This window comes from Moschus berezovskii, chromosome 6 (assembly GCF_049115385.1).
Source record: "Moschus berezovskii isolate FMDL1 chromosome 6, NW_MosBer_1.0, whole genome shotgun sequence".
Taxonomy (NCBI): Eukaryota; Metazoa; Chordata; class Mammalia; order Artiodactyla; family Moschidae; genus Moschus; species Moschus berezovskii.
Window position 1 is genome coordinate 30,527,650 of NC_142465.1, and position 143,185 is coordinate 30,670,834.

The 143,185-nt window shown below is 46.5% G+C and overlaps 2 protein-coding genes, 1 long non-coding RNA gene and 1 pseudogene across 5 annotated transcripts; 2 read left to right on the forward strand and 2 right to left on the reverse strand.

Annotated features, from left to right (window-relative positions):
* Positions 1-55,309: 55,309 nt before the first annotated feature.
* CALCOCO1 (calcium binding and coiled-coil domain 1) lies at positions 55,310-70,299 on the forward strand. 2 transcript variants are annotated; one of them, XM_055395626.2, is made up of 16 exons: positions 55,310-55,445; positions 57,612-57,791; positions 58,133-58,235; positions 59,194-59,384; positions 60,828-60,986; positions 61,384-61,532; positions 63,147-63,237; positions 65,005-65,160; positions 65,363-65,617; positions 66,076-66,201; positions 66,687-66,782; positions 67,130-67,238; positions 67,449-67,651; positions 68,191-68,297; positions 68,547-68,618; positions 69,259-70,299. In XM_055395626.2, the coding sequence occupies exons 2-16, from the start codon at positions 57,636-57,638 to the stop codon at positions 69,434-69,436; spliced, it is 2,151 nt and encodes a 716-aa protein (XP_055251601.1). In that variant the 5' UTR covers positions 55,310-55,445; positions 57,612-57,635; the 3' UTR covers positions 69,437-70,299. The 2 variants fall into 2 exon arrangements, with proteins under 2 accessions (XP_055251601.1, XP_055251602.1); XM_055395627.2 differs by lacking the exon at positions 68,547-68,618.
* A 13,071-nt stretch (positions 70,300-83,370) lies between these two features.
* Positions 83,371-98,828, reverse strand: LOC129536223 (uncharacterized). Its single transcript, XR_008681774.2, has 3 exons — positions 98,711-98,828; positions 87,168-87,335; positions 83,371-84,327 (listed from the first exon to the last, which is right to left on the reverse strand). It is a non-coding gene; the product is annotated as an uncharacterized LOC129536223 (long non-coding RNA).
* Positions 98,564-107,417, forward strand: ATP5MC2 (ATP synthase membrane subunit c locus 2). 2 transcript variants are annotated; one of them, XM_055395000.2, is made up of 5 exons: positions 98,564-98,626; positions 103,811-103,878; positions 104,948-105,025; positions 105,527-105,726; positions 107,157-107,417. In XM_055395000.2, the coding sequence occupies exons 2-5, from the start codon at positions 103,840-103,842 to the stop codon at positions 107,269-107,271; spliced, it is 432 nt and encodes a 143-aa protein (XP_055250975.1). In that variant the 5' UTR covers positions 98,564-98,626; positions 103,811-103,839; the 3' UTR covers positions 107,272-107,417. The 2 variants fall into 2 exon arrangements, with proteins under 2 accessions (XP_055250975.1, XP_055250976.1); XM_055395001.2 differs by lacking the exon at positions 98,564-98,626 and adding an exon at positions 100,515-100,602.
* A 4,799-nt stretch (positions 107,418-112,216) lies between these two features.
* On the reverse strand, positions 112,217-112,969 carry LOC129536219 (large ribosomal subunit protein eL19 pseudogene; annotated as a pseudogene).
* Positions 112,970-143,185: the final 30,216 nt, after the last annotated feature.

The window sequence follows — 143,185 nt, forward strand, 5'->3', positions numbered from 1 at the left end:
CCAGATGAGGAACCTCTAAATGGCAGGTTTGCTCATTTCTGTTTTCCTTAACTTTGTTACTCAGGGCGGTCCTTAGGCCCCTCCCTCTTTTACTGAAGATGAGTGAAAATAGACCTACAGACAAAGTATGAAGATACCAGGGAGGCAACCTGAAGAACAAAACAAATGGGAAACTATTATGTATAAAATGGGCTTCCCAGGCGGCGCTAGTGGTAAAGAACTCTCCTGCAACACAGGAGACACAAAAGATGCCAGTTCGATCCCTGGGTCAGGAAGATCCCCAGGAGGGGGGCATGGCAACCCACTCCAGTAATTCTTGCCTGGAAAATCCCATGGACAGAGAAGCCTGGAGGGTTATAGTCCACAGGGTCACAGTCGGACACGACTGAAGCAGCTTAGCATTCATGCACACATGTATCAAATAAGCTACAAGGATATATTGTACACCACATGAAATAGAGTCAATATTTTACAATAAATATAAGTGGAGTAGAAGCTTTAAAAATTGTGAATCACTATACTGTACACCTGTAACTTATAATATTGTACAGCAGCTATACTTCAATAAAAAATGGGAATTAAACAGTCACATTTTATCACTCAAACAGAAGCAGGTAGAACAAACAAATAACCAACCCTACAGAAGAAAAAACAAACGTGCTTTTTTAGAGGAATCCTGAGAAATCCTACCTTCAAGCCATCCTATAACAATAAGCAGAAACATCTTCCTCAAATGCAATGTTCAGAAATCCTCTTTCCTTGTGCAATAATCTGCAAATAGTCCAATTATTCCCAATATTCCAATAATCTAGAATTCAGTCCAGACTCTTCAACTTTAGCTGTCAAACCCTTCCCTGATTCTACCTCCTCCCCACCCTCAGGCCCATTATTTCATTCCTAACTCAGCTCCTCACTCTTGACTTACACTTCATACAATGAGACTTCAGCCTGTGGAGTGACTCACTCTGTCCAGGATGCCCTCTTCGTGCCTTTCTATCCAGTCTTGACCCTTCAGATCTTCTAAACCCTACTCTACAACCTTCCCCGCCATCCTAGAAAGCCCTTTCTAAATCACTGTAAACTGTGGTGTTGGAGAAGACGCTTGAGAGTCCCTTGGACTGCAAGGAGATCCAACCAGTCCATCCTTAAGGAAATCAGTCCTGAATATTCATTGGAAGGACTGATGCTGAAGCTGAAACTCCAGTACTTTGGCCACCTGATGTGAAGAGCTGACTCACTAGAAAAGACCCTGATGCTGGGAAAGATTGAGGAAAGGAGAAGCAGATGGTTGGATGAGATGGTTGGATGGCATCACCGACTCGATGGACATGAGTTTGGGCAGGCTCCGAGAGTTGGTGATGGACAGGGAGGCCTGGTGTGCTGCAGTCCGTGGGGTTGCAAAGAGTTGGACATGACTGAGCAACTGAACTGAACTGAAACCATTCTGATTCCCCAATCTCCAACCTTCATCCCCAGTTCACTGGCACTGAGATCTCGCCCTGATGCTCAGCTGAAACAAATATTCCCTTCTGTCTAGTGGAGTCCTGGGTGCGGCCCTTAAATTCCTTTATAGTCTAAAAGCTCCCAAAGGGCCTCCTCCTTCTGAATTCCACATTCCCATCCCCAAACCTCTCTACCCAGGATATGGATCTGCTCATAATTGTACCAGGCAACAAAAAGGGGAGTTTAGGGCAGAGAAATGAATATATAGATGTATCGATTGACTACTAAATCTTAAGATTCCTAGAAGTAGGAAAAAAAATTTTAAGAGAGGAAAAGGGCCAGACAGAGGTGGAAACAAGAGTCGAACATGCGTGATCATCTATTTAAAGAATATTTCCTAAGTATATTTCCTAAGGAGAGCCCTGGGCCTGTGAAGCTCAGTTTAATTAGAAAAGTCCCTCCCAAAGGAGGTGCTTGGCACAGGGGAAGTGCTTAAAGAAATGCAGAGAGAGGCCAGGGAACAGGAAGCCAGCTTGTAGGAATTCTACAATGCCCCTGGCTCCCTCCTTCCCTCTCCCTCCCCCACTGCCCCTCTCAGCCCGCCCCGCCCCGCCCTCTGCCCCACCCCCACCCCCGGCCCAGCTTCTGTGTGTTTCAGTCTCTGAGATCATTTCAAACTCCAAAACAAAAGTTCCATCCCAAGTAGCCAAGAAAACTCCTGTCAAATCCAACAATCCACCCACTAAATTGCAGGCTGTCCTCCTTTCCTAGCCAACCCCACCCACTTTCCTTCATCCTGGAGGTCACTATGCTCACTCTTCTGTCTCTAAGAAGGGCACTGCCCTTCCTCTGGACCTCTCCTTTTCAAAACATTTGTCCCAGGCAGTAAGTCCCTGGGACACTGGTTCCCTTTGGTTGGGTGTTAAGAAAACTGCCAGTCAGGAAGTTTGGCCTTGTGGCTCCTGCCGAATAGCTTCAACTGTAGTTTGGATATGAGTTGCTTTGCTAGAAGTTTGATAAGGACTTGAGAGAGGAAGGCTAATTAGGTTATTAATTATTTCCAGCTCTCAAAGTGTCAAAGAAGTGAACTTTAAATGTCACATTTTCAGAGATTATATCAATCCTCTGTAGGCAAGTATAGCTCCTTTTCTTATTTATTCATATTTTTTTGGCCACACCATACAGCATGTAGGATCTTAGTTCCCTGGCGAGGGATTGAACCCAGGCCCCTTGCATTGGAAGCTTGGAGTTTTAACCACTGGACCACCAGGAAAGTCTCTACAGCTTCTTTTCTGATTCCAACTATATGAGTTCTCTTATCCTCCTTAAAATTTCCAGAGCCAATCAAACCAGTATCTCCCAACAAACAAATATAAAGTTTCTGGGTATCTGGGCTTCTCCAGAGTTTCAAAAGTCCTAACTTGAACATCCTTACAACCCTGGTAGGGGGCAGTCAGGAATTGAAGAGCAGAGACCTTTGAGTTCAGGGTGAGAACTTTCATGAGTGTGCTGTATGAAGCAGACCAGGGCTTCCCAGGTGGCGCCAGTGGTAAAGCATCCACCTGCCAATGCAGGAGATGCTAGAGACTTGGGTCCAATCTCTGGGGTCAGGAAGATCCCCGAAATCACATTCTTGCCTGGAGAATCCCATGGACAGAGGAGCCTGGCAGGCTAAAGCCCGTGGGGTCCCAAAGAGTCGGACACAACTAAGTGACTAACACTTTCTCTTTCATGTATTAGACCAACGCTTCCAAAGTAAGAACAGCTGAGAATACATTTATGAGGGTAAATAGGGCAAAAGCCACCATGAAAACTGGTCCAAATCTCATACCCAAGGTTAGAAGAAAGTAGTTGATCAAGCCAAACGAAAAATGAAGTCTTCCCGTTTCTTTTCTGCTTGCGCCTGCTCTGTCTCCGGTCACAGTCACGGTCGTTCTTTCATTCAACAACTACTTACTGGCCCCCGAGTATTCAACACTGCAGACACAGCAAAGAAACCACAAAATCCCTCCACTCAAGCTGTTTACATTCCTGCAGGGGAAAGCAGACAGTAAACAAATAAGTGAAAAGAATACACTGGGTTAGATATACCCAGCCTAATACATTGTGTTGGATTGCAATCAGTCCTGCTGGGAAAAGCGAAGCAAGAAAAGGTTAGGGTCGAAATTGCAACATTAAAATGGGTAGTCCAAGAAGGCCCCACTGAGAAGATGACATTTCACCGACAATCAGAAGCAGGTGAGAGAACAAACCACGATGCAGATCTCAGAGAAGAGCAAGTACAAAGACTCTGGCCATTTTTTAATAATTTTTTTTATTATGGTAAAATATATATAAATAACATAGGGCTTTTCAGGCAGCTCAGAAGTAAAGAATCTACCTGCAAAATACAGGAGACCTGAATTCTATCCCCAGGTTGGGAAGATTCCCTGAAGAAGAGAATGGCTGCCCATTCCAGTTTTCTTGCCTGGAAAATTCCACGGGCAGAGGAGCCTAGCCGGCTACAGTCCAGAGGGTCACAGAGTTGGACATGACTGAGTGACTAGGGCTTTCACACATAACATGAAATTTACCGTTTGAGCCTTTTTTCAGTGTGCAGGTCTATGGCGTTACGTCTGTTCACACTGTTGCGCCACCTTCACCATCGTCCATCTCCATAATTTTTCATCTTCCTAAACTGAAATTCTGTACCCATTAAACAGTAATTCCCCACCTCCTCCTCCCCCAGCCCCTTCAACCACCATTCTACTTTCTTTCTCTATGAATTTGACCTTGCTGAGGACCTCAGATATGCAGATGACACCACCCTTATGGCAGAAAGTGAAGAGGAACTAAAAAGACTCTTGATGAAAGTGAAAGAGGAGAGTGAAAAGGTTGGCTTGAAGCTCAACATTCAGAAAACGAAGATCATGGCATCTGGTCCCATCACTTCATGGGAAACAGATGGGGAAACAGTGGAAACAGTGTCAGACTTTATATTTTTGGGCTCCAAAATCACTGCGGATGCTGATTGCAGCCATGAAATTAAAAGACGCTTACTCCTTGGAAGGAAAGTTATGACCAACCTAGGTAGTGTATTAAAAAGCAGAGACATTGCTTTGCCAACAAAGGTTCGTCTAGTCAAGGCTATGGTTTTTCCCGTGGTTATGTATGGATGTGAGAGTTGGACTGTGAAGAAAGCTGATCGCCGAAGAATTGATGCTTTTGAACTGTGGTGCTGGAGAAGACTCTTGAGAGTCCCTTGGACTGCAAGGAGATCCAACCAGTCCATTCGAAAGGAGATCAGTCCTGGGTGTTCATTGGAAGGACTGATGCTAAAGCTGAAACTCCAATACTTTGGCCACCTCATGCGAAGAGTTGACTCACTGGAAAAGACTCTGATGCTGGGAGGGATTGGGGGCGGAAGGAGAAGGGGACGACAGAGAATGAGATGGCTGGATGGCATCACCGACTCGATGGACATGAGTTTGAGTGAACTCCGGGAGTTGGTGATGGACAGGGAGGCCTGGTGTGCTCTGATTCACGGGGTTGCAAAGAGTCGGACATGACTCAGCAACGGAACTGAACTGAACTGAAGGACCTCATACAAGATGAATCATCCAATATTGTCTTTTTGTGATTGGCTTATTTCACTTTGCTTAGCATAATGTCGGGGTTCATCCATGTTGTAGCATATACCAGAATGTCCTTCCTTTTTAAGGCTGAATAATCCATTATATGTACATAGCACATTAAAAAAATTTTTCTGTTGATGGGCGTTTGGTTTGCTTCATCTTTTGACTATCATGCATAGTGCTCCTATGATCACAGGGGTTCAAATATCTTCTTGAGTCTCTGCTTTCAATTCTTTTTTAAAATATTTATTTGGCTATGCCAAGTCTTAATTGCGGCACACAGGATCTATTAGTTGTGTCATGTGGTATCTAGTTCCTTGACAAGGGATCGAACTCAGGCCCCCTACATTGGGAGCACAGAGTTTTAGCCATTAGACCACCAGGGAAGATGCCCTGCTTTCACTTCTTTTGAATACATACCCAGAAGTGGGAATGCTGGATTACGTGGTAATTGTCTGTTTAATTTTTTGAGAATCATCATGCCATTTTTCCACAGTGGCTGCCCCATTTCACATTTACATCAGCAGAGCACAAGAGTTCCAATTTCTCCACATCCTCAGCAACACTTATTATTTTCTGGTTTTTTAATAATACCCATCCCAGTGGGTGTAAGGTAGCACTGCCTATTTTTGAGGAGTAACAGGGAGGCCCGTGGGGCTGGTGCAGAGTGAGGCAGAAGCAGCAGGGAGTGAGCCAAGAGAGAAAGCAGGCCCTTCTCAGGCTCAGCAGGGCCTGCGAGCCGCTGTGAAGAGTGTGGCTTTTACTCTGGGTGTGATGGGAACCCTGGATAAAGTGACAGTTTCACAGGCTGGCTACCGACTTCCACATTCTTTGAACTAAGTATTTGGCCCTCAGACTAAGGAATAGTCCTCCAGAGTTTGAAGACGAGGCTTGGAGAGAAATTAGATGTCTGGTGCTTCTGACCACACAATGCGGACGGCACAGGTTGAGATTCTCCCATCTGCCTCTCTTTCTGGGTACCGAAGAAGAGACGTCATCCATCCCGCCGTGGGATGTGAACATGATGGATTGCTTTCATGGAAGTGGTTCCCTTTATGGATTATCTTTAGTCAGGATTCCACCACTTAAAAATCAAGTAAGAGTCATCCTGGTATCAGTCACTCTTTCAGATTATCCCCTCCATGACTGTAGATAATCAAGCACTGACATGTAGAGAAAGGGCACTTTTTCGGAAGCTGGTAACATCGAGGGCTGCGAAGACAGGGGTGGGTGGATTCTCAGAAAAGGCGCAGGAACAGTGTGAATCAGGCACTCACAACCTTGCAGAATTAAACAGATGAATTCAGTCCCAAGCCCCAGAGGCCTCAGGAAGGATTGTCAGAAACGTCTGGGATGATAAGAGCAAGGGAGAGAAAGGGCCCCAAAGGGAAGCCTGAAAACACATTTTTGAGAGGCAAAGAGTACCTCTCATAACCTCGCTTCCCCCAGGCGACAGGGATGAAAGCTTCAACATCAAAATGAGCAGTCCAAGGAGTTATAGATTTTCTCAACAATAAATAATCTGCAGAGAATGGCTGCCTAACCACCATTTATAAATGTTAGAAAATACACACTTGTGTTGGGGCTGGGAGGGGTAGGGGAGATGAAAGGTGGAGAAGGAGAGAATTATGGGTTGTCCCCTCTGGGAAAGGAGGAGGGACAGAAATCAGTTTTCACTATGGCATTCTTAGGATTCAAATGGGGAGGCAAGTATGGTAAAATCTGGAAACTTAAGTAACTAATTTCTCTCCACAAGAAAACAGGCCATGTACTCGTAGGTTCTGTTGTCTTTCTTTCCATCGGAAACCACCTCATTCATCCTCTCATCTGAACCCAGTGCAATCACCACCCACCACCACCACCCAGGGTAGAGACACCACTGCTCACCTCACGTCATAGCCCCCAGTTCATTTCCCTTCTCTGTGGTCTCATCACAGAGATCTTGGATTACCTTTTTTAAGCCCCAAACATTTATGATAAAAGTGGGACAAGGACAGAGGAGAAGGCTGCTCTTCACCTTCTACTCAAGTAGAAAAATAATGGACCTAAGTGGCAATGAAAGTTTTAGGTCACTCAGTAAGCATCTTCTAAACTCAAGTCCTGAGAGTCCCCTGGACAGCAAGAAGTGCAAACCAGTCAATCCTAAAGGGCATCAACCCTGAATATTCATTGGAAGGACTGATGCTGAAGCTGAAGCTCCAATACTTTGGCCACCTGATGCGAAGAGCCAACTCACTGGAAAAGACCTTGATGCTGGAAAAGATTGAGGGCAGAAGGAGAAGAAGGCAACAGAGGATAAGATGGTTGGATGGCATCACTGATTCAATGAACATGAACTTGGGCAAACTCCAGGAGATGGTGAGGGACAGGAAGGCCTGGCATGCTCCTCTCCACGGGGCTGCAAAGAGTCAGACACAACTTAGCAACTGAATGACAACAAATGCCAGCCATTGTGCTTGGTACGACACACAGCAGGAGGGAAAAAGATAGTCCTTGCCACATGGTACTCACCATCTTTAAGTAAAGTTCTTATAACAGACTTGTGGTGGCCAAGAGGGAAGGGGGTGAGGGCAGGATGGGAGGGGGTGAGGGCAGGATGGGTGGGGAGTTGAGGATTAACAGATGCAAACTATTATATTTAGGATGGATAAACAAGTATAGCACAGGGAACTCTATTCAATATCCTGTGATAAACCATAATGGAAAATAATATGAAAAAGAATGTATATGAAGTATAACGAATCACTTTGCTATACAACAGAAAGTAACACAACATTGTTAATCAACTATTCCTCAATAAACTTTTTAAAAGAATGTTCTTATATAATGGTGGTGGTAGTTCAGTCACTAAGTCGTGTTCCAACTTTTGCAATACCATGGACTGTAGCCTGCCAGGCTCCTCCGTCCATGGGATTCTCCAGGCAAGAATACTGGGTTGCCATTTCCTTCTCCAGGGGATCTTCCCAACCCAGGAATCAAACCCGGTCTCTTGCATTGCAGGCAGGTTCTTTACTGACTGAGCTGCAAGGGAAGCTCCTTTCCTGTGTAATATCCTGCCCAAAATGTGTAACCTGAATCTAACGATGAAAACAATCAGTCCACAGAACACCATTCCTCAAAAAGCTGACTTTTTAAAAAATATTAATTTATTTAGGCTGAAAAAGTGGAAACGTTAGTCACTCAGTCATGTCTGACTCTTTGTAACTCCATGGACTATATCCTCCCAGGCTCCTCTGTCCATGGAATTCTCCAGGCAAGAATACTGGAGTGGGTAGCCAATCTCTTCTCACGGGAATCTATTTAGTCTGTGCCAGGTCTTAGCTGTGGCATGTAGGATCTTTTCTTTTTTTTAAGTTGTAGCATGTGGGATCTAGCTCCCTGACCAGGTATCAAACCCTGGCCCCCTGCATTAGAAGTGTAGAGTCTTAGCCACTGGACCACCAGTGGAGTCCCCAGAAAGTTGATTTTCTACAGAACAATTGACCTGTAATCTTCAAAACTGTCAGTCAAGAATTACCGGCTGAGGAACTATTCCAAATTAAAGGAGAATAAACAGACATGACAATGAAAAGCAATGCATAACCCTGCATTGGACCTGGACTGGGGAGAAACATTTTACAATAAAAAAAATTGTTGAACAATTAGCAAAATGTGAATATAAAGTGTATTAGTATTTCATATCAGAGAAGACAATGGCACCCCACTCCAGTACTCCTGCCTGGAAAATCCCATGGACAGAGGAGACTGGTAGGCTGCAGTCCATGGGGTCACTAAGAGTCGGACACGACTGAGCAACTTGTTTCACTTTTCACTTTCATGCATTGGAGAAGGAAATGGCAACCCACTCCAGTGTTCTTGCCTGGAGAATCCCAGGGATGGCAGAGCCTGGTGGGCTGCCGTCTATGGGGTCATACAGAGTTGGACATGACTAAAGTGACTTAGCAGCAGCAGCAGCAGTATTTCATATATGTGTATATATAGAAGAGAGCAAAATATGAAAAATTGGTCAATTATGGTTAAAGGTAAGTGGGTGTTAATTATACTGTTCTTGGAAACTTTTCTCTACCTCTGATATTTTTCAAACTAAAAAGTCAGGAGGAAATCAAGAAATCTTGATTGTAAAGGTTATGAAGTCTCCTTTCCTGAACAACCTTGATAAACAAGCTTGCCATCATTTTTGTTTGGAACAAATCCCACCCAGAACGATCTAGCCCCAAATCAGGAACTTAGATCAGAGGGGTGGGTGGGAGGATAGAACTCCTTTGTCTTTGATTTACAACCAAAATTGTCAGCAAGTAAAAATGCCTGGAAAGAAACCACAACCTTGGCACATGTTAGTATAGTTATAAAAACTACATACTGTTATTGTCATTTTGTGGGACTAACACAAATTAATAAATCAGGGCTCTAGACTTGAACTCTGTGAGGCATTGGGGAAGAGTTGCAGAAGACGGAGGCAAAGAAAAATGGTATCTGGAAAAGAGAGATACCAGGCGTATGTGCAAGAATTACAGAAACCTGAAGATAAAGGTGAAAGAGAACTAGAATTTTGCTGAACTGCAAGTAATGCACATATGTAATTTCATCTAACCCCATAACAACACAATGAAGTAGGTATTATTATTTCACTTCACAGATTAAGAGACTAAATTACTTTCCCAAGATCATATAGCCAATAAAAAGAAGTTGGTTCTTCGTAACTTCAAAGCCCATGTTCTTTCTACTGAGCACTCTGCTTCCACAAAGAGTAAAATTAATGGTTATTCTTGGATAATTTGAGCCAGTTCTTATCCTATTGCCCAAGTCAGCCTGTCAGTGTCTTTCCTTTCCTCCCTGACAGACACTGATGGGCATGGGCTGGAAGTAGTTGGATTATTGAATTTAAAGCTCCATATAAACCACCTGCTAAAATCCTAATCCAACCAATGGCCAAAATGTCTCCAGATTTTGCTCTCAGATGCCAAGAAAGGTAATTCCAAAACATCCCTGTAGTCATTCCAATAATTCCCAGGTGCAATTTTACATTTAATTACAATTCCTACCCACAACTCTAACCCATCTCCTCTAGTTTGACTTTTAATGGAAATATATAATAGGATAATATTAATACATCTGTGTGCTTAGTCATTCAGTCATGTCCGACTCTTCGACCCACGGACTGCAGCCTGCCAGGCTCATCCGTCCATGGGGATTCTCCAGGCAAGAATACTGGAGCGGGTGGCCATGCCCTTCTCCAGGGGACCTCCCTGACCCAGGGATCACAGCCAGGTTTCCCGCATTGCAGGTGGATTCTTTACCAACTGAACCACGGAGGAAGCCCAATACATCTCTAGATGTCTAAATGTCCCCCTTCTTTTTTTTTGTCTGTTTTAGTTTGGGTGGTTTTTTTTTTTCTTTTCCATTTTTTGGTCATGCATGGCATGAGAGATCTTAGTTTCCCCACCAGGGATCAAACCCATGCTCCCTGCAGTGGAAGCATGGTGTCTTAACCACTGGACTGCCAAGGAAGTCCCTATATGTCACCTTTCTGAGACTCCTTTTATCATACTATTCCAAATCTTTTCTGTTCACTACCTCATTCTTGAGAAGAACAAAACTACCTTCAATTCAGGTTAGGAAGGACTAGAGAAAGAAATGAAACCTCATTCTCTTCGGCTAAAGGAAGATGAGGGTGGGGAAACAGACAATTTTTTACATGGGAACCCGATGGCAAGAAGATGGTTGCAACCTCCCTGACAATCTAAATACCTCCAGATTTGGCCTTCCTAAACCTCAACCATCACCCAAGGCCTCCAGATGCTGCCGGCACACACCGTTAAGAAACATATGTCACAAAGGACAGCCCCAACCGGGACAAAGGAGAGCAGGAAGGCAGACGGTGCCAGTTTAATGAGGGTGGTTTAACAAAACGTCTTTTAAGCTTCCTAATTCACTTGGCCATTTGCTCCCTAGACTTGGCTGCCAATCAGAAGCAGATTGGAAACGTTTGCCAGAGAACAGCAATCTCTTCCTTATCCTTAACCCAGAAGAACCCAGGATTACAAAAATGTCAGCATGTCAGTCACTCTAAAACATGATAAACCCCACTCCAGAGCTACAAATTCATGATGATTCTGGGGGAAACTACTTCAGCTACATCACCTCGATCAGTGCGGTTAGACTGTTGGTGACAAGAGATCAGACTTGGTAGAATATAAAAATGAGCATTAGTGTTCCCATCATAACCCATGTCTGTGTCCAGCTCTGAGCTCATAATACCTAGAACATTCTTAATACTTATTAATCATCCATAGAAATAAGTACAAAGGCTGATGGACTTCAGACATCAGCATACACCTCTTGGTCTTTATATGGATCTCCTCATGATTTTGTAAAGGTTATTATAGGGTATGGACTCCAGACAAGAAATAATGGGTATATGGAAATGCTATGATTATAGGAAACTCAACAGAGAAAATAAAGGAATGTCTTTCCATTTTAGTTTCACAAGGAAAAAGGCTCCAGATATGCCCAAAGACAGGGGATTGGCAAAGCAGCATCTAAGGATCCTAATTTTATTCAGGGAAATTGCATTAAAATTTAGATTAAACCTAAGAAATTTTACCCGAAATCACTGGTTTCAGATATTTGGGGATCACCAACCTAGCTCTCAATTCAATTCAGCTAACATGAAGTCACTTAAGCACTCAGCACCTTGTCCCCACTATCTATCCAGTAGGTTCCTATAGCTGGCAAATACTGTGTATCCAGGGCCAGCCTTCTGCCAGACTCTCTGGTCCACCCTCTCGGTGCATAAAATTGGTCATTCTGAACAATGAGCTGCTCTCAGATCCCACTCAGATTCCCCCAGCAGCCATCAGGGAGTGCTGCCCTTCCTTGAAGCAGACGACAGCCCTAAATCACGACCGCCCTGACTGCTGCATTGCAGCAGATAACTGAAGTGTGAGTGCCCTCTACCCTCCTTCTAGAAAATGACACGTTCCTCAAGTCTTAAAAAGACACACACATACACACACACCCCTTCTCCCAACCAGACCTGCAGTTTCCTGATCTCTGCTAAATCTGAACTTCTATAATGGTATTTTCAGGACTTTCTTTTTGTTGTTCTTCTATCATGTAGTCCTACTATTAACCTTCTCCGTGGCTCTCTACCTGAACAGGACAAACCTTTCCCACACATGAACACTTCGCTGTCATTCACAGGACCGCCCTCGCACAGACTGTTCCTCTCTGCCTAGAATACCCTCCCTCCAAGCCTTCTTCAACATGACCCTTCTTCGGAAGCTTCTCTAGCCACACCTACAGGTGTTTGATCTCTCCAGTATGTTCTCTTTGCCCCGTCTCTCCCGTCGTTAGGGTCCAGTGGTATAATTCACTGGCCTAGAACTTGGCACTGGGAGAATACCCCGTTGGGGAAAAGAGCAGGAGTCAGGAATGGAGATATGGAGTAGAGGAGCTTTCCGCTGGCCTCTCCTTCCCACTAAAGCCTGTGGGACAAAGAGTCAACTGGGCACAGGCAGGGAAAAGTAAATTCCCATGACACAGTGAAAGTACAAAGGGGATAACCCAAATGATCTGAGACAAAGCACATCATCTGTGACGTTTTTTATTTGCCCCCGTGCCATCCCCTTCATGTCCAAAGGCTGAACAGACAACGGAGTTTTATTACTTACATTGCTTTACTTAATTTGGAAAATAAGTATCTAGTGCTTTGCCATCAAGCAGCATGATATGATCCTCACGCTGTAATAACTAAGTTTAATATTACACTATAGTAAAGAAGGGCAGTCTAGTAGTCAAGTGGCTGGATACTGTTTGGAATAGGATTCTCCTTGTTTCAGGAGGATTTTGGAGGTATGCACGAAAAACCCATGTGTTGTAAGCTCCCAGAGAAGAGAATTTTCTGAAATGGCTAAAATGGATCCCATACTGCCTGCTCATTAGTACACAGATGGATTCTGTTACTTTTGGGTTGGGTCTAAAGTAAAAAACTGGACAAACCCTATATGGATTTTGGTTTCTTGTGGAAACCACAAAAACTTTCCATGTGAGAAAGACTGTTTTCAAACTATTAAAAACCAGAGTTCAACTAAGTGTAAATGAATACAAAGACAAATTGCAAGTTAGAAAACTCAGGCACCAGAATGATCCTTTGTGCAAAAGAATTCAGCCAAAACCAATGTCTTTTCCCCCCTAAATCATTAACATAACTACCATCACCTCCAAATCATCACATACTCGTTTATACACAGTGCAAGGCAATGGTGACAAACAGAGAATTCTCCCCTCTGGGAATGTACAATTAGAGGCATTTTATGACTTCTTTCCCAACTCCCAAAATAAGTATAAGATACATAAACCAGGAACCGGAACGGGTATTCCTAAATCAGAAATGAACAGTATGATATTTACATCAGAGACAAGGGCATGTCAAGATCCCAGACGACATTACAGCTGACAGAAGGTAAGAGTAGTAGGGCTTCATTCTCCAGTGTTGGCAAGATTAGGGTGTCTCTTCTGTCCATCAAGGGAAGTCTGAGAAGGCTGCATGGAAGAGGGGGAATTGCTCCATCTTGGCCTTTTGTTCAAGTTTTCCAGGGAAACATCAGTTCAAACTACATCTTCATAATGGTGTGAAGCCTGGGCTATAATTCAATAAATCCAGCCTTTTTGAGGCCTTTCTTTCATGCCTCCCACCAAAAATACAAAACAAACTCATCAAAACAAACAAATCCAGCTTGCTCAACTATGCAGACCCAGCTTAATATACACACACGAATACAGACCTCAGTACTAAAATACAACAATAATTTTTTAAAAAAATCTCAGTCTTGGTCTGTGAAGAAAAGTAAGAGTCTATCAAGGAGAAAACATTTGAGTGTAATAAGTCTGTTACATCTCCCCTGAGGAGAGAAAAGTCAAGCTCAGAAAGTTTCCCTGAAAGTTTGGAAAGAAAGCCAAAGCGACCAAATTCAGCTCTTACCAAGAGAAATACACATACAATCTTCTCTCCCAGAAGTCTTCCAAAAAGCAGCCTCAGCAAACTGATTGCCTGTCCCATGCATCGTCCCTCCACCTATGGTCTTACTTTGTGCTGAATTCTGATTGAATGGCACTTGGGAGAATACTCTGTCTCCCTTTCTAAAATAAAAACTCCTCAGGGTAGAGGCTGCTTCACGTTCTCTCACTGAGGCTAGAAGCCATAATTCTGCAAGTAAATATTGCCAGTTGCAACCAAGACTTGAACTTGAAAGCTGGGGCAGCCCCCAAACAGCTACCTCATCCAACTCAACTACCTACCCCACCACCCACAGCACTACCCCTCACAAATCCCATCCCAGTCTGACAGAGGCTGAATTCGAAGTAGTGAAAACCTAATCCGATGTAGACCAAAACGCTCCAAATTTACACCAACCCAGTGTTGACAAAATCCACCTACCCAATAGAATCCAAAATCCAGATAGATATAGATCAAACCATTTTTGCTTCCTTCCCTCAATGTTCATGGAGCCTACACTAGTACAGACACTACACTAGTATCATTATACCACTATTGGGGTAAACTGATAGCCAGAGCCTCCAATGTTAAACCCAACATTCCTCAGTCATGATTTGACAATTTTTCAGGTTTAATTTCAGCCAGAATCCAGTTTTGGGAATTCTTAAACTTTCTATCATACCAAATAAGATCATCAACTTGACAAATGCAAAAGCAAAAGCAGAAGCCTCAATCCCAAAGAAGGACAATGCCAACAAATGTTCAAACTACCGAACAACTGGGCTCATTTCACAATGCTAGCAAGGTTATGCTCACAATCCTTCAAACCAGGCTTTGTAGTATGTGAACCAAGAACTCTCAGACAAACAAACTGGGTTTAGAAAAGGCAAAGGAACCAGAGATCAAATTGCCAACATTGTTGGATCATGAAGAAATCAAGGGAATTCCAGAAAAACATCTACTTCTGATTAACTGACTAAACTAAAGCCTTTGATTGTGTGGATTACAACAAACCAGAAAATTCTGAAAGAGATGGGAATACCAGACCACCTTACCTGCCCTGAGAAACCTGTATGCAGATCAAGAAGCAACAGTTAGAACCAGACATGGAACAACAGACTGGTTCAAAATTGGGAAAGGAGTACTCAAGGTTGTATATTGTCACCCTGCTTATTTAACTTATATGCAGAGTACATTATATGAAATGCCAGGCTGGATGAATCACAAGCTGGAGTCAAGATTGCTGACAGAAATATCAACAACCTCAGCTTTGCTAATGATATCACTCTAATGACAGAAAGCGAAGAACTAAAGAGCCTCTTGACAAGGCAAGCTGGTTTGAAACTCAACATTAAAAAAACTAAGATCATGGCATCTAGTCCCATCACTTCATGTCAAATAGAAAGGGAAAAAGTGGAAGCAGTGACAGGTTTTCTCTTCTTGGGCTCCAAAATCACTGCAGACAGTGACTGCAGCCATAAAATTAAACTTGCTCCTTGGAAGGAAAGCTATGACAAACCTAGACAGCATATGAAAAAGTAGAGACATCACTTTGCCGACAAAGGTCCATATAGTCAGAGCTATGGTTTTTCCAGTGGTCATGTATGGATGTGAGATTTGGACCACAAGGAAAGCTGAGCACCGAAGAACTGATGCTTTCAAATTGTGGTGCTGAAGAAGACTCTTGAGAGTCCCGTGGATAGCAAGGAGATCAAGCCAGTCAATCCTAAAGGAAATCAACCCTGACTATTCACTGGAAGGACTGATGCTAAATCTGAAGCTTCAATACTTTGGCCACCTGATGCACAGAGCCGACTCATTGGCAAAGCCCCTAATGCTGGGAAAGATTGAAGGCAAAAGGAGAGGAGGGCAGCAGAGGACGAGATGGCTGAATAACATCACCATCAGTTCTGAGCACTCCAGAAGGCAGTGGAGGACCGAGCAGCCTGGTGTGCTGCACCATGGGGTCAAGAAGAGTCAGACACAACTTAGCGACTGAACAACAAGAATCTTTCTATCATACCAAACAAGATCATCAACAGGACAAATCCAAAAGCAAAAGCTGAAGCCTTTACTTCTGGAACTCTTCAGTGACTAGATGGGCTACTAGGAAGAATCAGATTTTCCAAACAGGATTCAGAAAGAGAGCTGCAAAAAGCCAAGAAGGATGTGAAAAGGATTAAAAGGTGATGTGATATGTTGATGTCAAAAGTGAAAGTCAGTTCCTTCTCTCCTTCTCCCTGAGATTCTCTATTTCCCTTTTCTCAACTATCAACCCAGAACTTCTAATTACAGTCCTCAGATGAAAACAGGGGAAGGAAACCCATCTTCCTGTCCACCTTCTTTTCCAGCCTACAACTGTAACACAGGAAGGTTTTTGTCTCAATGAGCACTAATCCACACTCATTTTTTCCAAGAAGCCTTGCTAAATAGCTTTAGTTTTATTCCCCCTTCCCCAAACCTTCCTTTTCCTGTACACATAGAATCTAGAAATCCAACCAGGGGTCCCATGTATCACTGTATGTTGTTTCTACTTTGAGACTAGCAGCTGTGAGCAGCCAGAGCCCACAGGCCCTTCTACCACAGACTTCCTCCCAACACCCATGATAACACACTGCACATGAAGTGGCTTAGGAAATACCAACTGCCTCTGGTTATCTTCTGTCATACCTTTAAAGGTGTCCTCTGTCCCCACATGTAAGTAGATGACCATTGCTCTCTGTCTGTCCTCTCTCACCAGACTTTGTTGGGTTCCTCTTATAGCCCTAGGTTGCTACTCCACACCTGACTATCTCCTTTGAAAAGTTAATTTGTTTTAGAAAGACACCAGATCATCTGAGTTATAAGAAGGTTGCATCATACCTCAGAGTCCTGAGTTCTTATCCAAACAAAAATCAGTGTGACTTCTCCACCAAGACCCACCCAGCTCGTGCATTAGCATCTACAGCAAAGAACCTTCACCACCATGCTTTTTAGGAGACACACTCATTCCCTGATCTCTTCTTTCTTTCTTTTTTTGACATGCCTCCTGCAGAGGAAGCACAGACCACAAACCTCTAGACTGCCAAAGAATTCCCTCTCTGGTTCTTGCTCCAGACTGCCTTGTGATTTCTGTGATAAAAAAAGGAAAATAAAGGAAAAAAAGAATAGAATCCAAAAATAATGTTTATGAATTTGGAATAGACTTTTCAAAGGAAGCTAGCCTTCCCACATGATTTTGCTTAAAGTTAAAATGAGTCTGCCTTCTGGGGGCATGCATCACATGTCGATTAATAACAGAGAGAAGCTGCCCAAGAGCTGCTGGAGGGCGAGAGAAGACAATTTAGAAACAAACACTTGCCACAGCCAATCAATAAAACAGGTGTCATGCACAGGGAAGTGTTGTCTGAGCTTCTGGTGTTGGTGGCAAGTGGGGGCTACACTCTTGTTGTGGTGGCGGGCTTCCCATCACAGTGGCTTCTCTTGCTGTGGGGCACAGGCTCCAGGGCACTTGGGCTGCAGCAGTCGCGGTGCACAGGCTGAGCTGCCCTGCAGCATGTGGAATCTTCCTGGAGCAGGGTTTGAACTGGTGTCCCTTGCATTGCAAGGCAGATTCTTAACCACTGAACCACCAGGGAAGCCCCTACTTCAGTTTTTTTAAATTAGATAAGAAAGGGAAGGAAATTACCTTCAGCAGATGTAAAAATATCTATCTAGCTCCTTGAGTATCCAGGAAGAAGCCCACCCAATCCTCTCTCATGCGTGTGGACCACCTTGTCAAACTGGACTAATGCTCTGCAGAGTCCACATAAATGTCCTCCCTGAGATGACGAGACATGGAGACTTTCAGAACCACAAGGGAGAAAGGTGAAAAACCCAAAGGAGACAGCAGGCCCAGGAGGAAGAATCTTCACTCATTCAAAGGTCACGTCTAAGTACTGCAATAAAGCAAGGCCCACACCAGTCCAAAAAGGCCAGGAGCAACAGCACGGCACAAGAGGGAAGGATGCGGAAGAAAAAGAGCCAAGGAATAACTTCCTCTAACTCATATTTTCCTAGGACCCATTTACTGAGGACTTTTCTGGCTTGGTGGAGAACGGAGTGTAGGCCTCCAAATCATTCTGGCTCTAGCAAACCTACCCATCCCCTCAAGCTCCCAAGGCCTCTGATCTACACGCCCCCCAATCTAAAGTCCTACCCTGGCACCATGGAATACCCTCTGCTCAAACCCCACAGAACTTCTGTGGCCAGCAGCTCTTTGGGCCCAGGCTTCTTCCTTTCTGGCTTTGGCTATTTTCTTACCAAGTCTACAACCACAGAAAACCACTTACCCATGGCCTTTTTCTACCTCAGAGGAGAAAAAATCAAGAAGAAAAATACAAGCCAAACCCAGGGAGAGGTAAGGAAGGGACTTGGCCAAGCAGCATCAGGAAGAAGGCCAGGGTGCCCAGAGGCAGGACTTTGGGTAGGGGTGGGAAAGTGTGAAAGAGATGGTTTAGCCTGGAATCCAGGAGGAGCTTGAGGTGGGCAATGGAGAGCAAGAAGATCAAACCAGTCACTCCTAAAGGACATCAACTCTGAATATACATTGGAAGGATTGATGCTGAAGCTGAAGCACCAATACTTTGCCCAGCTGATGCAAAAAGTTGACTCACTGAAAAGACCCTGATGCTGGGAAAGATTGAGAGCAGGAAGAGAAGGGGATGGTAGAGAATGAGATGATTGGATGATATCACTGACTCAATGGACATGAGTTTGAGCAAACTCTGAGAGATAGTGAAGGACATGGAAGCCTGGCATGCTATAGTCCATGGTGTCGCAAAGGACTGGACATGACTTAGCAGTGACTGAACAACAATGGAAGCCAACTAGGGCCCTGTCTGGCTGAGGAGGCAAAGTGTGTTAAACACTCAGTCACGTCCAACTCTTTGCAACCCCATGGACTGTAGCCTGCCAGGCTCCTCTGTCCTTGGGAATTCTCCAGCAAAAATACTGGAGTGGGTTGACATGCCCTCCTCCAGGGAATCTTCCCAACCCAGGGATCAAACCCAGGTCTCTAGCATTGCAGAGATACTTTACCATCTGAGCCACTAGGGAAGCCCAAGAATATTGGAGTGGGTAACTTATCCCTTCTTCAGGGGAACTTCCAGACCCAGGAATAGAACTGGGGTCTCCCAAATTGCAGGCAGATTCTTTACCAGCTGAGCTATCAGGGAAGCCCGGGGAGGCAAAGTGAGACTTTGAATGGAGATTGGCTGGAGACTGAGCAAGAGGCTATGGATTAAGAAATAAACATACTTTCTAGGGTCCTGTGTAAGCAGGGGTTTGATTGATTGGAGGAGAGTCTGGGGAGGTGGTTTGATTGATTGGAGGAGAGTCTGGGGAGGTGGTGGAGCCCCACATGTGGAGACGTGGGAACCAGTCCCAAATCCAGCTAAAGGACCTTGACTCAAGAGTCCTCTAAACAAGGATAGAAGGAAAAAAACCCACCAGTCCCTTCCAGAATCCTCCCACCAGGTTGCTCTATCCCCACCACCCATCTGAGCCGCCCTCACCCATGTTTCCCATCATTCCAGAAATAAAACTAAAAGGAAACTAGTTTAAGCTTTATAACAAGGTGAAAACTAAGACAATCATTCAGTCAGTTCTAGAAAGACTCAGACCAAGAAATATCTGGAGTCAGAGAAACAGACAGGTAGATGGACAGATATACTGACTGTGTTAAAACAGCACTGACACTGGAGCAGAAAGAACTGTTCCAGATCTCAGAAAGGGCTCCGACTGAAGAAAACCTCACAGCCACTGACCCTGCCCTAATACGTCTCCATCAGGCATAGAGCATTAATTGAACACCTCCTTTATTCCAGACACTATGCCGGGTAGTGGATGAGGGGGTCCCAGTCAAGGGTACAGAACCCAAATTCCTAGAGGCAAGGAAGACAGGCAGGAACTGGAAGGATGGCTGCAATGACAGAACAGTTGGGGAGGGGCTTCTGGGTGTTTGATTTATGTCTGTTCCAACAGTCCTAGGCTGTCTTCCCCTGCTGCAAGCTGGGGTTTTCCCAGCTGTGCATCTGCTAGAGGGAAAGAAGGGCGGGTACAGGGGGAGGGTCTTCATGTCCTTGCCTCTGGTCCCAAGAGCAATCCCTTCCCCTTTCTCCCCGCTATCCACTGCCTGCTGGGCAGAGGGTGGGGACTGGGGGAATGCCAGGGCCTGAAGATAATCACCAGGTAATGAAAAGTACTGGCCCAGGGCTGGGGGAATGCAGAGGATGCAGAGTTGGGGCCATAAATCTCCCTGGGAGGAGGGGGTACAGAATGGGGGGACATGACAGTTGGAGCCCATCCAGGTGATTTCACATGAAGTATCTGAACCTTGAGGGGTGGGAGGAGGAAAAATGAGAGGTGGGCAGGGGTAGGAGCCAGAGACAGGGGAAGAGGCTGAAAGAGACACAGATAAAAGAAGCAAGTGAGAGATGGAAGGGCAGGCGAGAGAGGGGAACAGTGATGGGGGAGGCAGCACAGGAGACAGATGGGAGGAGGTGAAGATGGAGAGACTAAAAGGCACACACGGTGAAACTCATAAAGATGTGCCGGCCCCAGCGACCCCGGAGAGAGGGAGGAAGGCACGAGGGAGAGAGGCAGAGAGAGGGGCTGACGGCAGAGTTCTAGAAAGACTCAGACCAAAGAATACCTGGAGCCAGAAAGACAGACAGACGGACTGACAGATCTGCCTGGCAGAGATGAAGGTGAAGGAGGCAAAGAAGAAACAAAGAAAACAGGGATGCGGTGAGGAGATGGGAGGGAGCGAGACAAAGAGAGAGCAGGAGGAGGGAGCGAGGCCGCGGAGGAGGATATATATTTTCTTTATGATCCTCTTCAATCTCACTCGGCTCACTGCTGAGCCGCTTCCCCTCTCAGGTGCTGCTCGGTGGTGGATGTGCCCAGAAAGCTGATCAGGTGAAACTGCTGCCATAGCTGCCCCCGGGCTCTCTCGCAGTGCCAACCTGGGGGATCTCAGAGCCCCCTGCCCGAATGTGAAAACCTGGCCTGCCTCTCCTTCCTACTTCTCCCCCTGAATACTGCAATCAAAAGGGGCCTGAAGCTTGGCCAGAAATTTTGCAGAGCCAATGGAGCCTCACACAACCAATACGAGGGGAAGTGGCACAGAGGAGAGAGAGAAACAGAGGCAGGCAGGCAAGCTCTAGCAGAAGTGTTGGGGATATATTTTGGTCAGGTGCCGCCTGGAGAATAACCAGTAGAGGGAAGGACTGGGATGATGTCTGCCTTGCGAGCTAAATGAGCAGTATGCAAAAGATAAGTAAAATAAGATACTAGTGACTGTCCATCAATTTGGGGTCGACCATTTAGACACCTTCTGAGCAATTCTGATCAACCCCTTCAAGCAACTCTCCACTACAAAAGGCCCCCACAAATATACACAGGAAATATGAAATCCACAAAAAGGAGAAACTGAGGCATAGAATAAAGATCCTGAGGCTAGTGTATATGCATGAATCCAGATTTTAAGGGACCAGTGATGGAGCAACCATCCAAGCTTTGAAGACCTAAGACTTAGCACTGCAAGCTGGACCCTGCCTTGAGCTGAGCTCTGCAAACACAAGCTCCCAGCTCCTCTCTAGGCAACAACTGAAACCATCTCAAGGGGAACTGTTCTCCCCACCCCCTTCTCTGTCAGCCACCTTTAAAGGTCCCAGAGGCCAGATGTCTGATTATAGGTAGAGCCCAAAGATTCTCTTTAGCAGCAGGAGGAATCTTATCACGGCTGGTTTGGGTCTCCCAGAGGTAAATTCAGAGGCTGCAGGACAACAGCTGAAGTCACCTAACTCTTCCTACAGCCATCTCCAAGAGGTATGGGTGGATGGCCACTATGAGACAGGAAGGGAGGGACTTCACAAACCACGAAAAAGGAGGACCCAATACCCAGAGTGCCTATCAACAACTAGGTAGGTCAGTACTTCTGGTATAGGAACCAAGGCTGGGCAGCCCAGGCTCCCAACCAGCTTAGGCGCCCGGGAGGCAGTCTGTGTCTTGGCTGGGTCAAGCAAAGCTGCCAACTCGGAAGCTCTGCAGTACTAGAGGGGACCGCTAGGGAGTGCGCGCCAGCAGTCGGCTGAAGTGGAGGAGACCGGAAGGCAATCGATCAGAGTCGCCCTGGCAACCGGGCTGAGCCTGAGACAGACAGCACGTCGATAATGAAATCATCGTTAAATGACTTCAAGCCCTAATTAATAATCCGGGCCAACCGAGGCCATGCCTGACTGGGGTCGGGGGGAGGGGATGTCATTGTTGGGGGAGCATTGGAAGCTTCTGGACAATTAATCAATTAATCCACTCACTCAATAATTGGCTCCTTTGTCCTCTGCCGTGCCCCCCTCCCCCACCCCATCCACCTCTGACTGTGGAAAGGGTGAGAAGAGATGTGGGGCTAATCATTTCCAAGGGTCACAGTGCCTCCTCCTTTTTATTCACACGTCTGTTTCCTGGACCATCTCACTGAAACCTTCCCCAAGGTTGGACGCTCTTATGCTTTTATAAGATTTACCAAAGGGTGAATATTTCAAGACCTGGAGCCTTAGCTATCCAGGGACTTCCCCATAACCCTCTACTTCTTATCCTATCGCATCCTCACCAGCACCCCCCACACACACACCCACACCACGCACACACCCACAGGTGCACAAACAGACTAATCACCCACCCACAGCCCACCCTGACTGAGGAAAGAGCCCTGAACTCCCAGCCAAGAGTCAGGTTTATCCCAGCCACACCAGCCCACCTTTAAATATGTGACCTTGGGCAGATTACATGTCCTCTCCAAAGATAATCAGTTTCCCCCTCTGTTACATGAGGGGATCCAACTGATCCGCAAGATTTTCTAAGATTCCTTCCTGTCCTCCATGCAGTATCCTATGATGCTAACAATGGCACCTGATCACCTCCCACTCCTCTCTACTCAGTTTCCTTACCTTTGGGAGGTAAGGGAGATTGGAAGGAGTGCCGGGCACTGATTCATCAAATTCCCTGTCCCCAAAGAATTCACCTTGAGACCCGGATAAAGGGAGATGGCAGAAGAGTGGATGGAAGAATGCTTCCCCAGCCCATCCCCCACCTGCCCAGTCGGTCTGGTCCCCGCCACCCACCTTGCTTATTGCTCTCCACAACCCCCAGCAGGAAATGAAAAAGGTACAGGAAATTGCACTTTAAATCCCCCAGCTCCTGGCTCCCTCCACCAAGCCAGGGAGCTGGGGACAGACTAACCTCACAAACCAGGCTCTCTCTGTTTGTAATTAGGAAGCCACTTAAGAAGGGAGGGGCCTCCCTGCAGAAAGAGCGCCTCCCTCCACCACAACCAAGTGGGCTATTCAAAACAAACGGGGTGTTGGGGACAGCGTATGGGTTTGGAGAGAAGGAACCAGATCTAAGACAGATAGAGTGTCAGTGAGGCGCCTAGACTGGGCGGCACAGGTCAGAGTCTCTAGCAGAGCTGATTTATAGCGCCACCTGCAGCTGGGTGAGCCAGGGTGCAGCCAAAGGCTGGGATGGGGATGGACGGTGGAGAGGGAACCCCCCAGAGAAACCCTGCAGAGAAGACCAGGGAACAAAACCCACCAGGTCCATCCCACCCCCATGGACACTTAGTAGTTTAATAAAGTTCAGAATGTCCAGGGCTTATGTGTAATTAAAGCCAGGAGCCGGGTAATTACGTTTCTTCTCAGAATCCTACCCTTGACCTGCTTCCTCCCCCACCATACACACATCTTTTATGAAAGACACTGAACTTTAGAAAATATCTCCACTAAAGAGATGGGCTTCATTTCAGCCAATGAAATTGAGAGTACACTTTGAAAAGAATTTCAAAGGGGAGGTAAATGCTAGAACAAATGAGAAGTACATGCACACACACACACACACACAAGTACATACCCCCAACAGGAAAAGGAAAGCCTGCTCTTGACTGCCATTTCTTCTCATGCGTGAATGCCCTGCAGATGATGTGTCTCACATCATGCAGCAAAATACAGTCTCTCTAAACAGGAGGACAATAATTTCCCCCAACCCCTATCTCCAGGAGGGCAATGATTGTTCCCCTTGGGGTCATGGCTAACGTGATAGCAGAAGGGTTAAAGAGGCCACAGGTAAGAGCCCCAGGTGGAGGCACCTAGCCTGGTGTCCTATCCCCCAGGCCCTCCCTCTTCTGTCTTATCTCAACCTCTGTGTACCTCTCAGCATTCATTCTTTGAACTCACCCTGTGAACCCAGTTCTGGGAAAGGGAAAGGGTCCAAAGAGAAGAGAAGAAGGGCCGTGATCTCTGGAATGTGAGAAGAGAGACACACAAGATAGGAGATCCAGACAGAAAAAAAAAATGCATGTAAGTTAACAGAGTGTAGCCATATCCTTCAGGTGCCGATGGGCCTATGGAAAGGGAGAGGAAATAAAGATTGAGATTCTAAAGCAAGATCAGAGAGGAGTAAATGCCAGGTTTAGAGGCTAGAAGGTGCAAAGAGCTTAGGAGGCAGGAGGCTGATGTGCCCAGCAGGTATGGAAAGAATAAGCTGGGAAGACATCAAAGATGAGGATGAGAACGATTTAAAAGCCTAGTACATTTAGAGTTATAAATCTTTACAACTGTACTCAGTTCTTTTGCATAAATTTCATTTTATCCTCAATAATAAGCCACAGAAGCAGGTACTGGTATCGCTATTTTATAGACAATGAAATTAAGGCACAGAGAGACTGAGTTACTTGCTTGGGTTCACAGAGCTGGTAAGTGGCAGAGCAAGGAATCAAATTGTGTAGATCAACTCCTGCTGGTTCTGCTTCTTGGGAAAGTAGTAAAAGAGAGACTACCTCCCAGAGGGCAAAAGACCTGCCTCCTGGTGCCCTTCTCAGCATGTTCTGCGCAGGAGACTCCAGGTAAGTTAGTCAACTTGTCCAGGCCTCTTGCGTGAAACAAGGAGGTAATATCTTAACCTCTGAAGATGGAAGGTTAAACCAGGTAACTGACTGAAGATTTTTAGCTTGAAAATGCATAATTCAATCCACGAAAGGGGTGAGCTTCCTGTCCTTCTTTCCGTCTACTGATCCCCAGAGGCCTCTTCTCCACATTTCACAGTTTGAGCAGCTGTCTCCACCCAGCCATGTCTCACTAGCCCATGAAATCCAGGCTCATTCATCCTCGGGCTGTAAGAGGACACATCAAGGTCAGGGAAGTCAACCTGACTTCCCAGCATCTCCCCCATGCAAGCCAGGGTCACTGTGGAGCCACAGTGTGGGACATTTACACTGCCATCTCACAGCCCACCACCACTGCCACCCTCATCACATCCGGCCCCAGAGGGATGGTCCCCCGGGACTTCTCAGACCAAGCTCTCAGGCCAAACCCCTCCCTCCAGCAACCCTGCCCTCTCAAACCCTGCCTCCTCCAGCCCTCTGCCTCCCCACCAACACACACTCCTTAAGCACACATGCACGAGCACAGATGCAGACACACACACACACACACACACACACACACACACACACATCCACACATTTCTTCCTCATCAGGCTCCTGGGTTCACATTCCCTACCCTAAGATAATGCACCTCCTGAGAGTTCGAACTCTTTGCCTCTCTTCTCATTTCTACTGCTCCCTACTAACTAAAGCAGTGCCATTTTCCTTGTCTTCTAGGAAGTCTTCTGGACCTCCTCATCTTCCTCCATCTTCCCTCCTTTAGTCATTCCCAGTTTCCTGTCATCAGAATCACAAGCAGGTGTGACCCAGTAGCTTTTGACCAACTCAACTCACAAGTGCTTGCTAAGGGGGGTGCCCAGCAGGCCCCTAGGCCCTGGCTATCAGCCTCACCTTACCATCAGCCTAGGAGTGCCCCCAAGGCAGGGCCCAGGCTCCTCCCCTCTGGGTCTCCCTTCAGTCCATTCAGGCAGTGTGTGACTCCTGGTTCTGCTCCCTAGGAGTGAGGAGGAAAGTCAGAGAGAGAGCAACCCAAACAGGGATAGGATTCTGAGCCCCACACTTTGTCCTGTAAGTTTCAGTGTCAGAGGACAGGCAGCTGGAGGGAACTGATCTCCAGTGTGGTGCTGCTTTCCTTTAGCAATCCAGGGCTCCTTTGAATGTGTGTGTCAGAGAGAGAGAGACGCGAACCTGCATGGAGGGGAGAAGAACATGCAGGTCTGAGGCTCTAGGAGTCTAGCTCCTGCCTGGGGTTGGAGTATTGGGGAAACTGGACTCCTAGGCTCCCTGCAGCCTCTCAGCGGATCCAGTCCCATGCCTGCATCTACAGAGGGCGGCGGCTGCAGGACTGACACAGCTTAGACTCTGGGCATGCCTCCATACCCCCTGGGTTTGCATCTGCTCAGTCCAGTGCACCAATCCACATCGTTTCCTATGCTCTGCGGCTCAGTGCAGTCCCCATCTTCCCTTCTCATCCACACTCAGGGCTCGGAGCTTAGAGCATCTGTTAGGATGAACCATATAAAATTCCTGATATTCAATTGGTTTGGGACCTATAAAACCTACTGGCTTGGGTCTTCTCTCCTCAAAACATTTTTTTTAACTCCAGGCTGAGGAGACAGGGGAGCAGATTGAGGAAGGGTGAAGAATAATAATGGTCCAATCCTGGGTGTTCATTGGAAGGACTGATGCTAAAGCTGAAACTCCAATACTTTGGCCACCTCATGCGACGAGTTGACTCACTGGAAAAGACTCTGATGCTGGGAAGGATTGAGGGTGGGAGGAGAAGGGGACGACAGAGAATGAGATGGTTGGATGGCATCACCGACTCGATGGACATGAGTTTAGGTGAACTCCGGGAGTTGGTGATGGACAGGGAGGCCTGGCGTGCTGTGATTCATGGGGTCGCAAAGAGTCGGACACGACTGAGCGACTGAACTGAATATTTATTGAGCACATACACTGATTATAGGTGTGTTACATTTATAATCGCGGCGCTAATCGCATCTAAGGTTTATTTCCCACATTTTACAGGTGAGTAAGCCCAGGTTAGAAGGTTACACGGTGAAGAACTAGGGCTGGGATTCAAACTCAGCCCAAGAGCCACCGCTTCAAACTGCCACCTGCAACTAGGGAAGTCCAGAAGAGACTGGGACCAGCGATCCTTGCGTGCAGCTTCACCAAAGGAAGGCAGGGGGGAAACAGACCAAACTCAAACTGTCTCAGACAGAAGAGCCCCAGTCAGAGGCGGCGGGTCAAAGCCCAGGGACCACACCTGAAACCTAAGGTTAGACGGCTCAGAGAAACAGACAGAGGGCCCGGGAGGAGGCCGGGAGGCTCCCGCCGCCGTGGGCAGAGCGCGGGGGAGGCCAAGAGCGGCGCAGAGGAGCTGAAGGACAACGGCGCGGAGGAAGCGGGCTACGTTGTCTGCGAGGCGAAGCAGAGATCGGTGGCGGCAGCAGGGGAGGGAAGATAAAGTTCAGGCGAAAGTGGATGGCGGGAGGGAGGGAGAGACCCTGTGGAAGAGACACGGAGACTGCGGCAAAAAGAGGACCCGAGGGCTCGAGGCAGAGCACGCAGAAGGGGGAGCCGGACTCAGCCGCGGTGACGGCGAGTGGGAGGGGGAGGCAGAGAGAAGGCGGGCGAGAGGGACCCGAGAAAGAGCCAGAAGCTCACTCTGGCCGTCCGCAGTGAGAAGGGACCTTCGTCTCAAGGACACGGCGAAAGACAGCTGGACGGTGGAGAAATGGGGGAGCCGCGACCCCGGCGGGGCGGCCCCGGCGCAGCCGGCCGGCCCCAGCGGCGCGGTGCTCGCCCCGCCGCCCCCGCGCCGCGGCCTCGGGACCGCCGGCGCCCCCGCCGCCCCCGCCGCCCCCGCCGCCCCGGCCCGGCCCGCGCGCAGCGCTGCCATGAAATTGGCTGCAGCCGTAATGAGTCCGCGCCGCGCGGAGGAGGCTGAGGGCCCGCCAGGGAGCCCTGCGCGCCTCGTTTAGCTTGTTTATTGTTCAGGCCTAATTAAAACGTTCCACCGCTCTGCGTTTACATCCGCCCCCCGCTAATGAATTCTCGGCCGCCGGGCGATTTCGGAAACTGCCGCGGGCCGGAAGCGGGGGTAGGAGGTGGCGGGACGGGGGAAGGAGTGAAGGGGAGGGGGACGCGCACAAACACACACGCACCAAACACACTCGCTGCGCACACCCGTACCCTTCCACGGCCAAAGGAGCAATTAGACATACGATGATTGACTCTGAGTTCCGACTGAGAGCCCCCAGCCCCGTCGCCCCAAACTCCGGCAAGCAGGCGTTTGGAAGGGATGGAAGGCAGGGTTTGGACGAGGAGTGGGGAGAGGGAGGTCACGAGTGAGTATGTGTGTCCTGTGCGTGGCAGGCCTGCGTGTGCCTGTGAGCCTACCTGCTCCCGGAAGCGCTACCGGGGAGCGGCCTTGTGCGCACAGGACTCTGTCTGTGTGCCTGTCTGTCCGTCCTTCTAGCTGTTCATGCCGGTTTCTCTCCCACAGAGGGAGCCTGCGCTTGGCTTGCAATGTTTCTGGTGGTTCTGGGCGCAGCATTTTGCCATTTTGCTGTTTGCCTCCTTGTCACGACCTCAGCGAGGGCAGATGGAGCCAGTGGAGGGAGAGAGACAGACGGTGATGCTTGGGCAGCCAGGGCTCCCTGCCGGCCCCATTCCTCCTGCAGACACACACACACATTCAGCCCTCCACTGCAGGTAGTCAAATAAAATACACAAAAAGCAACCGAAATGCCATTCACACTTGACCCCATGGAAACACACAAATGAACAAACACTCTCAGACAGAGCAACTTGCCAATCACACATGCAGATTAAAAGACCACCTGTATGAACATGTCCCCCTGCCACACGTGCACGCACACACACACACACAGAAGACATGCAAACTTGGGTACACACTTCTGCAGGCAGTTGTGCGTGAACTGTCACTTCCTGACACATCCGTGTACCATTCAGTGGGCCCCAATTCCTCTCATAGAAAATTCGGATCACCCAGCCCCACCTTCAGAATCTGCCCCTCTCCATTCCCTTCCATCCTGGTTCTCCAACCCAACTTTTTATTCCAGGCCAGCAAAGCTACTCCCTGCCTAGATTATGGTTTGCTCCTGTTCCAGAACCATCAGAAAGGTGTTCTTCCTATTTTCCTACTCAATTCCATGCCTCGTTGAGTTTCTCCTTTCACAGCCCACATATAATTCTCCTCCTCCAGGCAGCCTTCCCTGATGAACTAACTGACTGAATCTTCCCTGGTCAGTTGCACTTGTTGATCTGTGCAGTGGTCAGTGTCACCAGGTTACTTTGATAGTATGTGTTCAGAGAGAGAGACTGTAAGCTCCCCAAGGGCAGGGCCACTTGACCAAATATTTCAGGCCAATGTCAAGCTGAATGTGCCAGGCTTCAGTGCCAGGCTGGGATGTTCCTGAGAGTCCTATTACCTGGTTTTAACAAACAGAAAAATGAAACTAGTCCTCAAGAAGCCACCAGGAAAGTCTCCTTCTGTCACATCTTGCAAGTATTTCCTTCAGAATGACCTTTCAGTGCCACTTGGGAGGACACACCCTCCACTGGGCCTTCCCACATTCACCTTGTTCTTAACTGGAAATACTGCTTCCCATCTGGGCACTACCTCATCCTCCAGTCTTGGAGAAAAACTTGGCTCTTTTAAAAATTAGATTCACCCTAAAGAATAAAAATTTGCAGTACAGCTCAGATCTGTACTGCATGCTTTAAAGGTGATTCCCCAAAGAGGAATGTCAGGAAGGACCAGGCAACTGCAGCAGCAGCAGCCACTGAAAACGCTACTTTGAAGAAGATGGCATGCATTGGATTAATAAGGTTCTTTGCATTAATAAAAGGACAGGGTCATCCTAAAAATCCACTTGCTGACTCCCCCACCCCCAACTCGCCCGAAAGGTTGTTTTATCCCATCCCAAGCTCTCTGGAGAGACAGGTGCCTGCCTGCTGCTCCCCTGTCCCCTTAGTCTGCCTTCTCAGCAGCCAAGTCTCTCTCCACGCCCCTCTCCCTCCTGCAGCTAAAGCCTCCCTCCCTCTCCATGTCTTTCATCCAAGCACGCCTGGGTCATATTTCTTTCTCCACCTCTGTCTTTCTCTGTCTTCTGTCAATTTCTCTACTGCCTTTTTCAATATCAGTTTCTCTCCCCCGATCTCTGGTGAGGCTCTCCCCTTGCATTTTCTGTCTGTCTTTCTCTAACTTCCATCTTTGCTCTGCTCTCTCCCCCATGCTGCACCTCCGCTGCTCAAGCAGTCACTTGGAGAGGGAGGATGTGTGGCATTTTGAACAGAGCTCTTAATTGCTGTGTTCCCACACACACACACCCTCCTCTCCTGCTAACCGCGTCCCAGGTGGTGAGGCTCCAGCAGTCTAGCCTCAGGGTCTCCATGCTCTGGCTTCCGTCTCCTCTCTTCCCTCCTCGCTCTCTTACTCTCTTACTCTCTCTCCCTTCGCATTACTCCCTCCAGTCGCAGGTGGATCTGGCTTTGGCTCTGGGTCCCTGACTTTCGGTTTCCCCGGGCCCCGGTCCCCTTCCTGTCTCCGAGTCCCCGTCTGTCGCGGCTCTCTGTGGCCTCTGGGTGCCTCTGTTTTTGTGTCCGTCTCCCATCTTTCTCTGCGCTCCGGATGCTCCTCTCCCCTCGCCCCCTCCTAGCTCGGCTCTGTCTCCCCCGTCTCTCCGCTCCCTCTCTGCCAGAGCCTGTCTCTGTGCCCTCTGTGTCTCGGGCTCTTTTCATCTCCAGGGGGCCGTGACCCACTCGGCCCTTTTGGTCCCACAGCGTCGATCATGGCTTGAGTTTACTGGGCCTTTCTGTCCTCGTCTGTGTGTCTGTCTCTTCTCGGCCCCTCGGCACTGCCCGCAGTCACGGGTGGGCTGGCGCGGAGGGCTTCGAAGGGGCGGGGGCGGGCGGCCCTTTGTGTGGAAGATTGACGGCCGCGCGGCGCAGCCTCCGCAGCTCTGATTAGGATGCAGCGCGGGCGCCGACTGCAGCATTCTCCTCCCGCCCAAGCTCCGCGGCTGCAAACGCCGGCCGCTCCCTGCCCGCTCAGGGTCCTGTGGCTCACCCCTCCCTTCGCCCCAGTTCGTCCACTGGGAGCCACTGGAAATTCTGGGCGGGCACCTGAGGGCCCCCTCTCTCACTCAAGTATCCACATGTCTTGGGTATTTTAAGAGAAAAGGAGTGAGCAGAGGTGGGAGGTCGCCTGGAAGTGCTTTGTCCGAGGGGGACAGGTGTCAGGAGCGCGAAGAACAGAAACGCGCTCGTGGCCTTGGCCTCAGCATCATCCCGGATCGAGAATGGCCTCGCGGCTCCTTGCGCCCTTCCGACAGCCACACGCGAAGCAACAAGTCCCGGGAGGAGACATAGATGCATGCCCCTCTCTCACCTCCACCCCCTCACAGGACCTATAACACTTCCTGGTGCCTAAGAAGCTCGCGATAAAATTACTGACATACTTCACCAGTTCTCCCAAAATTAGCACCAACCACTGTGGAGCTCAGTTCTTTTAATTATGCCTCCTCATTCTCTCTGCCCACTTACCCCCCGCAACTCAATATCTGCCCTCTGGACAGTTCCCCCTGCAAAGCCTTCCAAGCACCCAGTGATTATCGGACCTCAGCTCCAAATCCCAGTTATTCCAACCACTGCACCCCAGCATCTATAGGGTGTTCCTCCCGCCTCCTCTCCCTCCCTCATACACCAGTGCAACCTGGCCCCCTGGGTTTCTCCCCAAAGACCGTCACTAACGAGCACTGAAGGGGAGGGCCAAGGGCAGCCTGGTGGGTGGGAGGGGATTCCAGAGCTAGCAAATAACGAGCCCTGTCAGCATCTGTCAAATATGCCATCTCCCTCCATCATCCCTGTCTCCTGCCTCCTGGCTCCTGCCAATCCATCTCCCTGCTGACGACTGAGCTCAGGTGCAAATTCGCCGAAGCCCAGAAGCATAATGCCTGGTCCATTCCAAACCCATTTTCTCCAAGAATGTCACTAGACTCCGATGTCGTTCTTCGAAAACTCCTGACGATCCTGGAAAACTGGGGTTGTAGATGAAACCCAAAGAGAAAGAGAGATTTCCTTCTCTGATCAAAATCTTGCCCTCAGCCGCTTGTCTCCACCGCACACCCCCAAAAGCAAAACTTAAAATATCAGGCAACGGTACGGAAGGTCAAATCTCAGGAAGACCTTCCCAGCCTTGAGAAAGTCGTGAGGGCCTCAATAAACTAGGGAGATGGTGAGGGGGTGGGGGCAGTTCTTGGACAACCCAAAATCGCTTCTTGTAATATAGTCAATTTCCACCAGGGGGCGAGGGACGCGGCTCTGAGGATTTAAGAGGAACCTTCTCAGCGGCGACCTGCAAAGAGTTCGGCGGCCACAGGAGGGCGGCAGAGAACGGCGCTCCCTGCCGAGCCAAACCCCGGCCCTGGGTGCGGAGATGGGGCCAGACTGAACAGCCTCGGGGGGAGTCTTGCTTCAGCAAGAACCCATGAATTTCCAAATTCAGGAAACCCCTCTTGTATCCCTCTCCACCAGCATCTCTTCTCTGGCTCTCAGGCCCTTGAAAGGCTTTCACCCACCACCCACCCCAGTCCCCTTCCATTTTCTGGTCCCCCAGCACTGGGTCCACTGGCACAGAAGGGGCCTGTGGCTTTTCCATCACGACTGTACAGCGAATGACTCCAAAACTCAAAGAAGTGATGTTTCATAGGGTTTCAGCTGACAACTCGGAGAAGGCAATGGCGACCCACTCCAGTACTCTTGCCTGGAAAATCCCATGGACGGAGGAGCCTGGTAGGCTGCAGTCCATGGGGTCGCGAAGAGTTGGACACGAGGGAGCGACTTCAGTTTCACTTTTCACTTTCATGCATTGGAGAAGGAAATGGCAACCCACTCCAGTGTTCTTGCCTGGAGAATCCCAGGGACGGCGGAGCCTGGTGGACTGCCGTCTATGGGGTCGCACAGAGTTGGACACGACTGAAGCAACTTAGCAGCAGCAGCAGCTGACAACTGAAGCCAGACTAGAACCCAGGTTTTCTTAATTCTCAATCCAGGGGTCTTCCCATTGTGCTGGTTGCCATTTCTGAGAGAAAAGCATACTTTACAGATCCCAATGGAAAACCAGCTTACAAATCAATGTCAGAAATTCCCTGGAGGTCCAGTGGTTGGGACTTGGTACTTTCACTGCTGTGGGCCTGGATTTGATCCCTGGTCGGGGAACTATGATCCTGAAAGTCAAGTGGCATGGCCACACACACACACACACACAAAATCCATGGCGAAGCTACACTCTTCCCCCTGTTTACATATGTAACTGGGGCACATGGGACTGTAAACCACAGGGCACAGAGGTGTACCCTCTCATCCTCAGGCACGCACACTCATCCACTCCTCTCTCCCTACCTCCTGAACTACAAGAGAAGCTTCTCTTCATTTATAATTTGCAATTTTCATTATATTTGCAGAGGCTCCCTGAAGTTGAGTCAGAGAAGCACTTTCTCAGTTCTAACGTCGGTCCTTCCTACCACAGCCCTGTTCGGGCGGAGGAGAGGGGCCGTGGCAGGTCTCGCTCTCCCAGTGATCCTGTCCCAAGCCTTTCACTGCCCGCATGCCCCTCCCACCCCTCTGCTGACTAGCCGCCTCCTCTTCCAGATCTTTCTTGCCACTGGCTCTCCTTCAGCCTCAAGAGCTGAGTCACCTAGGAAGGTGAGAAAAGGGACAGAGGAAAGGCGGGAGAGGCCAGGAGAACCTAGTCTCGAGTCAGGAGAGGTCTCCAGCCTCCTCCCTTCACGCTCACCGGAGTGCTGCCCAGCGTGGGACCCGGCCTCCGGGCTGGTCCTCACTCCTTCCCCTCTCCTTGGGACTAAGGAGCTGACGAAGCTGAGAGGCAGTGCGGAGGGATGGGGTGTGGGGGAGGGGTGGGAACTCATGCCAACTCCAGCTCGTGGGCTGAGTATGTGCATACAGGGGCGCCATCCCCACCACTGCCACACAGCCCCCACATGTGCACTCCATGCCATTCCCCATGCAGGACTCCTTCCTCATAAAACAAGAGGAGAACAACTCCCCAACACCTTATTCCAACTTTCATCCTCCAGGGGAGATCTGAAAAGACAAAACCCTCCCCTTGTCTTCCCCGCTCCCCATGTGCCTCCTTGTCCACTCTGGCTTTCCAGATGTCCCCCTAGACTCTCAGAGGCAGCCCCCACCTTCTGCAGAACTGGGGAGGCACCAGCCAGAGCCTCCTCCCTACAAAGGACTGAGACAAACGCCAATCACGTTGGGGCCTCTCACGGTGCCCATTCTGCTATGAATTCCCAAGGTCAAAACCATTCTGGTGTTATTAAAAACATAAATGTTGCATACCAGGCAGCAGGGGAAAAAATTATAAGGCAGCCAGACGAGAGGGAGATGGAGGGGCCGGTAATTGTCTTCGTCTTCCCAGAGTCAAGCTCCACGGGGCTGGAGCCGCACACAGAACATTGCTTTTTAATTTAACTCAGTAAGGTCAGCAGCAGCAAATGAGGCAGGGGAGGAATGGCACCTCAGAGGGAGGGCGCCGGGGCACAGCCCCCCACCCGGAGCCTGCAGAGCCAGGGCTCCTGGCCAGGATCTCCAAGCAGTGCCAGCAGGAGCGGAGGGAAGATGGTGGGAAGAATTTCGTGCCTCTCAGCCCACCACAGAGGGAGAAGGCAATGGCAACCCACTCCAGTACTCTTGCCTGGAAAATCTCATGGACAGAGGAGCCTGATAAGCTGCAGTCCATGGGGCTGCTAAGAGTTGGACATGACTGAGAGACTTCACTTTCACTTTTCACTTTCATGCATTGGAGAAGGAAATGGCAACCCACTCCAGTGTTCTTGCCTGGAGAATCCCAGGGACGGGGGAGCCTGATGGGCTTCCATCTATAGGGTTGCACAGAGTCGGACACGACTGAAGCGACTTAGCAGCAGCAGCCCAGCACAGAAGGGAGCTGGACTAGGGGCTGGAGGAAAAGGGACCATTGTGAGGGCTTCTGAGGAACTGGGATTTGGGTGCAGGGAGAGAAAAAGGCTCCAAAGGGACCCTAGGTGAAACCTGAAGGATTCAGGCTGGTGGAGACAAAACCTTACCCTAACTTGCTTCCCCACAATACCCACTCTACAGATGACAGTAACAAGGGCCATGACTGAAACTCAGGGGTTTGCCTTCCCCCAGCACCTGTGAATCCTGAGGCCCAAGCAGAGAGAGTTCTCCTGTAGACCACTTTGTCCCATCTCCAAGGATCCAGCAGGGCAAGGGAGTGGAGGATGGAGAATCCGAGGCAGAGTTGCCCTCCCTCAGAACCTTCCTCACAGATTCCTTTCTCTGGCCACCTTCCTCTCTGCAGCCCTACTAGCTATATGGTAGTTCTCTCCATTTCCAGTGCTATAGGAAGGACTGGAGTTAGACCACAGAAGGGACTTTCCAGATTAACATCTTAGTCATGGCCACAACACAGACCGGGGTAGGGAAGGCTAAGAAATCTAGGCTTTTCTGAACAGACCCAATGAACTGAGCATGATGAAATCAGGGAACCCAGAGAAGATGGGCAATCTCCTGGGTATGGCGTGCAGCAGTGGCTTTGAAAAGACTATGCAACTATCAGAAGCAGTGACGTCCAAATACACATTGGGATTTATTGGGAAGGTCTTCTGCAGGTCAGACCTCAAATCCTCCAGCTTTAGTTTCAGGCTATTTCTCTTTTAGGGCTCTTTTGGGGAGGGAGAATTTGAATAGTAGGTTTGAGACTTGAGGACAGAGTTTCCATTATCTCTCTCCATCCAGAAGTGTCCTTGCCACTTTCCTCCCAGGTTTCTACTCCCCTGTAAATTAAGAATTCAAAGCTCCCTGAAGAAACCAGAAATGTCAATTAGGAATTCTGAGGCCTGCTACCCTCACAGTTGGAGAAGGAAGTGGTAACCCACTCCAGTATTCTTGCCTGGAGAATCCCATGGATGGAGAAGCCTGGTAGGCTACAGTCCATGGGGTCGCAAAGAGTCGGACACAACTGAGCGACTGAACAGAACGGAACGGACCCTCACAGTGCACACCCCTACCGCCTTGCCAGCTCTCTTGCCAAGGAGGTCCCATTCTTGGCACCAGGACTCCATCCCTGCAGTTCTCAGTGCCTGCCACAAGGTGGCAGCCAACACATCGACTGGTCTAGAAATAGAGCTGGTGCCTCACCAGCGCTAGCACCCTCTCCTCCACCCAGATAGCCACTCACCCCACCCCCTCCTCCCTAGGCAGAATGCCAACACTGTAGCATCATGGTGGAGCTTCCTGCCACTCCCCATACTGGGCCCAGCGTCCCAAGGGCCCCAGGATAGTAGTGTAGAAGTGCCTGTTAACTGGGCCAGAGGCAACCAAGAACAGGAAGAGGAACAGGAGCGAGGGGTGAGGCCTAACCCAGAATAAAGACCAGGAAAGGTCTGTATTGCCACCTCCCTCCTCGGGAGGAGATCCAGTTGGACACCATTAGCTCTCCCATCCCCAGAGTACAGAAAGCAGGACAAGGTTCAGTCAATTCTCCACTACAGTCCTGACCCTTCTGGTGCATGGAGAGGGGTCCTGGGAGGGAGAAGAAATCAGTCCTGCCATTGAGGCACCTTCCATTCGGAAATGGGAGCAGGGACAAGGTACACAGTTGGAAAGAGCAGACAGAAGAACCAGGATAGACTTGCAGCTACTCTGGCAGTGGTTTAGAAGGAGAACATTTGGGACCCAGAAACAGGAGGATTAATCAAGGAAGATTTCCCAGAGGAGGTGAGTATGAGGTGATATTGCAAAGGGTCAAGAGACTAGTCTGCAAGAAGAGGAGAAGAGGAAATGGTTCAGACTCGGCATAGACCATGAGGCTAGGAGAAGGCAGGGAGGACCGAATGACGTGAGGGCTGCCCCTGGATGCATCTAAGAGAGCAGATGGTGGGGGCCTGCGAGGGGGATGGGAAACTGAAGGAACAGGTGTTGGCAGGTGAGGGGCCTCGAAGCCCAGCTGGGAAGACTGGGAAGGAGTCGCTGAAGGCTTCAGCAAGAAGAAGGGGGATAGCCCCCCATTAGCTGAAGTATTCCTCCATCTCTCCCCAACTCCATAAAACTATGAGAAGAAGAGTTTAGGGTTCCCCAATGGGACACAAGAAGGATTCCTAGACCAGGAGTCAGGGGCTTAGGCTGAGTGAGTCTTCCCACTTCTGAGGCCCTAGCTGCTGTCTGTAAAGTAAGTGAGCTGGAACCTATGGTTTCCGAACTCCTCTCTCTGATATTGTCCTGTGATCATTGCCTTCCTCTCCAAGAATGATCGGACCCATCTATAATCCTCCAGGCTTCAGTCTCCCATTCTCTGAGTGTCCCTAAACTTCAGACCCACTCCCCTACCCAGAAGCAGCTACTTCCAATGCCATGCTAGGTTCCAATTTCCCAAACTCAGCCTGGGCTTACTGGGCACATGGCACATGGTATAGCAAGAGGATATAAGGTTAGACCCAGGAAGAACTTCCCAGCACAAGAGGTATGAAAGCCTCAGCTTGCATGTCCCCAAGAGACAAGGACATTCGTTTTGGACCTGCCTGAGCAGTGCTAACTCGCGAGAGGTGTTCTCACTGTGGTTATGGGTCACCACCACCCCCAGAGCCAGAGACCTTCACAGGAAGACTTTCAGGGACTCTACCACCCTAAGGCAGAATGTGTGGAGCCCAGAGCTAGGACTTGCAGCCTGGGTAGAAGACACTCCTAAAACCTGGTGGGGGAAGATGTGCAGAGAATAGGCCTGACCCCTCCACTGCTCAGGCCCCTGTCTGGGCCCTACCTCCTCACCGCCCTCCTGGGTCAGACCAGGGCCTCTGAGCACTTCCAATTCAAGCCCGGAATGAAGACCTCAGGGTCCAGGTCTCCACCCAGCCTCAGACCTGGGACCCTGACACCACCACCCCCATGCCTGGTGGGGCACAGGCACCCACTGTTCAGGCTACCCAACCCCCCACGTCCCTAGCAGAACCAGCCTTCCTCTCCTGGCCTCTCACCTCAGCCCCACCACATACCACATCCTGGAACCTGTTGGAGGTTTCAGCAAACGAAAGATATCTTTGGCTGTGAGACTCCCCCAGGACACGACATGCATCATACACCCATTCACCTGCATACATGAAGATACACACACACCGAGGCACACGCTCATACATACACACAGACGCCCTCAAAATACACACACATCCACACATCACAAACATTCTCACACACACGCAACACAGACACATGCTCATGAACTCATACATATACAGACAAGCATATGCACACAAACTTACACATATTCCTACACTCACCAAATACACGCATACTCATACATACATGTGTCTCCACTCCTTCCTTCTGGCTAAGGATGAAGAGGCCAGCCCTCTAGATTCTAGAGGTTTAGAACACCCCAGGGGAAGCTTAGAAACCCGCAGGAAACCTATTTCCAGTTTCCTGACCCAAACTGGAACTCCTGTGCTGTGTTCCCTTTCCTGCCTCCAGAATCTCTGGGATTCTCGTCCATTGAAATGGAACCTGCAAAGCTCATTCATTCATACAACTAACATGTTTGAGCACCTGTCTGCTGCACACATGCCTACCTGCCTGAAGCTGAGGTGGACATATAAAAGAGTGAGACCTTCTCCCCTGTGGTGTGGTGGAAAGACCAAGAGTTCAGGAATCAAGGACCTGAATGCAAATCCTACCTTTGCCTCTGAATAAGCTGTGTTACCTAAGACACAGTAAATAACCTCTCTAAGCTTCAGTTTCATCACCTGTAAGGTGGGGTTAAATAAAATTTATCCAATAATTCTGTGACGATTAAAAGACAGGGAAAGCCTCCATCAGCAACGTGTCCACTGTGGAAAGTCACTTTCTTTTTTTCCCAGTCCCCCTGGTGAGGGTCTCCCCAACACTCTCCCAGTCCTGCATCCCTTGAAACAGAAACCCAGCCTCCCTCCGCCTCAGACCCCCAGGTGCGCGAACCTCGGGGAAACTTGATCTCGGACTTGGCCGGCTCCATCCGACTCCCCCGCCCCCACCCTGGTCCCCTCCCCTCCCGGTCCATCATGCCTCTCGCCCGTTTGCAGGTCGCGTTTTCCGTAATAACCTTTAATGCGGCTGGCCACGGCCCAAATGTTCGAGATGGAGCGCTGGGCCCCGCGCATCAGATGGACGATGAAGTGTTAATCATCCCCCAGGGAGCAGTCCCGCGGAAAGTCGTCATTAATTTCTCTGAATTACACCAATTCCGAGACATTCTTTATGGACAGACAGTGCGGGAGACAGTTATATGACAGGACTTGCTGTGCTAAGCAGATGTGGGAGAGATTGCGTCGCCCCATGAATACTAAACAATCGCTCCGAAGAAACCCCACCAGCTTCTGCTCTCAGAACTGGGAAGCCGCCCAACACACCCCCACCCTAATGGGCACACCCAGCAGGTGCCTGGAGCTGGGGCAGGGAACAGGATCGCACCCCTACCCCAGCTTCTTAAGCGGCCTCCTCAACGCCCCTCCAGAGTCAGGCCTCAGCCTCAAAGTGGGAAGTGGCTCTGAAGGTCTGCTCCTCACCTTCCTGGGACCCTCCAAGGACCCACAAACACCCTAGCTTTCTGTATCACAGCCTTTGCTCCCTACATTCCTTCTAGAGCCTGACCTGCTTTCTGAACTGCTGCCTGTCATCCCCACTCTGAGCCTCCTGTGGCCCTCCTTCTAGACAACTCACCACCCTAACCATCTCTGAGCTTCCATCAGGCATTGCCCCATCCTGGTTCTTCCACCTCCCACCCCACCCCATATCTCTCTACCACTCCATCCTCCTCCATCTGCGCCATCACTCCACCTCCCCGCCCATCTCCAGCTCTCTGACCCTCTCATCCTGCCCACCTCCCTCTCTGCCCCGCTCCTCTCTTCGCTCACCTCCCCAGCCCGATCACCTGCTTCTCTTGCCCACCTCCCCAAACCACCCCACCTCCCAGGGAGCTCTGCTTTCCCATTACCTCCATCTTTGCAACCTGCTGCATTCTACCGTTTGGCCCCATTTCAAGTTATTGCCCCTACATCTGCTTTCACATCTCTGCCACTCCTCAGAATCTAGAGGGGAAGGGAAAGGTTCAGAGCCGAATAAAACGAAGGTCCGCACCCCCGCACCCTTCCTCTCTCCTCAAGCCTTCTGCCTGCCCTCCTCCCTCTCTTTCTTCTGGCAGACAGGACAAGTGTAAATGAGAGCTTAAGAGACTTTTCCCCGCAAGTAAAGCAGTGGGCGGGAAGTGGGGGAGGTGGAAGGTGACCAGGGAAAAACCTGCCGAGGCAATTCGGTCACACCTGAGGGAAGCCCCGCCCACTAAGGCGCGCCCCGCCCCCTCAGTGGCGAGGCCTGGCCAGCCCCCAGCTCGCCCCGCCCCAGGTCTGAAAGGACCCTGGGCCGCGCTGGGACCTCGGTCGCCCCAAAGCCACTCCCCCTCAGGAGAAGGCAGAAGCAAAGGGGGACTGTTCCCCCCTCAGGTGGTCCCACCACCCTCGCCTTCACTCGGGCGGGAGGGAAGAGCCCCCCCGCAGCTGCTCCTAGCTTGGCATTGGGGGAGAAACAGGAAAGTGCGCAGCCTCTGCGTCTTTTCACCTCGCAGATAATTTATGTCTGAGAGCCGAGCAGATGGCGGGTAATTTAGCAATTACCGTGTGCAGGAATAGGACTCGCGCCTCCACACGGAAGCCGCAGCCTCATCTTCTTTTCTGCCCGTTTTCTCTGTTCTGTCTCCCCTTCCCCATCCCCGCCACACCTTGCTGAATCCCACCGCTCAAGGGGAGAGGATATCCTTCCATCGGTCCCTTTTCCTCCTGATCCCTTCCTGGATCGGGCGGAGGATTTCTGCCTCAGGAAACGAGGAGAGCTGGCTGCTCCCTGGAAGTTCTTCCTCTCCTCTCACCTTAGTCTTTCTTGCTGCTATAAGTGACCATACTGTCTTGGGAAATTGTGAGGCTCTCTCCCAACCTTCTCCCCTCCCCCTGTTTCTTTAGGTTTTTCATGGTATTTCTTCCAGGTATCTAGGTTCCACATCCCAGGCTACAGAAGACACTTCTGGGCTCTTAAGATAGACTCAGGAGCTGAGGAGTCTGAGTCTCTGTCTGCATGGGCAGCAAGGGGAAAAGAAGGCAGTGGTTATTAAGATGAGAACAAGGAGAGAGCCTTTTGGAGCTCTGTGCACACAGTGAGCGTGTAATAAGTGTGAAATGGCTGATTGAGAAGCTGGGCTTAGTGAGGTGAGGGAAGGTAGTGGGGACAGGAATGAGGCTGGAAGGGTCTCGAATGTCTCCTCCCTGTTCCACTCCCTTCCTCTCTGGGCCACCTGGAGAAAAGATGCTCTAAGACAGGCCCTGAGCCTGGAGACCTCTCTAAGCTGAGGGGGCTGTCCTCCCCTCCATCCACCTCCACCAGCCCAGCCCAGGACTCCAGGACACCCACCACTGAGAGCCCAGGCCACCGTGCCCCACACACCCTCTCTTCAGCCAGGGCTCCCAAGTCTGTGACCCAAACCCTGAACACCAGCCTGATGCCCCTATTCTGGCAGAACCTTAGGTGACCTCTGGGCTCTGAACAGCTGGGCTCTTGGGCTTTGAGACACCCCCACCATCCGCTCCCCTAGATTCTCCTCATTCCTGACACCAGAGGAGCACTAATTAATTAGCGTGTGCAACCAGCCATGGGCACGATCTCGTTACCCACCACAGGGACCCGCTGTTAACACACCAGACCCCCGAGACGTGGGCACACACTAATTACACAGCCAGCAGCTCAGCTAATCACATCTCCTGGTGACATTGTGGCTCACAGAGGAATCCCCAGGTTTTCTCTCCACTCCCCACCAGCCCCTCCTCCCCACCCCTCCATCCCCCTCTCTACCCCACCACCCCACCCTACCCCAACCCCCACCCCCCACCCCCGCCATGCTTCTGCCTCCTAGAACAGGAAGCTGGAAAGGAGGAGGTAAAGACTGGTTAGAAAAAAGTTGAAACTTGCTGGAAAACAGGAGACCAGCTGAAGGGAGAGTGGAGATGAAAAGTTGGGAGGAAAAGAAAATTTTCCTACTAATCACTTTGGGCTATAAACAGCCACTGTGAAATTAGTAACTACAGCAAGAGGGACTGGTAGTTAGACTATAAGAAGGACTTCCTGAGACGGTGGTAGAGTAGAATAGAATCTGGGAGAAAACAGCTTTCCCAGAGGCTGGACACGATGGCCACTGAGGTGGAGGAGGATGGGCGAGAGGGGCAGTTCCAGGAACTCAGGTATTGGACTCCATCCTGTCTCCAGCTGCAGTTCAAGGGTACAGAGAGGAGGCTGCCTCACTGCAGATGCAGATAGACGGCTTCCCCCCACACACGTCCCATTGACTTTGCCATTCTGCTGTCACTCCACAGCTTCTCCAAGATTTAACATATTGACTCTTCGAGCTGCAGAAAATTGAATTTTCTTCATTACGACTGTCTCCCGACAAAAGCAGCTCATAAATTCTCCCATCTTTTTCAGGCTTCCCACACCCTCACCACCCAACATTTCTCAAGGGGATTCACATATTTGAACACACGGTTCACATAGGTGGAAAGACAAGGCATAACCAGCACGTTCCAGAGACATAGCTCCCACCAGGACAATCCCTGACTGCCCACGGCCAGAAGCGGTCTACACCGGGGCCGAGACGCTATGCTCAGAAAAGAGGGCGCGTGGGTTCCACAACCAGGGCCCAAGGATGTGACACTCAGTGCCCCATAGCGCAGACACAGCTGGTCCATGCCAGGGCACTAAAGGCCCCATGCCTCTGTCACACGTGTACTTCTCCTGTACCCTAACATCGCTCTCACAGATGTCATTCCCTCATGCAACAGATTCATCCAGCCTGCCTTCATGGCAGGTTCACACGTGCACTGCGTGGGCAGAGCTAAACGCCCCTCGCCACAGCATCAGAGCCCTGTGCATGGTCCCACCAGGGGATAAACCCACAAGCAGGAAACATGCACCAGCTCACATGATTTGCACAGACACAGAAAGAAGGGAAACATCTCCCAGGACCTAGTAGGGCATCTTCCTTCACACCCAAGCAACCGATGCTGTCTCCTCCCAACACTGCCCCAGCCCATCTCTACACTAAGGGAGTCCTCCATGGACTGCAGCCTAGCATCCACCCCAAGGTCCAGATGACCCTTTCCACTATGGAGGGTGGGGTTGACAGTGGTTCCCCATCCGGGGTGCTCTCTATCTGATTTTCCTTCACTTTGGCCCCAGCAACAGAATTGAGGGAGGGCAGGGCCGAGTAGTAGTTCCTTTTGATACCTGTGCCAGTCTGGCAGCTGAGGCTATAATGGATGGGCAAGAGGCCAGGCTGATGGCCAGCACCATGTGGCTCATGCCCAGGGCCAGATTGGGGCGGGATGTAGTGGGCTGGGTGCCCAGGCACTCCACCCTCCAAAATGCCACACAATCTGTGAGAGGAAAGAGACAGAAAGAGGGACCCAGAGAGATACAGACAAGGATACTCCCTAAGACCAGACTAAGCCAATCTCTCCCCGCATCCTGGCCCCTGAACAGCTGCTCCCTCCCCCACAACTCTGACCCAGGCATAGAGGGAAGTTCCCCTGAACTGGCAGGAGGGAGGCCAGCCAGTTCTTTCAGGTAAGACAAGTCCAACCTTACACAACAGGAATTAGGGGTTTGGCTGCAACCAGAAAAGAGAAGGACAATTTCTAAATTAGGAGAGTGGTTGAGACTTGAAGGGGAGTCTTTATGCATTTTTATGTGCGCTAATTATCGTGCAAATGTTATGAAGTGCAGAACAACATCTATTGTCTTTGTAATCCCAACCTGCTCCTAATGGTATTTACACATACACACACACTATTTATTTCATCTATGATTGACTCCTGTTTCTGAATTTCTGAACCACCCTCTGTCTTCTCCTTTAAGAGCATGTCTGGAGCAATAGAAAGATTGACAGAAAGGCCTAGCTCCATAATACAAAGAATGACTCTCTGGAGACCAGGAAGTATTTCAAACCATCTATGTCCAGAAGGAGAACAAATTCCTCCACCCAGCCTCACCCCAACACCTGCTCCTTCCAACAAGTTCCCCATCTCAAGGAGGAACTCCCATCTACTGAGCCAAGAACCTGTGATCAGCCATGACTCTTCCTTCTCCCTGGCTTAGGGATAGGACAAGGGAGTCTTTTTTCAAGCTAAAAGTCAAACTTTTCCCCTGGCATCCAAACGACTTCAAAAATCAAAATGTGCTGCCTCCCTCTCCTTCACCCTCACACCCTGTCCACGACACCTCCTAAATAACTTTTCTGGGCTGCACCAGATGGTAAAGAATCTGTCTGCAATGCAGGAGACAGGGGGTTCCATCCCTGGGTTGGGAGGATCCCCTAGAGAAGGAAATGGCAACTTGGCAACTCATTCCAGTATTCTTGCCTGGGGAATCCCATGGACAGAGGTGCCTGGTAGGCAACAGTTCATGGGGTCACAAAGAGCTGGACACAACTGAGTGATTAACACTTTTTCACTTTGAGGTATGTGGGATCTTAGTTCCCTGACCAGGGATGGAACCTGTGCCCTCTGCAGTGGAAGCACAGGTTCTTAACCACTGGACCACCAGGGAAGTCCCTAAATAACTCTTGAACCTACCCACTTGGCTCCATTCTCTCTGGCAGATGAAGAGCTCTAAGCAAGATGACTGAACTGCCTCCTTACTGCTTTCCCAAGCTCCCGGGTTAACCCTCTCTATTCTGATGGCACTGGGGAGACTCAGGAAGCTTAGAGACCCTTCCCACCCACACAATTTCCCAGAGAGAAGTGCTTTGAAACTGCTAGAAAGGTTATAAATTGTCAAGTGCATGAAATCAATGACTAAAATTATGCCTGTAGCACACCTTTGTTCACTTTGTGGTGGTGTAAAAATTTTCAAACTTTTCAGCAGAGTATAAAAATCATAGGAACTATAGAAATAACTCTTTCTTGAGGGGAAAAGACTACTTCTATCACTATTCACCTCGGGCCCTGATGCTTCACCAACATTTGAAGTTCTTCCCAGAGGCTTCTTTTCTTCCAGGACAACTTATCAAATCTTGAATGTTGACTCAACCCTATGTTGATGGAAAGTGGAAATGGCATATGGCTAAATTTGACCCCCAGCCCCTTTGCAGTGAGGTGAGGCCATAGAACTGGTTATTATCGATGGAATATAAGCAGAAGTGATGTGTTACTTCTGGACTGAAGAGGTTAATAGTAGTTATAGTTTCTCCACATGGTTTCTCTTCCCCATCTGCTGGCAGGATGACACCTGGGCAACCTGAGGCCACATAGTTAAGATGACAGATCCACAGCATGAACAGATCCAGATTCCTGATTTACTTGACCACAGACATCCACATTGGACTATGTGACACCGAAGTCTTTATCATGTTAAGATGCTGAGATCTGGGGGTTGTCTGCTACAGCTGTTTTATCTAAAGTACAAATTAAAGTAACAAGGCTGAAATAGCAAGAAACCAGGCCTAAGGCACCATAGAATTTGCATTGTAATGGATGTAGAAGGTAGAGGGGAGCACTTGGGATTCAGAAATTCTTTAATTTGGGGGTGTGCTTTGCAGCATGCAGAATCTTAGTTCCCTGACCAGGGGTTAAACCTGTGATGCCCGAAGTGGAAGCGCAGAGTCCTAACCACTGGATCACCAGGGAATTTCAAGAATTCAGAAATTCTTGATTTGAATATTATACCATCTGAGTGACTCTGGTCAAGTTATTTAGCATTTTAGTATTTTTGAGCCTTGGCTTCTTCCTCGATAAAAATTACATAGTAATAAACAGGGGCTTCCTTGGTGGCCAAGTGGTGAAGAATCCGTCTGCCAATGCAGGACACATGGATTGGATCCCTGATTCAGGAAGATGCCTTGGAGCAACTAAGCCTGTGCACCACAACTATTGAGACTATGCTCTAGAGCCTGGGAGCTGCAACTACTGAATCCCACGATCCCAAGAGCCTGTGCTCTGCAACGAAAGAAGCCACCGCAATGAGAAGCCCACACACTGCAACTGGAGCGTAGCCCCCGCTCACTGCAACCATAGAAAACCCCATGCAGCAATGAAGATACAGCACAGCCAAAATAAATAAATAATTTTTTAAAATTATATAGTAATAATACAACCCACTTCACAGTATTGATTGTGAGGATCAAATCAGTCCAAGAATGTAAAAGGCCTTTGAAACCAGAAAGCTACATTGTCATTGGCTATTATTCCAGCTGTTGACACATAATCCTTATTTAAAATGTTTAATAAATAACTATAAATGAATGAGAATAAATGTATAGCTGAGTTCTGAGAGCCACATCTTCTCACCACTAATAAAGGAAGGACTGATGTGATATGATATGAGCACTTTCAGATTAGAGTCGGTCTGTGAGTCAAAAGAGTGAAAGGGAGCTCCAGGACCTGAGTATTACTGAGAACCCTAGACCACTCTTCCACCTAACCTGAAGAAATAGCCCCAAAGAACTAAGAGGAAAAAAGAAAATGGGCCAGGTGTCCTAAAGAGAAGTCCAAAAGAATCCAAGTTTGCCCTAAAATAATGTTAATATTTTCCTGCTGGTATAGACTGATTGTTTGTGTCCACTCAAAATTCATATATTGAAACCCTAAACAGCAATGGAGTATTTGCAGATGGGGCCTTCAGGTGGTAATTAGGGTTAGATGAGGTCATGTTTGAGTGTACTCCGGGAGTTGGTGATGGACAGGGAGGCCTGGCGTGCTGTGATTCATGGGGTCGCGGAGAGTCGGACACGATTGAGCGACTGAACTGAACTGAACTGAACTGAGGTCATGAGGGTGGGGCCTTCATGAAGGGATTAGTGCCCTTATAAGAAGAGATCAGAGAGCTTGTCTTTTCTCACTCTGTTCCACATGAAGACACAGTGAGAACTCAGCTGTCTACTCACCAGGAAAAGAGTCCTCACCAGGAACCAAATCTGATAGCTCCGTGATCTTGCACTTGCCAGCTTCCAGAAACATAAGCAATAAATCCTTGTTGTTTGTGCCACTCATTCTATGGTATTCTATCATGGCAGCCTGAGCAGACTAAGCAGCACACTAAGCAGACTCAGACACCTACTTCCCACAGAGTCCACAGTTTGGATACACTAGTAACAGCCTACAATGTCTGATGCACCAGCTGCTTCTGTATGTTTGTAAAGCACCCAGCAGAGTGCCTGGCACTGGCAGGCACTCAGTAAATACTAGCCATTATGTTTTCTGAGAAAGGATCTTGTTATAATGGAAAAAGTATGGGTTTCAGAATAAGGTTGTTTTTTAAGATCTTGGGCAAGTTACTCTCAGAGTTTCAGATTCTTCATCTGTAAAATCTGACAGCATCTTGCAGGGTTTCTGTGATGATTCAGTGGGTGAAAGGACTCTCTTACACAGTAGGCACTCAACTAGTGGTAGCTCCTCAAAGCATTCCAAGAGTACAAGACTAACTTCCATTCAACATTTATTATGTATCAGGCACTGGGCTAGAAGAAGCAATGCCAGAGTTAGGACTTTTACCAAAGAGAAAAGAGACTTTAAATTTCAGGAATGTAGGATTCATTTTGTAGCAGCTCCTTCCACAGCCTCTAGAAAGCCTCCCCAAGATCATGGCAATCTTCCCCCAGCCCAATCAGGACTCAGCCTGTATTCTGAAAACACCAACAGTCCCAAGATCTCACAACCTCACTCAGAAGGATTCTTCAGTCCCTACAACTATAATTTCCACTGGTTTTTTGTTTTTTAGGTTGCACTTGGTCTTTGCTGCTGTGAACAGGCTTTCTCTATTTGCAGTGAGCAAAGGCTACTCTTCTTTGTGGAGCACAGGATCTAGGTGCACAGGCTTCAGCAGTTGCAGCTCAAGGGCTCTTTAGTACAAGCTCAGCAGTTGTGGCACATGGGCTTAGTTGCTCCAAGGCACGAGGAACCTTTCCAGATTAGGGATCAAACCCATGTCCCCTGCATTGGCAGGCAGATGTTCATCCACTGTACCACCAGTGAACTCCAAATTTCTACTGATCTTCACAATATTATTCCCTTTGTTAAAAAATTCTCAGTGACTAACTTCTTACTCCTAATGGGAATCAAGTCCAAATCTCTTAATCTGATGGAAAAGACTAGCTACTATAAAACAGAGGCCCCAAATGTTAGTCTTTTTAAAAATATTGATTTTTTTCATCAAGTTAAATCCAAAACACATGTTCCTGATTCAGTTCAGTCAGTCACTCAGACCCCATAGACTGCAGCACCCCAGGCCTCCCTGTCCATCACCATCTCCTAGAGTTTACTCAAACTCATGTCCATTGAGTCGGTGACACCATCCAACCATCTCATCCTCTGTCTTCCCCTTCTCCTCCTAACTTCAATCTTTCCCAGTGTCAGGGTCTTTTCAAATGAGTCAGTTCTTCGCATCAGGTGGCCAAAGTATTGGAGTTTCAGCTCTAGCATCAGTCCTTCCAATGAATATTCGGGACTGATTTCCTCTAGGATGGACTGGTTGGATCTCCTTGCAGTCCAAGGGACTCTCAAGAGTCTTCTCCAACACCACAGTTCAAAAGCATCAATTCTTCGGCGATCAGCTTTCTTCACAGTCCAACTCTCACATCCATACATGACTACTGGAAAAACCATAGCTTTGACTAGATGGACCTTTGTGGGAAAAGTAATGTCTCTGCTTTTTAATACACTGTCTAGGTTGGTCATAACTTTTCTTGCAAGGAGCAAGTGTCTTTTAATTTCATGGCAGCAGTCACCATCTGCAGTGATTTTGGAGCCCAAAAAAATAGTCTGTCACTGTTTCCATTATTTCCCAATCTATTTGCCATGAAATGATGGGACCAGATGCCATGATCTTAGTTTTCTGAATGTTGAGCTTTAAGCCAACTTTTTCACTCTCCTCTTTCACTTTCATCAAGAGGCTCTTTAGTTCTTCTTCACTTTATGCCATAAAGGTGCTGTCATCTGCATAAGTGAGGTTATTGATATTTCTCCCAGGAATCTTGATTCCAGCTTGTGCTTCATCCAGCCCAACATTTCTCATGATGTACTCTGCATATAAGTAAAATAAGCAAGGTGACAATACACAGCCTTGACATACTCCTTTCCCAATTTGGAACCAGTCTATTGTTCCATGTTCAGTTTTAACTGTTGCTTCCTGACCTGCATATAGATTTCTCAAGAGGCAGGTCAGGTGGTCTGGTATTCCCATCTCTTTCAGAATTTTCCATAGTTTGTTGTGATCCACACAGTCAAAGGCTTTTGCATGTCAATAAAGCTGAAATTGATGTTTTTCTGAAACTCTCTTGTTTTTTGATGATCCAATGGATGTTGGCAATTTGATCTCTAGTTCCTCTGCCTTTTCTAAATCCAGCTTGAACATCTGGAAGTTCACAGTTCAGGTACTGCTGAAGCCTAGCTTGGAGAATTTTGAGCATTACTTTACTAGCATGTGAGATGAGTGCAATTGTGCAACAGTTTAAGCATTCTTTGGCATTGCCTTTGTGATTGGAATGAAAACTGACCTTTTCCTTGGCCACTGCTGAGTTTTCCAAATTTGCAGGCATATTGAGTGCAGCACTTTCACAGCATCATCTTTTAGGATTTGAAATAGCTCAACTGGAATTCCATCACCTCCACTACCTTTGTTTGCAGTGATGCTTCCTAACTTGACTTTCTCTTGACCTCGCAAGCCACGATGTCTGGCTCTAGGTGAGTGATCACACCATTGTGATTATCTGGGTCATGAAGATCTTTTTTGTATAGTTCTTCTGTGTATTCTTGCCACCTCTTCTTAATATCTTCTGCTTCTGTTAGGTCCATACCATGTCTCTCCTTTATTGTGCCCATCTTTGCATGAAATGTTCCCTTGGTATCTCTAATTTTCTTGAAGAGATCTGTAGTCTTTCCCATTCTATTGTTTTCCTCTATTTATTTGCATTGATCACCGAGGAAGGCTTTCTTATCTCTCCTTGCTGTTCTTTGGAACTCTGTATTCAAATGGGTGTATCTTTCCTCTTCTCCCTTACCTTTCACTTCTCTTCTTTTGCCAGCTATTTGTGAGGCCTCCTCAGACAACCATTTTGCCTTTTTGCATTTCTTTTTCTCGGGGATGGTCTTGATCTCTGCCTCCTGTACAATGTCACAAACCTCAGTCCATATTTCTTCAGGCACTCTGTCTATCAGATCTAATCCCTTGAATCTATTTCTCCTTTCCACATATAATCATAAGGGATTTGATTTAGGTCATACCTGAATGGTCTAGTGGTTTTCCCTACTTTTTTCAATTTAAGTCTGAATTTGGCAATAAGGAATTCATGATCTGAGCCACAGTCAGCTCCAGGTCTTGTTTTTGCTGACTTGAATAGACCTTATCCATGTATAGTTCTGACTGCTGCTTCCTGACCTGCATACAGGTTTCTCAAGAGGCAGGTCAGGTGGTCTGGTATTCCCATCTCTTTCAGAATTTTCCACAGTTTATTGTACATGGAACAACAGACTGGTTCCAAATAGAAAAAGGAGTACGTCAAGGCTGTATATTGTCACCTTGCTTATTTAACTTATATGCAGAGTACATCATGAGGAACACTGGGCTGGAAGAAGCACAAGCTGGAATCAGGATTGCCGGGAGAAATATCAATAACCTCAGATATGCAGATGACACTACCCTTATGGCAGAAAGTGAAGAGGAACTCAAAAGCCTCTTGAGGAAAGTGAAAGAGGAGAGTGAAAAGGTTGGCTTGAAGCTCAACATTCAGAAAACAAAGATCATGGCATCTGGTCCCATCACTTCATGGGAAATAGACGGAAAAACAGTGGAAACAGTGTCAGACTTTATTTTTTGGGGCTCCAAAATCACTGCAGATGCTGATTGCAGCCAGGAAATTGGAAGACGCTTACTCCTTGGAAGGAAAGTTATGACCAACCTTGATAGTATATTAAAAAGCAGAGACATTACTTTGCCAACCAAGGTCCGTCTAGTCAAGGCTATGGTTTTTCCCGTGGTCGTGTACGGATGTGAGAGTTGGACTGTGAAGGCTGATCGCCAAAGAGTTGATACTTTCGAACTGTGGTGCTGGAGGAGACTCTTGAGAGTCCCTTGTACTGCAAGGATATCCAACCAGTCCCTTCTACAGGAGATCAATCCTGGGTGTTTATTGAAAGGACTGATGCTAAAGCTGGAACTCCAATACTTTGGCCACCTCATGCGACGAGTTGACTCACTGGAAAAGACTCTGATGCTGGGAAAGGTTGAGGGCAGGAGGAGAAGGGGACGACCGAGAATGAGATGGCTGGATGGCATCACCAACTCTGTGGACATGAGTTTGAGTGAACTCCGGGAGTTGGTGATGGACAGGGAGGCCTGGCGTGCTGTGATTCATGGGGTCGTGGAGAGTTGGACACGACTGAGCGACTGAACTGAACTGAACTGATAGAGCTTATCCATCTTTGACTGCAAAGAATATAATCAATCAATCTGCTAATTCCTGATTAGCAGACAGTTCTTTGCCAGTAGTTCCTTCCAACCTGTGGCCCCACCATCTTTAATATTTAACCTTCAGATCACTGTGCATAAGGTCTTATGCATGAAGCTAAAAAGGAAAGAACATGAAGGGTCTCCCTTGGGAGGTTTCACAAGCCAGGTGTGAAAGTGCAACACATCAGAGATTAACCAAAAAATGTGGTCCATCTTTATGTTCAAGATAAAGACGGAAAGAGATTCTGATAAATACATACCTGGCATTCAGGGTCTCCACACCCTGGATTTAAACTTACCTATCATACTTGATACCATTACCTAGACATGTGCATTAGTCAGCTCTGCTGCTATAACAACCAATCTCAGTTACTGACAGCAACAGAGATTAATCACTAACTTATATACATGTAAGCCAGCTCTTCTCATCAGGGACTCAGGCAAAAGAAACAGCCCTCATATGGAATATACCCATTCTAGCAGCAGAGAAGAACAGGAAAGTATAAATTCACATGCACAAACATGGCATGAGTCACATCTGTTCACATTCCATTGGCCAAAACATGAAAAATGATCAAATCCAAAGTCAGTGAAATGAGGGGACTTCCCTGTTGGTCCAGTGGCTCCACGCTCCCAAAGCAGGGAGCCCAGTTCGATCCCTAGTTGAGGAACCAGCTCCCACATGCTGCAGCTAAGACCTGGTACAGCCAAATAAAAAATGTAAACATTAAAAAAGCAAAGTCAATAAAATGAGACATATATTCTTTCCTCAGGAGATACTGCAAGCCACATGGCAAGGGGCAGAGAAGGAGAAAGTAAACAAGTTCAAATAATAAAGTCAATCTAATATGGCCATCTTCCATCTAGAGAACCTGACAGACATTACTAATTAATCCTAGCACTCTTCCCTCAGAATTCTCAACACAACATTTCAAGCAGTCATTACCAATAATCTGAGTTTGGAGGGGGAAAGGTGTAATTGATTTGCAGTTTTTCTGTGACTTCCTTGCTGTGTTGTGCTTAGTCGCTCAGTCGTGTCCGACTCTTTGGGACACCATGGACTGTAGTCCCCCAGTCCTCTGTCCTTGGGGATTATCCAGGCAACAATACTGAAGTGGGTTGCCACGCCCTCCTCCAGAGGATCTTCCCAACCCAGGGATCAAACCCATGTCTCCTGCATTGCAGGCGGATTCTTTACCACCTACCAGGGAAGCCCATATGACTTCCCAGGCTCCAGAAAAAGTTATACATTCCCACTGCTGCATCTTTGCTTCAGCCTGGCATAAGCTTATCCTTTTGAGATCCCACTCTATTCAACAAAATTTACTGAATACCTAGCACACTAACCAACACACCTATTTGCTGAATTAATGTTTCGCATCCCCTCGGACCGTGTACACAAATGTTCAGTGAACACTTGTCCACCAAATAACAGCATTGTTCATTAGAACAAAGGAAGTTAGTACCCCCAGAGTTTCTGGGGTGGTAAATGGTGTATTGACTAGTTTCGCTTGAATCCTAATCCTACCACTTACTAGTTGGATGACCCCAGGTAAGTCCCTTAAATTGTCTGTGCCTCAATCTTTATCATCTGGAAAATGATAAAACGGGGATAATAATAAGGCCTATATATAAGACTGTTGTATTAATTGGAAAAATCCTTAGCATGGCTTTATTGTTGCTATTGTTCAGTCGCTAAGTCAAGACCAACTCTTTGCAACCCCATGGACTGCAGCACCCCAGGCTCCTCTGCCCTTCACTATCTCCCAGAGTTTGCTCAAATTGATGTCCATTGAGTCAGTGATGCTATCTGACGATCTAATCATCTCATCCTCTGCTGCTCTCCTTTTGCCTTCAATCTTTCCCAGCATCAGGAACTTTTCCAGAGTCGGCTCTTTGCATCAGGTGGTCAAAGTATTGAAGCGTCAGCTTTAATATCACTCATTCCAATGAATATTCAGGGTTGATTTCCTTTAGGATTGACTGTTTTGAACTCCCTGCAGTCCAAAGGACTCTCAAGAGTCTTCTCAAGCACCACAATTTGAAAGTATCAATTCTTCAGCACTCAGCCGTCTTTACAGTCCAACTCTCACATCCATACATAACTATTGGAAAAACCACAGCTTTGACTATACAGACCTTTGTCAGCAAAATGATATCTCTGCCTTTTAATACACTGTCTAGGTTTGTCATAGCTTTCCTTCCAAGGAGCAAACATGTTTCAGTTTCATGGCTGCAGTCATCATTTAAACACATTGTAAACACCAAATAAATGAAGTTATTATTTCTAGCTCCAGCTAAAACTGAGTTTTCCTATAAGTCTTTATTCTGGGTGGAAGACAAAAACCAAGAACTGAGACTTGAGTCCCTGGACAGGCTTCAATCTGCATCCACCCCAGGACCTCGAGCCATCTCAGCCACCAGCAGCTTGTTCCCTAACTCATAAATCCTGACTAATGACACAGACATGTCACTTTAATGTTTGTGAAGCCCAATGACTTATTGTTAAGTGCTTGGACATCTTCAGATGAAAGGCACCCAAGGGCAAGCACCAGATATTCTTTTCAGTCATAAAAGCAAAATACTACCCCCAAACTTGGAAAAGGCAGACGCTCCATAACTTAATGCAGGAGAGAATTAAAGCAGGCACCCAGAAAGTGCAAATCGATTCTTAGACTGTAATTCCTTTATACAGAGATAGACACAGAGAGATCATTCTGAATGTCTCAGACTACTTGGAGGGTCCAGAGCGCACAGGGGGAGCAGGATCCCCAAGTCTTTAACAAAACTCGGGGTGTGGAAGGAGTGTGAATCTTTCACCTCTCCGAAACAAAAACAGGAGCAACAATATGTCTCTTACCCTAAATTTAAGCCTATTAAGAGGCTTGGACACAGTAGTCCCCTAAGTGGCTTTTTTTCTGAATTGTGGCCCGTCCTAAACTATGCCAGGTTTCCTTTCCAACTTGAACTTCATCTTCCCCCCTTCTCTCCCAACCACCACGTTAGACAATGGTTCCTCCTGGACCTAGAGGCCACTCCAGGGATGCCAGGCCAGGATTGTATTGGCAGACCCCTGGCACTAAGACCTTAAAGTTGGAAAAAAATTGTCATTGGTACCCAACACATAGTCTTTGCAGGGGCTGTCCCTGATGTTGAAGCAGAGACACTACTGCCATAGATATTAGTTTCCTATCCCCTAAATGGTAGGGTCGCCGTGATGTAATTTCAAGGACACTCGGAGTCGTGCAATCCTACCATCTCATAGCTTTGATACTTTAGACCGGTTCCGTAACCATTCTGGGCTTTGGCTTCTACATCTGCAGAGAGTGGGTAACAAAACTTCCTATCTCACATGTTGTGTTAAAAGTAAATGAGAGAGGAAAAGTAAACAAGGGGGTGTACCCGAACGCTTCGGCCAACTCCAAGTTCTACACTAGGGGCGTTAGAGCTGTAACTCCTCCCCACCCGCTAAACACGCACATTACCAACCAGCAGTCGCCACTAATATAGCCTGCCCCCTCCCAAGGAATCTTGGGCCGTGAAGTCCTCTGGTGACCACACCCTCGTTGGCTGCAGTGGAAGGAAGAACTACGCCTCCTAGGATGCAGCGGTGAGGCAGCCACAACGGCCGCCCTCTACTCCGCCCTCCTTGCGCACAGCCTCCTGGGATATGTAGTCCCAGTTCTGCGCTGGTTCAACAGGAAAAAAAGTGCAGGGGAACCACAAACCCCAGAAGCCCTCGCGCCCACCCATCTCCCTCCCTCTCGGAGTCCGAGTGCTGTTTTTGTTGTTGGTGAAAGGTGAGGGAACAGCTGATCCGTCTGTGGGGTAAGAAAACTTGGCCTAATTTGGGGGCGATCTTATGGGGGGTCACCCCACTTCCCAATCTGTGAAAGGACTATCTAAGGGAACTGTAGAAGGGGGAGCAGGAGCGTTTGAGCGTTAACATTTTCCGTACTGGAGAAGCCATCCCCACTGTTTCGGGAGTTCTTGGTCTCATGGGGGGCCTGATCACGGGGGTGCCCTCTGACGGCTCTTGCCTCCCTCTCAGTCCTTCTCTATAAAGCGTGATACGCTTAAGGGAACTCGAGGGAGGCTGAAGTCTGCTCGTTCTCGGCCCAGCAAGACTTGGCCCTACAAACCTTCCCTTTCCCCTTACCCCCTACGCTGCTCCCCCCCACCAATCCAGAGGGCTTCACTACGCTGGATCCGTGGGGAGGGAAGCCTTCCAAGATGTAGGATGTCAAAGAACTCTAGAGCCCTACAGCGTGGTGGGGGGATGGGGACCCCCCCATGCAAATACCTGAATCTGGCTACACATACACGCCTTAGGTGCCCATAACTCTCTTTCAAACCTGGGGGATATTTCCAGCTGTTATGAATTTTGTGGGGAATATTGTCCTGGGTCCCCAGGAATGTCTTTGAGAACAATTCAGCCCCTTTTAGAAAGCCAGAATTGTATTGAAAGGGAAAAAGCATAGACTAGTTTTCACTAGGGATTTTTCAGAGATGAAAATAAAGAGACACCTCGTTGTCAATTAAGTCTCCATTTTGGAGGGAGAAGTAGCTCCTTTTCATAGAGCTGGCCCACCTTCCCTTCTCTACTGAGTTTCTGTCCTCTTTTAAAGTCCCTGCCCACCTGACTTAAGCCTGGTGTGGGTTTGTGCTGGTTGAGGGCGTGCACGTGACTAGTGGCTGTGGTTGGTTGGACGCCCATCGCTGTGGTTGACACAGGACTGAGTTCAGTGGGCTGGAGATGAGAGTTGACAAGGGCCATCTCACAGTCCTCCACTGCAGAGTTCTCATGATTATTGTTAACCTTTCCTCACTCTACACTCAGATTTTCCAGTGAACTCTCCTCACCCAACTTAGAACACCTTTTCTTCTTAATCCCATCCTATAGCATGCCTCTAACTACCAGTCCAAGCAGATGGAAGGGTTCAGACATTTAGAATTGAAGCTAAGGGGAACAGAGAAAATGAGGGGGAGGGGAAAACTAGAGATGGGTTAACAAACAGTCAAACCAGTAGGTTTCGAGCCCTGCTCGAGACCTGAAGAGAAGAATGTGAGGTGCTTTCTGAACTGTTTCTCCTCCTCTCAATATTATGTGTACATTTCCCCATCCCAAGGCCCCATACTTCCAGGCTGTCCCTACTGGGGGTGGGGCTTTCCTGGCTCCAGGCCCCCACATTCCATCTCCCCACAGCACCGCGTTCCTGCTGAGTGTTCCACCTCACCCTTGAAGCAGCCGCCTCCAGAATGCTTGACTTTCTGGAGTAATAATTGAGGGAGAGAACCTGTATTTCCTTCCTTTCCCTTTGTCTCTTGGATGAGAGTACAGGCTTTTATTTTTTATTATTATTATTCATGGCATAAGACAGCCAAGAGGTGGGAAGAGAGGGTGAGAGTTCTCAGGCTTCAGGATTGGTCAGCCACATTCCAGCTGCAAAGACTGACTTGTTACTTTCAGAGATGGTTGCTGTTTTCAGGTGTCGTAAGTCATTTCTGGGTGCAGCTGGAGTGAGCAAGGAGACCTGCTCAGAATGAGGGGGGCCCCACGCCTCAGCTGGAAGTTGAATTCAAGAGCCAGAAGATGTAGGCATGGGGTGAGGAGATGGAGGCTGAAGACTTTGGAATATTCAAGGCTATTAAGGGATGAAAAAGGAGGGACTGACTGCAGGAAGCAGAGTCTGGAGTACTGAGGCTTGGTCAGTGGGGCTGTGAAAAGGGAGCAAAAATTAGATCTTAATTCTAGGAAAAGTCTGTGACTCAGAGGGTGCAGTGTGAGACAAGATGTGTACCAACTGTGAAGGCCAGACCTATGCCCTAGAAACAAAGATTGATACCTTTAAAGAGTCCTGTAACTCACAGGGGTTGGAAACCAGATACACCTTCATCTCCAGGGGAAGGGGCTGTGGGTGCGTAGGGACAGAGTTGTGGGGCAGAGAGGTAGAGGGGAGAGACTTTTTAGGATATTAAATCTTTGTTTCACAGGAGGGCAGATAGCTCGAGACCAGAATGGAAGAGTCATCACTAAGCCGGGCACCATCCCGGGGTGGAGTCAACTTTCTGAATGTAGCCCGGACCTACATTCCCAACACCAAGGTGGAATGTCACTACACACTCCCACCAGGCACTGTGCCCAGTGCCAGCGACTGGATTGGCATCTTCAAGGTATCCCTAGATCCCCTTTGGGCTCAGGTTCATGGGCCATGGGTGGTTTGGAATAAGGGAAATGACTTGGTTTCTGGATTCTCAACCTCATAATGATAGGGAAGAAGGGAGAAGGATGTCAGAAATGGCACAGGCCATTTGTCTAAGCAAAGCCCACGTTCTTCCTATCTTAACCTTGCTCTCTCCTGACACTCTAGCATCCCTCCACTTTCCCTGTCTCTCAGCATCCTTGCCACAGCCACATCATCCTGCCTGCCCCCTGCTCAGTCCCTCAGCCCTTTGCACCATCCGGAGCTGGGAGGTGCATCGCCATACCCCTCTCCCACTGTGGGCTCTGACAGGTGGAGGCTGCCTGTGTCCGGGATTACCACACGTTTGTGTGGTCTTTGGTGCCTGAAAGTGTTACTGATGGTTCTCCCATCCACGCCAGCGTCCAGTTCCAAGGTACAAGGAAGAGGGAAAATCAGGAGGGAGGGGTCAAAGGGATGGAGTTTGGAAGAGGGTAATGGGCTCACCAGATATATTGATAGAATCATGTGAAAATCATGGGATTTTCACAGCATCAGGGGTTCAGACATGAAAGGAACAGTAAAGGGTCAATAGCCTTGCCTTCTAAGAAAAAAGAAGGGAACTCTTCCTGTAGAATTAGAAGATAGGGAAGAGGGAAAAGTGGCTTTGTATATTCACAAGAAGATGCTCATTAGATTCTGAAAGCATCAAATCTCCACTCTAATAGTTATAAGTGTTTGACCTTGGGCAAATTACCTACCCTTTCTGTGTCAGTTATCTTAACAGTAAAAGGGGATGCCTGGCTTATAGGAACAATATGAAGATTTAAAACGATACAGATAAAGATGTTAATACAGTGCCTGGCACATAATGGGTATTCAAAAAAAAGATAACTAGTGTTGTTACTGGGTTTCCCTAGTGGCTCAGCGGTAAAGAATCACCTGCCAATGGAGGAGATCTGGGTTCAATCCCTGGGTCAGGAAGATCCCCTGGAGGAGGAAACAGCAAGCCATTTCAGTACTGTTGCTTGGGATATCCCATGGACAGAGGAGCCTGGCAGGCTATGGTCCATGGGGTCGCAAAAGAGTCAGACATGACTTAGCAACTAAACAACAACAACAGCATTGTTATTATTGTTGTTGTTGTTATTAAGGAGGGTAGGTTTGGGCAAGAGAAGAAAGAGAGGGCTAGGCAGAAAGGAGGGAAAGAGTATCCCAGGGATCAGAAATAGCCTGTGGAGACGGAGAGGAGAGAAAACAGTCTATAAAACAGGGAGCAAGGGGCTGGAGCCAAAGACACAGGATAATAAGACACACCAAGGGGAAGAGGGTCTGCTGAGCACCTGAGGGCCTGGCATCATGTTGGGGTCCTGGGTCTGTACTTTTCCCCACAGCCAGCTACCTGCCCAAACCTGGAGCCCAGCTCTACCAATTTCGCTATGTGAACCGCCAGGGCCGGGTGTGTGGGCAGAGTCCCCCTTTCCAGTTTCGAGAGCCACGGCCCATGGATGAACTGGTGACCCTGGAGGAGACTGATGGTGGCTCTGACATCCTGCTGGTTGTCCCCAAGGCAACTGTGCTGCAGGTGAGAACAAAGCAGCAGAGCTGCTCCTGGGCCCAGGCCCTGGGGGATAGCGTTGCAGGGGGCCCCCTCCCACTTCACCGTGCCCTCACTGTAGCCTCGGCTGCAGACCTCAGTGGGAGTTACACAAAGCCTTGCCTACAGGAAAGTCTCAGTCCAACACAGTCACAAACACATGGTAGGAAAGCAGACTGCTCACAGGCCAGCATCACTCAATATTTCCTAAGAACTTTTTGAACCTCCCTCTCCTGGGGCTGCATCCTTTCCTGGGCTCTAGAGGAAGATGCAGAGGGTGGAGGGAGGCCCCCTTGGGGAAGGAACGTTCCGAGGGAGGGAAGGATGAGACCCACTTCCAGGATGAGTGAGGAGGGAGAGCAGATCGGTAGGGCCCCAGACCTGTGGAGCAGCTACCCATGTGTGGCTCTTCAGCACTTGAAATGTGACTGATCTACACTGAGATGTTTTGTATGGATGAAATATACACTGGATTTTGAAGACCAAGGATTAAAAAAGGAATGTAAAAGATCTCAATAATGGTTTATATCGATTCCATGTTGATTGATCGACTGGATTAGATGAATGAATACCACCTGTTTCTTCTTATTTTCCTTAAGCGTCTACTAGAAATTTTTAAGTTATATATGTAGCTTGTATTATTTTTCTATTGGACCAAATAGAGAAGAATTAGGGAGAGGAGGCAGATGTTAGCAAGGAAGACTTCCTGAAGGAAGGGGAAAGATAGGGCCTGGTGGAGAAGGCGTCCATGCCCCAGACAAGAGGACAGGCCTGAGGAAGGCTCAGAAGGTGGAAATGAGTAGTTTTGATTTACACAAACTCCTGCCCTCTGGAACCATCTAAACTTATGGAATCCCCAGCAGTATGGGAAGAAGATGCTCATATCTTACATAAGTCAGCCGTGGGTGAACTCCTACCCACTTTCTGTTTTTACATTCATTTTTCTCATTTAAACCTTCCAACAATCCAGGCTAGGGACATGACAGATGAGGAGAGAGACTCAGAGAAATTAAGTACTTTGTTAAGAGTCACCTAGCTAGTAAAAAAAAAAAAACGTACTGGAGATTTAAACCCACATCTGTCTGACTCCAGAACAAATAGGGTAAAATTAAGGGAGCCATCCCTTTTGTCTGTGTGGATTGAGAAAGACTTCTGCCAGGTGAGGAGTTCCTGCCATTGCTGGGCAAAGAAGGGGCAAGACCTCAGGGGGAAAAGAGAAGAGGGTTGGGCAGTTAAGAGTTCGGGGAGCTCGTGTGTGATGGGAGGTAGGCAGGATTTGGTAGCACACCAGGCCTTCCCAACTCTCCTCTTTATAGCCTGCACTGATGTAACTTCCCCACCCTGACACACATCTGCAGAGTGGTGGGGACAGGACCTTGTGGAATGGGCGCTTCACAGGCAGAACCCAACTTCTCATCCTGTCCCCCGTAGAACCAGCTGGATGAGAGCCAGCAAGAGAGAAATGACCTGATGCAGCTGAAGCTACAGCTGGAGGGGCAGGTGACAGAGCTGAAGAGCCAAGTGCAGGAGCTTGAGAAGGCTCTGGCTGCGGCCAGGCAGGAGCATGCGGAGCTAGCAGAGCAGTATAAGGTGGGAGTTGGGCCGGTGGGGGGAAGGTCCTGGCTGCCCACCTGGGGTCCAGAATCTAAACCCAGTAAAATGAAGACAATGAAAGGGAGATGTTAGTGGGCTCTTGATGGTTCTGGCATCAAAGATACAGGCTGAAGGGGTCACAAGTAGTAGTAAACTGGTGGAAGACTTGTCCCAAATTGATAGCGAGACTCAGTTCTCTGAGTCACAGGAGTGCTGAGATAGGGTGGAGGTGGCCATCTTCACTGGAAGGGGATGTTCCTTTACAGTTTCTTCTTCAAGGAAGGTGACCGGGTAGAAGAGTAGATAGTCAAACTTAGGAATTCTCCTAAGCCTTTAGTTCACTTATTGCAAGGTAAGCCTCAGCTTCTCTCTTCTTGGGGAACCTTAATTCCAGGGGCTTTCCCGGTCCCACGGGGAGCTCACAGAAGAGAGGGACATCCTGAGCCGACAACAGGGAGACCATGTGGCCCGCATCCTGGAGCTGGAAGATGACATCCAGACCATCAGCGAGAAAGTGCTGATGAAGGAGGTGGAGCTGGACAGGTGAGGGGACCCCTTCTACCCCCATTACTTCCCTTTGCTTCCCGTGACCCTCAAACCTCAGCCTCCTATGTCAGGCAGGCAAGACCTGTCTGATGGTTTCGCCTTCCCTTCTCAACCTCACTCAGCATATTCCAGTTCCTAAGGATATCTCTGTATGCCAAGCTCTCTTCCATCTTTCCTAACCTATTCTGTATTCCTTACCTTTAGAAATAATCATTAGTATTTATTGTGCAGTGAAGGTGAAGCAGGAGCCCAGAGTGCAGGATTTGGAAGAACGGAATGGACAGAATCTTCAGCAAAGCATAAGATTAGACTCTGTTCTCATTATTAGGAAATTTTAGAACTGGTGATCCAGAAATGTTATGGGATCTTTGCCCTGAAAACAGATACAAATCATAGAATCTTAGCATTGGGAGAAACGTAATGTATTTAAGAGGGTATGTGAGGGAAGATCACTGCCTCCGAAGGTGGCCTCTTTGTCACAAAGCTGTCATTTTTTTTATCTCTTGTGTCATATTTACTCTCCTGTAGCTTTCCTGATTGGTCCTGGTTTAGACCTCTGGAGCCACATAGAATAAATTTCTATCTCCTGCTAGACAACTATTCTCTGTACCAGATAGCACAAATATTGGCCACCTCCCTTGCCTCTCCTTCAGATTTTCACCAGGAGAAACACTTCTTTCATCAAATGACATAATTAAGTTTCTTTCATTCAGTGCTGGTAGATTTAATATCTTTTTAAAAACTCTTTGGAGAAAAGCAGCATGCTATACAAGACCCAGAGTAAAAAGCGAGTTGGTCCCTAAGGCCTCTTCAGTCTAGGATGTGTTAGTCTTGCCCTAGGGAGATACTAAATGTCTAGGTTCTAAATCATGGAATAGAAACATTGGGATCAAACCAAGCATCTGGAAAAGATCAGGGACTGTCTCGACCAGGGGTCAGCAAACTGTGGCCCACATGCCAAATCCAGCCTACTACGTGGTTTTGTGTAGCCTACAAGGTAAGAATGGTTTTGACAGTTTTTAATGGTTGAATAACAGAAGAAGAGTTATATTATGTGACATGTAAAAATCAGATGAAATTCAAATTCCAGTTTTCATAATAAAATTTTATTGAGACATCCAGGCTCATTCATTTACATACTGTCTGTGGCTGTTTCCACACTCCGTGGCAGAGTTGAGAGGTTGCCACAGAGTCCACACGGCCTGCAGAACTAAAATACTTACTCTCAGGCCCTTTACAGAAAACATCTGCTGACTTCTGACCTAAATCAAAAGTTTATCATTAATGATGACTGACCCCTGTCTACAGAAATCCGGATTCCAGTCTCTCAATTGAGTGCAAACAACTGGGAAGTCATCAACAGAGCTTCCCTCAAAGTGATACACAGAGAGGAAAGAACAGCTGTCTCTTCCTAGACTGTGTTCTAAAGCCAGCAATCTCAGATACTTGGGGCTTAGACCTGGATTATTTTGTGTTGGGAATTTGGGTGTCCCAGAGAGGTGGAGTTCTGGGCTAGACGAGCCCCAGCAGAAGGGCTGATGACAAAGTCTGAGTCTTAGTTCCTTCTCTGGAAACCGAAAAGTCACCTGACATTGTGTCCACCACTCACAGGGTTAGAGACACGGTGAAAGCCCTGACTCGGGAACAAGAGAAGCTCCTTGGGCAGCTGAAGGAAGTGCAGGCAGACAAGGAGCAAAGCGAGGTAAAGGGCTCCAAGTTGGTTTGCTCTCTCAGTTGTCCATCCCATGTTCTACTATAAACTTACTTCTATAAATTCAGATGTATAACATTTCCTTATTAAATGATGAAAACAATTAGATAATTTTGACGGATACCAAACTTTGAAATTGGAGGTTATGAATGACTGTTTCGTTGGCCTCAGCAGCTAACCTATTTCTGTATCGTGTGTGGTTATACAGTATTGAGTACACCTTGAGTCTCACATACAGATTAGTACAAATGATCATTTTTAAGCTTCTACCTTGCAATCTCAGTTCACTCTTCACATCAATAGAAAATACAGTTGAAACTTTATTCTGAGGTTTTCACAAAAACGAATTAACCTGGAAGCACATGTCAGTGCTTGGGGATCTCCAGTGTGCTAACATGTGAGTCTATGCATTGTTTTCCGACATAATTTTTCATAATTTGGAAGAAACTGAAATCAAATATTTAAGCTTCCAAATGGCTTCATCAGAACCCTAGGCTTCCATGGGAGATGGTCTGAAAACCATTTGCTCAGCAGTGAAGAGTAGGTAGAATTTGAATGGACAGAAATGAGAGGGAGGCCATTCTAGGAACAGAGGAAGACACGAGCAAAGGCTTAGAGTTGAGAATACTCGGGGCAGTTGAATGTGTGGGTAAAGAGTTTGCAATAAGACTTATGTCAAATTGGAGAGGTTCTTGAATTTAGTCTTTATTCTATAAGCAGTGAGAGGCATTGATGATATTTTAAGTAGAGGACATGTTGTACTTAAAGAATGTTCTTGCTGCTGCTGCTGCTGAGTCACTTCAGTCGTGTCCGACTCTGTGTGACCCCTTAGACGGAAGCCCACCAGGCTCCCCCGTCCCAGGGATTCTCCAGGCAAGAACACTGGAGTGGGTTGCCATTTCCTTCTCCAATGTGTGAAAGTGAAGTTGCTCAGTCGTGTCCGACCCTTAGCGATCCCACGGACTGCAGCCTACTAGGCTCCTCCATTCATGGGATTTTCTAGGCAAGAGTACTGGAGTGGCTTGCCATTGCCTTCTCCGAAGAATGTTCTTAGAGAATATTAATCTGGGGATTCCTTGGCAATCCAGTGGTTAGGACTATGCACTTTCATTGCTAAGGGCCTAGGTTCAGTCCCTGATCAGAAAACTAAGATCCTATAAGCTGCATGGCATGGCCACAAAAAAGAAGACTATTAATCTGATTGCCTTGTGAGATTATTCAGTGATCCAAATGACCAGAGCCTGAGCTAATGTGGTCATGGTCATGGTGACAGCAGAAAAGGGAAAATGGCTGTGAACAAGATGAAGGATGGAGAAGCATCCATCCTGTGGGCTGCTAGGGAGAGAACAGAACCACCAAGGTGTCCAGCCTGAATGACTTGGGACGTAGTTAGTACCATGGACAGAAACAAGAGTGTCAAGGACAGGGGTGGAGTGGGAGGTAGAATATGGCGCGTGTGAGAGCTTACACGACATCCAAGTTGAGTTTTGGTCTAAAAGGAAGTGTAGGGGAGCAGACATGAAGCATGGGATGCCTAGATTCACATAAGAACCCAGGCTGTGCCACTGCAGATGAGACATTCAGGATTGAGTTGCTTTGTGCTGAGAACCCAGGAAGGGCTGGCTGGCCAGGGCTGAAGGCTTGAGTTTGTATTAAATCTGAGGAGTGGAACCGTGGCTTTTCTCATCACAGAGGTCCACCTGCCCAGTCAACCCAAATATGTATTCCCTTTCCTTACCTCCTCTCCACCTCCACCAGGCTGAGCTCCAGATGGCACAGCAGGAGAACCGCCGCTTGAATTTGGAGCTGCAGGAGGCCAAGGACCGGCAGGAGGAGCAGAGTGCTCAGGCCCAGCGACTGAAGGACAAGGTGGCCCAGATGAAGGACACCCTCGGCCAGGCCCAGCAGCGGGTGGTGAGTGAAGCCCCTGGGCAACAGGAAGTAGTGAACGTTCCAGGGCTGGTTGTAAACAAATAGGGGGAAAGAAATGGCTCAAGACGAAAGAACCCAGTCCTGAGGTCCTGATGCAATGGGGGACAGGAAGGAAACTAGTTGTATTCCTGGCTCAACAGATGACTCCTGGGAGCCCTGATTCCATCTCCTCCTTTCTCCCGAGGCTGAGCTGGAGCCCCTGAAGGAGCAGCTTCGAGGGGCCCAGGAGCTCGCAGCCTCGAGCCAGCAGAAAGCTGCCCTTCTTGGGGAGGAGTTGGCCAGCGCAGCGGGAGCCCGGGACCGCACCATAGCCGAGCTGCACCGCAGCCGTCTGGAGGTGGCCGGAGTCAACGGCAGGCTGGCCGAGCTCAGTCTGCACTTGAAGGAGGAAAAAAGCCAGTGGAGCAAGGAGCGGGCAGGGCTGCTGCAGAGTGTGGAGGTAGTGGGATGGGAGATCTGCAGGTTCCTGGTCACTATTGTCCCCACCTCAGTGTGGTCAGATCCCCTGGGGGGAGAGAAACAAGGGTGAGAACCTTCCTAGACTTAGGGGTGAGGAGGGCCCATGAGGAAGGTATGTTCACTGTCCCGGTGTGGCCCCTCCCTGCAAGGAGTGTCCAGTTCCTGACCTTCATAGCACCTGCCTTTGTTAACATCTTGATTCAGATACACATTCCAACCTACACCCCAGACCTGCATGATACCCATTCCTACTTGGCAAGGCGCCTTGCTGTCAGAGCCCTTCCTTCTTTCAGGGAATGAGGAAGGCAAGAAGGGAAGATGTCCCTAAATGGCTCCAAAACATTCAGTCCAGTAAAGAAGAGACACAGTGAGGAATGGCACTATTACCAGTGGCATCCTTTACCCTTACCCTCCCGTTTGCCTCTTTGGCATCTCCAGGCAGAGAAGGACAAGATTCTGAAGTTGAGTGCAGAGATACTTCGACTGGAAAAGGCAGTGCAGGAGGAGAAGACCCAGAGCCAAGTTTTCAAGACTGAACTGGCCCGGGAAAAGGACTCTAGCCTGGTGAGGCACCCAGCCTTCCAAGAGCCCCAGGCAGGGGCCTCCCGAGGCATCAGTGCCCCTTCCCTCTGCCTTGGCTGTGGCCTCAGAAGTGCTGAGCACTCTCTTCCCTGGTGGGCAGCATTCCACTTGCAGGCCTCCCAGCCCTTATTGGTCAGAAGCCTGCCATGTGCCCTTCTGCTCTCAGCACACATTCTGGGCCCAGTGGGGATGACTCAGGAGAACTCTAGAGTGGCCCTTCTCTGACCAAGGCCTCTGCACCCCAGTCCAGAGGCAGTCCTCCCAGTCCCCACTTGGGAGGTGGAGGCAAGGACTCAGGTGAGTCTCCTGCAGTTGATACAGGGCTCTCGGAGGAGGAGAGTCAGTCTTCCCATGTGTTGGGACAAGCGAGGAGCAAAGGCATGAAGTGTCGTGGTTCTACGTTGTGGCATCCAGGTTCTAGGAGGCACATTCTAGGCTCAAGATTCCATCTGGCCCTTTCCCCCCAGGTGCAGCTGTCAGAGAGCAAGCGGGAGCTGACAGAGCTGCGCTCAGCACTGCGTGTGCTCCAGAAAGAAAAGGAGCAACTACAGGAGGAGAAGCAGGTAAGAGCCCAGAACCGCCCCTGGATGCCTGAGTGGAGGATCGAGGGCTGGGAGCTCGGTATCTTCTTGTCATCTCTCGACTTAGAGATGGGCATCAGTAAGAAGGGCCCAGAGACTGAAAATGGGACCATGGCTCCTCTTAGAAGCCCACCTGGCAGGACAGGGGAGGATTGCTGGGGGAAGCAGGGTGGTCGTGGGGGGAGTGGAAATCTGCCTTAAACCCTCCCACTCATTGATGAAGGCATCAAATTCTGAGGAGCTCAGAGATCACCCTGGATGAGGGGAAGGCTTTGTGGGGCTGTCTGGTTCATACCTTCTCAGCCTCTCACACTTCTCCCTACTTGCAGGAACTGCTGGAGTACATGAGAAAGCTGGAGGCCCGCCTGGAGAAGGTGGCCGATGAGAAGTGGAGTGAGGACCCTGCCACAGAGGACGAGGAGGCTGCCGTGGGGCTGAGTCTGTACACCCACAGTCTTGTGACCCCCCATCCAGCTCTCCCTCCCCGTGTTGGAAAAACACCATGTGACCCCCTGGGAGCAGCCTCTGCCCTCTGTGTTTTGCCTTCTTCCTTCCCAGACCCTGGTCCCCAATTTGTTAACTATATTTCTCCTCCAGAGAAGCCAGAGCTGATCCAGCCCTCTTCTCTGCCTGCTCCCTCGCCTGCAGGCTGCCCAGCAGCTCTGACAGACTCGGAGGACGAGTCTCCAGAAGACATGAGGCTCCCACCCTACGGCCTGTGTGAGAGTGGAGACCCAGGCTCCTCCCCTGCCACGGGGCCACGAGAGGCTTCTCCCCTCGTGGTCATCAGCCAGCCAGCCCCCATCGCTCCCCAGCTCTCAGGGCCAGCTGAGGACAGTAGCTCAGACTCGGTGAGCAGAGAGGAAAGTCTGAACAGGGGCAGGGACAAGGGATAGGCCCAATCCCAAGTGGCCCAGCCTCCAGAGCAGGGAGCTTTAGCTATACAGGGCTCTCTCTTGGAGGAGAGCAGGCAGGCCCAGGCTGTCTTTAAGGCCACCCAGCAGACACCACCCCAAAACCCAGTCTGACCCAATAGCTCCCTGCTGCCACCCGCTCTTCCCATACCTGTTCCCTTCCTGTGCACCAGCCCCCATCCAAGTGCTTCTCCTGGGACTTCCTGGCAGTCCAGTGGCTAAGACTGCTCGCTCCCAATGCCCAGGTTCCATCCCTGGTCGGGGAACTGCATCCCACATGCCATGATTAAGACTCAGTACAGCCAAATAAGAAAAATAAATATTAAAAAAAAACATGCTTCTCATGCCCCACTGTTACTACAGCCCTCTGTTAACAACCTCGGCCTAGTCTGCTCCTCCCTTACCTGCCCCAGCACTCTGCTGCCCCTGTCTTGGGACACTTCCCCAAGACTCAGCCCTATCCCTTTGATGCCCAGGAAGCTGAAGATGAGAAGTCGGTCCTGATGGCAGCTGTGCAGAGTGGGGGTGAGGAGGCCAACCTGCTACTTCCAGAACTGGGCAGTGCCTTCTACGACATGGCCAGGTGAGTGCTCAAGGGGGCAGACAGCAGGGAGGATGCCCGTGGAAAGGGCATCCAGATGAACAGTCCTCAGGCCCTTGCACCACCTCCCTCTTCTTGGCCCCAGCTAAGAAAAGGAGATGCAGTTGTGTTGACACAGAGAATGACCCACCCCCGCAAATCATTGGTGCCCTCAGGCAGTCCTCCCACACCCTATCAATGCATGGGCACACTCAGAGGCCCTGCCTTTAACTGACTTCTGTGTTGTTCTAGCACCATCCTCCGTGGAGCCCAAATTGCCCTGAATCCCCTCTCTCCTGCCCTTACCCCTTCCCCAGCCACCAGGTGAGTGCCTAGGCTCTGTCGGGTTGAAGGGAGGTGACCACGGCCCCCAGGGACAGGAGCAGAGAGAAGACTGGGGTCCAGCATCCATCTGATCACCCCTCAGATGCTGTCCCTCCTCTCTGACTCCCCTGGGCAATCCTTTGGGTGGGGGATTCAGATATCAGATTGTGCACCCCCCCGCCTTTCCTTTTCCCCTGCAGGTCAAGAGGGGAAGGCAGGGAGGCAAGAGAGGTTTTATCATCCAGCCCCCAGCTTCGCCTGGATATGAGATGGGCTCAGGGCAAGGAGGAGGTGATGCTGTCATCCTTCCAGGCTGGAGCAAGAAGATGAAGGACGATGTCAGACTCATTTTCAGCCTCATTAGGCAGCAGACGGAGATGGAGGGAGGAGAGCAGGAGGTTGGGGGAAGGGCTGTGTACTAGAGCATCCAGCAGGGGCTAAAGAAAAGATGGCATGGGGGAGCTGGGAAGCTGAGGCTTCCAGTGCTGTGGGGAGAGGGGTACCGTGAGAAGCTGGGAGAGGACATTAGGAGCAGGGTCACGTGGGAGCCCACGTGTGTGGGTCCCTCTCCCTGAGGTCTGAAAGCCGAGAAGGCAGCAGAGCGTGCTGACCCTCTCTTTCCCCCTCTGTCTTTCCCTAGTGGCTTTGCTGTGGGTCCCTTGACAGAGGCCAGCACTGGGGGCCCCGCCACCCCTCCGTGGAAGGAGTGTCCTATTTGTAAGGAGCGCTTCCCAGCTGAGAGTGACAAGGACACCATGGAGGACCACATGGATGGGCACTTCTTTTTCAGCACCCAGGACCCCTTCACCTTTGAGTGACCCCCCCATTCCCAGTCCACACACAGACACACACGTACACAAATGCACACACTCATGCATAGACATACACTTAGGTTTCATGCCTCTTTTCCAACACCCTCAGCTCCATGATATTCTGTTGCCTGAAAACCACTCCCATGTGGTTTCATCCCAGGCTCCCCAACATCATCCTCTCCCAGCTGGCTCTTCTGTCCAGGCAGGGGTTCCTTCTTGGAAGCAGTGGCTGAATTTACTCCCTGAAAGCGGTTTTGGAGGAACCAAGATGGAGGAGGCCTTCTCTGGGGGGAATGGAATCGCCCCCTCCTGGCCCCGGTTGCTTCTGTTAGTCACACCAACCACTGCACCACCGCACACTCACACACTCACACACTCTGTGCCCCAAAGCCAGTTCCTGGGGCATGCCCCCCCCTTTTGTTCGGGGTCTGTGTTTGTTTACCTGAGTTTTCTCTGGGGCCTGCATTGACATCATGACCTCTTTAGGCCTCTTCCGGTTCTGAGCTTCTCTGTTTCCTCCTCCTATTCCCCCGCTACCTTCCATGCCCCAGCCCAGCCTTTTCCATACCATTAGATATTAAGTTTGGAGGTTTCTTTTGTATTTTTGAGGTTTTCTGTACTTTATCTCCTGTCCCTCTCCACCACCATCCCCCAGGGTCCTCACATGGAAAGAAATAATGTACTTGTGCCTTCTCTGAGGGATGGGGGAACAAATGGTCCCAGGTGTCCCCACTTGCCAGCCCTCCCTCGCTCACCATGTTCCCCCTCAGCAATAAGAGCTCCCCTCCAATTGCCCTTCCCCTGCCAGTAGTTGAACAAATATATTTATATGATATGTATAACTATTCTAATAAAACGTGTTCTTATCATGTGGTGTGACTAGAGCAAAGATGCTCAAGACCTCTGGCTCTTAGACCTTGGTGGAGGGAAGAGGAAGGGAGGAAGGGCCCCCCCCCAGCCCCGTGCCTTAGGGAGGAGGCTGGCAGTATTTCTCCATGGTGCCTCCTGATATACTGGCCACCAGTGGGAAGTGAGAGAGGAAGCTTTGTCTCGGATGGGGGTCCGGTTGGGGAACACTGCAGTGCAGGAGGGGGCAAACCGAGGGGGAGGGGAGGGTTGCTCCGATGTAGAGCAATGTGGGACCTGGGATATGGGCTGAGGTGTGTGTCTTCAAAGTTGGGTGAAGTTTCCACCGCTGAGACCTTTACTCTCCAAAGCAGCCTTCACTGTACCTGAGCCAAAGGACAGACATTACTTCCATTAAGAGTACACCCCTTTGAGTATCAGCTTGGTAAAAAATGTCCTAAACCTCCTATCTCTAGAATTATTTGAATTTCTCCCAACCCTGCCTCCCTCTCTCCCTCTGTTGCAATCCTCAGATACCAGTATGCACGTGCAGACTCTACAAACACAAAAACACATTCATCCACGCTAACCAGCTTCACAGGCTAGACAGACACACATGCAGCAGCATAAAGCATGAATTAAGGACCCACGTGCTCGCCAAGGCTCTCGGCAGCACCTGGCATTAGCCAGGTTTACAGCCGACTGTTCTCCACTCCAGATGCTCCCTTATCATCCACCCTCCATTCCCTTCAGGGCCCATGGATGGGCCACCCCCACCATTCCCTCTCTGCGCCCACCCGAAACCTTCCTTGCCCACCCCCTTCCAACCCCACCTGGGTGACATCGTCCATCCTTCCTCCTCTCACGTTGCTGTCTCCTAGCAACCCCATCTCGTTCCCTGAATCCCTTCCAAGGAAATTAGAGATAATGGATCTCTCCTCTCTCCATCTCTACTCCTCTTTATTGATCCTCCTTTAATGAAAGTTAATTATAACAATGATTTAATTAATAGAATCCCTCTCTTCCTTTATTGCTTCCCGTATTAAGACTATTAATAAATACGAGCTGGGCTGACAGAGGCATCCATCACCCGCCTGGGATTCCCCCAACCCTCCTTTTTCCCTCCCCCTTACCCCCTCCCTCTCTTGGCCTATAAACTTGCCGGGGTAGTGGGGGTTAATCAGAGAGGAATTATGAGCCAACATCCCCAGCAGGAGGTGCATTTAATGAAATCACTTGTGATTAATGTCTGGGGGAGGTTGGGGAAGGAAGAATATGGAACCCAGACATCCTGCTTCTAGAAGGGTACACCGCCCCCTCAGTGCAAAAGAGGAGGAAGGGAAGCAGAAACAGGGACCCAGGGCCTTTACTGCCACCCCACAGCCCCTGCAAAGCCACACACACCCTGGCAGGAGCCACATGGGTAGCTGCACAAGGCCATTGACACAGAGGCTGCCAGACTTAGAGTGCTTCTGAGGAGTGTAGTGTAAGTTTCATTCTTTCCCACCTCCACAGCTACATGGGTCATTTTCACCTCTTTCCCTTCTCTGCAGCCCAGTTCTACTTCACCTTCCCAGTCTACTCTGCACTCCCCTCCTTCTTGAGGCCCCCCAGTCCCTCATCAGACCCCTCAACCCAAGTATCTAGAATTTCCAGCCCCTCCCTTCTCTGCCCTTAGCATGTCTTCTGGTGTGCAGTCTGCACCTTCAGACTAGGAGTTCCCTGGAAATGTAGAACGATTTCTCTTCCTCACTTATGATTTGCCTACCCCAGGTGCCAGTGCCTGACACGGGATGCTCAGGGGAGAGTAATTGACTGCACAGGCAGGGAAGGAAGGCAGCTGGGTTCCCTCAGAGTTTTCTCCTACTCACAGTGTGGTATTTGGCAACTCAGCCTTCCTACTGTTCCCCTCCTGTAATGGATCATCTGTCTTCCTTTGCTTCCCAGTACTCTTGCAGAAAGTGATGGACCTGAATGGGCTCAGACAAAGTAGCAGCAAATAGGAACTCAGTATTTGGTGAGGGATGAATGAGTCCAAACCTCACTCCCCCCTTCACAGAACCTCAGTGGCTGCCTGTTACCTACAGGAATGCAATGTGTGCCAGTCGGGGCACTTCACCAACTCGTCTTTCCATTTCCCATCCTACCGTGAAGAATCCTGGACTCCAGTTTTACAGAACCACTCCACAGAAATAGGCACTACTTTTGTACGCCTCTGAGCACATGCTTTCGCCTCAAAAGAAACCTCCTTGTGAGGCCTTTCTTCATCCCCTTCATTATCCTCTGAGATACCACATGCTAGCACTTTGTCAAAACTCACTATATGTGTTTGCAACTTTTTCTTCTCTCTCGATGATCAGCAGCTTGAGAGAAGGGGTACTTAATTAATCAAGACTTGGGGAGACAAAGCTTCCTGTGGATAATGACATGGGGGCTGAGTCTTAATCAATGTGTACTTGTTAGCTTAGTGTGTGCAGGCAGACACGACAAAATGGTGAAGACCGAACTCACTAAGAAATCCCAACCTTCAACGCTAAGAAATCTTGATCCTCACTCAACTCTGAATGAGGATTGGATGTGACGTGGGAAGTGAAGCTGGACAGGTGGATCATAGACACCTCCTCATACATTTCCTCAACAAATCCTCACTGAATGCCTACCATGTTCAACAGCACCAGGAAGCTGCATGAACAGATAGCAATATGTACGCTCAAGGAGCGTACGCTCAAGGATCTTACACGCTATTGCAAGACCATGAAAGTCCAAAGAAACCAATTAGCAACCCACTGTAATAACCCAAGCCAGAACATTGAGCCCAGAACTAGGGAGTTTCCTGGTGGTCCAATGGTTAGAACTTGGCACTTTCACTGCAGTGGCCCATGTTCAATCCCTGCTTGGGAAACTAAGATCCCAAAAGCTGATCAGTAAGGCCAAAACACAGTGAGCACTGAATTTAAACAGTGTCAAGAGGCAAAGAGGCAGCATTCTTTAGAATGCAGAATTAGTGGGACTTGTTAATAATCAGATATGGGAATTGAACAGAAGGAGTTCTGTTGATTCCAGGTTTCTGCTTTCAGTGACCAGATAACCAGTGATGCCATTCACCAAGTTAATAATACAAATGGAGAAATAATACACTGAGGGAAAAGGTTATCAGTGCAATTTTGCCTTGTTGAATTCCCAGTGTCTTCAAGATCTTCCAAAGGAGACAGGACTCCAGTAGACAATTGGATAGATATTTAAGTCCAGAGCTCAGGATGGGTTTAGAGCAGAAGAGAGAAACCTAAGATCCTTGTAAGTAAAGATGATACAAGTGAAGAAAGATTACCCAGGCCTCCCCGAGTGTAGAGTGAGAGGTCAGAGGACCACGGGCAGCACTCAGGAGACCATCAACAAGGAAGAGAAGGATGGGGAGTGCTGAGCCACAGAGAAGATAGAAGAATCAGAGAGGTAGGCAGCAACTCAGGGGAGGGGAGTCAAAGGAAAAGGCCACAGCAGCAGGTGCAACAGAGAAGCCAGGGAAAGTTTCCCTGGAAATAGCTGGTTTGACAGCCAGGAGGTCACCGGCAACTCAGTAAGAGGCACTTAAGGAGAGAGTTGCAGGTAGAAGTAATTGTACAGCTGGACTTCACAGAGCCTGAAACAGATACCCTGCAATAGATATGCAATTCTTCTGACCCATGGGAACTGGGGACATGTCTCTAGTCTCACAGAAAAACAAGGACTCCTAAGTCAAGGTGTAAGAACAATCAAGGGTGGGAACCAAGATGTCTGGATCCCACATCAAAGATCCTGCTGCCTGTGACCAATCAGGTTTAGGCACTCTCTAAGCCTGCACTGCCCACATGGTGGCCACCAACCACGTGCCACTACTGAACACTTGATTTTTAAAAATTTCTTTTGCTTTTTGGCCTTGCAGCATGAGGGATCTTATTTCCCCAACCAGGGCTAGAACCTGTGCCCCATGCAACAGAAGCTTGAGTCCTAACCACTGGACCACCAGTGAATTCCCCACTAAAACACACTTGAAATGTGACTGGTATCGACAGATTTGTCAACTGCGAATTGTACAACAAATTTCATATTTAACACCAAAACTAAAACAAATTTAAAATAATGTTATATTGACTGTATGTTGAAGGGATATAATATTTTGAATCAGTTCAGTTCAGTCGCTCAGCCGTGTCCGACTCTTTGCGACCCCATGAATCACAGCACGCCAGGCCTCCCTGTCCATCACCAACTTCCGGAGTTCACTCAAACTCATGTCCATCGAGCCGATGATGCCATCCAGCCATCTCGTTCTCTGTCGTCCCCTTCTCCTCCTGCCCCTAATCCCTCCCAGCATCAGAGTCTTTTCCAGTGAGTCAACTCTTCGCATGAGGTGGCCAAAGTATTGGAGTTTCAACTATAGATTGAGTTAAATAAAATACATTATTAAAGTTAGTTTCACCTAGTTCTTTTTTAAATGTGGCTATTAGAAGATTTTGGGCTTCCCAAGCGGCACTAGTGGTAAAGAACACACCATCCAATGCAGGAGACGTAAAAGATGCCAGTTTAATCCCTGGGTCCGGAAGATTTCCTAGAGGAGGGCATGGCAACCCACTCCATATTCTTGCCTGGAGAATCCCATAGACAGAGGAGCCTGGTGGGCTATGGTCCATAGGGTCACAAAGAATCAGACACAACTGAAAGCAACCTAGCATGCATTCAGGCACTAGATTTTAAATTATGTATGTGACCCATATTAAATTTCTACTGCACAGCACTAGTATAAGCTCTGCCACTAAATAGGACCCCTACAATGTGGACATCCCTAAATTCACCCAGTCTCCCAACATCCCTCTTAGCAGAAAGAGAAATGCCTGAAATCCCAAGACTGCATTCTGTAGGTTCCTGTACGTCTCATGCTCCTAAAGCCAGAACCCATGGCAAGAGATTCCAGTGTTCAGGACCCCACCTCCCAGTTTCTCTGTGCCTGTCCCTTATTCTCCAGGTACCTGTTGATAATCAGATAAGAGCAGGAATGTCCTATTGAAAAGTAGATTTTCCCCCCACCTTCTTGCCTGGAGAATCCCATGGATGGAGAAGCCTGGTAGGCTACAGTCCACAGGGTCGCAAAGAGTCAGACACGACTGAGCGACTGAACAGAACAGAAGAGTCCCAAATCTCTCTCCCATCCCTAAATTTAAAAGCCATGTCTTCTCCCTGTTTCCTCCATTTCTCAACTCTTTCTTTGCCTTTCTGAAACCTTGGAAATCTCTCAAACTGGTAGAAACACAGCGTGGTAGCAAGCACCAGGATTTAGAGATCTCTAGACTTAGTTTCGGAGAAGGCAATGGCACCCCACGCCAGTACTCTTGCCTGGAAAATCCCATGGATGGAGGAGCCTGGTGGGCTACAGTCCATGGGGTCGCACAGAGTCGGACACGACTGAAGCAACTTAGCAGCAGCAGAAGCAGCAGACTTCAGTTCAGTTCAGTTCAGTCGCTCAGTTGTGTCCGACTCTCCGCGACCCCATGAATCACAGCACGCCAGGCCTCCCTGTCCATCACCAACTCCCGGAGTTCACTCAAACTCATGTCCACAGAGTTGGTGATGCCATCCAGCCATCTCATTCTCTGTCGTCCCCTTCTCCTCCCGCCCCCAACCTTTCCTAGCATCAGAGTCTTTTCCAGTGAGTCAACTCGTCACATGAGGTGGCCAAAGTATTGCAGTTTCAGCTTTAGCATCAGTCCTTCCAATGAACACCCAGGATTGATCTCCTTTAGAATGGACTGCTCGGATCTCCTTGCAGTGCAAGGGACTCTCAAGAGTCTTCTCCAGCACCACAGTTCAAAAGCATCAATTCTTCGGCGATCAGCTTTCTTCATAGTCCAACTCTCACATCCATACATGACCACGGGAAAAACCATAGCCTTGACTAGACGGACCTTTGTTGGCAAAGTAATGTCTCTGCTTTTTAATATACTATCAAGGTTGGTCATAACTTTCCTTCCAAGGAGCAAGCGTCTTCCAATTTCCTGGCTGCAATCAGCATCCGCAGTGATTTTGGAGCCCAAAAAAATAAAGTCTGACACTGTTTCCACTGTTTTTCCATCTATTTCCCATGAAGTGATGGGACCAGATGCCATGATCTTTGTTTTCTGAACGTTGAGCTTCAAGCCAACCTTTTCACTCTCCTCTTTCACTTTCATCAAGAGGCCTTTTAGTTCCTCTTCACTTTCTGCCATAAAGGTAGTGTCATCTGCATATCTGAGGTTATTGATATTTCTCCCAGCAATCTTGATTCCAGCTTGTGCTTCTTCCAGCCCAGCGTTCCTCATGATGTACTCTGCATATAAGTTAAATAAGCAAGGTGACAATATACAGCCTTGACGTACTCCTTTTCCTATTTGGAACCAATCTGTTGTTCCATGTACAGTTCTAACTGTTGCTTCCTGACCTGCATACAGGTTTCTCAAGAGGCAGGTCAGGTGGTCTGGTATCCCCATCTCTTTCAGAATGTTCCACAGTTTATTGTGATCCACACAGTCAAAGGCTTTGGCATAGTCAATGAAGCAGAAATAAATGTTTTTCTGGAACTCTCTTGCTTTCTCCATGATCCAGCGGATGTTGGCAATTTGATCTCTGGTGCCTTAGTTTGCTGTATTTCCTAATCATGTGACCTGGGGCAAAACACCTCATCTCTCTGAACCCTCATCTGCAAAATGGATCTGTGATGATTATATGAGATCAGCTGGGTAAAACACCTTGTGCAGAGCCCTGCCCACAAGAGTTACTTTGTAACTTGGGGTTTCTCACTTTGCATCTTATGCTGAATATCTGGAGAACTAGGAAAAGAAACAGCAAACTCAGTTTCATGTATATGGACTAATAGAATCTGAAAACCAAAAAGGGCTTAGAGATATATTTCCAGCTCCCCATTCAGTGAAGAAATTGCCTGGACTCCATCCCTCATTGGTAGTCATCCAACCTCTGCTTAAACATCTCCAGGGGCCATTCACTGGTTCACTCAATAAACAAGAACAAGGTACTGTGGGAGCCAAAAAGAAGGGCAGACACAGCTCTCACTGTTAAAGAGCCTACTAATATAATAGCAAAAAGGATAGAGAGATTACTATCACATAAGATAAACACTGGTATGTGCCAGTCACGGTGCATACAGAGCCAACAACCTTACAGGTTAATATATGTGCAACAAAGTGTAGCTCTAATGTTGAAACCCCGCCTAAATCCCAGACCTCACTGTTCCCGTTCATTTCATGGAAAATGCAGCAAGATCCTTCCACAGTAGATCTTGGGTCATTGTCTTTTTTTATCATTTTGTTTTTGGCTGTGCTGGGCCTTCATTGCTACATGCAGGCTTTCTCTAGATGCAGCAAACTGAGGCTGCTCTCTAGTTGCGCTGTGTGGGCTTCTCATTGCAGGGGCTTCTCTTGCTGTGGAGAACAGGCTCTGGGCTTGTAGGCTCAATAGTTGAGGCATATGGACTTAGTTGCTCTGCTGCATGTGGGATCATCCCAGATCAGGGATCCAAACCATGTCCCCTGCATTGGCAGGTACATTCTTAACCACTGGACCACCAGGGAAGTCCCATGGGTCATTCTTAAGGAGGACATTTTTTTGTAAAAACCTTTAAAATTCCAGGAGGGTGTGAACATGGAAAAGGCTAGAACAGATAAATGGTAGCACAGGTGTAGGGAGAACTGCAAGATCCTCCGGCCTCTTCTGGCTCAGAATTTCCAGGAATCCCTAGATGCCTACCCTAGATGTACAGTCCCTTACGCACTATCAGCAATTCCTGTCCCCCTGGGAAGCCCCGTACATCCCCACTCTCGGGGCTCATCCAAATGTCTTCCCGCGTGCTCTTTTTTTCTTTTTCATCCCATCCCTCTTACATTCTTTCATCTTTTATCAGCATCTCTATGATTTTCTTTGTGTCCACCTCTGCTTCAGTCTGCCCTCTCGTTATTTTGATTTGGCGTATCTGGTATTCTCAAGGTCCTTCTGTCTCTCAGTCTCCCTCTCTTTTACTCTTTCATCATTCTCGATTTCTTGGTTGGTTTCCATTTTCTGTCTCTGGCCTCGCTTTCTCCCCAGCTGCCGCAAAGCCATAAACCCAGCCGGCCCTGCAGCAGGCAGCCGCCAATCACTGGGCTCCAGGAGTTGCGAGGAGGGGGCTGCAGAGAGAAGGGGGCTTGGAAAAGCTGGGGCGTTGTTGCTACAGCATGGGAGGGGAGAGGCAGAAAAGAGCAGAGAGATGCCACTCCCAGAAGGCGACCACAGCTTTCCTGCAGGGAGCAGACGCCTGATTCCTCCTTCCCCTGTACTCCCCAAATTGTGATTTCTCATCTAAAACCACAGGTCACATATCACTCACTCCACCAGAGATTTGCCTCCTCCTTCATTTTTAGGCTGTCCCAAGATGAAGGAGCTAAGGGACCCTAGGAGTCTCGGGATGTTTGGGACATACTTTACATGAACATTGGGACAATAAATGGATGATCAAGACATGGTGCTAGGAAGTCACTGAGAAGAGGCAGACTCTTAATTGGTCAAGGGCGAACCAGAAGGTTGGGCAATCCAGGCTCCTTACCTGCTGCCTGCATCCCCAAAGCAGGACTGACAGCCTGAAACCCTGGTCCCTAGTCTAGGCTGGGATTGGGCAGTTCAGGTGCTATATAAGAAGCAACTATCCAGCTCATCAACAGGAAACTACAGGGCCTGGGGAAGGGGAGGGGTGCTAGAAAGGGAAAGCAGAAAGGGGAGGGATTAGCGAGAGATTTTAGGAAAAGACAGAGGAGGAACATTCCGTTCTATTCGGGCCCAGCAAGTGGTAATTCCTGGTGTGCCGGCGACCCCTGCTGGCTGCGCACCTCACTGCCCGGCAGAAGGGAAGGAACAGCCGGCCTGTGTGGGTCCCAGCGTGGGTCGAATATGACACTGCGTTTTGTGAGTGTGTCACCGTACAGCGGTCACGGTGCCTGTAGCACCACCTGCGATTATATGTGGGCGCCCCTGGGTGATGGCAGTAATGTGACCGAGCACAAAAGTCACGAAGTTCAGGCTCTGAACTCCTGGCTGCCCCTCAGGGAGTCCAGACTGGGAAGAGGGAGGTCTCTGAGCCCAACAGACGCCTCACTAACGTCATGTATGAACTCACTCGCTGAGGCTCTGCGGGCATCAAAGTAAAATTTACCTGTCCGAGTTTAGGGGGAAACGTGTGGGCTTTGGAAACAGACTTGCTGCTGCTGCTGCTAAGTCACTTCAGTCGTGTCCGACTCTGTGCGACCCCATAGACGGCAGTCCACCAGGTTCCGCCGTCCCTGGGATTCTCCAGGCAAGAACACTGGAGTGGGTTGCCATTTCCTTCTCCAGTGCATGAAAGTGAAAAGTGAAAGTGAAGTCGCTCAGACGTGTCCAACTCTTAGCTACTCCATGAACTGCAGCCTACCAGGCTTCTCCGTCCATGGGAGTTTCCAGGCAAGAGTACTGGAGTGGGATGCCATTGCCTTCTCCGGGAAACAGACTTACCTAGGTTAAAATCCTGATTCCCTGTACCAGCCATCTGACCTCAGACAAGTTATTTAACTTCTTTGAGTCCAATTTCCTCACCTGAAAGGCATGTTAATTCCCATCTCACAGGGTTATTGTGAGTGTAGCCCAGTGCCTGGCAATGGAAAGCGTTTAATAGATGCTGATTTTCTGCCTCCCTTTTCCTTTACCTCCCACCCGCAAGATGCGGCAGGGATTTCAAAAGGCGAATGAACTGAGGATATTGTTGACACTGATGGTGGTGGTGGTTTATATTTACATCACTCACGCAAATCATTTTAAACGTATTTTTAATACGTGGCTTTTTCCCTTTTTATTAGCCAAGCACATCATGATCGTGTTTTATTGGGATAGAAATATCCTGATGTTATGGCAGGTATGTAGAAGGATAGCCTTATGAAGTGATAACAAGGCATGACAAATCTTTCTTTATTGTGATACATTTTCATTACTCAGGTTAATCAGGAATTACCCATTAGAACAAGGGCTTAAGATAAGTACATGACAGTCATCTGTGCTGATCAGAATCTCCTGATTTTCCAATGGGTATCTAATTGTTATTGCTATTGTGGGGGGATGATTAATGCTTTGATTGAACTGGTCTTAAAACATTAGAATAACTCGAGATACGACAGGCAGTTAGAAACAGTATATTCTGAAATTTAAAAGAGGATGGATTTCAATTCTACCAAAAAACGTCTAACCATTACAGCTGTCCAGTGACAGAGGGCAAACTGCACATGAAGTAAAGAGCGCCTTTAGGGGAGAAGTGCTGAAGCAGAAGCTGGCTGACACCCCTGCAGGCTTACTGTGAAAGAGATCTGGGCTGCAGAGGGAGCCTGGGTAAGAGGCCCTTTGAGGTGCCTCCATGGATACACTGCCGTACACAATTAATACTTAGCTCTGTAGAAGCGTTGTCCCAAATGACATTACTGCCGTACCCAAGGCCATTGTTTGTCACCATGGGGTGGGATGGGGGATAGTAATAATAACAACTATATGCTTTTCCCATTCAAGACTGTTCTTCCCAAAGAAAGTCAAGATTCTGGGATCGTTCCCTCTTTAACCATCCCCATATTCCTCTAATTCTTTTTTTTTCCTATCTTCAAATATCTTAAAGAAAATTTTGCTTTTTTTTTTTTTTTTAAAAAGACTTTTTTCATCTTTTAGTTTTCTGCCTCCAAGAGGTGGGCAAGCAATAGACGGGGGCAGAGGAGGAAACAAACATTTATTGAGTTCCTATTTAGTGCAGCTGCTGTCATTTTTGCATTTAAGAAGAGTGTATACCTGCTGTCATGCAGGTTAAACATGTGCGTGTGTGTTAGTCGCTCAGTCGTGTCCAACTCTTTGCAACCCCATGGACCATAGTCCGCCAGGCTCCTCCGTCCATGGAATTCTCCAGGCAAGAATATTGGAATGGATTGCCATTCTCTTCTCCAGGGGTTCTTCCCAACCCAGGGATCAAACCCGGGTCTCCTGCATTGCAGGTGCATTTCTTTACTATCTGAGCCATTTTGTAAATGTGATGGGGCCACACATTTTTTTTTTTTTTTTTACTCTTCAGGCTTCTCTGTGGGATTTTGGTTATCTAGCTGCTAGTGGGGGTATCTGTATGCAACTCCTCCAAGGATTTCAATTCCTCCTATGTGTTCACAAGAGTTATTCTTCTGGCTTCAGGATCTTTGTGCAGGACACCAGCTTTGTCCCTATCCTGGGCACAGGGTGTTACCATATCAGGACTCCCACCTCCTTGCATTCCATGTGTGCATGATTTCCTTTTCCATCTTTGTCACAGAGCACGCAGATCCCTGTGCCCAAGCTCCACCACATGAAGCCATGTGTGTCCCACAACCCCTCCTTCCACCTCTGTGAAGAGTCCTTGGCACCCTCCCTTCCTGGCCACCCCCACTCCCCACTTTCCATGCCAGGAGATATCTAATTACACAGAAATTAGTACAGAGAAGGATCGTTTGCTTTTATGGCATCAGCGCCAGGGCAGTTGTAAATCTGGGGCTGCTGCTGTAACAGCCTCTGGGCACTGTGCAGGCTGTAGGGGGGCTCTCACCTCTGTACCCTGCTTTGCTCCATCTCTGCCCAGCTGCCCGGGGCTCTAACTCTGCCCAGGACTCCAGAGCCCTATCATATACCCCTCTCAAAAGGAGGAGGAGGCCTGTGAAAGGGGAGGGGTCAGTCAGAAGATGACACATACTAGCTGCTCAATAAATGTTCCCTGAATGAGAGAAGGGTTAATCCTAGCAGTGCTAACCACCACTAGGTACCCAGCTCTGGTGGCCAAGGGATGACTATTCCTACTAAGATTTCTCCCAAAATATTTAACACTCACTAGAGAGTCTTCCCCACCTTCTTATAAACTCAGATGAAGTTTATGGGTCATCTTGGCTTCCACTTTAGAGCTCTTGAACTCTGTCTCAGGCAGTATCAGATAATGAAAACAGCCCAGTTTACTAGCTAAGTGATCTTAAGTTACACACACACACACGCACACACTCACCTGAGCTTTGGTTTCCTCATCTGTGAAATGGCAGTCATAAACCTACCTTTCAGGTTGCTGTGAGACATCTATGAGAAAGCACTGAACCAATAGGAAAGTGGTCCACTAATTGTTATTATCACCATTGATTTCTTGTGAGCTAACACTTCCATTTTCTCACCACCCTTAAACTAGCCTTTATCCCAACCAATGCTCACACAAATGCCACCACACAATTTGGTTCAATAGGGTATGCAGGCAAGGTTGTGTCCAACCTAGAATGAATGTTTCTGTGTGTTATGAGTCTTGTCCGGAGCCAGGGGTGAGGACAGATGACTCCCACAATCCTTGGGTACCTGTAGACACTGTTTCACCTGTAACTTTCTCCAAGCTCTTATCTTGACAATGATTATTTTGAGCTCCATTATTCTCATGGAGGTTATGAATTTGTTCCTTGGAGTACATATGAGTACTGGGTAGAAAGAATCAAGGACTTAAGGAATTAGGAGAGAGCAGGAGCAGGGGAATTAGGGTAGTGACAGAAGACTTTAACCCTAAAGAGGGAGTAGCAAAGACAGAAGCCAAAGGTCCAGGTTTCCAACTTCCTCCCAACACAGTCTCCAAACCTAGGGACTTGAGGCCTCCTCCCTCTGCCCTCTCCTACTCTGATGTCTCTAGCCCAGGGCACTCAGCCAAGAATTTCTGACTTTCTCTCTATATGGATAACCCTGGAAAGCTCTAAGTGGTGAGTATAGGCCAGGAAGTGAAGAGCCAAAGGAAGGAAGGGGTATTCCGCCTTTCTCAAGCCAGGTCTGTGCAGATCTCCAAGCACCATTTGGACAAGACCCCCAGCTTCCATCAGTCAGGGGCAAGGAGAGCAGGCTGGAGAAAGCTGAGGCACATCATTCTCTGCGTTCGGCCTCTCACCCCATGATCTGCGTCCCAGGGAGGGTGAGGATTTGGCGTGAAGGGCAGAGTGGCGGGGGGATCTCTGGCCCCCGCCTCCCCCCACCCCCAACCCCAACTCAGGCTGCAGTCTCTCCTCGTTGTAGCAGAGCGAGAGCAAAGGGACGGGCAGTAAAGATGAGTGATGGCGCGGAGACAAGCAGAAATACACCATCATGAAAATGCTAATGACTCCTTGCTCTCTTTCTTTATGGTTGGAGTAATACAGACTTCAATCATAAAAACAATCTCCCAACATTTTAATGGGCTCCATCATGCCCGCACTTGTCGGTATATTTGAAGAATAAATCACCCTCCCCTCTCGGAATGAATTCGCTGTCAAACTCGGCTCCCTCGGAGAAAATGGATGGGGAGCGAGGACGAGGTTTTTTTGGGGGGAGGTGGGGGAGTCCTCTCCCCCTCTAACTCCCTTCTAAACTGGGCTTTAGATCGTTGTGCGAGGAGCCTGGATCCTGAGAGGGAGGAAGGGGGCAGTTGGGAATTTGGTGGAGCTGAGCCCGAAGGGAGGGTTTGAGGAAACAGGGGGCAGGGCCTGAGGGACTCCACACAGAGAGAAGCCGCCCCTTCGATGGACATGGAAGAGAGAAAGGAGCAAGAACTGTCATAGCATTGGACGGAAGGGGCAAAATCTTGATACAGAACCGAGAGAAGGCAAAGAAAAAGCAAAATAGCATACAAAATCGCCTTATTTTTTGCGAATTTCTTTCCGACTGGGCCTCAGACAGAGGCGCTGAGGGAAAAGTTAGAGATATCTCTTTGGGGGAAGAACAGGGAGAGAAGGCAGAAAAAAAGCCCAGGGGTTCTGGCTCTGAGCTTGCAGGTTTCAGTGCAGTAAGCCACAGGTCCACGTCGCAGAAAAGGCTCTGAGAGTCCCCTGTCATTCTCATTTCCATACAGGTGGCCGTCAGCCAATGAAAACTTAGGATGCGCTCACCGCCAGCAGCCAATCCCAGTGAAGGATGAGCCGAACTGCCAGGCCTAATTGCATCTTGATTGGTTGTGATGTTGCTAGGCAGAAATGAGGTCCCGGAGATCGCTGCGGGCAAGACCGGAGAGACAGGTGGATATGAAAATATCTGGAAACCTAGACTCTGAGATTGTCATTTTTCTTCCTGAGCTTCTTCATTCTTAAAGGATTAATGGGGTCAGGAGAATCACTCTTCCTATTCTCTTCCACAGTGGGACAGAGCCAAATAGTTACCGTTTCCCCAAAACGCCTTCAGAGAAATCTGGCTGCTTCAAAGGTCTTCTAATCCAAAAAAAAATCCCCAGGAGGTATTCCAGCCTCATACTCAGTCTTCCCACTTAGGAAGTCTTTTCTGAGGCCTACCTTCAAGCCTCCTGGCTGTAGTTTATGAACCATTTTCTCTAACATGCTCAGGAAACGAGAAATCCCACGTTCTTCTTTCACACCGCAAGACTCAAAGAGAAAGAGATTTCCCTACAGAATGACCCCTCCACCACCACCCAAGGATGCCCTGCAGACCGCGCCAAGGTCGAGGCGGCCATATAGTGGCATTCTCAAATCCCTGGTTTCTGCATCTTCATTTGCATCTCATTTGCATCAATGCTGTTCTCCCTCTACCCCAAAACTCACCCGCCTCTGCCCGGCCTCGGTCCCCCTCCCCTCCACCCTACATCTGCAGTTCCCTCTCCGTGTGCCTGACTCGCCCCCTCCTCCTCATTCTACCCACTCTCACCAGCCCGCTGGCCCCACCCCAGTGTACCCCCGCCTGCAGCCTCCGCTGCTGGAGACCCGGCTCCGGAGCCTCCCGCGGCTCCTGAGTCACAGCCTCCCGGGAGGCAGGAGGGGGCAGTGGGGGGAGCGGCGGGGGCCGCCGGCGGGAACTGCGAACCCGCTGGTCTGAACTAGACCGTCCGCGAACAATATGCCACCATTTAAATCTGAACGCGCGCCAGCCGCCGATTGTGATGTTAATTCGGGGATGATTTAGCGGGGCGGGAAGGAGTTGGGGTTGGCCGCCTCTCTGTCAAAGTGCTGTCCGGGGGCTTAATATTTGTAATTGAAGCTGATGAGGACTCTGTCTCTGTTTCCACTGATAAAAAAAAAAAAAAGCAGGGAGGGAAAAAGAGCAACTAAATTATGGGGCCGGGAGAAAAACATGATTAATCAAAGGTTTGAACTGTCGTCGTGTTCGAGGCCCAGTAAATCTCGCCCGGCCGGGGCCTATTGAGGCCGGAGGATAAATCTGAGCCGACCGGTGTTTGCCGCCCCTTTCTGTTTGCCTCTCGGTTAGCACGTCAATTAATTCAATAATTGGATTTGAAGAGATATCAGGAGATTATCGAGGGGGAGCTAGGAGGAGTGGATGTGTTGGAAGGGGCCCGGGGATGGCATGGAGGAGGCGAGAGGGCCGGCGAGATCGGTGATGGAGGGACGCAGAGAGCGGACCTGCCCAGAGAGCACCTCACCCAGCTCGCCAACAGGAGACCTCGGGAAAGGCAGCCCGGGTGTGCGTTCCCTCACCCACGGTTCCAGCCCCCCTCGCCGCGCACCGCTCCCTCCAAGATACTTTCCCAAATTTTCTCAGTACTGCCCTTGTGCCAGCACTCGTTTCCCGGTTCTGTCCTCCATTTGAAGCTATGGGTGCCCCTGTGTGAACTCGTTTGGGATCATTGCATATTATGCTGGTTTGTAAACAAAGTTTAAGTGTACCCTCCTCTGGTTCATCCCATCTGACCCAGAGATCTGCCTCCCAGAAGGCGGGTACCAGGACTTCCCTTTGAATCCCTTTTAAATGACAAAACAGGATTTTTGTCCTCACCAAAATTTCTCTCCCACACTCACAGTTAGAATTATAACCTACAACCCAAGTTAACTTCTGCTTAAGGAAGACACTTTTACAAACCCATAGCATACACAGGAATACATGCAAAACTGACAGAAGCAGATTCTTCAGAAATTAAGCCCTTCAATTACCTCAGGTGGATCCCCAAAAGGGGTGCATTCATCTCCTAGAAGAAAAGTGATTCTTTCTCTGTGTTGCTTTTTAGGCTTGGGTTTGGGTTTTGGGAGTGATCTTGATTTGATATTTGGGAGCATGATAAGGTCAGAAGAGAAATGAAGTCTGCCATCCATTCAGTGTGTTTGTGTGTGTGAAAGAGAGAGAGAGAAAGGGAGAGAAGGGGGGGTGGCCGGGGGAGAGATTGATTTCTCTTTAGTAGATATTTGTCCCTGTTCGCTGTAGAATTTTATGCAGGGACGGAGAAGGTTGGGGAAAATGCATACAGGAGAACCATGGAAATGATTCTGGAAAACAACAAGAGGAAATTGGAGGCAGGGAAGGAAGTGAGGGCAGGGACATAGAAACCATCTTGCCAGGTTGCCTGGTATTAAAGAAGCTCTAGGAAAGGACACTAGCAGGCACCCCAGCCAGAGGCTGCCCTGGTGAGAACGGAACACACAGATACTCTCGATGCACAGACAAGAGAGACTAAGCAGAGAGAGCTGAGTCAGATAACAACATGAAGGGTACAGCAAGCCAATGTTTATTTAAGCATACCAGTTTAAAACACTGATGCCAGCTAACCAAGCACACTTGTTCAGATAATTATTATCCTTTGTCTGCCTACAAGGAAGGAAAAATTCCAGCTATGAAGGGACAAAATGGAGGATTTGAGCAGCTTCAGTTTCCATGTGGAGGCTCCTCAGAGAAATCGACCTTTCAAATCCACTCATGCCTACTCTTTCGTGTTACTTGGTCTCAATCTCTTGCCTGCGTTGATCAATCTCCACACACAGAAATGAATCAGACCCCCCCACCTTCCTTTTGATTAGTGCCTGGTTTTGGCTGTGTCCTCTGAATGGATTCATGATAACGAGCATCCTGAATACTGGGAAATATTTTTACTTACCTAGGAGTTGAGGGATGGAGTCACAGGAAGAAATTGGGTTCAGGGCTCCTTCTGTAGCTCTATTAGCTGCAGCCATGAACCAAGACATTCAAGAAGTCATCAAGGTCTTCATATATAATGTCTCAGAAAAGGATGCTCCAGTTATGAATAACACTGCTGCCTCTTACACTACAAGGAGATGAAAGATGAGATTTAGGGGATCACAACCAGATTTAGGCAACTGATATTGGTGGAGCAGCAGAGGACTTGAATTCAAAAGAATAGGCTTTAAGATTGGTGATCAGAAGGGGCCGAAGACCAGAGAGCTGAGATGATTTCTGCAGGCCACACAGCAAGCATACAGCAGGCCGGGCTGAAGAACTCAGCTCTCCACTCTCCCAATTCATCGCCTGGACAGCACAGACTTCCTGGATTCAAGTTCTATCTTTTCTTGCTTCCGAGCTGTGCCTGAGTTTTCTCTTCTGTAAAGTGGGATAATAATCACATCTACTTCATAGGGTTGTTGCTAGGATTTAAATAATTCATGTAAAGAAATCAGCAAAATATCTGGCACATAATCAATATTCAATAATAGCTGTTTTTTATTATGAAAAATGGACACAGTTCTCATAATTTACAACCTGAATGACACAAATTGGCAAAAGGTATTCACCAATGCCTGTAAAACGCTTTGTGTTTTAATCATTAGGCCTTAAGGAAAGGAGTGAACACTGCCTTGAAAAGACAGTAGGCTCTCTGTTTTGATGCCTCTAGAGAGCACTTCTCCCCTCAAACCAGTCTCACACCTTTAAGTCTGTGAGAACTAGTCTCATATAGGAGGGACACACCTGGAACAGCTTGCAGGGCTGCTATCCAGTAATTTCATTCATTCATTCATTCATTGAATGCCTAGTCAAAAAGCAGCAAGGTTCATCAATCCACCAAACCTCCATTGAGGAACCATTATGTGTTCAACACTTTTATAGGCAGTTATTAAACCATGAGTCCATTACTAGCTCCACTAGTGAAGAGGAAATATATATATATATATATATTTCATTTTTGTATCCCCAGCACCTGAACCCCAGTTTAGGCACATGGTAACTCAATAAATGTATATTAAGTGAATATACAGACACTATGGGAAATGGAAGAGAAATAGAAATATAGTTCCTTCCCTTAATAAGCTTAAACTCTTGTTGGGGAGACAAGACTTGCGCACATAAAAGGATAAGTGAACAGGACTTCCCTGGCAATCCAGTGGTTAAGGCGCAAGCTCCCACTGCAGGGGGCACAGGTTCAATCCCTGGTTGAGGAACTAAGATCCCACATGCCACTCTGTCAAATAAATAAATTTTAAAAAATTAAAATAATTTTTAAAGGCTAAGAGAACAAGACTAAACATATTAAGACCATGAATAAATTATAGGTGATATAGACTAAGGGCTTTCCAGGTGGCACTAGTGGTAAAGAACTCGCCTGCCAATGCAGGAGATGTAAGAGATGCTGGTTGGATCCCTGGGTCGGGAAGATCCCCCGGAGAAGGGCGTGGCAACCCACTCCAGTATTCTTGCCTGGAAAATTCCCATGGACAGAGAAGCCTGGTTGGCTATGGTCCATAGAGTCCAAAGAGTTGGACACAACAACTGAAGCGACTTATCACAGCACAGATACAGACTGGGAAGAGCTCAGAGGAGTGGGGAGGGTCATGCTTACCAGGGAAGGAGTGAGCCTGAAATAAAGAGTAGAATTTGGAACAGCTGAGAAGGAGAGAAAGGGCGTTCTAGCTGCAGGAGTAGAGGGAGTGACAGCATGCGGTAAGAATCTATACATGTTACACAACAATACAAGATCAACTCAATGAGAGGGCCAGTCCACGTCTGAGAGATGGAAACCATCTGTGTTTTCAACCATGTTTCTCTGACCATTTTCCTGGTCTCCAAGCAATTACGTCTGGATTTTCTATTCTTTTTCTTTTTCTATTCACACCTTCTTCCCGTCTTAACATGAAAACCCAGGATCAAAACAGTAACCAGCTGCAACTGGCAGCAAAACAAACAGATTGTAAAAGCAATTATGCTATTACCATTTCTCATTCACCTACACACGAGACAACTGACTCTCCCTCTTTCCCCCACATGGCCCCAGCCTGAGCTGGGATTACTGTTGCCTAGATTGTTACTGTTTCCTTTATAAACTCCTTTTTCCTGGACCCACTCCTACCAGAAAAAAAAAATTTTTACCTAGAATAAACTTCATATTTTCCCCAGCCTCCATGATTAGTTTGAGGGAAAGTGGTGATGAATGGGAAGAAAACAAAGTAAACTGGGGAGGCGGGGAGGGGAATATTAAATACCAGGTGCTCTGCATATATTACCCTTACTTAATTCTCACAATAACCCTATGAGGTAGATATTACTATTGCCATTTTACAAGAAAGGAAACAGGCTCAGAGAGTTTGCCCAGGTTCAAAGAAGAATGAATAAACATGAGAGTAGGGGTTTGAACCCAGTCTGTATGATTTCAGAGTCTATGCCCTTAGACCAGGCAAGAGGGACCTCTACCCTGGGCCACAGTCTTAGAGGGTCTCTTCCTCTTGCAAGGGGAGAAAAACTTTAGGCCAAGGGGGTGTGCCTACACAGAGCTCACGCCCGCCCACTCCTAGACCATGCTCCAGTGGCCAGACTATCCTGCCAATATGCCCCAAGCTGACTTCCAGGACCTCTTCCTGGGGGTTGATTTCCTGAAAACACAGAAGGAGCTGCTAGGGAGTGCAGTGCCAGCCTTGTTGGTGTGGCGTTTAGAGGTGAGGCTGCCCCCAGCACCCACTGTGGTGTGAGGCCCCACAGGTAGTGGGCTGGAGCAAGAACGGAGAGAGAACCCGAGGGTCAGACTGGAGCTGGAAGAGTCCCAGGATTCTAAATATAAATCTTCCAACTGATATTGATATATTTGTCAAGATAAGAGGGTAGAACATGTTTTATTTAACAGTTTGTTAGCTTTGATTTATAACTTGTACATATTTAGACATTTGGTATGTAGGCTATATTTTTTACCTTGTCCTGGGCCTCACAAGTATTAGGGGTTGGCCTGCTCATCTCACTCTAACCCTCTGACTCTTTTCCAATCAGAGAATGGCACCACTCAGTGACCCAGGCCAGAGAACTGGGCACTGTTTTCACCTCTCTCGCCTCCTTCATCCCCCATAACAATCAATCACTGAGGCCCACTGGTTCTTCTTCCTAAACCTCTTGAGCTCTGCCTCCTTTTCTCCATCCCAGCTGTCAAGTCAGAGCTCAGGCCACCACCATCTCCACCCGGATCCTGATGACAGTCCGCTATAGCGCTCCCTGTCCCCAGCCAGCCCCGTGGCATCCATTCTGCACACTAGACCTACAGTGACTTTTCTAAAATGCGAATCTGAGCTCATTCTCTGGTTCAAATGGCTTCTGGCTGCTTTCTGGATAAAATCCAAATGGCTTGAGTTTGATGCTCGAGGTCCTTCAGGATCTAGCCACCAACCACCAGTCTCTGCGTCCCGTTGCACTCACAACTATTCATTCTGACCACACTGAATTACTTGCCTTTGTGGAGAAGCCCACTTATCCCTCTCTTCAAGCTTTGGCCTTCTACTCCCTCTCTTTCCAGGTTTCGTGTAAATGTCACCTCATCTTGGAAGCCTCCCTTGACTACTAGTTCTCAGGACCGAAATCTATGTCCTCCCTATGCATTCCCACAGCATCCAGTGCTTATCCATCTTAGAACACTGTCAAATTGTGTTGAAATTATTTGCCTTTTGCTTCCCTGTATTCCCCGATAGACTAAAGCTTTTTAAGTGCAAGGACTCTATCTGATTCACCATTCAAGCATTCACAAAATTTCTATTGAGAGCCTATTAAGTGCCAGGCACTTTTCTAAATGCTGAGGATACAGTGGTGACAAGGTCTCTCAACTAGTGGAGCTTATCTTCCAGTGAAGGAAAAAGCAATAAAAATAAAACTATGATAAGTGCTAAAAAGAAAAATGAAGGAGGATAATGAGATAAAGAAGGGAAGGTGGAGGGGTTTCCTGGTGGTCCAGTGGTTAAGACTCTGCACTTTCAATGAGCAGGCAGGGGTCCTGGAATCTCTGGACCCCTGGACCCCTACAGGACCCATCTCTGGTCCTGGAATTCAGATCTCACAAGCAGCATGGCCAGAAAGTTAAAAGGGGCCGGGGAGTGGCGGCTATTTAGATTGGGTAGTCAGAAAAGCCCTCTCTAAGGAGGTGATATTTGAGATGAGACCTAGATGAAATGAGAGTGAGCATAACCTAGGAGAATGATCTAGGCAGAGGAAACAGCAAAGTTCCGAGGAGAAACAAGTAAGTGTGGTGTGACTGAGGGTCAGTAGGAGCCTAGTGTAGCTGAACTATGAATTTTTTTTCTATGAGAACTGGAAAACCACTGGGAAGTTTTAAGTTGCATGATCTGATCTACATTTCAATAGATCACTTTAGCTGCTTATTGGGTGGTGAGTAGACCGTGGCAAGACCAGACTGGAAAAGTCAGAACAGCTAGGAGGCCATAGGAGTGGTCGGTCCACCAGGAGATGTCACTGGCTTGAACCCAGCTAGATCTTGGAAGTGGTAACTGGTGAACAAGTGTGGAATATATTTGTATTCTCAGAGTCTAGCATGACGTCTGGCTAGACATTCAATAAATATTTGATGAATGAATTAAGAATTAATTAATCCAACTAAATGAGGACTCTGAGCTAGAACTGAAATCATCCATCCTTTAAGCTCCTACTAAAATCCAAACCCTGCTAAAAACTGGAAGCAGATAACTGATACTAACAAAGAATCAGGACTAGGCTATCTATATTTGTTAATTCCTAAAAATCCACAGGAAGATGACAAATAACCCAATAGGAAATGGGCAGAAGACATACATGAATAGGCATTTCCAGAAGGAGAAGCATGAGTGGCCAATAAATATATGAAAAGATGCTCAACTTCACTAATAATAAGGCAAATATAATTAAGTATAAATTCAAATCATCATTTTATATCCAACAGAGTGACTAAATACCAAAATTGGTAAGGATAAGGTAGCAATCAAAACTCTTATATACTTTAGTAGGCATAAATATTGGAAACCAATTTGATGTTATCCAGAGAGGTTGAAAAATTAATATGCCTCAACCCAGCAATTTATACACATGTACCCTGAAGAAACTTACCCATGTATACTAGGAGAAATGTTCTGAGCAGCATTGTTTGTAGTGGCAAACAGCTTAAAACAATCCTAAATACTCTTCAACAGGGAAATTAATTGACAAATTGGTGGGCTACAATACAGCAAAGAAAGTAAATAAACTATAGCTACCTATATCAGCTTCAGTGAATCTTAGAAACATAACGTTGAATGAAAAGAGCAAGTAAAGAAGGATGCAAATAATATCACTTTTAGAACAGTAGGGGGAAAAGACAAAATAAGCAATATGGTAAAAATCTGAGGAAAAATCCTGAAATGACAAACATAAAATTCAAGGATTACTTTACTATAGGAGAGATGCATGGCAGGGTGGCGCTCAGTGGTATTAGTTGTTTTTTTTTTCTTTTCCTAAACTGGGGGTCATTTTATGGATGTCTATTTTATTATTATGCTTCATAATTTATATTAAAGTCACCTCTGAGGAGGCAAGGATTTTTGTCTTATTTTGTTCACATCTGTGTTTCCAGCACCTAGAACAGCACCTGGCACATAGTAGGATCTCCAAAAATATCTGTTGCATAAATTATATTCATTAATTGCATTCCTTTATGTAATTCAAATACTTTATTTTTTTAAAAGAAGGAAAAAACTTATTTTTAATCATAGTGCCGCCTTGATCATTCTAAATGGAAATCATACTGCTTCCTCAACTCCTATAACCCATATAACCCATTAAATCTTGCTGCAAGTTATCGTTATATATGTACATGTTTTTCCTACTGATTATAAACTTATGAAGACAAGGGACTGTGCTTTCTCCCTTTTTATCCCTAATGACAATACATGGTACAGCACCTCACATACAATAGATACGCAGTTAATACTGGTCGAATACTTAAAGTCACAGGAGATGAGGGCAAAACAGGAAGAACAGAGCTATGCTATTTATATTTAAAGCCAAAAAAGAATTCAATAATCAGCAAGTGTTTTCCTACAACGTGCAGTTAAGAAAACTGAAGTTGAGAGAGGTGAATTGATTTTTTTCAAAGTCACATAATTAAGAACAGTCCCAAATTTAGGGCTTGCCTGGTGGCTCAGTGGGGAAGAGTCCACCTGCCAACGCAGGAGACATGGGAGCAATCTCTGAGCCAGGAAGATCCCACATGCCTTGGAGCAACCAAGCCTGTGGGCCACAATTACTGAGCCTGTGCTCTAGATCCGGGGAACCGCAACTGCTGAGTCCACATGCTGCAACCACTGAGCCCATGTTTACTATAGCCTGCGCTCTGCAACAAGAGAAGGCACTGCAACCAGAGAGTAACCCCTGCTCTCTGCAACCAGAGAAAACTGCCCAGCAATGAAGACTCAGGACAGCCAAAAAGAAATCAATTAAATTATTTTTTAAAAAAGATATTCCCACATCTACATTCAGATCTCTAGCTTTCAGTCTTAAGCTCTTTACAATATATCACAATGACCTTTTTTTTCGATTGGAGTATAATTGCTTTACAATATGTTAGTTTGTGCTGTTCAAGATGGTGAATCAGCTATATGTACATATATATCCCCTCTCTCTTGGACCTCCCTCCCACCTTGCCCCTTTCAACCCCTATAGGTCATCACAGAGCACTAAGCTGAGCTCCCTGAGCTATACAGCAGGCTCCCACAAGCTGTCTACTTTACACAGGGTGGTATATGTATGTCAATTATCACAATGACTTTCATTTTCTGTTTTGTTTCTCTGTGTGCTTTGGCTTGGGAGACAATAAATGGCAGGGACCAAATTTGTTCACATAAATACTTAATCATTGTTTCTAGATAAGTATGTAGGGCATGCATAAGTTCATCTTACAAATTCAAAAGAACTTAGGTTCTTCCCAGCTAAAACTTGTCTGGCCTTCTCTCATCAACCCTTTCACTGATCCCTGTCTTGGAATCCTGGATACCCATGACACTTTTTCTTCTTCCATCTACTGTTTTTTTCCTCCAAGAGTAGGGAGGTTTACTGATGGCTCACAATCCTGTTGTTTTAGGGAACTGATTTAGCAAGAGAAAACAGAAAAATCCATCAGTCAGTGCCTACCAGTCCCAAAAACTTGAAATTAACAAACTCAAATAAATAGAGGAACATAGCACCCAAGAATAGTCCTTATTGGCAGTGTAAAGTTACCACTTCGGCTTTAGAAAACAGACTGCTTGTCAGAAAGAGAATCAGGAGAGTTAATATTGGAGAGAACCTGACAGATCACTACTTCTCCCCCTGATTTTTTCAAACGGGGACACTGAAACTTTGAGAGATGAAGTAACTTGCATAGCGACTCAGCTAGTTAGTAGCAGGGCTGGGACCAGATTCCTAATCTCCTGCCTCCAAGACAGCTGTTCTTCCCATGCCACGCGCTGGCAACACGTGCATCTAACCAAATGCATCATAAATTAACCTCCTCTTAAACCATCAGAAATGAAAACCAAATTATTCAAATCCATCCTCTTTGGCTATTTTTTTTCTTTCATTTCTCTGTGTCCTAGTCTCTCTCTTTTTACCACTCTGCTGTTTTCCTCTGTGAATCCCTCTCTCTGTTTGGGTTTCAAATTGAACTGCAGCATGCCTGCCTGACTCTCTTGATTTTTCTTCTCTAAGCTATACTTTCCAGTCCAAAGGCAAATATGCATAAGCCAGTCAAGACTCTTTCCTGGTGACCTTTGTGGAAAAAGAACTCTCAGAATTTCTATATGAAAGGTGCTGGACCTCCCTCCTAGCCTCTCCAGTCAATTAAAATGAGTCTCTGGCCCCCCTGAGGGTTGTTAACCAATCCAAAGAAAGAAAAGATCAATCTCATTTCATCGTCACCACTGTGCAGGGAGGTGGCTAACCAGTCAGAATCTGCCACTAACAGTCCTTAGAAAAACTGGCCAATCAGGCCAACCTTGTTACATGGTCTGGTAGGAAAAGAAAAGGATTGATTGGAAAGGATAGTTCTGGCTCCACACCCTTTCCTTTCTGGACCCTAGTTTTTCCTCAGTGAAGTGAGGGAAGAACCCTTTTCCAAGCCCTTGTTTAAGAAAATCCCTAGACCCTTAGCTAATGTTCTCTTGGATCATATTTTGCTGTCTTCAAATTCACCCCTCTGCACATACCTCCAACCACTTTTTGTAGTCTCATGCCTCCGGATTTACTGTCTGGTTGCAAACCTGGTAGCAACAGCCCTGGGAATTCTCAGCCCTCCCCACAGATCCCCACCCACTAACCTGTCAAGTAACTCCTTTGTGTGATTCATGTAGGTAAAAAAGTTCAGTAAGCCATAGTTGAGTTTCTTTCAGGAGCTATCATTGCAAGAAGCTTGCAATAAAGTCTCTAGGAAGCAAAGCAGAACTGAGCTGCCATGCTCCCAACTATAACACTACTACTAACACCAAAAAAAAAAAAAAAGAGTATTATTGTATTACTAGCATTTATTGAACTTTTACTAAGTTCCAAACTCCTTGCTAAAAGCTTCAGGTATCTCTGCACAGTCATGTCCAACTCTTCGCAACCCCATGAGCTGTAGCCCTCCAGGTTGCTCTGTCCCTGGGATTTTCCCAGCAAGAATACTGGATGGGGTTACCATTTCCTCCTCCAGGAGATCGTCCTGACCCAGGCATGGAAACTGGGTCTCCTGCATTGGCAGGCAGATTCTTTACCATTGCACCACCTGGGAAGCCCCAAAGCTTCATGTATAATATCCCAATATTTGCTGCTAAGCAAGCATTATTATCGGGCTTCTCAGGTGGCTCAGTGGTAAAGAATCCGCCTACCAAGCAGGAGACTTGAGTTCGATTCTCCAGGAGACTTGGGTTCGATTCCTGGGTCGGGAAAATCCCCTGGAGAAGGAAATGGCAACCCACTCCAGTATTCTTGCCTGGAGATATCGCACAGAGTAGCCTGGCCGTCTACAGTCCATGGGGTCCCAAAAGGGTCAGATGAGACTTAGTGACTAAACGACTATGAAGAATTATTATCATTCCCAAATTACATAAAAGAAGATCGATATAGAGGGGTTAAACAGCTTGCCCAAGGTCACACAGCAATTTGGGAAGCCAGGTGTATGAATTCAGAGCCTACTACTGAATGGAGGTAAGGGAGAAATAAACATATCAGACACGGGCTCCTTCTCCAATTCTCCTTTGGATTGTTAGAGATATCTGAGAGGGGTCTAAATTGTCGCAACAAACAGCTGCAACAACTGGCTAGTGGTGGCGGCTCCAGCGAGCTGTGGAAGTTTTGCCCTGAGGATGTGCAGCCGCGGGCTAAAAGGAATTCAGTGTGGGAGGGCTTGGGGTGTCTGGGGACCTCAGGAGATCTATTTTTTTGCCAACTGCTTCCAGGCATGAGGTATCTTAGCTCTCAGACCAAGGATTGAACCCCCACCTCCTGCATTGGAAGCTTGGAGTCCTAACCGCTGGACCGCCAGGGAAGTCCCCAGGAGAGATTCTTGTAGCCTATTTTCCCTTTCTCCTCTGAGCATCTCACCCTGTGCCTGGCACCGCTTGGTACCTGGTAAATACCTGTTGAGTGATTCCCAAGGATACCAGTTCCATTTCTCACCTACCTGCAACCTCACCCCGAGTCAACAACTGCAACTGGAAAGAGATCTGGGCATTTCAGGGGAACCAGTGAGAATCCTCATTATCGAGCTGGAATCTTAGATTTAGGAAAGGCGGGAAGTCTCCCACCCTTCTCCTCGCCCGCTTCTCCGATTTCTCCCTACTCCTTCCCCTCCCTTTCAGAAGCTCAGGGCCATAAAAATGCAGATGGAGGATCGGTGTGAAATAACGGGCCCATATAAATCCCTCTGCCGCCCGCCTGCAAGATGGATTGGCCGCATTGAAATTCCTCCGCGAGGATAATTAAACTCGGGGCCTCATCCGGGCAAAATTACATTCCTGTAATGGCGTCGCTCGGGGTCCCGGGAAATTGCTCCGTGGGCTTTCAGCGGCGGTTTTTATCGCCGGCCGGGGTGTGCCTGGCTGCGGCTCGCCTCTCCTCCGGGACCGTAAAGCTGCTGCCGTGATTTATCCTCCCCTTCTCCCAAATCCGATTAAATGGAGGAGCTCGGGGCCGGGGCGCCGCGGGGCCCGGGAGCCGGGAGGGGGCGGCGGGAAGGACGGGGCCAAGGAGGGGACGACAAACGGCCCCTCAGAGGGTGGCGGATTTGGCTTTATTTACAGCCACGGCCTTCTTTTTAGTTTTTATTTTTTATGGGGGTTTGGTGAGCTTTCCCTGTCTTTCTTGTGCTGCGTTCAAGACGATGCCTGGACGGCCGAGCTTTAGACGTGAGGGGAAGTGGGTAGGCCTTGTGGACCTCCCTCCAAAGGAACAGGTCAGACCTATCTGGGACATAAAGCAGCCTAGAAGAAGAGGTGATGTCCAGGAGGCCCCCTACTTTCTCCCATCGGGGAAAGGACGAGCAAAAGGGCAAGGGGAAGAAGCTGAGGGGCCTAAGAGCACCTCCTGGGGGTGGGGGACTGCTTATCTCAACTCGTGTAGATGAAGCCTGAGCAGAGGCCCTGGCATGCCTGGGGTGACCTCCCAGCCTCACTGCTGGTCACTGATGCCCTCTATTCCTTGACTGTCTCAGGCCTCAGGAAAGAATGCTTAGGGTCGGGTCTCTCGAGCCCTAATCATCTTTGGCCCCTATCTTCTGGTTCCCTGATGCTGATTTTCTCATAGTTGATCACTGGAATAAGAAGGAAAGGGAAATAAAGGTGAAGCCACTAGAGGCAGCTGGGGCATTTTCCTGACTATCCGCCCATTGAGTGAGTTTTCCCATCCATAAAGCCTGGGTCGGTGGCAACAGGCGTCGGGAATCCTGTGACCTCATTTTCCTTCTGCTAGATTTTGGATATTGAACCCCATCTCGATTGTATGCCACTTAACACTGAAATTCTGGACAGTTGGGTTCCCACCCCACAGTGTGACCGCGCATGCTTGGAAAAGAGACGCAAACCCAGCCGCTGCGCAGAGCAAACCGCAGGCCACGTTACGGATCGGCTTACACTGCGGAGTGCCCTCATTTCTCAGGCTCTGCCTGCAGTTCTTCCTCTCAAACGCCAGGTGGAGTGACTGGCCGGCTACCGCCGCAGAGCTGGCAGGCGGCGCTGTGGTGCCTGGGCCGACCCTCAAGTTTGCCATCTCTCTAGCCTTGGCGGGGCGACTCTTTGGTCCGGGCCGCGCCTGCGCTGAGCCTTCCTTTTCCTATTCCCGCCCCCTCCCCGCCCCTCTCTGTCTTCTCTGCACTGGGAGCAGGTAAGGCCTTGGGCCCTCGCGGCCGTGTTGCGCCGCGCACGCGCGCCGGGCGCCCACCGCGCGTGGATGGTCTGAGGCCCTTACCTTGCGTACTGCCACCTGGGTCCTCACGCCCTCCCTTGCCCCCGTATCCCCGCGCGTCAGGGCTGCGCCTTCCGCGTGCCGGTGACCTCCAGCTGCGCGGGCCTGGCGCCATCTTTGCTGTCTCGTGGGTGGGGGGAGGGTGCCTTGGAGCTGTCGAAAGTCAAATCCCAGAGTGCTCATTTCACCTGTCGCTTGCAAACGTTCTTCTCTCACCCTTTTGCCCTTTCAGAGCTGTCCCAACCCCCAGACTTTCCCCTCCTATCTCTGCTTTTCTTATCCTGACTCGTGCCTGCCTTATCCTGAAACCTCCAGACTTTTGGCCCCAGGATCTCATGTGTCGAGCAGTAGAGATTGGTGGATCGTCTAAAGCCACCAGTCCCTCTAGGCAGCATCCCTCGAATTAAAAAACCATGAAAGTGGTAGAAATGAGCAGCACAGCCAAAGCACCCCCTACCTTCAGCCTGTGGACTGGGAGAGAGCTATAGCAGAAAAGACAGGTTTCTTTGGTACCGCGGATTGTCTCCCAGTGGCGTTCTCTTCCTTCCACTGCGGTGAAGCGGGAAAAACACAAGTCGTGGGCTGTGTGAGGTTTTCCTTTAGAGGCAACAGGCCTGAAAAGCGGAGGGACCAGCATGGGGTGCTACCCACCTGCCAGCTTTCCTGTCAGAGGGTTTACTGAGAGTCCCCAGACTCTGCCCTCAAGAGGAAAAGAAGGTTAAGAAAGGGAACGATTAAGCAGCAGCCCTGTAACTCCCTGGCTGACCTCTGCTGCTGCTAAGTCACTTCAGTCGTGTCCGACTCTGTGTGACCCCATAGACGGAAGCCCTCCAGGCTCCCCCGACCCTGGGATTCTACAAGCAAGAACACTGGAGTGGGTTGCCATTTCCTTCTCCAATGTGTGAAAGTAAAGTCGTGTCCGACTCTTAGCGACCCCACGGACGGCAGCCTACCAGGCTCCTCCATCCATGGGATTTACTAGGCAAGAGTACTGGAGTGGCTTGCCATTGCCTTCTCCGTGGCTGACCTCTACTGAGGAAGAAACCCATGAACCTGGGTAGTGCTGTTCCCCAAGGTGATATTGGTTAACAAGTGCAGACTTGGCCAAGTTTAGGTGGCCAGCAGAGGGATCACCACTTCCTGCAGGCTTCCTTCAGTTCCACATCAGGCTCTTTCCATATGTTATTTCATTTAATCCCTCTAAGAACTATATTTTTAAAATTAAGATATTGAGATTTTGTTGCCTTGGGGGAAAAACAGTCTCTTTTTTTAAAGCTTAAAAGAAATTTTGGATTTTTTACCTAAGGAAACCAGAATAGCCTGGCAGCAAAATTGGGTTAGAATTACATATGGGCAGATATCAGAATTCCGGAAAGGAAGAGAGTTGAAGACATCCATTAATGTAAAAGTAACATTCTGGAATTGGAAGTTAATCTGGGAAAGTATTAGTCCAGCTTATTCAAGGAAGTGTCATTTAACAGGTCTAAGTAATCACTGAGTATTTCAACCTGTAGCATATTAGAAAACATTAAGAGTGAAGAGAGTTCAAATTCTGATTCTACCACTGCCATAGTTTTAAACCTGTTTTTTAAGACCACACTCTCCCAAGTACCTAAGAATCATTTGGGAAGCTTCATTGAAATACAGAATGTTATTATATAGTTGCTAAGTCATGTCCCACTCTTGTAACCCTTTGGATTGTAGCCAGCCAGGCTCCTCTGTCCATGGGATTTCCCAGGCAAGAATACTGGAGTGGGTTGCTGTTTTCTTCTCCAGGAATCGAACCCGAGTGTTCTGCACTGGCAGGCGGATTCTTTACTGCTGAGCCACCAGGGAACCCCAAAATAGAGTACTTGGGCCTTATTCCCAGAGATCTTGACCCAGAAAGTCTTAAGGTGAGACCCAAGAATATGCATTTTTTGTTTTTTCTTTTTCGGCCACAGCTCATGGTCAAGGAATCTTTGTTCTCTGACCAGGGATCCCTGCAGTAGAAGTGAAGATTCTTAACCACTGGACTGTCAGAGAAGTCCCACATTTTTCATACATACACAGTCCCTGCTGCTGCTGCTAAGTCGCTTCAGTCGTGTCCGACTCTGTGCAACCCCATAGATGGTAGCCACCAGGCTCCGCTGTCCCTGGGATTCTCCAGGCAAGGACACTGGAGTGGGTTGCCATTTCCTTCTCCAATGCATGAAAGTGAAAAGTGAAAGTGAAGTCGCTCAGTCGCATCTGACTGTTAGCGACTCCATGGACTGCAGCCCACTGGGCTCCTCCGTCCATGGGATTTTCCAGGCAAGAGTACTGGAGTGGGGTCCCATTGCCTTCTCCACACAGTCCCTACCCTCCTGTAACTAGTTCAGGTGGGCCACCAACTGTACTTGGAAAAACCCTGCCTGTAGGTCTTTAACTCACCCACTCCTCTCAGTTCTACCAACTTAGGTACCTCCAGGGTGTTAGCATTGTTTAAGATCTTTTTTTTTTTTAAGTATTTATTGAATTTGTTACAACATTGCTTCTGTTTTATGTTTGGGGGCTTTTTTTGCCCTGAGCATGAGGGATCGTAGCTCTCCGTCCAGGGATTGAACCCAAACCCCCTGCACTGGAAGGCTAAGTGTTAACCACCAGGGAAGTCCCTGTTTAAGGTCTTGAGGATACAAAATTGAATACCCCTTAGAATGATGGTCAGTACCCCTAAACTAGCTAACACTCTAGTCAACACCCTAAACAAGTTAACACTCTAGTCAATACCCCTAAACAAGTCAACACCCCCAAACTAGTCAACACCCCCAAACTAGTCAACACCCCCAAACTAGTCAACACCCCCAAACTAGTCAATACCCCCTAGTCAATACCACTAAACCAGTGAACAACTAGTTTAGGGTGTTGAGTAGTTTAAGGTGTTGACTAATTTAGGGGGTGTTGACTAGGGTTGTTGACTGGCTTAGGGGTGTTGACTGGTTTAGCGGTATTGACTAGGGGGTGTTGACTGATTTAGGGGTGTTGACCAGCTTAGAGTGTTGACTAGGGGTGTGGAATAGTTTAGAGGGTGTGGACTAGTTAAGGGGTGTTGACTGATTTAGGCAATGGCAACCCAATCCAGTACTCTTGCCTGGAAAATCCCATGGGAAGAGCCTGGTAGACTACAGTCCATGGGGTCAGTTAGAGTTGGACACGACTGAGCGGCTTCACTTTCACTTTAGAATGATGGTGGAAATGAATAACAGTCATTGCTAATTAGAATAATGACAGTTCCTCCTTGATCTGCCTTATCTGGTTAATTAACATAGGAAATAAATGTTTTGACAAATGCTTCCTCAGTCTGTCAGTTCAGTCCCTTAGTCCTGTCTCTTTGCAACCCCATGGATTGCAGCACACCAGGCTTCCCTGTCTGTCACCAACTCCCAGAGCTTATGGAAACTCAAGTTCATCGAGTCAATGATGCCATCCAACCATCTCATCCTCTGTCATCCCCTTCTCCTCCTGCCTTCAGTCTTTCCCAGCGTCAGGGTCTTCTCAAACAAGTCAGCTCTTCGCATCAGGTAGCCAAAGTATTGGAGTTTTAGCTTCAGCATCAGTCCATCCAGTGAATATTCAGGACTGATTTCCTTTAGGATGGACCGGTTGGATCTCCTTGCAGTCCAAGGGACTCTCAAGAGTCTTCTCCAACACCACAGTTCAAAAGCATTAATTCTTTGGCGTTCAACTTTCTATACATGACTACTGGAAAAACCATAGCTTTGACTAGACAGACTTTACGGGCAAAGTAATGTCTCTGCTTTTTAATACACTGTCTAGGTTTGTCATAACTTTCCTTCCAAGGAGCAAGCGTCTTTTAATTTCATGGCTGCAGTCACCATCTGCAGTGATTTAGGAGCCCCAAAAAATAAAGTCTGTCACTGTTCCATTGTTTCCCCATCTATTTGCCATGAAGTGATGGGACCAGATGCCATGATCTTAGTTTTCTGAATGCTGAGATTTAAGCCAACTTTTTCACTCTCCTCTTTCACTTTCATCAAGAAGCTCTTTAGTTCTTCACTTTCTGCCATAAGGGTGGTGTCATCTGCATATCTGAGGTTATTGATATTTCTCCCAGCAATCTTGATTCCAGCTTGTGCTTCATCCAATCCAGCATTTCTCATGATGTACTCTGCATAGAAGTTAAATAAGCAAGTTGACAATATACAACCTTGATGTACTCCTTTCCTGATTTGGAACCAGTCTGTTGTTCCATGTCCAGTTCTAACTGTTGCTTCTTAACCTGCATTCAGATTTCTCAGGAGGAAGGTTAGGTGGTCTGGTATTCCCATCTCTTTATAAGAATTTTCCATAGTTTGTTGTGATCCACATGGTCAAAGGCTTTTGTGTATTCAGTAATGAGCAGTAGATATTTTTCTGGAACTGTCTTGCTTTTTCGATGATCCAATGGATGTTGGCAATTTGATCTCTGGTTCCTCTGCCTTTTCTAAATCCAGCTTGAACATCTTTGACAAATCTTTTGACATGTTTTGACAAATGCTTCCTGGTAATTCAATAAGAGGATTGTTAGAGGCACTTTCAGAGCCTTGGCCCTCTGTACTTATCTTCCAAGAGTCTTTTTTTTTTTTTTGCACTTGTGCCATACGGCTTATGGGATCTAAGTTCCCTAGTCAGGGATGGAACCCATGCCCCTTACAGTGGAAGCTCAGAGTCCTAACTACTGGACTGCCAGGGAATTACCCTGAGAGCCTTAAAGGGCAACCTTTTTAGATCCGGGAAACGAAGGCTTGAGAAGAGTTCTTTTGAGTAAGAGACTGAGGGGAAATTTGGGCAAAAGATGCTGGGGAAATTCATCTACAACCCCAACTCATGAGGCTGTGGAAAGAGATGACATGTCTTAAAGCTGGGACCAAGTGGCTTCTTGTTCAGACCAAGAGAAGTCACTTGATTATAAGGAAATCTTGGAAGCTGTATGGAGGAAGTCCTGACTTCAGGGTTCTCATTCCATCTCTAAGATTGAGATCAGTCATTGCTTTCTGGGCCATTGAAGTTTTCCAGAGCACCTGCTAATACAGCTGTCTTTTGATGAGCAAGAACAGCATTTACATGCTGCTTCTATAATTGCAGCTCTCCTGCCGCAGCTTCATCCCCTGAAAATGTACGTGTGCGCCAAATTCGTCTCCACCCCCTCCTTGGTGAGTACCCACCTTTCCCAAGAAAGTTTTTAAGGAGAGGCATTTTGTCTTTTCCTTCTCAGACCTTATGCTTCGCAGTTGGGCCCTTTGCTTTGCTAGCCTGATGAGAGATTGAATGCTTCCTAGGCGTTCCTCGCCTTGTGTCCCATGAAGGCCAGTTGATTTTTCTCATGCAGTCATAACAGAAGAGCATAAATGAGCATCTAGGCTAAGATCAGGTTATTCCTATCCAGAAACACTGTGTCCTTGTAAATGAGCCCCACCAGAAATGATAAGCATGAAATAAATTGCCTAAGTCAGACTGAGTATGCACTGTGTACAGGATCTTGTCCTGAGTGTCAGAGAGCTATAGCTAGGAGTTCTTCTGGAAGCTTAAATTTGGGTGGGAAGCTAAAATACACATGGGAAAAATATTTGATTCAGAAGCAACAGGATGAAAGAAATGAAAGAGTATTAGATAGTGGAGGCAATTGGTTCATTCACTCATAAGTGAAAAGGAGTGATGCTGTTAGTTGGTATTATTTATTGAGCACTTGCTATGCCTGGCATTGAGTCTACCAGTTTATGTACGTAATCTTATTTACTCCTCCAGTCAACCCTGAGATGTGTCATTCCCATTTGATAAATGAGAAAGCAGGCTTTAAAAGATTTACCTGACTTGTTCTGAGATCACACAACTCAGATAGAGCTAGGATTTGAATCTAGTTATATATGACTAAAGCGCTGGCTGTTAACCACCATGTTGTCTATTTTGGAGACGCTGGCTTGGAGTTAGAAAAGACTTCCAGGAGGGGGTACTTTTTCAGCATAGGTCTTCGTGCCTATTTTCCAGAACAGTGTGTTCAGGAAAAGATATTCCAGTCATTCGCTTCCTTCTGATGAGCTGGCCATTACCAGTATATGTGTAGATTTCTTATTGAGTGAAGTAAATGCTTTAAATGAATGATTCCAGATTCTTTTTTGAGATTCCAGTTTAAGTTCTAGTGAATAAATGGGGTATCTCAGTAATAATTTGCAGTAGTTGTAAAACTCTCCACAGCCTTTCTTGACCTTGTATTATTCCGGCTAGATCAGGAGAACCTCTACACTATTGAGCCGATCACTGTCTGCAGTGGTGGTAAGACGACCGGAGACACTGACGGATGAGGTAACTTATGAGTGGAACCTGTTGGGCAGGGTGAGGGTGGGGATGGGGTGGGGAAGGGAGGGTTACCCGACAGGACCAGTAGGGGGAGTGCTGAGGACTCAAGGTACCATATACTGTGATATATTCCCTAAGGTTGCAGCTTTTGCCACTGGCAGCACATTCCCCGTGTGCTGCTTATGACTCCCATTTTACTTGATGTAGTGTACTGACTTGCGTTGGGAGCATGTAGCCCAGGAAGATGATCTCCTCAAGGCATCAGGAACAGGCTAGGGCTGTAGTCTTCCATTTCTGGGCTGTACCTGAGTCATGAAGATATTTGACATCCACCTCTTGCATTTAAAGGTTCTGCTTGGCAGTAGAGTTTTCTGGGGAGTTAAAAGATTTTCTGTTTGGAGGTGAAACGATGGGATTTGATAGCATAAAGGGATTAAATGGTACAGACGTTTTCCAAAGCAGAAAAAAGGGTTTCCTAAAAACTTTCTACCTGCTGCTTCTTCACAGAGCCACAGCAGCTTGGCAGTAGTCCCTCGTCCCCTGACCACCTCACTTACTCCTGGCCGCAGCTTCCAAACCAGTGCCATTTCAAGGGACATTGACACAGCAGCCAAATTCATTGGAGCTGGGGCTGCCACAGTAGGGGTGGCTGGCTCTGGAGCTGGAATTGGGACTGTGTTTGGGAGTCTCATCATTGGTTATGCCAGGTAAGATGGACCCCCCATTGGCTCTCTGATGTGCTTCCACAGGTCTGGGCAGAAATATTTGGGGGTTCTGGAGCTGCAGTATCCTATACAGTAGCCACTAACCACGTAGCGCTATTCAAATATGAGTTTTAACTAAAAGTACACTGACTTAAGTTTTGTGTACTTTCAGTGTAGCTCAGTAGCCACATGTGACTTGTAGCTACCATTTTGGAAAGTTCTATTGGACAGCTTTGCTTTAGAGTAGGAGTCAGCAAACTAAGGCAGGAGGTCTGTATTTGGGCCAGCGTGGTTTTGTATAGCTGAACTAAGAAGGGTTTTACATGTTTAAAGGGTCATGAAAATAAAAAGCTAACAGGTTGTACGTCACCCACAGAGCCTAAAATATTTGCTGTCTAGCCCTTTACAGAAAAACTTTGACATGTCTGCCCCCCAGTCTAAAGCCTCAGTCAGGATAGTAGCTTTGCTGCTGTTTTTCCCCATCCCCGGGAATTCCCTTATCACTCCTGGGAAAACTGCTTCTGCATCCAGCCCCAGTGCTCCCTGACACTTGAGACTATTTGGTCGCCAACAACTCTGGGCAACTCAGTGTAAGAACTAAATTAATCCTTTAGAGACTTGCAAGTTCTCTCAATGTCTTTGGGGAAATAAGTTTATTTTTTAGGATTTGCATGAAATAAGAAACTTCTGTGTCCACAATTCCGTTAAAAGCTAGTGTTGCTTTACCTAATCCATCAAGTTCTGGAGGTGACAGTAAGGGAAATAGAAATTATATATTGATTTTCAGAATTAGGAGTCCTTAATCCCATTTTGACTCATATTGTCTAAATGGGCCCCCCCACCATGCAGTTTGTAGCCCAAAATCTTTTGACTATTTTGAAATAAGAGAAGTTATTTGTCCCTCTGATGTCCTTGTCCACTAGAATAGTGTTTTTCTAATTGTGTTACATAAAGCCCTAGGGTTCTGAGGGTACACCCCAGAGACTCTCAGAGAATGAAGGGGAGACCAATCAAACAAGACTTCCAACTCCGCCACTCCATTACACTTTAGCTGTTACACGTTTTATATTATGGGGTTCTACTGCTTAAAGTTTGGAAACGCTGCTCTGGTAGGCCCTGCCACCCAGAGACGTCTTCCATCCTGGTTGAGCCCTGAATGGTTAAGTGTCCAGACCCAGGGAAGATGTGGTGATAGTGTAGAGGAGGTAATGTTTGTACCAGGGCTGTGATACAGAATTTTGGATTGTCCCCTCCCCCATTCATCTCTGTAGAGACTTTAATTGTCAGAGCAAGAAATGGGGCATGATGGTGTCACCCTGAGAGACTCGTTACCTGAAATGTTAGCTTGAGATGGATTCTCCCTGAGCTCCCTTTAATGTTTGTCTTTTTCTTTATATGGACTAGAAATTCAGTCTTTTCTCTTCCCCTCCCAGGAACCCTTCTCTGAAGCAGCAGCTCTTCTCCTACGCCATTCTGGGCTTTGCCCTCTCGGAGGCCATGGGGCTCTTTTGCCTGATGGTGGCCTTTCTCATCCTCTTCGCCATGTGAAGGAGCCGTTTCCACCTCCCATAGTTCTTTCTCCCATCTCATCTGCCCTGTATGTTTCTTTTCCTGTACCTCCCCAGGCAACCTGGGGAAAGTGGTTGGCTCAGGGCTTGACAGAAGGAAGACAAATAAATACTGTATTAATAAGATGTTTCTTGAGTCTCCTGTGTATATTTCTTTTCCACAATTGGCTGAATGCCTTGGTGAAAGTATAAGGCCAGAGGTTAGTGATGGTTTTAAACTCAACATGGATCTGGGCTCACTTATTTTTCATTCTCTATGTTGGGAAAGCTTTATTCAAATTAGTGCTCCTTTTTAATAATTTTCACTTGGGATGACCTGTTACCATGGAGAATTGGGACAGAAGCAACATACAGTGCTGGTTTAAAATTTTGGCTAAAGTGGTTGTCCATTTCCACTGCCACTCTCCTGGCTGATGCCCTCATTGCCACCCACTGGTCTATTGCAATAACCTCTTCATTGGCCTTCTGCCTGCCATCTCTACCCTCTGACATTTACTTCTACCCACCACTGCCAGGTTAATCCGTACATGTAGGACTGGTTCTGCCATTGACCAATTCAAAAATAGTCTGATTCAACTTTCTCAGTTTTATGTCTTTTTCCCATTACACTCTATCCAAAGTGGACTGTTTGTCATTTTTCATACACTTTCCTGCTTTCCTGTCCTTACATATCTGCAGGACTTGCACTTTGTCCATCTCTGTTTTCTTTGCCTGAATCTTCAGTCACTTTCCTCTTTTTTTCAAACTCTCCCTGTTATCCTGAAAAACTTTAAATGCTACCTCTTCTTCCATGAAGCTTTCATCTGGTTTCCCTCTACTTTCAGTCAAATGAGCATTAGTCCATATAAAGGACTATAAAGCATGCTGCGTCCTTTATAATGCTTACTGTGTGTGATAAATGTGGGCTTATGTACACATATGCACAAATGTGTGCCTTATCTTCTAAGTTAGATTGTTAGTTTATTGAGGCAGGGACTCTGTCATACTCGTATCCTTAGAAGTATCTTAGCATGACACATCTCAGCAGTATCTTAGTCAGATTTTCAATTTAATTGTCTAAACCAACTACCTCACTTCACAAGTGAGGGAACAGACTTTGAGATATCAAAGGATTCTCCCAGGAACATTTATTAGCAGAGCTGAGCAGGAGCAAGGGTCATGTGTTGTAGTCCAGGGCGTAAGACTGCCACACTGTCTAGTTCTCTTCCAGTATTGCTGGTGACTGCTGTTCTCTCAAGCAAGCCAAAAAGAGCAGGATAGTCGATGAACTTTTTTCATTAAAAATGCCTCAAGAGGGACTTTTGGACAGGGGTTAGTATAAAGGTAAAGGATTATTATTTTCTAAAGGCTAAATTTTAAGGGTCTTTCCTGGTGGTCCAGTTGTTAGGAATCCACCTACCAGTGCAGGGGACACAGGTTCCATCCCTGGTCTAGGAATCTGATGTGCCTTGGAGCAAGCAAGCCTGTGCGCCACAATCATTGAGCCCACGAGCCACAGGCCCTGAGCCCACATGCTGCAACTACTGAAGCCCATGCTCTGCAACAAGAGAAGCCACTGCAATTAGAAGCCCCTGCTTGCCACAACTAGGGAAAGCCCACGTGCAGCAACAAAGACCCAGTGTAACCAAAAAGAAAAAAAAAATTTTTTTAAGGGCTAAACTTTAGAACTGCCCTAATGGCGCAATGGATAAGAATTTATCTGCCACCGCAGGGGACATGGTTTCCATCCCTGGTGTGGGGAAGATTCCACATGTTGCAGAGCAATGGAGCCCATGTGCCACAACTAGTGAGCCCACATGCCTAGAGCCTGTGTTCCTCAACAAGAGAAGCCATTGCCATGAGAAGCCTGAGCACCGCAACTAGTTGGCCCTGCTCACTGCAACTAGAGAAAGCCCAAGCAAAGCAACGAAGATCCAGCACAGCTAAAGCTGAAATTTTTCTTAAGTCTTTTGAAGAAAAAGGTTAAACTTCAAGTAAGACTTACCTTACATATGCTTGAAGTTGGGGATAAAAGTCCTTTCATGATAATGATCATAAGAGTTTTTCTTTTGGTTCAATCAGTAATTAAAGCCTAGAGCAGATACTTGACCCCACAGTAAACTGATGCTTAGGAAGCAGGTCACCTCAAATTATTAATCCTTTTGCTATTATCAAGGATTGAAGGGGATCCTATCCTCAATTTGCTTCCAGATTGCTATACTATTCCAAAAAACTATACCCTACTGTACTTTGGGGCTCTAGGTGGACCTCACAAGAATAGCTCCTCCAGCCATAAGTAGGTACAAGGTATGTACATATTTGGGGATGATGAACAGTGCTCTCTTTGTTTTGTTCACTTAAGTTTGAAGCTCTGGTAAGGGCTTCTCTCTTCAGTTCTGTTACCAAGTCATAAGATCAGAATCATCTGTGTTTTATTTTTCTCCTTGGCCCTTTCTTTGGGATTGAAACTGACTCCTTAACAACTCAGGTGCTTGGAGAGAGCACATCTGGTGGCCCACGTGTTCTTGTTCTCTCTGAGGTGAATGATGAGATGGTGCTGCAAGAAGCTTGGAAGCAAATTTCTTCAGAAGGAGTCGAGGCAACCAGGATCCTCTTAGTTTCAGGTCCCAAGAGGTATCTATTGGCAACCCAAGTTGCCAACAGTTTGGGGTGGAGGAGTGCTTTGTTTTAGTAGAGACAGGGTCCAAGAGCAAATTTTCTGAAGATCTTTCCAGTTTTGATAACATGCAATGAAAGCTTTCTATTTGTCCTTGTAATTTCAAAAAGATTGCATTATTTGAAATTAGATGTTATTGTAATCTTTCTTCTGCCCTGGGCCACTGTGGTGGTGGTCAGATCAGAATAAATAACTCTAGGACCTCAGTTTCTCCACATCTATTAAATCGGGATAATAATTCTTGTCCAAAGAATTAAGTGCATGTACACAAAGGTGACCTTGGGTATTTAGAAAGGATGGTGCCTTGGGAGATCAATGTATATTGATTATAATTTTCTGTCTCATTCTCCATGAAACTCAGAGCCTGTTACAGGCATTTTACACAGTTTCTCCCCCTTGTGGTTGGCAAGTCTGGCCATAAAGCACCTGGAGGAAAAAAAACCCCAGGGACACTGAAGGCAGCAAGGCTTGGAGTCCCTCTTTTTCTTTTTTTAAATTTTTATTGGAGTATAGTTGATTCACAAGGTTGTGTTAGTTTCAGGTGTACAGTAAAGTGCATCAGTTATACGCGTACATATATCCACTCTTTTCAATATTCTTTTCCATATAGTTGGTCCCCTCTTCTTCCATTTCAGTTTCCCCACTCATCTGTTATGTTTCTTCAGTACCAGGCAAAAGTGTCATCCTAATTAGAAAACCACATGCTAAATAGTAATAATGAGAAACCCTGTTCCAGCTTGCCTTCCAGGATGGATTTATTGGTTTGAGATCTTCTTAGGTCACCAGGATGAAAAAGCAGCTCAGGAGCAACCCTGCTGTCTAGCCGAAGTTGGTACACAGGAACATAGAGGCTGCTCTGTGTCTTAACTTCACTGAAGAGGAATGAGGCGAAGGGGCGGATGTCCACCTTGAGTCCTGAAGTAGAATATGAAAGAGGAGTTCCGTTCCGTTCCATTCTGTCGCTCAGTCGTGTCCGACTCTTTGCGACCCCGTGAACTGTAGCCTACCAGGCTTCTCCGTCCATGGGATTCTCCAGGCAAGAATACTGGAGTGGGTTACCGTTTCCTTCACGAGCACAGGGGTATTATCCTGGTCCTCCGAGTTTTGAGCAATGAAATTCTCTCTTAGTTGAGCCATATCTAAAAAGAAGCACTTTCCAACATGTATTCTTTGGACAAGTTCTTGGAGGGCATGGTGTTGACACAATTTGATGAGGAAAAACTAAAGCATGGCAAGAGTTTTTTAGTGCCCAAGCATTCCTTAAAGTGTCTATTATTGACCATTTACCTCAAGACACTGTGATCGGACATTGTGACCAAAGTAGCCACTTTAGAGGTGGCAGAAGATATAATGGGTAGGACACCATGGAAGAGGTCAGGACTCCCATCGCAAATGCTTGGCTTCTCTAGAGTTTATTCCCACTTCCTTCTCCCCCACATCCCAGAAGAATTTCCTTTCATCTTTTGAATAAGTGTTGTGGCAGGCAGAATTTCTTAAATGACCCCCTAAAAATACTCCAATCCCCAGAACCTGTGAATTTGATTAGCTATCGCACCTGTGGTAATGTTTGGATTTTTTTAACTTAGCTCATAGAGCAGATACTTTACTGAAAAATTTATTGGTTATTACTACCAGATAAGAGGCAAGATAAAACCTACTTCTCATTTGCAAAAAGAGTATAAAGTCAACTCAAAATGGCTGTGACAAGTGTGTATGTTATGTGCCTTTATTCCAGCTCTTGCCAAGAAAGATTTTTTTTCTTTGGACCATTTTTGATGGTTATAAACTGAAAAACAAAACAGGAAACAGTACTGATAAGGACAGGAAAGAAAAATAGGTTTAGAAATAAAAATAGGGATACTCAAAATGATGGTTTCAGTTCTGTGAGCTGTCTAAAGACAGCTCAGGCAGCAGTCAGCAGTTCAGGTTGATCATACCTTCTGGAGTGGTGGTTCAGTCCCCACTGTCCTGGAGTTCTAAGGCAGAAGACTGCAACCTTGAACCTCAGTGCAGTGGAGGAGTGCAAGCATACTATTTTCTGTTGTTTTTAAATAATGTGACAACTCCCAACTGAATAACAACCAGCATCTGAGACCGTGTCTGAGATGCTGCTCATACTCTGCTGGAAAGGGCAGTTTTGAAGCACAGTGTCTGAAAGTTGGATAGAAGTCATTCCTCTCCTCCCTTCAAAGTAGGCCCCACACTCCATGGATGGAGGGGGCATGAGCCTGACCAGAGGCTAAGAGCCAAGGAAGCAACAGAGCAGGAACCCAGAGAAGGGCCTGTATCCCAGTCCTCAGTTCTAGTCCAGTACACAGTGAAGACCCACCAGGCAGCCAGAGGCTTTGGAAGCAGAAAGGTAGGCTTGTTTTTTATTGAATGAGTGATCTATGCAATTGCCAAAGCCACTATGTACAGAGAAGAGGCGGGGAACTCTATTTCTTGGTCTCTTCCTCCTTGGACAGAGTCTTAATGATTTCTTCCTTCTTGACCTGAAGCCACTCTTCACCACACTTGCGGGTTTCCTTGGTCTTAGACCTGCAGGCCTCAGCCTGTTCCACCAGAGGCTTCTTGCAAGCCTTGTCTGCCTTCAGCTTGTGGGTATGTTCTGTGAGAATCTACTTGTTTTTGAACACATTACCTTTCACCTTCAGGTACAGGCTGTGATACATGTGGCAGTCAATCTTCTTAGATTCACGGTATTGTCTGAGCAGCCGGCACAAAATTCTCATCCTCTTCATCCAGGTTACCTTCTTGGGCATTCAAGCATTGGCAGTACCCTTTTGCTTACCTATGCCCATATGCCTGCCTATCTGGCAAGCCAAGGTGTTTTTCCGGCATCAAGCCCGTGAATGGACAGCCACAGGCTCCCAAAGATGATCAGCCCATCTTTGATCAGCTTCTGGATCTGCTGGCGGGAGTTGGCAATTTTGTTAGTCTCATTGGGGTCCAACGAGACCTTCTTTTTGCCACAGTGGAGTTCACTGGAGGCAAGCTTCTTCAGAAGCCTGAGCATACTCATGGCTGCGGCCATAGTGGTGAAAGGAGAGCTATGGTAATGTTATATATGGCACGGCTGACTCAGATAGGGAGATTACCTGCATGGGCCTGAACTAATCAAGTGGCCTTTAAAAACAAAGAGCTTTCTCAGACCAGTGGCAGAAAAAGAAATCAGATTTGAAGAAAGGATTCAATACACTGTTATTATTGGCTTTGAAGTTGGAGAGGACCATATATTAGTGGCTTCTTACATCTGAAATTGAGCCCTTAACCAATAGCCAGCAAGGAAATGGGACCTCAGTCCAACAACTGCTAGGAACTGAATTCTGCCAATAGCCTGAATAAGCCTGGGAAGTGGATTCTTCCTTACAACCTCTAGATAAGAGCCCAACTCAGTCAACACCTTCCTTGACTTGGGATTTGTGAGACACTAAACAGGAAACATGGGCTTCCCAGGTGGCGCAGTGATAAAGAACCCGCCTGCCAATGCAGGAGACACAAGAGACGCAGATTCCCTGGGTTGGGAAGATCCCCTGGGGGAGGAAATGGCAACTTGCTCCAGTGTTGTTGCCTGGAAAATTCCATGGACAAAGGAACCTGGTGGACTAGTCTGTGAGGTTGCAAAGAGTTGGACACAACTGAGCACACACAAACAGGAAATGTAATCAAACCTGCCTGGATTTTATGATCTACAGAAAGTAAGATAATAAATGGAATTTGTTTTAAACCACTGAGTTTATATAGTTTGTTACGTAGCAATAGAAAGGTAACACAAGTGCAATTTTCCAGTCTGCAAAAGGAGTTAAGTTTCCTCTGAATCTTGTGTTGAAAGGAATTCTAAGGTTGACTTATCTGACCCTCTGCCTCCTAACTTCATTGACTCTAACCTAGCTCAAGAAGGCAAAACAAGGAAAAATCTTTTAATTTTATTTACTTACTTATTTGCCTATTTATTTATTTTTGGCAAGAGCCTGTGGCATGCAGGATCTTAGTTCCCTGACGAGGGATCAGATCTGTGCCCCTTCAGTGGAAGCATGAAGTCTTAATCACTGGACCACTAAAGAAATCCAGGAAGACATATAAGCAAAAATTGTATGCCTATAGCTATTTTTACTATGGCTATTTCATTTGTGTGAGGTAGGTATTTTTTTCTGGTTTTAACAAGTGAGAAAACTAAGACTCAGATTCAAGAATCATGACTTTGTTCTAGAGGTCACCTAGGTGGAAACTGATAGAACAGAACAGCAACCCATGACCAGAGGTCCTTGCATTATGCCACACAACAAGGTGTGGGGGTCAGGATATCATTGAAGGAGAGGGAAAGATGAATCTGGACAGTTTTTTAGATTTCTCAGTGAAGGAGATTGATCTGTTTTTCTCATAATTATCATCTCTGTGGATAGGCAACATTTGCTTACCCTTGTGTTCATTTTATCCACTGCTGGGTAATTTCCTGGCCTTCTGGGTAGGCTCAGTTTAGCTGGTTGGCTCAGCTCTTGCCCCAAGATAGATATTTTTTAAACTATTGTGGATTAGAACCTTCCAGGAACTGCGTTGCTGCTTTTATAGAAACCAACTCTGTAGATCTTGCTGGTGAGGGTGGTTGTGGGGGGGGTTGTATGTATGTTGTGGGATGATATCTATGCCTAACAGATTTCCATCCCCATTGCACCCCTAAGGCTTTTTGATTCACTTCTCCAATATCTGGAGCAAGAAGTTTCCAAAACATAGCCGCAAAGGGTAACAAACACCCAGCCCATAACTCCCTTAACAACAAGAGGACAGTCAGTGGGGATTTAGCTCAGGGAAAATCTGTACAATGCAAAACTCATAAAATTTTCAAAAACAGCTTAGCCTGTGGAGTTGACCAGATTGAAGGTCCCACAATCCTGGGTTCAAGTCACTTTTGGTTAATTCTCGTGCTTCAATTCCTTCCCTTTTGTGAAATGAGAGGCACATTTTCTTGAGATGTGCCTCCTAGAGAAGACATAGAAATAGATGAAATTAGATTTTAAAATTCTTGCTGGAGGGAATTTCCCTGGTGGTCCAGTGGGTACGACTCTGAGTCCCCTATGCAGGGGACCTGGGTTTGATCCCTGATCAGGGAACTAGATCCCACTTGCTAAGACTAGGAGTTTACATTGTTGTAACTAAAGATCGGAGGTCCTTCGTACCACACCTAAGACCCAGGACAGCCAAATAAATAAAAATTTTTTTAAAAAAAATTCTTGCTGGAGACCTAGATCTTGTAAATTGTCTTTATCTCTTCTGTTTCTTAGTTACCAATTTACCAGGAGTAATTTAACACTAGGACTCTCTGCCAGGGCTAAAATTAGACTCCACCACTCTGGGGCTTCCTTTTCTCCTTCTTGCTTTTGTTTTGGGGGCTGGAGGGAAACATATGTGCTGCTGGAGTTAGTAAACGAAAGACCACAGAAAACTTTTCCTGCTGAAAAAACATTGTTTTCAGCCACCTTAATATCCTTTTAAAGAAAGAACCCAAGTCTGCCCTGGATTTTGTCTATTTGATTCACTCCTAGATATGGACCTGGGAAATCCCTGGGCAGTGAGAGAGAGAGGATAAACAGAATTGGAATGGAGACAAGTTAGGCTCTTGATTGCTCCAGCCAGCCTCCCTTTCTCAGCCAGACAGGCTTTCTGCCACCAAAACTGTAAGCTTCTCTGTCACGTCCCAAAAGGGTCTGGAGTTACTCCTGTGGGCTGACATCTTTTCTGAGGGTGGAAGGCTTCAGGTATTGGACACCTTTCTTGTCCAGGGGTCTAGGGAAAAGGATCAGGCAAGGAGGGAGTCAATCTTTTCCAACTGTAACCTAGTGAGAAATGGAACAAATTCTTTACCAGGGAAGACTGTGTAAACAGTGCCTTTGGCTGGAGCCATAGCGTTGGGGAAGCAAAGAAAGGGATCTTTGTTCTCCCCTACCCCAGCCAGAGCACAATCATAGAGCTGGGATTGTTTGCTTTGGCAAGAGACTCCCTGCTTGAAAGGACTAGGCGTTTCAGAGACTGGTGAGGCCTCTGTTAGGTTTCCCTTATGAAGCTGAGAAGAGGATAACCCCCAGCCTAAATCTTTTACCTAAGGAAGTGAGCTGAGAAACCTGGAGGCTTAAGGCATCTGGCCCATTCTTCTCCAGCTTTGTTCACTTTCCTTCCCAACGTTACCACAGCATAGGATGTTAGTTAACCTCAACCTTCCTGCCTTTGAGAGTGTTTTTGGTTCTTGTACTAGTGTTCTGTCCCCAAAGAAGCTACATTTTCACAGAATGCAAGATAATCCCAGGGCTCCTTTCTAAGGAGTCCAACGGGAAATAGGGATGCCAAGATCATTTTCTCCAACCTGTTCCTTTTAGGTTGTATTGTATATGACCCTTATAGTTGTAGTCAGTCTTTCCCAAAATGTCCAGAAATGTCTCATTTTCCTTGGATAACACTGTTGTTGTTCAGTCGCTCAGTCATGTCCAACTCTGCAACCCCAAGAACTGTAGCCCACCAGACTTTTCTGTCCACGGATTTTCCCAGGTGACGATACTGGAGTGGGTTGCCATTTCTTTCTCCAGGGGATCTTCCCCATCCAGGGATAAAACCTGTGTCTCTGTATCTCCTTCACTGCAGGCGGATTCTTTACCACTGAGCCACCAGGGATGCCCAATGGGTAACATTGAAAGAAAGGTTAGCTGCTTGATTGTGTCCAACTCTTTGTGACCTTGTGAACTGTAGCCTGCCAGGCACCTCTGTCCATGGGGATTCTCCAGGCAAGAATACTGGAATGGGTTGTTGTGCCCTTCTCCAGGGGATATTTCCAGCCCAGTGATTGAACCCAGGTCTCCTGCACTGCAGGCAGATTCTTCACCATCTGAGCCACCAGGGAAGCCCAAGAATATTAGAGTGGGTAGCCTATTCCTTCTCCAGGGGATCTTCCCAGGAATCAAACCAGGGTCTCCTGCATTGCCAGCGGACAGCATTTGTGTCTCACAAATGTAAAATAGTATTTATGCAGTGCCAGGTGTTCTACAAACCCCATATCATTTCATCTCTGTGACCATTTTATCAGGTAGATGCAATTGCCCCCATTTTACAGATTAGGATACTGGGGATTAGCAAAATAAAATAATTTGCCTAAGTCACACAGATGGTGTATTAGTTTACTAGGGCTGCCATAACAAAATACCACAAACTGAGAGGCTTGACAGAAATGTATACTCTCACAGTTCTGAAGGCTAAAAGTCTAAGATCAGGGTGTTGGCAGAGTTGGTTCCTTCCGAGGACTATGAGGCAAAGTCTGTTCCATGCCTCTCCCCTATCTTCTAGTGGCTTGCTGGTAATTTTTGGTATTCCTTGACCTGTAGATCTATGCTTTCATATTTAGATGGCATGTCTGTGACCAAACTTCCCCTTTTTTATAAGGACACCAGTCATATTGAATTAGGAGCCTCTGTTACTCCAGTATGAACTTATCTTAACAAATTACAACTACAATGACTCTATTGACCAAAAAGGTCACCTCTGAGGTACTGGTTAGGACTTTCACATATGAACTTGGAGGGGGACACAGTTCAAGCTGTAGTAGATGGTAACTTGCTATGCCAAGATTTGAACTTGGGTCCCTCTGATTCCAAAGTCATTTGTGTTGTTTCTGCTGTACTATGCTGCCTCCTAAAAATCGGAAAGTTACTCATAATGTATTCTGCTTTCTATTATCTCTCATCTTCAATCCAAACTCTATATGGCTGCTTCCGGTAATCTCTCTAACGTGTAGATTTGATCAATCATTCTCTTACTTAAAAATCTTTTAGTGACTCCCAGTGACTAACTGGATAAGGACCAGACATTTTATGGTGATAAAGAGGGCCTTTCTTTCATGCCTGTCTTTTCAGCCTACTTTCTCATCACTCTCTCTTCCTATCCAATCACCATAAACTCCAACCATACTGACCTATTTGCAGTTTCTCAAATACGTTATGCTTATACACTCCTTCAGTTCTTGGTTTCATTCATCACCTCTCCCAATATATCCCTTTTTGCAGTTATCATCATTTCAACTATTCAGACAAACAACAGCAACAACAACTGTAGGCTCGTTTTATTTTTAAATACCTTTTTGGCTGCACTGCACTGCATGTGGGATTTTAGTTCCCCGTCCAGGCATCATACCCGTGCCCCCTGCACTGAGAGTGAGGAGTCTTAACCACTGGACTGCCAGGGAGGTTAGGCTCATCTTTGATTCCTCTACTTCCTTCCCTCTGTACATCCATCTCCACTGTCACCACCCTAGTCTCAGCCACCATCATCTCTTACTTGTACTACTGAAATGACCTCCTGACGGTCTCCCTGCCTTCATTCTTGACCACTCCATAGTGAAATGATTACTGAAAGTGAAATTGGTATTGGTATCGTGATTTGTAATCACAGTTCTGAAATTGTGATTCATATTCTTCTGAATAAAACCACCAGTGGCTTACCATTAGACTTAGAATCAAATCTGAAGTTGTCACAAGGCCTGTTAAGTTTTTACAAGATCTTGTCTCTATCTGCCTCTCCAACTTTACCTCAGATTACTCCTCTCATCTCAATAATCTATTTACAATTGTGTAAAAAATTACCCCAGACTTACTGGCTTAAAACAACAAATATTTATTATCTCACAGTTTCTGTGGATCAGGAATTCAGAACTGGCTTAGCTAGTTGCTTTTGGCTCAGGATTTCTCATGAGGTTGCAGACAAGAAATTGGCCTGGGCTGGAGAATCCCAGGGACGGGGGAGCCTGGTGGGCTGCCGTCTATGGGGTCACACAGAGTCGGACACGACTGAAGTGACTTAGCAGCAGCAGCAGCAGCAGCCCCTGTTGACTCAAGGATTGGGGTTCGAGGATCTAACTCCAAGATGTCTCACCTACATGGTTGTTGGCCAAAGGTCTCAGGTTCTTATCATGTGGGCTTCTCCATAAGGCTGGTCACGGTCCCTACAATATGGTACTACAGCTGATTCTCAGAAGTCACACGCTGTCACTCTGCCATCATTTGTGTCTTAGCAGTGTGTCACTAAGTCAACTCAGACTACACTAAAGGAGAATAGAATCAGGCTCTACCTTTTGAAGTGAGGCATGTCAAAGAAGTTGTCAATAATCAATTCTCAGCCTTCTGACTAAGATCAGGTGTAGAATTTGTGGATACATTTTAAAACTGCACTTATTCCTGTAGGTGATTATTTTTTAATTCAGACCTAGTAAGGAATTTACGTACAATAAACTTCACCATTTTTAAATGTGCTGAGTTTTGGTGATGTGTATAGTAATACAATCATTGCAGTTGAGATATGTGCATTTCTATGACCTCAGCATCTTCTTTTATGCCCCTCTATAGTCATTCCCCTCCATCACCACCACCACAGCCTCAAGCAACCACTGAGTTGATTCTTGTCCCTATGGTTTTATCTTTTCCAGAATGCCACTAAATGGTATCCTGCAGTATGTAGGGGTTTGTGTCTGTCTGCTTTCCCTTCACAAAATGCTTTTGAGATTCATCCATGTTGTTGCATGTATTATTCCTTTTTGTTGCTGAGTAGGAAATGGCAACCCACTCCAGTGTTCTTGCCTGGAGAATCCCAGGGACGGGAGAGCCTGATGGGCTGCCGTCTATGGGGTCACACAGAGTCGGACACGACTGAAGTGACTTAGCAGCAGCAGCAGCAGCAGTATTTCATTATACAGATGTACTATAATTTATGTATATATTCACCAGTTGATAGCCATTTAGGTAATTTTCAGTTTTGAGCTATTATAATAAAGCTGCCGCAGGCATTCATGTACAAGTCCTTATGTAGGCATATATTTTTATTCCTCTTGGGTAAATAACCAGAAGTGGGATTTCTGGGTTATATGGTAAGTGTATGTAGAACTTTATAAGAAACTGTCAAACTGTTTTCCAAAGGGAGTATGTCATTTTACACTCCTGTCAGCAGTGTGTGAGTTCCAGTGGCTCCTCACCCTCCCCAGCATTTTGTATTATCTGTTTTTAATTTTAGCCATTCTAATGGGTATATGGTAATGTGGCACAGTGGTTTAATTTGCATTTCCATGAAGTCTAATGATGTTCAGCATCTTTTTATATATTTGTTGGGTGAAATGTCTATTCAAACCTCTTGCCCATTTTAAAAATTGATTGTTTTCTTCTGAGTTCTGAGAGTTCTTTCTGTATTCTGGATAGCAGTCTCAATCAGGTATATGTTTTTCATACATTTTCTCCCCATCCATGGCTTTTTTTTCATATTTTAAACAGAATCTTTTGGAAGACAGAAGTTTTTAATTTTGATGAAGTCCAAATTTATCAATTTTTTTAATGGTTTGTGGTATTTGTGCCCCAGATAAGAAATCTCTGCTTAACCCAAAATTATAAAGACTCTCACTTATATATTCTCATAGAAGTTTTATAGTTTTGGGTTTCATATTTAGGTCTGTCATCCATTTCAAGTTGACTTTTTATGCGGTGCAAGATATGAGTTGTAAGTCCTGCATTGCGTGGGATCTTTCGTTTTGGCTCACGGACTCTCCAGTGGTGTCGCCCAGGCTTCTCTAGCTGTGGTGCACAGGCTTAGTTGCTCCACAGTACGTGGGATCTTAGTTCCCAAACCAAGGATTGAACCTGAGTAAATGGCAACCCACTCCAGTATGCTTGCCTGGAGAATCCCATGGACAGAGGAGCTTGGTGGGCTACAGTCCACGGGGTCGCAAAGAGTCGGACCCGACAACGACTTCACTCACTCACTCACTCACCCTGCGTTGCAAGGCGGATTCTTAACCCCGGACCACCAGGAAGTCCCTATAGTAAATCTCTAAATCAGCTTGTGTGAGTCCTCTAACTTTGTTTTCTTTTTCAAAAGTGTTTTCGCTATTCCAGGTCTTGCTACCAGCAGCTCATGCATTTGAGTGCCCCTCTCTCTTCATCTATTCATGTCTGACTCCTTGTCAGTCAATCCTCACCTTAAATGTTTTCTCCTCAGAAAGACCTTCTCTTACCATTTTCAGCTTAGAATGGAATGGACTGTGTAACACTCTGTCATTACCCTACTTGGTGCCCCCAGCACTTGAGTGTAAGCTTCACAAAAGCCTAGCTCTTCCCCTACTTGTTTATCACTGTATCTTCAGAATTTAGAACAGTACCTGCCATAATACAGATCCTTGATAAATATTTATTCAGTGAAGGAATTGAGTCCTTTGAATATGTGTAATCTTCCACCCTCCAAATCTCTTATCTATCCACTAAAATATCTCAGTCAAAAACCCACGTTTGTGAACTCACTCTAAAGTTTGTTGTCCCTCTTTGTGTCTATATATATATTTATTACAGTACTTACTATTCTTCCGTTCCGTTCCGTTCAGTCGCTCAGTCGTGTCCGACTCTTTGCGACCCCGTGGACTGAAGCCTACCAGGCTTCTCCGCCCATGGGATTCTCCAGGCAAGAATACTGGAGTGGGTTACCATTTCATTCTTACTGTCGTTATATATGTACATGTCAGTCTTGGCCACAAGACTGTGAGCACCTATGATATAGTAGCCACTCAATACAATTTTGGAGAAGGCAATGGCAAGCCACTCCAGTACTCTTGCCTGGAAAATCCCATGGATGGTGGAGCCTGGTGGGCTGCAGTCCATGGGGTCGCTAGGGGTCGGACACGACTGAGCGACTTCCCTTTCACTTTTCACTTTCACACATTGGAGAAGGAAATGGCAACCCACTCCAGTGTTCTTGCCTGGAGAATCCCAGGGACAGGGGAGCCTGGTGGGCTTCCCTCTATGGGGTCACACAGAGTCGGACACGACTGAAGTGACTTAGCAGCAGCAGCAGTAGCAGCAATACAATTTAATGGATGAATGAATGAAAGAAATATCCTACATTATGGGTTATCTTACAGTTTATCTTTCTACAAGGTGCGTGCTGAATCTCTTGGGGCAACTTAAAAACTAAAACAAAAATACACATACACAAAATTGAAAATAAAAATACCAAAAAGCACCACTCTTAATATTAGATGGGGCTTCCCTGGTGGCTCAGAGGTTAAAGCGTCTGCCTCCAATGCGGGAGACCCGGGTTCGATCCCTGGGTCGGGAAGATCCCCTGGAGAAGGAAACGGTAACCCACTCCAGTATTCTTGCCTGGAGACTCCCATGGACGGAGAAGCCTGGTAGGCTACAGTCCACGGGGTCGCAAAGAGTCGGACACGACTGAGCGACGGAACGGAACGGAACGGAATAAAAACTAACATTTACCAAGTACTTACTATGTGCCAGACAGGAGCAGATCCAGTTGAGTAGGGCCTGAAGTTTATACAATTTGGGGATTCTCTTTAAGAAAAAGAAAAAAATTACAAATATAAAATTAAGTGCAGGGCCATGGAGGTAGGCGGTGCAAGTGAGATTCCCTGAAACTTAAATGTCTTTAGTTTTCAAGGCAAATCCACCTCTAGTGCCAGACACTGTTTAAGGGTATTGCTTAATCTGCTTAAACAATCCTATGATGTAAAATTTCCATTTTAGAAATGAACATGTTGAGGCCTAAAGAGGCTGAGCAGTTTTTGCAAGCTCCCACTACTGGTAAATATGAGAAGGCAGATTGGAACCCAGTGTGGGTTCAGAGTCCATGCTCTTTTGCACTGCTGCCTTCCTGAATCAGTGTGAAATATTTATCATCCATTATTGGTCCAGATCTGACATCTCCCATCTAAGATAATTTTCAAATCTTAAAACTGACTCAGTATAACAAAAGCTGCAGAGCATCGCTTATCTATAAGTGTCTGAGGCATATTTTTCAGCTAGAATAGAAGCCTGTACTTCAGAGCTTAGTCAAAGATGAAAGAGTAATACTGAGTGGTACTCTCTTGAATCCAACTATTCTATTTTTTTTTTGTCTCCTAAATTTTCATGTCTGGTTATCTGAAACATAGTTCTTTAGGCTATAACTATGTAAATCATTAAAAATATCATGGACACAGATTAACCATACCCAGTTTAATAAAACCTCATTTTCTTTTGGTCACAAGTAAAAGAGCAGCCATCAATACTCCTGTGAATGACAATCAGCAATCAAAATGATTAGAGGCTTTTTTTCCCCTTAGTTAAAAAATAATTATGAGCCTATCTTTTTACTTTCCTTCCTTTCTTCTTCCTTCCTTCCTGAATAATTCAGTCTAAAAGCCATTAGGTGGGGAATGTAGGAGTCCAGCTAGAATGAGCAGCATCAGTGCCTCACTGCAGTATGTTAGAGCCTGAAGCAGGTAAAGAGGGTTCTGATTCCATATTTGGAAACCATGGTGGGAAGCCTGGCATGGAGTGTTGGAGCTTAAGCAGGCATCTGTGGTCAGGGAGAGGGACAGGCAGCAACAGCAACAGAAAATTGGTTATACATAAGTGGGATTGGTCAAATACATATATTGAGGACAAAGGGAGCCAGGTTTCTTCTGCCAGATAAAAGTCTCAACTGTGGAAAAAAAGAAAATCAGAATGAACCCTGTAACATTAGGTTAGAATTAGAGGTATCTGGGTAAAATATATATACAAAAAATATTCCCAGATGGCTCTAGTGGTAAAGAACTCGCCTGCCAATGCAGGAAACATAAGAGACACCAGTTAGATCCCTGGGTCAGGAAGATATCCTGGAGATAGGGCAAGGCAACCCACTCCAGTATTCTTGCCTGGAGAATCCCATGGACAGAGGAGCCTAGTGGGCTACAGTCCATTGGGTTGCAAAGAGTCGGACACAACTGAAGCAATTTAGCATACACACACATACACACATTTTCCCCCAATTCAGTTCACTGAGAGGACTTGGGAATAATGTTACTGCAAAGCATTGATCTATGGTTTCTAAATACTAATTCTCCACTGAAAAGAACCATTGCTCCATGGGAAAATGGTTGTTTCAGGGACTGGGGAGGGGAACTACAAGATGAACCTGAAATATATGGTTGTGCCAGGACAAAGTGTGGAATGCTCAAATAATGATGGGGACATGTCACTTATAAAATCAGTCACAGATGTGATGTACAGTATAGGGAGTAGTCAGTAATACTGTAATAACTTTGTAAGGTAACAGATGGCAACTAATCTTATCATGGTGATGATTTTGCAGTGTACAAAAATATAAAATCACTATGTTGCACACCTCTAATATAATATTGAGTCAATTATATTTCCAAAAAATGATGGGGACATTTCAAAAGGACATGAAAGAGAGCTTTAAAGCAACTATTCCAAATAAAAAAAAGTTAAAAAAAAAAAAGAGCTTGAAGGGGCTCCCACTGGCCAAATCTGTGATAATTTGAACATCAAATATCCACTGATCCACAAAAATCTTTCAGTGTAAAAGATTATAATCCACTGAATAAAACAGGAATCTGTGAGTTATTCTGATAGTAATAATTAATAAATAGAAGGGAAGAAGAAAAAGCTTTTCTCAGTAAAATGACAACTAATTAATGTAGAAGCAATGATGGACTTAGAAAACACAATTTAGAAGCCATCAGTAATAATTAAGCCACAAAACACCAATGAATACTAAAACAAATGAAAATTTGATGAGGGGTAGGATATTTCCATACTCTCAAAGTACTTTCCCACACAATACTCATTAATTACAAAAGGGAAAAGAATAATTTTACAGTGGAGAAATCTGGAAGACATCACCATAAGAGATGAAAGTTACTAACATTATCATTAATGGGACAAATCAAAATAATCTACTAGAATGCAATTAGAACATCACTTCTGTTGTAATTCCTGACAAAAATGTATAATTTGAATAGAATCATGAGGAAATATCAGACATACTTGATTGAAGAACATTCTACAAAAAACTATCCTATAATCTTCAAAAGTGTCAAGATCATGAAAACCAAGAAAAGACCAAGACAAATTCCATATTGAAAGAGAATAAATGCAACACATGACCCTTTTGCACTGTGCTACCTCAGTAACACAAAAAAAAAGGGAATCCTTTTGCCCTGAGGAATATTTTTTGGACAACTGGCAACACTTGAGCAGGGTCTGTGGGTTACATGGTAGTAGTATATCAAATATCAATTTCCAGATTCTGATGGCCCTATTGTGGTTGAATAGGAGAATGCCCTACTTGATAGGAATCAGACTCTAAAGTATTCAGAGCTGATGAGACATCATGTCTCAAAGGGGGAAAAAGTTATTTGTCCTATTCTTGTGTTTTTCCTTTAATTTTGACATTTAATTTAGAACATCACTTTTGAAGATTATCGTTTTTTGTAGAATGTTCCACAATCAAGTGTGTCTGTTATTTCCTCACGGTTCTATTCAGACTATGCACTTTTGTCAGGAATTACAATGTAAGCGATGTTCTAAATGTCCTTTGAATTTGACATTTAATTTCAAATGTGAATCATTTGAAACATATAGAAGTGTACCAAGAATTATACAGATGTCTGCTCTCACCAGGCTTCCCTGGTGGCTCAGCTGGTAAAAGAATCTGCCTGCAATGTGGGAGACCTGGGTTTGATCCCTGGGTTGGGAAGATCCCCTGGAGAAGGGAAAGGATACCCACTCCAGTATTCTGGCCTGCAGAATTCCCCAGTATCCATGGACTGTATAGTCCATGGGGTTGAAAAGAGTCAGACACAACTGAGCGACTTTCACTTTTCACTGTTCTTAACCACTTGTATTCAGTATCATATTCAAGATTCTAGTCGGTGCATAAAGAAAAAGAAGTAAAAAGCATACATTTTAGAAAAAAAGTAAAACTGTCATTTTGCATAGGTAACATGATGACTGTTACAGAAAATTCTATGGACTCTACCAAAAAAACACTAGACTTAAGAATTTAGTGAGGTTCACAGGATACAAGATCAACATGCAAAAATTAACTCTTGGATTGGACAAAAGTTCACTCGGTTTTTTCCGTAAGACCTTTTTGGTCAACCCAATACATTAGCAAAAGTAATCAGATGTTGCCACCCAGCAGACTATAACTGAGTCTCGCTGTTCTAGCAAACCAACTGCTTTTAGATGGTAGAACATGGTGAGACCAGTGAATTCCATGAGCATGGACCCATTGCTGCACTTATTCTGCTGTGAAATGAGTTCCTTGATCAGAAGCAATACTATATGGAATCCCACAACAGTGGATTAAACATTCTATAAATCCATGGATGGTAGTTTGGGCAGAAGCATTGTATGCAAGGAAGGAAAAATTCATACCCAGAGTATCTATTCCAGTAAAAACAAAATTCTGCCCCTTCTATTGTCCAGTGTATTCAACCTGCCACCAGGTATCTGACTGATCACCCTGAGGAATGGTGCCGTAATGAGTGCTCAGCAATGGCTGAGCACCAGGTTTTCTTTGGTGAATGGAAGTCCATGTTGTTGAACCCATGCATAACCTCCATCCCTGCCACCATGGCCACTTTGTTCATGAGCCCATTGAGTAATTACAGGAGCAGCTGGGGAAGGAGGCTGACCGATAGCCACAGAATTATTAAAATCCTTCTCTGCTGAGGTATCCTTTGGTGACCTTTCACAGTGTACACAGATATTTCAACTTTTTTTCTGCCTATTCAAAGTCTGAATACATAATTTTGTTTTTCTTTCTTTCTTTTTTTTTTGTTTTAATTTTTTTGATTGGCCCACATGGCTTGCAGGATCTTTAGTTCCCTGACCAGGGATTGAACCTGAGCCCACGGCAATGAAAGCACTGAGTCCTAACCACTGAACTTCCAGGGATTTCCCTGTGTACATACTTCTTCCCTAAATTTCCTTGTCCCCAATTTCCCACTCATGTTCCTTCCAAGTCCCTGACGACCTGGCCAAACCATTAACCACAGCCCATGAATCGGTGTATAATCACATGCCTGGCCATTTCTTCTTTCAAGCATAGTGAGCAACCAGGTGTATTGCTTTGAGTTCTGCCCACTGGGAGTATTTCCCTTCTCCAATGTCCTTCAAAAATATTCTTGAAAGGGGCTGTAATACTACAGCTGTCTACTGCAGCCTAATACCTGCATATCACATAGAACTATCTGTAAACCAGGCCTACATCTCTTCCTTTGTCAAGTGATCACAGGGTACTCTGGATGAGGCCATAGTTGCAGGCTGGGAGAGAGATGGCAGTGTAGCAGGAGTGGGGATCGTGGGCATTTGGGCCACTTCATATAACTTACTGTGCCCTCAAGGCCTGGTTAAGCCCAGTCTCATGTCTACTACTTCCATCTGACAATAGAGTACTGCTGTGCACACATGACTTTCTCACTTAGTGGGCCAGATAACACCCAGTTCATGATGCTGGGCAGCTGAGGTTACATGGTAACTTGGGTTGCTCAGTGATAAGGATTCAGTCTCTGGTAAGGTCCAATAGCAGACCCAAAACTTTCTCGAAAGGAGAGGATTTATCGGCAGAGATGGCAGGGCTTTGCTCCAAAATTCTAAGGTGTTATGATGCAATTCACCAAGAGGATCCTGGCAAAAACTCCAAAGAACATATACACAACTGACATCAAGCACCATTGGGTCTGCTAGATCATGTGGCCAACTGCTAGAGCAGCTTGCACAAGACCTGTCGCAGAGCCTTCTTGTGTTCTGGGCCCCTCCTTCCAAACTAGCAGCTTTTGAGTCACTTTGGAACACATCCAAAAGAGAAATACATTGCCTCCAAAATTCAAAGAGGCCCACACTAAGCATTGTTCCTCTTTATTGGTTGCAGGAGGGGCCAGATGCAAAAACTTATCCTTCATCTTGGAAGGGATATCTTGATATGCGCCACACCACTGGATCCCTAGAAATTTCACTGAGGTAGAAGAGTCCCGAATTGTCAGATTTATTTCCCACCCTCTGCCACGCACATGTCTCACCAATAAATCTAGAGTAGTTGCTACCTCTTGCTCACTACATCTGTAAACATTCTGTCAATGATGAACCAGTGTGATATCTTGTGGAAACAAATGACCTTCAAGATCCCTGTGAACTAAATTAAGACCTCGGACTGGAGAGTTAATATACCCCTGAGGTAGCACAGTGAAAGTGTATCACTGGCCTTGCCAACTTAAAGCAAACAGCTTCTGGGAGGCTTTTTGATAGAGATAAAGACATTTCCCAGATTAAGAGTTGTGTGCTAATTTGCTAAGGCAATAAAACTATACCTCTTCCTGCAGTTACAATTGGAGTGATCACCAGGTTAAGCCTATCTATTGTCATTTTCCAAGATCCATCTGTCTTCTGCACAGACCAAATAGGCAAGTTTTATGGGATTATGCATTTTGGAACTGGGTAAATAAGTACCGGATGGGTTCGGGGAAACACTGGGCCTACTGTGAGAAGGACCTGAGCTAAATCTCCACTGATCACCTAACTTTCTACTCTGACTGGTTGGCCACAGTGATGTTTGTGTTTGATTTGAGTTTCTTGAAATTAATGTCGATTCAGAGTCACGGCACAGTAGTCCCTGAAAAGTCTGATTATTTTCTTTTCCCCGATGCAGTCATCCTGGTAAAAAGGCTTTAGATCTCTTTGGGGAAGGATGAGAAAAAGATTAACAGTATGAAATTTTTTATAGTGTACCAGGGTGCTTCCTCAAGGGAAGGAACCCAGCCTCCCCTTCATTCAAGTGGTCCCAAGTCTGTAAAGTAGCTCAAGTGTGGGAATTGATTGAAGGGCAATGACTCTCTGTTTTCAGGATCCAGGTTATGTCTTTGTTTGCCTAACCTAGAAATTTTCTCCTTATACGGCTCAAGTAGGCAGTTTAGTAGGCTTCTTATCTATTTCACTTCTAGGAATGCCATGATCAACTAGCCGATGCCATAGGTTTATGAGAGTCAGACTATTCAAACTGCTGCTTGGACTCTGCTATTCACTATGGTAACTATGCCTGCCTTGCCTTTGGCGTTGAGTGCTGCCCCTTGGCCCCTGCCGCCCCGAGATCCAATTACTCCCACCTTATTTAGGTTTCCCAGTTCAGTGACTGCAATGCCCACTGTAAGGTCTGGCCTACAGAGAAGAGTGACCACAGAGTCCAAGGATTCTGGGGCTCCCTTCACAAACTTCTCACAGTATTGTTGACAGATCTGTCTTCTGGGGACTACCCTGGTGGTCCAGTGGTTGAGAATCTGCCTTGCAATGCAAGGGACACAGGTTCAATCCCTGGTTGAGGAACTAAGATCCACATACCACAGAGCAGCTGAGCCCACACTCCACAACTACCGAGCCTGTGGGCTGCAACTGGAGATTGCAAGTGCCACAATGGAGGATCTTGAGTGCCACTACTGGGACATGGCACAGCCAAATAAATTAATAATATTTTTAAAAAATATGTCTTCTGAAAAAAAATTTTTTTAAAATGTCTTCTGGATCCTCCCATTATGGATAAGTCTTAAATGACAAATTCAGTCCAATATTCCAGTTTCCCTAAGCCTTTGAATCCCTTTCTCTACATTAAACTAAGGCATATCTGGTTACTCTGATATGCTCACTGTGGGTCATCTTTTGGTCCATATTTTAGACAACTAACCAAAGAATTTGTTACAATTCTTTCTAATTCCCCTTGCTGCAATATTAAATGCAGACTCTCTGCTTAGTGTGGCCCTGTCAATAAATCTGGCCTGATCCAACTTTAGATTCTTTCCACCATTATCCCACACCATTGGTATATGTAGTTCCCAGCTTTCGTCTGCCTAAACCAAAAAATTCAAGTAGTTCTTCTGGAGTATGACACCCCTCCTCAGGGGTCCACTTGTTACCTCATCTTCAGGGGTCTGCTGGGATTTAAGTTCAGTTACGGGTCCAGAATTAAAGAGACTGACAGTGAGTCTTGAGGAGAATCAGCCTTGTCTTACATGGCGAGTGCCTCAGGAGCAATCATTACAGTTTCCTCAGGCAATGTAGGATTAGCCCCCTCAGATGGGTATAGGAAGGCCAATACCACTGTGTGTGGGAAGCCACTTCTGCTGGGGGTGAGGAGGTCTCTTCACTGGCAAAGAAGACTCATCAGAGTTTAAGGGCTCGACATCCTTACCGTCATCAGGTTTTCCCCACATATCCCCATCCCATCTTAAAGGACCCCATTCTCTCCCAATCAATGCCCCACTTTCACGACAGATACTCTGCAAAGCTGGGAATTCAACTTGAGTTGTAATTCAGCTAGTCACGGAATGAAATTCTGGATTTAATTTTCAGCAGTCTCAACCCAGCTTCTCTGAGACATAAGGGTCTCCTTTAGGGTACACACAGAAGCCTTCAGTCTTGTATGTGGTGGTTGAACTGAAAACTTAAATCTCTGAGCTCGTCCTTTTCTTTCCACGTTGTCCAGTAGCAGGAGCAATCAGGCAATTTCATTGTATTTGTTAGTTTTCTTGAAATGTTTGCCATGTGTAAAATAGACAGATAGTGGGGAAACTGCTATCTAGTACAGGGAACTCAGCTCGGTGCTCTGTGGTGCATCCCACCCTCTTACGGTGGGGTAGGGGAGGTGGGAAGGAGGTTCAAGAGGGAAGGGATATATGTATGCAGATGATTAATTTACTTTGTTGTACAGCAGAAACTAATAAAACATGGTGCAGCAATTATACTGCAGTAATAAAAATTTTTAAATAATAATACAAAATGTTTGAGGCAACCGGCTTCTTTCTTTTTTTTTTTTTTCCAGTTAGGCTGTGCATATGGGATCTTATTGTTGTGTGTGTGTGCTCAGTCATGTCTGATTCTTTGGGACACCATGGACTGTAGTCGGTCTGACTCCTCTGTCCATGGGATTCTCCAGGCAAGAATACTGGAGTGAGTTGTCATTTTCTCCCCAGGGGAATCTTCCCGATCCAGGGATCCCATCCATGTCTCTTGTATCTCCTGCATTGGCAGGTGGATTCTTTACCACTGTACCACCTGGGAAGTCCAATGGCATACAGGATCCAAATTTCCCAGTCAGGGATCCAACCTGCACCCCATGCAGTGGAAGGATAGAGTCTTAACCACTGGACCACCAGGGAGGTCCTGCTCCTTGGTTCTTGTAAGTAGTTGATTAGGAGTATCTAATGTAGATATTTTGCATATGTCTATTGACAGCTAACGTCACAAATTGTCAGTGCTCATTTTCCTATTAGTAATACAGTCATTCAGTTCAGTTCAGTCCAGTCGCTCAGTCGTGTCCGACTCTTTGCGATCCCATGAATCACAGCACGCCAGGCCTCCCTGTCCATCACCAACTCCCAGAGTTCACCCAAACTCATGTCCATCGAGTCGGTGATGCCATCCAGCCATCTCATTCTCTGTCGTCCCCGTCTCCTCCCACCCCCAATCCCTCCTAGCATCAGAGTCTTTTCCAGTGAGTCCACTCTTCGCATGAGGTGGCCAAAGTATTGGAGTTTCAGCTTTAGCATCAGTCCTTCCAGTGAACACCCAGGATTGATCTCCTTTAGAATGGACTGGTTGGATCTCCTTGCAGTCCAAGGGACTCTCAAGAGTCTTCTCCAGCACCACAGTTCAAAAGCATCAATTCTTTGGCGTCATTAGCATCTATCAATCAAATCAGATTAGAGAGTCAGTTTCAGAAACCCTAGAACCAATTCAGAACTCATCCTTAACATTCTTTTTTTTTTTTTTTTTGCTATGCTGTGCAGTTTGCAGGATTTCAGTTCCCCAACCAGGGACTGAATTAGGGCCATGGAAGTGATCACCTGGAATCCTAACCATTAGGCCACGGGAGAACGCCTTCATCCTTATGTATGAGATTTATTGTAAGATGTATTAAAATAATTCAGTACCAGTAATTTGATTATTTGTCGATTTATTATAAATAAATAAATAATTGGCTCATGCAATTGTAGAGGTTGTCCCACAGTCTGCTTTCTGCAAACTGGAGACCCAGTCCAATGGTATAGTTTGTTTCCAAATTCCAAGTCCTGAGAACCAGGAGAACAAATGGTATAAAATCCAGTCCAAGTCTGAAGGCCTGAGAACCAGGAGCCCCACTGGTGTGAGTTCTATTTCATGGGCAGGGGAAGGCTGATATCCCATCCAGAAAACAGAGCAAATTCTACCTTATCCAGTGTGTGTGTGTGTGTGAGCTCAGTTGTGTCCAACTCTTTGCAACCCCAAGGACTGTAAGCTGCCAGGCTCCTATGCCCATGGGATTTCTAGGCAAGAATACTGGAGTGCCATTTCCTTTTCCAGGGGATCTTTCTGACCCAGGGATCAAACCTGGGTATCTTCTTTACCATCTGAGCCACCAGGGAAGCCCCTATCTTACCCTGCTGCTGCTGCTAAATCGCTTCAGTCGTTTCCGACTCTGTGCAACCTCATAGACAGCAGCCCACCAGGCTCCCCCTTCCCTGGGATTCTCCAGGCAAGAACACTGGAGTGGGTTGCCATTTCCTTCTCCAATGCATGAAAGTGGAAAGTTAAAGTGAAGTTGCTCAGTTGTGTCTGACTCTTCGCGACCCCATGGACTGCAGCCTACCAGGCTCCTCCGCCCATGGGAGTTTCCAGGCAAGAGTACTGGAGTGGGGTGCCATTGCCTTCTCCATACCTTTGTTTTATTCAGGCCTCTAGTGGATTGGAAGAGGCCAGGTCACGCTGAGGAAGGCAATCTGCTTTACTCAGTCTACTGATACAAATATTAATCTCATCCAGAAACACCTCACAGATACACCCAGAATAATGCTTAATCAAATATCTGGACACCCTATGTCCCAGTCAAACTGACACATAAACTTAACCATACAGAAATCAACAAATTGGATTTCATCAAAATTAAAATCTTCTGTTCTTCAAAAGACACTGTAGGGCTTCCATGGTGACCCAGTGGTTAAGAATCCATCTGCCAAAGGAGGAACGTGGGTTCAGTCCCTGATCCAGGAAGATTCCACATGCCATGGGGCAACTAAGCCCATGAACCTCAACTATTGAGCCCATGTGCCACAATTACTGAAGCCCACGTGTTCTAGAGCCCCTGCCCCACAAGAGAAGCCACCACAATGAGAAGCCTGAGCACCGCAACTAGAGAGTAACCCTCACTTCCCACAACTAGAGAAAGCCCTTGTACAGCAACAAAGACCCAGCACAGACCAAAAAATAATTAATTAGATTTTTAAGAAGACACTGTAAAGAAAAACTGAGCGACTTCACTTTCACTTTTCACTTTCACACATTGGAGAAGGAAATGGCAACCCACTCCAGTGTTCTTGCCTGGAGAATCCCAGGGACGGGGGAGCCTGGTGGGCTTCCGTCTATGGGGTCACACAGAGTCGGAGACGACTGAAGTGACTTAGCAGCAGTAAAGAAAAAAGGAAGGCAAGCCACAGACTGGGGAGAAGTATTTGTCAAACACATAGCTGAAGAAAGATTTGTATGTAAACTGTTGTAAATAATCCTCATAACTCAAGAAGACAAACAACCTAATATTTTTAATTGGCAAAAATTATGAATGGATAATTCACCAAGAAGACATGTAAATAGCAAATAAACTCTTGAAAAGATGATGAACATCACTAGTCATTAGGGAAATACAAATTAAAACCACAATGAGTTGCCACCACTCACCTCTTAAAGCCAATGGAACTCTTATACACTCCTGGTGGGAATGAAAAATGGTTTATTCAATTTGGAAATTTCAAAAAATAAATCACATCTAACACATGATTCAGAAACTCCACTCCTAAGTATTTCCCAAAGAAAATGAAAGTATATGTTCACAGAAAGATTTGTACACAAACTGCAGTGTATCCAAATAATGGAATACCGCTCAGCAATAAAAAAGAATGAGCTACTGGTACAGGCACCAGTACGGATGAATCTCAAAGCAATTATGCTGAGTGAAAGAGGCTGGATTTTTAAATAGAATATATACTGTATGATTTTGTTGTACAGAATTCTAGAGAGTGAAGGCTCATCTGTGGTAATAGAAAGGTGGCCAGAGGATGAGTGGGAGTGAAGCTTTTGGGGGTGATCTTTTCCTTGTTTGCTTTTTTAATTTTTTTACTGTACTCCATGGCTTGTGCAATCTTAGTTCCCTGATCAGGGTGGAACCCAGTTCCAAACAGTGGTCTTATCCACTGGACTGCCAAGGAATTCCCTGGGGGTGATCTTTATGTTTATTATTTTGTTTGTGGTGGTGGTTTCATGGGTGTATACATCTGCAAAAATTTATCAAATTGTATCATTTAAATATGTACAGTTTATTTTATGTCAATTATACTTCAATAGGGCTATTTAAAATACAAATAAGAATATAAACTGATATAAAGTAAACATATTAATAAATCATAAAATATTCCAGATACAGACACAACTCTATCTATCAGTTCTTCCTCCCTCCTTCTTTACACACACATAATCACATTATAGAAGTTATTGTGTATCAATCATGTGTATTTTTATACTTTTATAACAAATGTAAATATCTAAAAAACATATATAAATTGTACATGATATCATTTAGCACATTTAAATTTTATGGTTATAAACAGCATTTTTTTATGCAGTATTTTTTTCAACTTGCTTTTTTCATTCAACAAAAACATGTTTTTGAGACTTGTACATCTTTGTAAATGAAAGTGTTAGTCCCTCAGTCATGTCCGACTCTTTGTGATCCCATGGATAGTAACCCAACAGGCTCCTCTGTCCATGGGATTCTCCGGGCAAGAATACTGGATTGGGGTGCCATTCCCTTTTCTGAGGGATATCCCTGACCCAGAGAATGACCGTGGGTCTCCCGCATTGCAGGCAGTACTTTACCATCTGAGCCACCTGGGAAGCCCCCACATCTTTGTAAACGTAAATGTTATTCATTCATTTTAACTGCTTTATGGTAGTCCATTTTCCCATTGAGAGATAGTTTCCAGCAGTGTAGCCATGAACATAGTATACATGTCTTCTTGTGCACAAGAGTAAATATTTCTCTAGGGAAGATTCCTCCAACTGAAAATACTAGGTAATGGACTTTATGTATCTTCAGCTTTATGAAATATTGTCAAATTGTTCTCCAAAGTAGTTATTCTTAACATTCACACTAGCTATATTCTTACCAACACTTACTGCTGTGCTGCTGCTGCTAAGTTGCTTCAGTCATGTCTGACTCTGTGCAACCCCATAGACAGCAGCCCACCAGGCTCTCCCGTCCCTGGGATTCTCCGGGCAAGAACACTGGAGTGCGTTGCCATTTCCTTCTCCAATGCGTGAAAGTGAAAAGTGAAAGTGAAGTCACTCAGTTGTGTCTGACTCCTAGCGACCCCATGGACTGAAGCCTGCCAAGCTCCTCCTTCCATGGGATTTTCCAGGCAAGAGTACTGGAGTGGGGTGCCATTGCCTTCTCTGAACACTTACTGCACTTCTCCAAATTTTCATCTGGCAAATGGTATGAAATGGAATCTCATTGTTTTAATTTTCACTTCCTTGATATTAGAGTGATTGAACATCTTTTTAAATGTTTAGCATCCATCTGGGTTTCCTCTTCTGTTTTCCCCTTCTTATCCTTTGCTATTTCAAGTCTTGAAAGATGATGCTGTGAAAGTGTTGCACTCAATATGCCAGCAGATTTGGAAAACTCAGCAGTGGCCACAGGACTGGAAGAGGTCAGTCTTCATTCCAATCCCAAAGAAAGGCAATGCCAAAGAATGCTCAAACTAGCGCACAATTGCACTCATCTCACACGCTAGTAAAGTCATGCTCAAAATTCTCCAAGCCAGGCTTCAGCAGTATGTAAACCGTGAACTCCCAGATGTTCAAGCAGGTTTTAGAAAAGGCAGAGGCACCAGAGATCAAATTGCCAACATCCGCTGGATCATGGAGAAAGCAAGAGAGTTCCAGAAAAACATCTATTTCTGCTTCATTGACTATGCCAAAGCCTTTGACTGTGTGGATCACAATAAACTGTGGAACATTCTGAAAGAGATGGGAATCCCAGACCACCTGACCTGCCTCTTGAGAAACCTGTATGCAGGTCAGGAAGCAACAGTCAGAACTGGACATGGAACAACAGACTGGTTCCAAATAGGAAAAGGTGTACGTCAAGGTTGTATATTGTCACCTTGCTTATTTAACTTATATGCAGAGTACATCATGAGGAACGCTGGGCTGGAAGAAGCACAAGCTGGAATCAAGATTGCCGGGAGAAATATCAATAACCTCAGATATGCAGATGACACTACCCTTATGGCAGAAAGTGAAGAGGAACTCAAAAGCCTCTTGATGAAAGTGAAAGAGGAGAGTGAAAAGGTTGGCTTGAAGCTCAACATTCAGAAAACAAAGATCATGGCATCTGGTCCCATCACTTCATGGGAAATAGATGGAAAAACAGTGGAAACAGTGTCAGACTTTATTTTTTTGGGCTCCAAAATCACTGCAGATGCTGATTGCAGCCATGAAATTAAAAGACGCTTACTCCTTGGAAGGAAAGTTATGACCAACCTTGATAGTATATTAAAATGCAGAGACATTACTTTGCCAACCAAGGTCCGTCTAGTCAAGGCAATGGTTTTTCCCGTGGTCATGTATGGATCGGAGAAGGCAATGGCAAGCCACTCCAGTACTCTTGCCTAGAAAATCCCATGGATGGAGGAGCCTGGTAGGCTGCAGTCCGTGGGGTCACTCAGGGTCGGACACGACTGAGTGACTTCACTTTCACTTTTCGCTTTCACACATTGGAGAAGGAAATGGCAACCCACTCCAGTGTTCTTGCCTGGAGAATCCCAGGGACAGGGGAACCTGGTGGGCTTCCGTCAATGGGGTCACACAGAGTCGGACACGACTGAAGTGACTTAGCAGCAGCAGCAGCAGCATGTATGGATGTGAGAGTTGGACTGTGAAGAAAGCTGATCGCCGAAGAATCGATGCTTTTGAACTGTGGTGTTGGAGAAGACTCTTGAGAGTCCCTTATATTGCAAGGAGATCCAACCAGTCCATTCTAAAGGAGATCAATCCTGGATGTTCATTGGAGGGACTGATGCTAAAGCTGAAACTGCAATACTTTGGCCACCTCATGCGACGAGTTGACTCACTGGAAAAGACTCTGATGCTGGGAAAGGTTGGGGGCGGGAGAAGAAGGGGACGACGGAGAATGAGATGGCTGGATGGCATCACTGACTCTGTGGACATGAGTTTGAGTGTACTCCGGGAGTTGGTGATGGACAGGGAGGCCTAGCGTGCTGTGATTCATGGGGTCGCGGAGAGTCGGACACGACTGAGCGACTGAACTGAACTAAACTGAACTGATCCTTTGCCTGGTCTATTTTTTACTGTGGTGTTTATGATTTTTTAAAAAACTAATCTCCATGGACTTCCTTCGTGACACAGTGGATAAGAATCTGCCTGTCAACGCAGGGGACATGGGTCTGATCCCTGGTGTGGGGTGATTCCACATGCTGCAAAGAAATTAAGCCTGAGCACCACAACTTCTGAGTCCAAACGCCAGAGCCCACAGGTCACAACTACTGAAAACCACATGCCCTATAGCCTGTGTTCTGCAACAGGGGAAGCCACCGCAATAAGAAGATGCAAGGAAGAGTACTCCCTGCTCACCACAACTAGAGAAAGCCTATATGCAGCAACAAAGAGCCAGTGCAATAAAAAATAAAATTTTAAAAATTAATTTCTAGAAGTTTTTTATATCTTCTCTATGCTAATCCTTTATGTGGAGTGCAAATATCTTCTAGTTTGTGATTTATCTCTTTACTTTGTTTATGGTATCTTTTGATATAGAGAGTTTAAGTTTTTTTCATCTTTCACTTTATAGGTATGCTTCTTAGTTTTCTTCAGGATTCATTCCCTGGGATTTCCTTGGTGGCTCAGCAGTAAAGAATCCTCCTGCATTGCATGAGATGCAGGAGACTCAGGTTTGATCCCTGGGTTGGGAAGATCCCTGGAGGAGGGCATGGCAACCCACTCCAGTATTCTTACCTGGAGAATTCCATGGATTGAGGAGCCTGGCAGGCTATAGCCCATAGGGTTGCAAAGAGTCAGACACGACTAAAGCAACTGAGCACACACACAGGATTCAGTCACTATCACGTTGTCATAAAAATATTCTCCCATATTTTTTTCTGAAGTAAATCCCAGCTCTGTTACTTCAGTTCAGTTCAGTCACTCAGTTGTGTCCGATTCTTTGCAACTCCATGGACTGCAGCACGCCAGGCCTCGCTGTTCGTCACCAACTCCTGGAACTTGCTCAAACTCATGTCCTTCGAGTCAGTGATGCCATCCAACCACCTCATCCTCTATTGTCCCCTTCTCCTCCTGCCTTCAATCTTTCCCAGCATCAGGGTCTTTTCCAATGAGTACACACACAGGATTCATTTGCTATTGTGTTGTCATAAAAATATTCTCCCATGTTTTTTTCTGAGATAAATTCTAGCTCTGTTACTTACCAGCTATGTAATCTTGGGCAAGTTTCTTAATTTTTGTGGGACTCAGAGTTCTCATCTTTAAAATGAGGATGGTAATGTCTACTTCGTAGAGTTGTTCTTAGGATTATTCATTTGTATGAGGCAGGGACACAAAGAAACAGATGTTACTTTTAAATTAGGATGATACAAGATGGGTTTATTTACAGAGATATAGATAGGTAAAGGGGAACCATAAGAGGTAGTACAATATCCTGAGGGTAGCAATAGCAGTTATAACACTGAGGCCCAAAGGGAGGAATAGGGTAGGTGGTGGTTATTGGAAAGATAGTGATCTCAGATCTAGGCATAGGGTAAATCTGAAGCAATTTGGCAGGGAAGAGCCTGTGAAATAGGTACTCTGACTTTGCTGTCCTTCCATCCTCCAAATGTCCCTCCTCCTTCTGCACAGGCTGAATCCAGAGGGCAAAGGAGTCCACTGATGTCCATACTAGACACTGAGAAAAAAGTGCAGAGTGGATCTGGAGAAGCAAATGAAAGATAATGACATACTTTCAGCCAGAATTTATTGATTGCCAACATGAGCCAACTGTTCTAGGCACTAAAGATAGAACAATAAACTCTATAACAAAGTCCTTAACTTTATGAGCTTACATCCTAATGGGAGCAGAAAAACAATAAATATGAGTAAATATAGTGTCAGGTAAGTGCTAGGAAAATATAAACCAAGATGAGGAGGATAGAGTGATGGGGTATGAGGTGTAGAGTTGTCAGAGGAGCATCTCTGAGGAGAAGTCATTTGAGCCATGATTTGAAGGAAGTAAGGGAATGTGCATACCTGGTAGAAAAATGCAGGGCCATGCTTGGCAGTCTTAGGAAACATGAGGAGCTGGTGTTGTTGGAAAATAATGAGTGAGGACAGGAGAAGGTGGTGATGATTGGTGGCACCCTGGATATATTTTGAAAGTAGAAGATTTTTTGCCTCTACAGGATTTGCTGATAAAGGATGTTAAGAAAGACAGACATCAAGGATGACTCTAAAGAATTTGACTTTAAAACAACTGGAAGAGGTGACATCAGCAAAAATGGTGGAATAAGAATCCCCCAAAATCTACTCTTCCATAAAATCAATGAGAACACTGGCATAACTGTCAGGATCAACTTTTCTTAAAAGTTTGGAAATTAACCAAAAGTTTGCAACAATGAAGGGAGAGTTTATGCAAAAAAAAAAAAAGACTGAATCTCAGTAAGAACTGTGAATTATGTGGCATTTTAATTTGTCCTGTTCCCATCTTCACATTCTCCAGGCTCCATGATAATCTTGAAAACCAAAATCCTGTAACCACAGTAAAAACCAGCAGCCTCATAGCCTCGTGGAGGGGGCAGAATGGGGCTGGAGTGCCTTCAAAGCCTCATCCTCAGAGAACTGTCATTATTCGAACTGCTTGGTGGTTCTCTGGAAGATCCACTCAAGGCTATCTTTATTTGATCTGACTCAGAGCTTTCCTCATGCAAACAGCCTATTTCCTGGAGGCATTTAAAATAATAAGAGGCAATTTTTCAACATTACAGCTGCCTGTAGTGGTGGACAGAAGTTGAGGTAGAAAATAAATAAATAAATAATCTGAAGATTATAATATCTGCTAGGGCTTGGAATGTTCTGACACGTTCCTAGGAGTCTAGGAGGCCATGCACATTCATAAATTTAGGCGCATGGTCAGGAAAGACCTTCAGTTCAGTCCAGTCACTCAGTCGTGTCCGACTCTTTGTGACCCCATGAATCACAGCACGCCAGGCCTCCCTATCCATCACCAACTCCTGGAGTTCACTCAAACTCATGTCCATCGAGTCGGTGATGCCATCCAGCCATCTCATTCTCTGTCGTCCCCTTCTCCTCCCGCCCCTAATCCCTCTCAGCATCAGAGTCTTTTCCAGTGAGTCAACTCTTCGCATGAGGTGGCCAAAGTATTGGAGTTTCAGCTTTAGCATCAGTCCTTCCAAAGAACACCCAGGATTGATCTCCTTTAGGATGGACTGGTTGGATCTCCTTGCAGTCCAAGGGACTCTCAAGAGTCTTCTCCAGCACCACAATTCAAAAGCATCAATTCTTCGGCGATCAGCTTTCTTCACAGTCCAACTCTCACATCCATACATGACCACTGGAAAAACCATAGCCTTGACTAGATGGACGTTTGTTGGCAAAGTAATGTCTCTGCTTTTTAATATGCTATCTAGGTAGGTCATAACTTTCCTTCCAAGGAGTAAGTGTCTTTTAATTTCATGGCTGCAATCAGCATCCGCAGTGATTAGAAGCTCTTAAACTCTCACCACTGACTAAACTGAAGGCTCTGTACAAGCAGGAAGTGAAGCTTAAGGTAGAGTTGTGAACTGCCTGACTGAATGTTGAAGACAAACCCCAACATGAATTCAGAGTCCCTTGGCAAAGACATGTTGGTTCCAGGCATTTAGGAAAATCTCTGTCAACTAATTACCTGACTGCTAGGCTAACTCTGCAGAGGCTTCAGAGGATACACGTGAAAAAGAATACAGAATTATTTCAGAAAATCCTCTAAAATAAACAACTACCAACACCAAGCAACATCAAAACAGTCCTTGGGGGAGGGGAAGAATCTAATTTTTATTGTTGCACACTATATTATTTTAAATGTCCAGTTTTCAACATAAAATTATGAGATACTCAAAGAAACAAGAAAATACAGATTATACAAATAAAAAAATGTAGCCAACAGAAACTGTCTCTGAGAAAGATCAGATAATGAATTTACAAGACAAAGACTTTCAATCAACCATTTTAAATACATTCAAAAAACAGATGAAGAACATGTGATACACACACACACACACAGTGGAATACTATCCAGCCTTTAAAAAGATGAAATCTGCCGTATGCAACAATATGCATGAAACTTGTGGGTATCATGCTAAGCAAAATAAGACAGATGAATAAAGACAAATACCATATGGTTTCACTCATTTGTGGCATATTATGCATATATATATGAATAAACCAAACAAAAACAAACACATTGATGTAGAAAGAACAGAGATGGGGGTGGTGGGGACAGAGAGCAAAATGGGTAAAGGGGGTCAACTCTATGGTGACAGCTGGAAACTACACTTTTGGTGTGAGTGTACTGTAGTGTACAAGGAAGTCAAAATATAACGCTGTACACAAGAAAGTTATATAAAGTTGTAGACCAATGTTGCTGTTGCTGCTATGTCGAGTCAGTTGTGTCCAACTCTTCGCGACCCCATGGACTGCAGCCTACCAGGCTCTTTGTACATGGGATTTTCCAGGCAAGAGTACTGGAGTGGGGTGCCATCGCCTTCTCCAAACCAATGTTACCTTAATTAAAAATAAATAAAATATATTCAAAGAGCTAAAATAAACCATGTCTACAGAAATAAATGAAAGAGAATGTCTAACCAAATAGAAAATATCGGTAAAAACATAGAAATACGTTTTTAAGAACCAAACAGAAATTCTGGTGCTTAAAAATACAATAACAAAATAAAAACGTTTACTAGAAGGACTGAACAGCAGATTTGAGCAAACAGAAGAGAAAACAGTGCATTTGAAGGCAGGTCAATTGAAATGATCCAGTCTGAGGAACAAGCAAAAACAATGAAGAAAAATGACCTGTGATATGCAGTCAATTGTACTTCAGGATGAGAGAAGAAAAATATTACAGAAAAAATATTTGAAGAAATGACCAAAAATTTCTCATATTTGATGACAAAACTTAAAGTACATATCCAAGAAATTCCACAGATTCCAAGTAGGAAAAATTCAAACAGATCCTTCCTTACACATATCATTACCACGCTGTCAAAAAGCAAAGATTGAATCTTGAAAGCAGCAAGAGAAGAGTGACTCACCACATACATGGAATTCTCAATATAATTTCTCATCAGAAACTATGGAGGCTAGAGGCAGTAGGGTGACATACTCAAAGTACTGGAAGAAAAAGACTGTCAAACAAAAATCTTATATTCAACAAAGCTTTCCTTCAAAAATGAATAAGAAATTAAGACATACCCAAATAAACAAAAATGAGATGAATTCATCACTAGCAAGCTTGTCCTATAAGAAATACTAAAGAGAATTCTTTAGGCTGAAGTGAAAGGTCACTAGACAGTAACTCTAAGTCACATGAAAAAATTAAAAGTAGCAATAAAGGTAACTATGTAGGTAAATATAAAAGATGATATAAACATAATTTTTGCTTGTAACACTGTCTCTCCTATAGTATTTAAAAGATAATTATATAAAATAATAATCATGAATCTATATTGATAATCATACTGATTCTGGCAGTGAAAAGCTAGAAGGACCTCAGTTCTCGTCTTCTTTGAAGAAAGAATTCAGCAAAGAGACCAAGATTGTGAAAAAGATAAAAGTGTTTATTAGAAGCATAGTGTGTGTGGAAGAACATCTGGGCAGACTTGGAGTCAGTTATGCACCGTAAGGGCGGCTTAGATTGCTTATACGGGGGCAGTTTTCTGGGTTGTTTCTGGCCAATCATTTCCATATTTGGTCCTGGTGTGCATTCTAATATCTCAGCTAAGATGGATTCCAGTAGCATCTTCTTCCTCCTTTAGTCCTTCCCCTAGACTGAGGGCCTTCTCTGAGCATGTATTGGGCTGGAAAAGCCACAAGAAAGCACCCAGTCAGGACCCAATGCTCCCACTGTTTTACCATCTTGAAGCATCAGCAGGAGACCAGCTATAGCGGCTCAGCCTGGGGAAACTAGTTGCAGCTGTTCGGCCTATCTATCGATGTAATTTGTATGACAACAACAGCACAAATAGAGAATATCAATGAAAATATATATGATTACAACAGCAAAAGGAGAAAGGAAATAAGAG

Bases quoted from the DNA above. Each gene is read 5' to 3' on its own strand.
- CALCOCO1 (XM_055395626.2), top strand. From the start codon at position 57,636: ATGGAAGAGTCATCACTAAGCCGGGCACCATCCCGGGGTGGAGTCAAC. The intron at 65,618-66,075 runs GTAGTGGGATGG...TGGCATCTCCAG, and splicing joins GGCTGCTGCAGAGTGTGGAG to GCAGAGAAGGACAAGATTCT. The intron at 66,202-66,686 runs GTGAGGCACCCA...CTTTCCCCCCAG, and splicing joins GGGAAAAGGACTCTAGCCTG to GTGCAGCTGTCAGAGAGCAA.
- ATP5MC2 (XM_055395000.2), top strand. From the start codon at position 103,840: ATGTACGTGTGCGCCAAATTCGTCTCCACCCCCTCCTTG. The intron at 103,879-104,947 runs GTGAGTACCCAC...TATTCCGGCTAG, and splicing joins TCGTCTCCACCCCCTCCTTG to ATCAGGAGAACCTCTACACT. The intron at 105,026-105,526 runs GTAACTTATGAG...GCTTCTTCACAG, and splicing joins CGGAGACACTGACGGATGAG to AGCCACAGCAGCTTGGCAGT.